Raw genomic sequence first — 144179 nt, 5'->3', positions numbered from 1 at the left:
CACTAATGTCTTGTGGCGAGAGAGGTGGAACCCCTTTAGGAGTTCATGCCAAACTCGTGGGGAATAATGGCCGCTGGAGCACATAGGTTGCCATGCCTGGAACTCCTTATCTAAGTTTGGAGAAAGGATGAGGGGATGGAACAAATTAAGGAATATATCACTCAAGCTCAAGAGGGGTAGCATTGTAGAATGTCTTAGACACCCATTTCTATTGGTACCAAGAACTGACGTCAATTTAGGGGTCTGCAAAACCTCTGAGGCAGAACCATGGTTGAGGAAACCAACTCGAGATGATCAATGTAGAGTTGAGACTTGTTTTCATGGAGACCACAAAGGAATTCTTCCAATGGAAAGGAATGGCTCCCTTAGTCAATTCATGACCTAAACCTTATCCTAATTCAGAGAGGTAAACCCTACGTGTGGTGCCCCAAAATTGGTTGTTTAGATTGCACAACATGATGGCTGGTTAGAAATGGACCCCTTGCCAAGTTAGGCAATTAAGCTCAGGTCATAGGTCAGAAGTTAAGACTGCTACAGAAGAATACCACTATGGGAGAAGAGAGCCAACATCAACTAGGTCAAACAATGGAGAGAAAGGCCCTGGTAGGTCAAGTACCAAACCAAATCGGAGGTCAGAAGTCAAGTCATGGTGAGAATTTTTATCATGCACAATTTTAATACTAACTCTAATAAGGTGAGAGATCATGGTTCACACTGAGAGAAGCAAGAACATGTCAAGCAAGTTTGACTAGGCCTGACCGTTCCATGCACATGACTGACATGCAGACCTATGGCAGACTCCCACGTGGCGGATGGGAAACATGGAGAGAATTATTGTATTCTCTAAGATGCAAGATCTCCTAATCCGTAGGTCTTGTCAAGGGTTCATAACACCAGGTTCGCCTCAGCTAGATAGGCGTAACGGCTAAGATAAATTTGAGTCTAAGGTAAGTGTACAAAATAAGAAAAAAAAAGAAATTGAAAATAATAGGTCTCATTCCCACAACTATACCTTGGGAGCTAGACTTGGATAATGACTATCCCCATTGCTATGGGTTAGTGGGGTTGGGTATGTCACAAAGTGGTATCATAGCTCAAAGTTCAACAATTGGACTGGATGGGCTTAATCAATAGTGAGTGATGGCTTCAGAGATTTACTAAGTGACTGTTTAGGTTTTAAAAATTGGTCTGAACTATTGATTACCACTTACTATTGATCTATTATTGATTATCATGGTAGAATTTGCAGGTTTGAATGATTAATATGTATGATTGTAAATGTGTTTTCACACTGACATGGTTGCTTTGTCACAATAGAAAATTTTATGGCATAACCATAAATGCAAGACTTAGGGTTATGATTAGATGTTTATACATTTATCATGAAATGTCTAACAATGTGTGTGGTTGACAACACTTTACAAGTATCATAAAATAGAGGAAATGGAACAATGAAGACCGGAATGGTTGAATAAAAGTCCGATCAATCACAATATGGAAGTGATGGGGTCATATCTAATTAAGAAGAAAGATCAGTTGACTAAGGGGAAGGGAATCACTCCCTAGACTAGATGGACACCTTGAGAGGATGGTAAGAGCCCAAGAAATGCAAGCAAAGATCATTGGAGTCATCCTGCAGAGTCTGTTTGATTAGCAGATAAAAAGGCATTCTGATATAAGAGCCAGTCATAGGGATAGCCAAAGAACCTCATGAATCAGGAGAAAACACCAATAGAGTGAATGGTGTCAGGTCCAAAAAGAGACACATGCAAGAAAGTGAGGACATTGTGCTAGGGTATGTATCTATGAGTACCCCAAGGGGAGGAACTAGCACACATGTGCATCATTCTAGAAAACCATCTATTTTTTTTTCCCGGAGGCAACACCATTCTCACCATCACCGCCATCATTCAAGAAGAAAAGAAAAGGATCACATGCCTGAGGATTTTAAGAAAGCCAATCCATCCACATTTGATGGGGACATGAATAAAGCATAGGATGCAGAGTCTTGGTTGTTAGCAATGAATAAATGTTTCATAATACATGACTATTCTGAGAATATGAAAGCTAGAGTCACTACCTACAACCTAAGAGGAAAGCCAACATATGGTGAGAGGACTTGAAGAACGTTAGGGCCATCATTGAGAGAGAATTGACCTGGGTGGAGTTTGAGAAGCTCTTCAGAGAGTAATACTTGTCTGAACGCTACTATGATAGTAAGGCAAAACAACTTTTGAACTCAAAATGGGTCAGTTAACCAATGAGAAGTATGTCACCAATTTTTTAGAACTATTGTGGTATGTTCCATATATCAAGGATGAAAAATCCAAAACTCAAAGATTCGTCGACAGGTTTCTTGTGGAATTCATAGACAAAATTAAATTTCTAGAACCCAAAACTCTGAAAGAAACTATTAAGAAGTTAGGACATTACTATGAGAAAGCACAACACAAGCCTGATACTAGAGGTAATTGGTAGGTTAAGGGAAATGTTGAACAAAAGAAGAGTTGGCCCAGGAAAAGCTCAGAAGGGAAAGAAGGTAAGAACCCATCCCAAATAAGAAAATTTCAATAGAAATTCAATGTCGCTACCAGGAAAACAGTGTAGCAACTCATAACTACACAACCCAAGTTTGAAGGTAATGAGATGCTCAAGTGTTGTACATGTGGTGAGAACCACAGAAGGAGATATTGTCCACATCAATAGGACGTCAGACCAAATATTTACAGTGCTCAGGAGACAAACACAGTGGGTGAAGTAGTGCAGAGTGTGCCAAGAATTTTCTTAGTCATGGACAACCACCACACAGATCACCATGAATCCATGATTGAGATGGATGGTAAGCTGCAAGAGTGATTCATTTCTATTTTAATTGATCCAAGGTTCTAATTATAGTTATATCAGCCCATAACTCACTGATAAATGAAATCTAGTTAGAGAATTGCACGAGGAGCCTTGGATGGTTCAGTTGGAAACTAGAACAAAGCAAAGGATCAACCATTGGGTAAGGTCATGTGTATTCGAGCTCAGTGACATGCACACCACAACCCACTTGAATGTATTACCATTGGGGGTGTATGATATATTTTTGGGCATGGACTGGTTGTACTTACATAAGACCAAAGTAGAATGCTATGAAAAAAAAATTGAGTTCTTGGATGAGCCAGGAGCAAAAATAGTGCTGCAGGGCAAGAAAAATCCCATTTCAGTAAGGCTAATCATTGTTATGCAATCCAAATGCAATAGAAAGAAATGTTGCATGCTATTTGTAGACAAGTTTCAAAGGATGGGAGAGTTGACAACGCAATAGGAGATGAGGAAGCTAAATTTATACAAGGATACTTTGTTTTGTAGCAATATTTAGATGTATTTCTAGTGGATATTCTTGGATTGTCTCCTCACAAACAAATAGATTTTTCTATCAATTTGGTTCTTGGAGTAGCACCAATGTCTAAGGTGCCATGCAAAATGAGCACCCCAAAGTTGGTTGAGCTGAAGTTGTAGCTAAAGGAGATGGTTGACAAGGGTTACATAAGGCCAAGTGTGTCCCTATGGGGAGCGTTTGTACTATTCATGAAGAATAAGGATAGAACCCTTAGTCTATGCATCGATTACAGGGAGTTAAAAGAAGTGACCATTAAGAATAAGTACCCATTTCCAAGAATTGATCACCTCCTTGATCAGTTAAGGGGAGAAATTTTTTTCTCCAAGATTGACTTGAGGTCAGGATACCATCAGATGAGTATCAAGGAGTAGGACATTCATAAAACTACTTTCAGAACAATATATGGGCACTATGAGTTCATAGTGGCACCCTTTGGTCTTACCAACACCCTTGCTACATTCATGTGCTTGATGAACAATGTGTTGTGTCCTTATTTGGACATTTCATTGTGTTTGTTGATGACATATTGGTGTACTCAAAGATAGAAGAACAACATGATAACAATATGGTTGTAGTATTACAATTGTTGAGAGAGGATAAGCTTTATGAAAAGCTTAGCAAGTGTGTTTTCTTCCAGTCACAAATACATTATTTGGGGCATATCATCTCTGAGGAAGGAATCTCAGTTGACCCCAAAAAGATCTAAGTCATAAGGGAGTGGACAAATCCAAGGAATGTCGACGAGGTTAGATCATTCATGGGATTGGAAGGTTATTACCGAAGATGTATTCGGGATTTCCCCAAGGTAGGTCATCCCATTACATACTTACAGAGAAAATGGAAAATATCTTAATGGACTGCACAATGTGCAGAGAGCTTTGAGTAGCTAAAATTGCTGCTCACCAATGCACCGATGCTAAGGATTGGAAATCCTGACAAGGATTTTGTGGTGTGTACAAATTCCTGTAAGGAAGGAATTGGTGGAGTCTTAATTCAAGAAGGGAAAGTTGTATGCTATGAGTCTAGAAAGCTAAATGAGCACGAGGTGAATTATGTGACTCACAATTTATAATTGGTTGCCATCATTCATGCCTTAAAAAATTGGAGACATTACCTCCTTGGTAGGAAATTCACACTCATGATAAACCATAGTGGACTCAAGTATTTGTTTGGACAACCAAAGTTGAATGTGAGGCAAGCAAGATGGTTGGCCACGCTCAGTGAATTTGACTTTGAAATCAAGTACATAAAATTTAAAGAAACAAGGTCAATGATGTCTTGAGTATAAGAATTTGGTTCAATCACTTAGCAATTGTAAGTTCAAACAAATCAAATATTATAGAAAAATTCAAAAGTGTTGGAATTCAAGACAATAAATATTAGCAAGTGAGAAAATTTGTTGCACCAAGGTGAGGATGAAGAATATTGCCTTATTGAGGACAACCTAATCAGATACAAAGGCATAATTTATGTGCCTAACAGTGATGAAATGAAAATATTGGTAATGAAAGAATTCCATGTTAAGCCTTATTCAGGCCATCCGAGGTATCGAAAGTGTTAGAAAATTATATATTATAGAGCAGTGGAACACATAAAATAATGCAGAAACATAAACACAGAAAATGCATAAAACGAGAGAGAGAGATAGATATACGTGGTTCACCCAATTTGGGCTACGTCCACGGAGAAACAACCAGTCCTTCCTTTTAATTATCCATCAAAATGAAGAGATAAAACCTACAACCAATCTGTTGTAATTTCCTCTTCACTCTCACATAGTCTCCTCTCTCTTTCTTGTTGAGAATACACATATACATAGCCGCAATAAAATTCCCTCATATATAGTGAGGGTTGCCTTCTAGGGAAGAAAATCCTAAATTAAACATGAATTCTATTGTTAGATCATTCACCTAATGAACGGCTCAGATTGACTATGAAATTACAATATTTTACAAGGCAATTTTACATCTATTTTTAGCTTCAGGGCCACTGCCCCCGAACACACACCAGTGGGGCTCATAAAAATCATCGTCGCCCCCCACTGGACTCCCCTGGCGACGAACAAATGGGCGACGTTTCTGCCCCATTACGAACTGGGGTCCAATGTGGTGATACATCTGAATAAAGAAGATAATCAGGCTCCACACCCAACAATCTCCCACTCGGAGACTGATTATAGCAACTCCAATGCTACTTCATTTGATGGAAAATGACTCCACTTTGGACCTGTATGTTTCTCATCTTCATCATCATATTTGAAGACCAATTGAAACCAAGAAAAATCTCATTTTCTCCTTGGTTACAACTTTTATTAACATATCTGCAAGATTCTGGTTAGTGTGTATCTTTTCCAACTTCAACTATCCATCTTCCAACACTGACCATATGAAGTGGTACTTGAGTTGGATATGTTTAGTCTTGGAATGAAATGTTGAGTTCTTTTCAAGATGAATGGAACTCTAGCTATCATTATATAACTTTCCCAACTCCTACTTCTTAACCAATTCATCCAAAAACCTCTGTAACCAAATCAATTCTCTACTAGCCTCTATAGTAGCAACATACTCTACTTTCTTTGTTGAGAGCGTAACAACACTTTGCAATTTTGAAACCCAAATAATAGCAGTTCCACCTACAGTAAACATATACCCTGTGGTGCTCCTCCTGTTATCTCTATCACCTACCATATCTGCATCACATATCCCTCTAGATCAATGTTTGAACCACCAAATCATAATGCTTGAAATGTGGTACCTCTTAAATACCTGAGAATCCACTTCACTACCATCCAATGTTCTTTTCCTTGATTGTTCATGTAACTGCTTACAACTCCCAATGCATGTGCTTCCAACTGCTGATGCATATGGAACTTTAGACATATAATCCATCTCTTCCTGAGTCTTGGGACACATCTCCTTACTTAGTTTGAAATGTCTAGCCAAAGGTGTACTAACTCCTTTTGCATTTTGCATATTGAATATTTTCAACACCTTTTGTATGTAATCACTTTGAGACAATGTTAATTTGTGATTTTTCATGTCTCTACTTATTCTCATACCAAGGATTTGTTTTGTAACACCAAATTCTTCATTGCAAATGAATTTGCCAATTTTCTTTTGAGCACATTTATTTCCTGCATGTTAGAACCTACAACAAGCATGGCATCTACATACAATAACAATATAATATAACTGACATCATTTTTCCTTTTGAGATAAACACAATGATTAGAGTGACATCTAGTATAATGTTGTTCAGACATAAACATGTCAAATTTTAGATACCACTACCTTGGAGCCTGTTTTAATCCATACAAGCTCTTCTTTAACCTGTACACTAGTTTTTCCTTCCCTTTGACCTCATATCCTTATGGTTGCTGCATATATATCTCTTCCTCCAAATCCCCATGGAGGAAAGTTGTCTTTACATCTAACTGCTCAAGATGCAAATCTTCTGCTACTACTAGACTTAAAATAGTTCCGATTGAAGTCATTTTAATGACAAGAGAAAATATCTCATCAAAATCTATACCTTTTTTCTGTGCAAACCGCCTCACCACAAGTATAGCTTTATACCTTTTTATACCTCCATCTTCTTCCTTCAACCTGTAAACCCATTTATTCTGCAATGTCGTTTTACCTGCAGGCAACCTAAATAAGTCCCAAGTTTGGTTATGTACCAAGGATTCCTTCTCTTCTTTCATGGATAGCTCCCACTTCTTCCTAGTTTCTACCTACACTGCTTCTTCATAACATTCTGGTTCACCAGAATCATTCAACAATAAATAATATAATGAAGAAGAGTATCATTCAGGGGGTCTACTTATCCTGATAGATCTTCTAACACCACTTTCAGGTGTTTGAGGTGCCTGTTTCTATTGTGATTGTTGGAAATAATACTAGGGGGGGGGGGGGGGGGGGAGGGTGAATCAGTATCAAGAAATTTTCTTTTTCATAATTAGATCTATATACGCTACTTCAGAGAGGGGACCTAGTGTGTACATGCAACTGTATTTAAGGCAACCAACGTTTATGCAGTAAACTTATGATTGAGTTAATTCATCATATGTTGATATTTAATCAGTGCATCAGTACTTCATCAATCATTAAACAGTAACCATGTGCAGTATAAACATAATAAACCATTACACATAAGCAACACACATGAACACCAAGATTTAAGGTGGAAACCCAATGTGGGTGAAAACCACCTGCTGTTGTCATCTCTGTCTTCTTTTAATAATAAGAAAATTTGTTTACAATCTTGTACTAGTGCAGACTCATACCAGTATGCAGGCTTCTACCTGCAGAAGGTTACAACCTTCTCTCATTCTCCAGCTTCTACTGGAAGGGAGCTACAACCCCCTAGCTCTTGTACTAGCCAATATGTTTACTAGTACGTAGGTGCCAGCCTACAGAAAACTCCACTCTTCCACCAGGGACCACGTTTCATGAATTTTCAGACTGGATTCTCCTGGCACATATCAAGACATATGAAGACCTTGACTCATCATTAACCCATCAGAAATTTAGAAACTCAAACTAAATCAACCAACATGCATTTAATCTAAAACAATCAGATCACTGTCATCAGAACACTATGCTGAACCCAGAAACCTGTATCAACATTCAGAACCAACTGAAACCTCAAAAATTCATGTGTCAGACTGTATACGCTACTTCAATGAAGAAAACCTACGTGTATACGCTACTTCCTTCAGCCCAACCTGTGTATACCTCTAAAGATTTTGAATCATAAAATATCTGAATCACAAACTGTACCAACAAGCAGTGTACTAAAAATCTCCTGTAAACTTACAAAACTTTACATAGGCAGGCAATAGAAAACACTTCTTCTCACTTATACAATCAATCAAATATCAACCTCCTTATGCATTCAGATTTACATTCAGATCTAAGAAGACTTCATTGACAGACAACAGTAAAATAGCAGCAGCAATAAATCAGCAATACTAATCTGATAGATCAGTCATCTCTGAACATCAAGCCTTTCTTTTGTATACGCTACTTGAAAGAACAGAACCTGCATGTATATGCTCTTTTGCTAAGACGAACCTGCGTACAGATCTGCAAATATTGACTCAGAACTTTGCTGCAATTCCAGACTTCAGACAAACCTAGATCATGATAGATAACAAATGAAAGAGACACAAAACATCATATCTAGCCTTAACCAATATCAGATCATTCGAGAATAAGTCATTTCAGGTCTCATGTTCCTGATCAAATATTGAACTCAAGGTGCACATAAATATTTCAAATCTAGTCCCAAACATAACCCTGCAACATAAAATATACTTCAGATAGAAGTATTCCTTAGAATCTTATTCATTTTCACATCTGGCCTTATGACCCTCTCTTCTTTATATAGTTTTTGGCCTTTCTCAATTCCATGGACCGAATCCACTTAGGACCAATACCATGGATGAAATACCACGGACTAAACACCTCGGACTAAATACCTAGGGTCAATATCATGGTCCAAAGATACCTTGGACCAAATACAAAACCATCTTTCTTAACATGTACGCACTTTGCCTTCTATGGGAGTGCGTGTGTACATTATACGCTATTTCTGTTTTGAGTACCCGTGTGTATACACTGCTTGGACTAAGTGAACCTGCGTGTATCTCTTAAACTGCTCTTACATCATCTTCTTCCTTCAACTTCTTTATTCTGATCAAAAGACCTTAGTCCCATCTTCCTGATCCTTAGTACCACTGCCCTATTGCCTCTGAATATTCCTGTTAGCCTCTTATCAAAACTGAGTTGACCTGTAGAGTTTCCATCAAGGACAATACTTGTGTCATAATGCCAACAATCTCCCCCTTTGGACTTGATGGCAACCATGATGGCGTTGACTACTACAAGCTGTAAAGACTGTTACAGATACCATACAACACCAAAATACCAAAATACTCTCCCCCATTGACATCAAGGGCAAAGGACAGACCACTCTACTCTCCTCCTTTGCATGATGCTATCCATACTTCCCCTGAGTACATGCCAAGTCTGAAGAGAGATGATTCAATATAATAACATGACACTCTAACTCAACAAAGTGAGTATGACCTCCCTATGACCACGAACTCATACATACATCAATCACCCAACCAAGTGGGGATACACCATATTTGATTCATCTTCCCAACCAAGTGGGGATATACCAAAGTTTATACATGACAAAAATACAACAATTGCTACATCAACCATCCTAAGGATATCGGGGGAATAAATTACATCATATGACCAATAGAACTCATTAAAATATAGACCATGACAAAAGAAGTTATATCACACTAATCACTGATGCAACTAAGAAATAGCTGAGTTCAGCAACCATAATGCCACCAATGTGGAATATTAATGCTCCCCCTGAACCTGTGCTACCACAGTTTTTTTTTGTTAGAAAAACATATACACGCTTTCAGCCAAGGCAACCCATGTGTACCCGTGCATATACTTCATGAAACCAGCGTGTAGTAAACTTCATCTGAAAAACTGGATTTAACAGTAGGATGATGCAACAACAACTCCAAGCTTTTGTCTGAGATATTCAAATGTTTCTCTGGGAAGTGGTTTAGTGAATATATTAGCAACCTATTCTTTGGAGGGGACATACTCCAATTTGACCTTTTGTTCAAGCACTTTTTCTCGTATAAAATGGTACTTTATGGGTATGTGCTTGGTCTTGGAGTGCATGAATAGATTCTTTGAAATACTGATGGCACTTGTATTATCACATAGAATGGAGATGGGTGGAGGACACGTGATATGAATGTCTTGCAAAGTTTGCATCATCCAAAGTAGTTGTGTGCAGCAAGATGCAATAGCCACATATTCTGCTTCAGCTGTAGATAAAGAAATTGAACTTTGTTTCTTGTTGAACCAAGACACTAACCTGGAACCCATATAGAATGCACCACCACTAGTGCTTTTTCTATAATCAACACTTCCTGCCCAATCTGCATATGTATATGCATGAAGAGTAAGATCTGCATCTCTAGGATACCATAGTCCAAAGTCCTGAGTTCCTTGAAGATATTTGAAAATTATTTTGACTGCCTGAAGGTGTGATTCCTTTGGATTTGCTTGGAATCTTCCAACTATTCCTACTGCATGCATGATGTCAGGTTGGGTACCTGTTAGATAAAGCAGACCGCTAATCATGGATCTGTAAGTTGGTTGATGTACTGCTGTTGATTCATCATTTGACCTGAGACTACATCTTATTACCATTAGAGTACATACAGGTTTAGAATATTCCATTCCGTACTTTTTCAATATCTTCTTGAGATATTTGGTTTGTGAAAGAAAAATACCATCTTTAGTTTGCTGAACTTGTAGACCAAGAAAATAGGTAAGTTCACCAAGCAAGGACATTTCAAATTCTTGCTGCATTACTGAAGCAAAATTATGACTCATGGATTCTTCATTGCTACCAAAAATGATATCATCAACATAAACAATAATAATTAGCAATTTATCATTTTCAATCTTTGTATATAAATTGTTATCTGCAGAACCTTTTGTAAAACCTTGTTGGTGTAGATATTTGTCAAGGTGGTAATACCAAGCCCTTGGAGCCTATTTCAGACCATAGAGAGCCTTTTTGAGTCTGCATACAAGTTTTTCATCATTTCCAAGAATGAATCCTTCTAGTTGTTCAATATAAACTTCTTCTTCTAAATCTCCATTAAGGAAGGTTGATTTTACATCCATTTGGTATACTTTGAATTTTTGAAAACTGGAAAGAGCAAGAAACATTCTTATGGCTTCAAGTTTGGCAACATGTGCAAAAGTTTCTTCAAAATCTATACCTTCTTGTTGAGCATACCCTTTACAAACAAGTATGGCCTTGTTTCTAATGACTTCTCCATTTTCATTCAACTTGTTCTTGAATATCCATTTAGTTCCTATAATATTTTTATCATGACGTCTAGGAACTAATTCCCAAGTGTCATTCTTTTCAATTTGCTCAAGTTCTTCATCCATGGCCTTGACTCAACATTCATCTTTGCATGCTTCATTTACATTTTGAGGTTTGGTGGGGGATAGTAATGCTAGATAACTTGAGGTCCCTGTAATAGTTCTTCTTGTCTGTAAACTAGCCTCCCTTTCTCCTAAAATTTGAGTTTCTAGATGATTTTTCTGAACATACCTAGACAAAATCTTTTCTTCTACCATTATATCATCTTCTGGTGCTTCATTGGTTTCTTCTTCAATATAATTTTGATTGGATGTGGAAAAGTAATCCCCATCTTCCTCATTGTCATAATCTTTTGTTGATTTTATTTGTTTTGGATTTCTACATGCTTCATCAACTACAACATCAATGCTTTCAACAATTTTCCCAAGCCTTTTATTATAACATTTATATCCTTTACTTCTGGAAAAATAACCAAGAAGAATCCCTTCATTTGCTCTGGGTTCAAACTTACCAAGTTTTTCATTAGTCCTTTTGGTAAAAAAATTTCTTCCATAAACTTTAAAGTATTTTATAGTAGGAGTCTTACCATAACAAAGTTCATGTGGAGTTTGAGTGTTATTTACCCGAACATTTGCTTTGTTGAAAATAGTCACGGCAACAAATGCAGCTTCACCCCAGAAGGTTGCAGGAGTTCCAGATTCATCTAGCATGGCTCGAGCCATTTGTTGAACTGTTATATTCATCTTTTCTACTACACCATTTTGTTGAGGTGTTCTTGTAGTGGAGAATTCCATTTTTGTTCCATGTTGTTCACAAAAGTCAAAGAATTCATTTGATATAAATTCCCCTCCTCGATCAAATCTGAGGCATTTGATTTTTCGATCTGATTCATTTTCAAACAAAGCATTGAAGGCTTGGAACTTTTCAAATGCTTCATCTTTATGCTTTAGAAGACTTAACCAACACATTCTGGAAAAATCATCAATGAACAAAATAAAGTATTCTTCTCCACAAGATGACTTTTTCCTTGTTGGTCCAAATAAATCAATATGGATAAGTTCAAGAGGCTTAATAGCTGACCCTTCTTTTTCCATGAAGTGAACTCTAGTTTGCTTACCAATTTGACATGGTTTGCATATTGTATTTTTTGGGATGCTGATATTTGGAAGATCATGAACAACCTTGAGTCTACATGCTTTTCTTATTTGAGAAAAGCTTAGATGTCCCAATATTCTATGCCACAACCAATTTTCATCATTTTTGCTTAGATATCATTGTTGTTGTCCTCCTTTGAGTATGTATAAGTTGTTTGGAGTTTTTGTACCTTTGATCACGGTCTCTCCTATATCAAGCTCACGAATAACACATCTGTTTGATCGAAACACCATTTCATTTACTTGACCACACATTTGACTGACACTCAACAGATTTTGCTTTAAACCATCTACATACATAACATTTCTAGCTTTAACCTTTTCTTTCAAGAAAACAGAACCTTTACCTTTTATGATAGCTGGAGTGTCATTTCCAAATGAGACATTCTTTTCCTTTTCTAAGGCATTATATGAGTGAAGTTTCTCTTTGTCACCTGTCATATGTTTGGAGCATCCATTGTCGATGTACCACTAATTTTCTTGTCCTTCTGCATACAAGGCTATACCACATCTTTCTGTTTGAGATTCTTTCCTTCTCCATATCTTGGGATTTAATGGCATTTTCTCCTTTTGAGGTGTTTGCCAAAATTTGCTCCTGCATTCAGATTCTTCATGACCAAAGTTGTTAGAAATTGAGCATGTTATTTCATTTTCAAGAGGAGACAAGTTATTATAGGAACTTCTCTTGATCCTTGTTACATTCCTTTGATTTCATGCTTTTCTAGTCATGATGGTTTTGTAAGAAATGCATTGAGCAGCTTTGTGCCCAAAATTATGACATGAAAAACATTGCCCATTAAAGAAGTTTCTACGACTATTGAATCTATTTACCTGTTAATGTAGTTTCTATTGATATTCATCTTTGGAGAAAATTGAGTATGATTTTCTTGAGGTTGGTTGTGGCTTCTATTGATATTCATCCTTGGAGCAAATTGAGTATGATTTACCTAGTGATCAACTTTATGCCTTTGCAGACAATTGTCATACTGTTCACTAGTCATTGCTACATCAAGATAGCTTTTGGTGGAGGTTGACAACTTCTGTGATTGAGATGCTTCTTCAGTATATCCAAGACCTGTCTTTATTAAAGGAGAATGCTGAACTTTGATAATTTCATTTAAAGTTTCGGATCCTTTAGCAAATCTAACATTTAAAGAATTTGTTTTCTCAAGATCTTTTCTTAGACCCACAGTTTCACATTCTAATTTTTAATTGTGTTTTTCTTTTTCAGCAAGTTGATTTATCAAGGTATCTATGATCAAATTATTTTCTTCTAAACATATTTTGAGTTTAGAGAGTTCTTCATGAAAGTTTTCCTCTTCTAAAGCATCCCAAAAATCATCATTGTCATAAGCCATGACAAGTCTATAATCATCACTATTAGATAAACCATCACTATCCTCTTCTAAACTATCCCAAAAATAATCACTATCATAAGCCATGAGAAGTCTGTAATCTTGGCTAGTTTCATCTTCATCACTATTAGATAAACCATCGTTATCTTCATGAGTATAGTAACTCCTTCTATTCACAACTTGTTTCCTATTCCATTTTGCATATTCCTTTCCTTTTTCATATTTATCTTTATGAGGACATTTGGCAGCATAATGACCGACTCTACCACAAGCAAAGCATTTGAAAGGTAGCTTACCTCTGAACCTTCCAGAACCCTGTTGAAGCTTCTTGACAAAATTTACCTCATCTTCTTCTTCTGAAATGTGTCTTGATTCATTGTGTTCTTCCTTTTATTTTCCTTTTGCTGAAGCTTTAAATGCGGCTTCTCTCATATCTGATGGACCTCCTTTTCTCATCTCAAAAGAAGTTAGGATTTTGTGAAGCTGTGTCATAGTGATATTCTGCAGATCCTATTTTTCTTCTATGGCAGACACTTTTGATTCAAATTTAGCAGACAAGGATCTCAAAATTTTCTCAGCTAAGGTAACTTCCTTTATTTCTTCACCCAAATTATTCATACAATTAACAACCTCATCTATACGTAAGAAGTAACTAGCTATATTCTCATCACTATGCATCTTAAGAGTTTCATACTGAATTCGGAGAGTTTGAAGCTTAACATGTTTTACCCGAGAGTCTCCTTCATAGCTTTGAACGATTTTGTCCCATATCTCTTTGGCTGATTTGAGCTGCATGAGTTTGACAAACTCTGATTGTGACAAACTTCCCAATAAAGTATTGACAGCTTTGGCATTGGTTTCATATTGCTTTTTACCTGCCGTGTCTGTAGGAATTGTTGTTGGGAATTTATATCCTCCTTCCACAATTTCCCAGACATTTGTTCCAAGAGATTGTAGATAGGCTGTGGTTCTTATTTTCCAATAAACAAAGCTTTTCCCATCGAAGATTGGTGGTCTGATGGATCCCATGCTTTCGTGATTATTCATCTTGATGGATCTTCCATCAAGCGACCAAGATTCTTCTGAAGGACCTTCTCTGATACCAATTGTTGGAAATAATATTGAGGGGGGGGGGGGTGAATCAGTATCAAGAATTTTTCTTTTTCATAATCAGATTTATATACGCTACTTCAGAGAGGGGAACTAGCATGTACACGCAACTGTCTTTAAGGAAACTAGTGTTTATGTAGTAAACTTATGATTCAGTTAATTCATCATATGTTGATCTTTAATCAGTGCATCAGTACTTCATCAATCATTAAACAATAACCATGTGTAGTATAAACATAATAAACCATTACACATAAGCAACACACATGAACACCAAGATTTAAGGTGGAAACCCAATGTGGGTGAAAACCACCTGCTGCTATCATCTCTATCTTCTTTTAATAATAAGAAAATATATTTACAATATTGTACTGGTGCAGACTCATACCAGTACGCAAGCTTCTACCTACAAAAGGTTACAACCTTCTCTCGTTCTCCAGCTTCTACTAGAAGGGAGCTACAACCCCCTAGCTCTTGTACTAGCCAATATGTTTACTAGTACGTAGGTGCCAGCCTACAAAAAACTCCACTCTTCCACCAAGGACCACGTTTCATGAATTTTCAGACTGGATTCTCCTAGCACATATCAAGACATATGAAGACCTTGACTCATCAATAACCCATCAGAAATTTAGAAACTCAAACTTCATCAACCAACATGCAATTAATCTGAAACAATCAGATCACTATCATCAGAACACTGTGCTGAACCCATAAACCTGTATCAACATTCAGAACCAATTGAAACCTCAAAAATTCATGTGTCAGACTGTATACGCTACTTCAATGAAGAAAACTTGCGTGTATACGCTACTTCCTTCAGCCCAGCCTGTGTATACCTCTAAAGATTCTAAATCATAAAATCCCTTAATCACAAACTGTACCAACCAACAGTGTACTGAACATCCCCTGTCAACTTACAGAACTTTACACAGGCAAGCAACAAAAAAAACTTCTTCTCACTTATACAATCAATCAAATATCAACCTCCTTATGCATTCATATTTACATTCAGATCTAAGAAGACTTCATTGACAGACAACAGTAAAATAGCAGCAGCAAATAAATCAACAATATTGATCTGATAGATCATTCATCTCTAAACATCAAGCCTTTCTTTTGTATACGGTACTTGAAAGAACAGAACCTGCGTGTATATACTCTTTTGCCGAGACAAACCTGCATACAGATCTATAAATATTGACTCAGAACTTTGCTGCAATTCCAGACTTCAGACAAACTCAGATCATGATAGATAACGAATAAAACAGACACAAAACATCAGGTCTAGCCTCAACCAATATTAGATCATTCAAGAATAAGTCATTTCAGGTCTCATGATCCTGATCCAATATTGAACTCAAGGTGCACATAAATATTTCAGACCTAGTCCCAAACATAACCCTGTAACATAAAATATACTTCAGATAGAAGTATTACTTAGAATCTTATTCACTTTCACATCTGGCCTTATGATCCTCTCTTCTTTATATAGTTTTTGGCCTTTCTCAATACCATGGACCTTATCCACTTAGGACCAATACCTTGGATCAAATACCACGGACCAAACACCTCGGACTAAATACCTAGGGTCAATATCATGGTCCAAAGATACCTTGGACCAAATACCTCAAACCAAAACCATGGTTTTCAACATGTACACGCTTTGCCTTCTATGGGAGTCTGTGTGTACGTTGTACGCTATTTCTATTCTGAGTACCTGCATGTATACGTTGCTTGGACTAAGTGAACCTGTATGTATCTCTTAAACTTCTCTTACATCATCTTCTTCCTTCAACTTCTTTATTCTGATCAAAAGACCTTAGTTCCATATTTCTGATCCTCTGTACCACTGCCCTATTGCCTCTGAATATTCCTGTTAGCCTCTTATCAAAATTGAGTTGACCTGTAGAGTTGCCATCAAGGACAATACTTGTATCATAATGCCAACAATCTCCCCCTTTATAATTGATGGCAACCATGATGGTGTTGACTACTGCAAGTTGTAAAGACTATTATAGATACCATAAAACACCAAAATATCAAAATACTCTCCCCCTTTGACATCAAGGGAAAAGGGCGGACCACTCTACTCTCCTCCTTTGCATGATGTTATCCATACTCCCCTTGAGTACATGTCGAGTATGCAGAGAGATGATTCAATATAATAACATGACACTATAACTCAACAAAGTTAGTATGATCTCCCTATGACCACGAACTCATACATACATCAATCACCCAACCAAGTGGGGATACACCATATTTGACTCATCTACCCAACCAAGTGGGGATATACCAAAGTTTACACATGACAGAAATACAACAATTATTACATCATCCATCCTAAGGATATTGGGGAAATAAATTACATCATATGACAAATAGAACTCATTGAAATATAGACCATGATAGAAGAAGTTATATCACACTAATGATTGATGCAACTAAGAAATAGTTGAGTTCAACAACCATAATGCCAACAATGTGGAATGTGAACGCTCCCCTTGAATCTGTGTTACCACTATTTTTTTTGTTAGAAAAACATATGTGTGCTTTCAGCCAAGGCAACCCACGTGTACCCACGTATATACTTCATGAAACTAGTGTGTAGTAAACTTCCTCTAAAAAACTGGATTTAACAGCAGGATGATGCAACAACAACTCCCAGCTTTTGTCTGAGATATTCAAATGTTTCTTTGGGCAGTGGTTTAGTGAATATATCAACAACCTATTCTTTGGAGGGGACATACTCCAATTTGACCTTTTGTTCAAGAACTTGTTCTTGTAGAAAATGGTACTTGATGGGTATGTGCTTGGTCTTGGAGTGCATGACTAGATTCTTTGAAATACTGATGGCACTTGTATTATCACATAAAATGGAGATGGGTGGAGGACATGGGATATGAATGTCTTGCAAAGTTTTCATCATCCAAAGTAGTTGTGTGCAGCAAGATGCAACAACCACATATTCTGCTTCAGCTGTAGATAAAGCGATTGTACTTTTTTTCTTGCTGAACCAAGACACTAACCTGGAATCCATATAGAATGCACCACCACTAGTGCTTTTTCTATCATCGACTCTTCCTGCCCAATCTGCATCTGAATATGCATGAAGAGTAAGATCTACATCTCTAGGATACCATAGTCCAAAGTCCTGAGTTCCTTGAAGATATTTGAAAATTCTTTTGACTTCCTAAAGGTGTGATTCCTTTGGATTTTCTTGGAATCTTCCAACTATTCCTACTGCATGCATGATGTCAGATCGGGTACCTATTAGATAAAGCAGACTGTAAATCATGGATCTGTAAGTTGGTTGATGTACTGCTGCTAATTCATCATTTAAGCTGAGACTGCATCCTGTTACCATTGGAGTACATACAGGTTTAGAATATTCCATTCTATACTTTTTCAAAATCTGCTTGAGATATTTGGTTTGTTAAAGAAAAATACCATCTTTAGTTTGTTGAACTTGTAGACCAAGAAAATAGGTAAGTTCACTAAGCAAGGACATTTCAAATTCTTGCTGCATTACTGAAGCAAAATTCTGACTCATGGATTCTTCATTTCTACCAAAAATGATATCATCAACATAAACAATAATAATTAGCAATTTGTCATTTTCAATCTTCGTATATAAATTATTATCTGCAGAACCTTTTGTAAAACCTTGTTGGTGTAGATATTTGTCAAGGCGGTAATACCAAGCCCTTGGAGCCTGTTTCAGACCATAGAGAGCCTTTTTGAGTCTGCATACAAGTTTTGCATCATTTCCAAGAATGAATCCTTTTGGTTGTTCAATATAAACTTCTCCTTCTAAATTTCCACTAATGAAGGCTGATTTTACATCCATTTGGTATGCTTTGAATTTCCAAAAACTAGAAAAGCAAGAAACATTCTTATGGCTTCAAGTCTGGCAACAGGTGCAAAAGTTTCTTCAAAATCTATACTTTCTTGTTGAGCATACCCTTTACAAGCAAGTCTGGCCTTGTTTCTAATGACTTCTCCATTTTCATTCAGCTCGTTTTTGAATATCCACTTAGTTCCTATAATATTTTTATCATGAGGTCTAGGAACTAATTCCCAAGTGTCATTATTTTCAATTTTCTCAAGTTCTTCATCCATGCCCTTGACCCAACATTCATATTTGCATGCTTCATTTACATTTTGAGGTTCGGTGGAGGATAGTAATGCTAGATAGCTTGAGGTCCCTATAATAGTTCTTATTTTCTGTACACCAGCCTCCCTTTCTCCTAAAATTTGAGTTTCTAGATGATTTTCTAAACATCACTGGACGAAGTCTTTTCTTCTACCATTATATCTTCTTCTGGTGCTTCATTGGTTTCTTCTTCAATATAATTTTGATTTGATGTGGGAAAGTAATCCCCATCTTCCTCATTGTCATAATCTTTTGTTGATTTTATCTATTTTGGATTTTTGCATGCTTCATCGACTACAACATCAATGCTTTCAACAATTTTCCCAAGTCTTTTATTATAACATTTATATCCTTTACTTCTGTAAGAATAACCAAGAAGAATCCCTTCATCTGCTCTGGGTTCAAACTTACCAAGTTTTTCATCAGTCCTTTTGATAAAACATTTGCTTCCAAAAACTTTAAAGTATTTTACAGTAGGAGTCTTACCATACCAAAGTTCATGTGGAGTTTGAGTGCTATTTACCCAAACATTTTCTTTGTTGAGAATAGTCATGGCAGCGAATGCAGCTTCACCCCAGAAGGTTGCAGGAGTTCCAGATTCATCTAGCATGGCTCGAGCCATTTGTTGAACTGTTTTTTTCATCCTTTCTACTACACCATTTTGTTGAGGTATTCTTGTAGTGGACAATTCCCCTTTTATTCCATGTTGTTCACAAAATTCAAAAAATTCATCCGATATAAATTCCCCTCCTCAATCAGATCTGAGGCATTTGATTTTTCTATTTGATTCATTTTCAACCAAAGCTTTGAAGTCTTGGAACTTTTCAAATGCTTCATATTTATGCTTTAGAATACCTATCTTACACATTCTAGAAGAATCATCAATGAAAAAAATAAAGTATTCTTCTCCACGAGGTGACTTTTTCCTTGTTGGTCCACATAAAGCAGTATGGATAAGTTCAAGAGGCTTACTAGCTGACCCTTCTTTTTCCATTAAGTGAACTCTGGTTTTCTTACCAATTTGACATGGTTTGCATATTGTATTTTCTAGGATGTTGATATCTGGAAGATCACGAACAACCTTGAGGCTGCATGCTTTTCTTATTTGAGAAAAGCTTAGATGTCCCAATCTTCTATGCCACAGCTGGTTTTCATCATTTTTGCTTAGATAGCACTGTTGTTGTCCTCCTTTGAGTATGTATAAGTTGTTTGGAGTTCTTGTACCTTTGATCATGGTCTCTCCTGTATCAAGCTCACGAACAATACATTCGTTTGATCAAAACACCACTTCATTTCCTTGATCACACATTTGACTGACACTCAACAGGTTATGCTTTAAACCATCTACATATATAACATTTCTAGCTTTAACCTTTTCTTTCAAGAAAACATAACCTTTACCTTTTATGACAGCTGGAGTGTCATTTCCAAATGAGAAATTCTTTTCCTTTTCTAAGGCATTATATGAGTGAAGTTTCTCTTTGTCACCTGTCATATGTTTGGAGCATCCACTATCGATGTACCACTGATTTTCTTGTCCTTCTGCATACAAGGCTATACCACATCTTTATGTTTGAGATTCTTTCCTTCTCCATATCTTGGGATTTAATGGCATTTGCTCCTTTTGAGGTGTTTGCCGAAATTTTCTCCTGCATTGAGATTCTTCATGACCAAAGTTGTTACAAATTGAGCATGCTATTTCATTTTCAAGAGGAGAAAAGTTATTATAGGAACTTCTCTTTATCCCTGTTACATTCCTTTGATTTTGTGCTTCTCTAGTCATGATGGTTTGGTAAGCAACGCATTGAGCAGCTTTGTGCCCAAAATTATGACATGAAAAACATTGCCCATTAAAGAAGTTTCTGCGACTATCGAATCTATTTACCTGTTGATTGTAGTTTCTATTGATATTCATCTTTGGAGCAAATTGAGTATGATTTTCCTGAGGTTGGTTGTGGCTTCTATTGATATTTATCCTTGGAGTAAATTGAGTATGATTTACCTGGTGATCAACTTTATGCCTTTGCTGACAATTTTCATACTGTTCACTGGTCTTTGATGCATCAAGATAGCTTTTGGTGGAGGTTGACGGCTTCTGTGATTGATATGCTTCTTCAGTATATCCAAGACCTGTCTTTATCAGAGGAGGATGTTGAACTTTGATAATTTCATTTAAAGTTTTTGATCCTTTAGCAAATCTAAGATTGAGAGATTTTGTTTTCTCAAGATCTTTTCTTAGAGCCACAATTTCACATTCTAGTTTTTCATTGTGTTTTTCTTTTTCAGCAAGTTGGTATGTCAAAGTATCTATGATCATCTTTTCTTAATTAAAGTTTTTCTCTTCTAAAGCATCCCAAAAATCATTATTTTCATAAGCCATGAGAAGTCTATAATCATCACTATTAGATAAACCATCGCTATCCTCTTCTAAACTATCCCAAAAATAATCACTATCATAAGCCATAAGAAGTCTGTAAACTTGACCAGTTTCATCTTCATCACTATTAGATAAACCATCGCTATCTTCATGAGTATAGTAACTCCTTCTATTCACAACTTGTTTCCTATTCCCTTTTTCATATTCCTTTCCTTTTTCATATTTATCTTTATGAGGACATCTGGTGGCATAATGACCGACTCTACCACAAGAAAAGCATTTGAAAGGTAGCTTACCTCTGAACCTTCCAGAACCCCGTTGAAATTTTCCAGACATGTATTCCAAGAGATTGTAGATAGGTTGTGGTTCTTATTTTCCAATAAACAAAGTTTCTCCCATCGAAGATTGGTGGTCTGATGGATCCCATGCTTTTGTGATTATTCATCTTGATGGATCTTCCTTCAAGCGATCAAGCTTCTTCTAAAGGACCTGCTCTGATACCAATTGTTGGAAATAATACTAAGAGGGGGGGTGAATAAGTATCAAGAATTTTTCTTTTTCATAATCAGATCTATATACGCTACTTCAGAGAGGGGAACTAGCATGTACACACAACTGTCTTTAAGGCAACTAACGTTTATGCAGTAAACTTATGATTCGGTTAATTCATCATATGTTGATCTTTAATTAGTGCATCAGTACTTCATCAATCATTAAATAGTAACCATGTGAAGCATAAACATAATAAACCATTAGACGTAAGAAACACACATGAACACCAAGATTTAAGGTGGAAACCCAATGTGGGTGAATACCACTTGCTGCTGTCATCTTTGTCTTCTTTTAATAATAAGAAAATATGTTTACAATCTTGTACTGGTGCAGACTCATACCAGTATGCAGGCTTCTACCTGCAGAAGGTTACAACCTTCTCTCGTTCTCCAGCTTCTACTGGAAGGGAGCTACAACCCCTAGCTCTTGTACTAACCAATATGTTTTTTAGTACGTAGGTTCCAGCCTACAGAAAACTCCACTCTTCCACCAAGGACCACGTTTCATGAATTTTCAGACTGGATTCTCCTGGCACATATCAAGACATATGAAGACCTTGACTCATCAATAACCCATTAGAAATTTAGAAACTCAAACTTCATCAACCAACATGCAGTTAATCTAAAACAATCAGATCATTGTCATCAGAACACTGTGCTGAACCCATAAACCTGTATCAACATTCAGAACCAAATGAAACCTCAAAAATTCACGTGTCAAATTGTATACACTACTTCAATGAAGAAAACCTGCATGTATACGGTACTTCCTTCAGCCCAACCTACGTATACCTCTAAAGATTTTGAATCATAAAATATCTAAATCACAAATTGTACCAACCAGCAGTGTACTGAATATCTCCTGTCAACTTACATAACTTAACAAAGGCAGGCAATAGAAAATACTTCTTCTCACTTATACAATCAATCAAATATCAACCTCCCTATGCATTCAAACTTACATTCATATCTAAGAAGACTTCATTGACAGACAACAGTGAAATAGCAGCAGAAAATAAATCAGCAATATTGATATGATAGATCAGTCATCTCTTAACATCAAGCCTTTATTTTGTATACACTACTTGAAAGAAAAAAACCTGCGTGTATACGCTCTTTTTCCCATACGAACCTGCGTACAGATCTGCAAATATTGACTCAGAACTTTGTTGCGATTCCAGACTTCAGACAAACCCATATCATGATAGATAACGAATAAAACAGATGCAAAACATCAGATCTAGCCTCAACCAATATCAGATCATTCAAGAATAAGTCATTTCAGGTCTCATGATCCTGATCCAATATTGAACTCAAGGTGCACATAAATATTTCAGATCCAGTCCCAAACATAACCCCGCAACATAAAATATACTTCAGATAGAAGTATTCCTTAGAATCTTATTCACTTGCACATTTGGCCTTATGATCCTCTCTTCTTTATATAGTTTTTGGCCTTTCTCAATACCATGGACTAAATCCACTTAGGACCAATACCCTAGATCAAATACCACGGACCGAACACCTCAGACTAAATACCTAGGGTCAATATCATGGTCCAAAGATACCTTGGACCAAATGCCTCGGACCAAAACCATGGTTTTCAACATGTACGCGCTTTGCCTTATGTGGGACTGTCTGTGTGCGTTATACACTATTTCTATTCTAAGTACCTACGTGTATACGCTGCGTGGACTATGTGAACCTGCATGTATCTCTTAAATTGCTCTTACATCATCTGATTCCTTCAACTTTTTTATTCTAATCAAAAGACCTTAGTTCCATCTTCCTGATCCTCTGTACCACTGCCCTATTGCCTCTGAATATTCATGTTAGCCTCTTATCAAAACTGAGTTGACCTATAGAGTTTCCATCAAGGACAATACTTGTATCATAATGCCGACAGTGATCTCATCAAGCACTGTGTATTCTCTATTTTATTTTTCCTGTATCTGATCCTTATACAAAACCTTTTCATTGAATATGGCATCTCTACTCCTAATGATTTTGTGATTTTCATAATCATATAAGCGATAACCAAAATCATTAACACCATATCAATAAAGGTACATTTCTTTGATTTTGCCTCAATCTTTTCTTTATTAATGTGGACAAAGGCTTTACAACCAAAAGTCTTTAAAAATGAGTAGTTTACATTTTTACTTGTCCATGACTCCTCTGGAATACCTTCTTCCAAGGAACTTGAAAGACCTATGTTTATTAGATAAACAATAGTATATACAACATCTACCCAAAAATTTTAAAGGCAATCCTGCGTGCAATCTCATGCACCCTGCACGCTCCATGATTGTCCGGTTCATCCTTTCTGACACACCATTTTCTTGTGGTGTTCTTGGAACGGTCTTCTCTCTACTAATTTCATGCTCTGAATAATACTTATCAAACTCTTTGTTGCAATATTCACCTCCGTTGTCTAATCTGAGATACTTCAACCTTTTTGCTATCTCATTTTCAACTAAAGCTTTCCATTTCTTGAAAGTATCAAATACATCATATTTATTTCATTTACAATAAATCCAGGTTTTTCTGTTTGCATCATCAATAAAAGAAACATAATAACAAGATCCACCAAGAGATGATATATGAGCAGGTCCCCATACATCTGTATGCACAAGCTCTAATTTTTTGCTCTTCTTTTCTTTCCCAACTCTGAGGAATATGACTCTCTTTGGTTTTCCATAAACACAATTCTCACAGAATTCCAAATCAACATGCTTCAAACCTAACAACAAATTTCTTGAGTGAAGAATCTTCATCCCCTTCTCACTCATGCGCCCAAGCCTATGATGCCACAATGCTTTATCTACTCTTGTAGAGGTTAAAGCATTAACAGAATTAGAAATCTCATTGCATAAATACAATGTACCAACCTTTTCTCCTTTTTCTATTACCAAGGCTCCTTTAGTGACCTTCCAAGTTTTATCTATAAAAATAGTTACATAGCCTTCACCTCCCATCTGCCCTGTTGAAATTAGATTTTTCTTTAGATCTAGAACATGCATTACCTCCTTCAATAGCCATTGGTTTCCATACTTTTGTTTTAAACCAGCTGGTGGGATTGAGGTAGGAGTCCTCTAGAGGCCCTGTTTTTTTGTTGGCATATGGTGTTCAATTCCTTAAGCAAGAATCCCCCCTAATACTTTGGAATCTAGCTCGAGGGTGACAACAACAAGTAAATGTGACTACAATTTTCTATGGTTGGGTGGAGATTCCTTGTCCCAGACTCAGTTTCCCTGGAAATTCAAAGATAAGTACCTATTTATACTTGTTTATCTATTGATGAATTATGGTGCATTCTAATTGTAATGGTTTTCGACTTGGGTCTACATCATTTTTTATTATTTCTTAAACATGGGGTTTCATCCCTGTGGAAATATGACAATAACGAACATGTTAGACTTGGTGGTGTGTGTATGACTTATTGAAATGATTGACACTAATAAATAAATCAAGTAAGCACGAGATTTTGAGCTAGAAGCAGAGTGTTGTTTAAATGACTTGTTGGTTTTGATCATAGAGCATCTAATGCACTAAAAGTATAATAAACCATGTGATAATAAATAATATGTTGTAACTCTGAGTTGAATGTCATTATGAATGACATGATTAACTTTACTAAAAGCAACACATAAATAACTAAAGAGAAGTAGTAGGTCACGTTATGGGCCATATAGAAGGCCCCAAGATTCTGGATCAAACTTTAAAAGAAAATAGAGGGCTCAGAGACCCTTTTATTAATGTGAAAGGTTACATGTAGACCAAATGTATGGGCAGGGTTTGAGTGTTCTTGTCCACTATTGATGTCTCTACTTCTAACCTGTGCTATTGTACAGAGAATGTTGCATGGGAATTCAAGAGATATTTCTTCTTCTAAGTGTGAGGGTAGCTTGAGGTCCTGACATAAAGGCTTAGCCATCCTTACATCCTCAACAGACTGGGTATCTGCCACTAGTGTCCTCGTATTGTTGAATCGGCACTGGATGGTTCTGGAGATGTTTGCAGTATCAAAAAGGGTCTTGGCACTAATAGCGTGTGGTAGGAGAGATGGAACCCCTTCAGGAGTTCACTCCAAACTTGTGGGGAATAATGGTCATTGGAGTGCTTGGTCTGCCATGCCTGGAACTCCCTATCCAAGTTCAGTGAAAGAAAGAGGTTCCAGAATACATTAAGGAATCTATCACCCAAGCTAAGGAGGGGTAGCACCACAGAACGTATGAAACACCCATTATTGTTGGTAGTAAGCACCGACGTTGATTTGGGGGTTTGTAGAACCTCTACGGAGAGTTGTGGTCAAGGAAACCAATTCGAGATGATCAATGTAGAGCTGAGACTTGTTTCCATGATGACCAGGAAGGCATTCCTCTAATGAATTACATATGGAAAGGAAGGTTTCCCTTATTTGATTCATGACCTAAACCTTATCCTACCTCAGAGAGGTAAATCCTACGCGTGGCGACACTATACTAGTTTTTGAGATCACACAACATGGTGGTTAGTAAGAAATGGACTCCTTACCAAGTTAGGTTATTAATCTCAGGTCGGAGGTTGGAAGTCGGGACTACTGCAAAAGAATACCATAGCAGGAGAAGAGATTCAACCCTGACTAGGCCAAAGGATGGAGAGAAAGACTTTGGGAGGGCGGGTGCCAAACCAAGTCAAAGGTCGGAAGTCAGGCCGTGGTAAGAAGGTTTATCGCGCACAATTGTAAGACCGACTCTGATAAGGTTGGAGATCAAGGTTCAGACCGAGAGAAGCGAGAATTTACTAGGAAAATTGGACTATCTTCGATCGTTCCACACACCAGATCGATGTGCGGGCCTATGGCATACTCCCATGTGGAAGATGGGAAATTTGGAGAGAATTAGCTTTTTCTTTGAGATGCAATATCTCCCAATCCAGAGGTCCTAATAAGGGTTCACATCACCAGGTTCATCTCAGCGAGACAGGTGTAATGGCGAAGGTCGCTCTGAGCATAAGGTAAGTGTATAAAAGAATAAGAAAAAATAAGTCAAAAATCATAGGTCTCGTTCCCATAACTATACATTGGGAGCTAGACTTGCATAATGACTATCTCCCTTGCTCTGGGTTAGTGGGGTTGGTACACCACACATTTAATTTGAAGACAAATAACCATTAAATTTCAGTACTAATGATCTTGTCACCAATGATGAGAAGGTTGATAAGACATTTATAGATGAATGCATTGAAGAACCCATCAGTTCACAATCTAAAAATCCTAGAAGGTATGTACAAAAAAACCACCTAGCTGACTAAGTCATTGGTGAATTTCATACTAGTGTTTAGACACAAAGAAGGTTAATAAATACCCCTACTCAAGTGCATGTAGCTTTTTTATCTATGATGGAACCAAATTAGTTTTCTCATTCCAATAAATATGACAATTTTCTAAAGGCCATAAATGAAGAGCTTGATCAAATCGAGAAAAATCAGACATGGGAGCCTGTTCGAAGACCAAAAAATAAGAATGTTATTAGCACAAATTGGGTATTCAGGAACAAATTGAATGAAAATGGTGAAGTGGTAAGAAACAAAAAAAGGTTAGTTTGCAAGGGCTATGCACAAATTGAAGGTTTGGATTTTGATGAGACTTTTGTTCTCGATGCATCATTAGAAGCAAATCACATGTTTTTGCCTTTTTCTAGTTTCAAGAAGTTTAAGATATATCAGATGGGTGTTGAATCTACATTTTTAAATGGATAATTGCAAGAAGAAGTCTATATTGATCAGTTTGATGGTTTTCAATTATTAGATAAACCTAATTATGTTTGCAGGATGGAAAAGGCCTTGTATGGTCTTAAGCAAGCCCCAAGGGCTTAGTACTCCAAGCTGGACAATTATTTTCTTAAGTGTGGTTTTAAAAGATGCACAACTGACAGTTTTTTGTACATGAAATCAATAATGGAAAATTGTTAGTAGTGGTTGTCCATGTTGATGAGATTATTTTTGCAAGTGATTCAAATAATATAACTTGTTAGTTTACAAATGATATGAAGGGTGAATTTGAAATGTATATGCTTGGAGAACTTTCTTATTTCCTTGGTTTGCAGATTGTGCAATCTTCAAAAGGAATTTTTATCTCATAAATCAAGTATCTCAAGGAATTTTTGAAGAAATTCAATATGGAGGAATGTTCTTTGGTAAGAACTCCAATGGTTATAGGTTTCAAACTCAACAAGATTGATGAATCACTAGAAGTGGATCAGACTTTATATATATCTATTAATGGAAACCTCTTGTACTTGACAACCTATAGACTAGACATCATGCAAGAAATTGGTATTTTTGGAAGATTTCAAGCAGCCCGCAGATAGATTCATATCCTAGCAACCAAGAGGATTCTCATATATCTGACAACCACAATGGACTATGGACTTTGATACCCCATAGATAAAGTTTTTCCGCTAATTGTTTTTACTAATGCTAATTGGGAAGGTGATTTAGATGATCGAAGAAGCACTAGTGGTGGTGATTTATTTCTTGGTGAATGTCTTTTTTCATGGTTCACTAAGAAGCAAGCTTCAATTTATCCCTCTATTGTTGAAGTAGAATATATAGTGACATATTCTTGTTGCACTTAGCTATTATGTATGAAGAAGAATTTACAATATGTGTAAGCAATATATGATCAACCAATACCAATCATCTATGATAACCCAATTGCAATTGACATGTCCAAGAACCTTGTTTTTCACTCCAAGTCAAATCACATTCCAATCAAGTACAATTTCCTACGAGAGAAAGTTGCAAATAAGATTGTAAAGTTAGAGTATGTACCTACAAAAGAGAAGGTAGTTGATATCTTCACCAAACCTCTCCAAAGAGATCAATTTGAGTACTTAAGGCAAAGATTGGGAGTAATTCCACTTACCTCCCTCCATAAATCTTCCCCAAGAGGAAGAAATGCAGCTAACAAGCACTCAACATATCAAAAGGGAGGTTCCAGGTCCACAGGATCAACATGACAAGGGGAAATTAGTTGCAGGGAGAGCATATTATTTTATTTTTCATTGATGTCAAATGGGGGAGAAGTAAACATAGGGGGGAAATTAAGAAAAACATTTCCTAATTATGAGCATAAGTAAATTACAAACAATTGCATGGAGAATTCAACTAATTGGCACAGGAATAAGTGTTGAAACAAGTGTTGAAAGAATTATTTTGCTTATAGTTATATATGCTTTTCTTGTTTGACATGTTTGACATAACCCATGATTTTATGATTGTTTCCAATGTTTTTGGTTTTCCCATCAATTCCAAAGGGGGAGAATGTTAGACATATGTTATCATTGATGTCAAAGGAAATGGTGTTGATGTCAAAGTGTGTCAAAGGAATTCATGGATTGGTCAAGATTAGTTGTTATATGCAGGAAAATTAGTGAAACAATGCTTTTTGGATCAACATCTTCAGATCAATTTTTGTCTTAGGAGATTAGTTCAGAAGCTCTTGGAAATGGTGTATTTGGATAGTGCTCAAAAAGATATTTCCAATGATATGTTGAATTTTGAGAAAGGCCTCCTAGATCAAAGTTATTACAGGTAAAAAGTAAAAAATTTGGTGTTCTGGCCATTTGCCCTATAACATAGTTAGCATACAAGTGGCAAGAGAAGCCATGTGGGTGCAAGGTGGACCAATGAAAAGCTCATGAACAATGGTGTGTGGTCCCGCCTGGGACACATAAACTCGGTGATTAAACCCCAATGGTTTCCCAAGGCGGTGAAAGTTTTATTTCCAAGGAGACGAATTCGGGGAGACAAAAATATGTTCGTCGATTACAGGAAAACTTCCCATCCTGACCTAAGGCATTTGGCATCATCGACCAACCACGTAATGACACTTGGTGCACTATTATTTGATGACCTAGATGATGTGGATCATAGGTTGCAACCACAGTGGTTGAATGACATCAACATGATGTATGTGTCTCAAAGGTATAGGATGACAACAACATGAAGTTAACATCAGAAAGTCTTGGGACACGTGTCACTTTAGGATGATGACATGTGGCATGAAAATTTGGTTTTTTCATGTGGCAATAGGTGACACATGGAACCTATCAATGAGTGACATGTGGTAGAGAAGTAGAGAAGTATAGGTGGCATATAATTCAACAGGGGTGGACAAAAGCATAACCTCTGTGGTTTCAAACAAAGCAGTGGGACACGCAAGAAGATACATGTAACCTCAACAATTTTTTCATTATCGCAGGTAGGGAACAAGGGAGATAGTGGGACGGTGGCAAACACACGTAACCATGAGGGTTTTCTGATTGGATGTGCCTGCAGTGTGTTGAGTCTTGAAAATGTCATTCATTTGCATTACACTTTCACTATTATGTCCATTATATCACCTCTATTTCACCTCCATTTCACTACTATGTCACCACATTCATCCCACTTTCATTATCATTGGGCTACCTTTATGTTTTTCCAATATTTATTATTTCTAAGCCTTTTAAGTGAATTTGTGGTTAAACATTAGAAAATAATGTGCATATGCTTATACCTAACAAATGGGTTGAGTTTGTTGACATGTGTAGGTTGAAAGGAGACTTCTAGAAGACCCTTATGTGGCACTCTAAGGCCAAATTCGAATTTGGTTGGAAAGAATCATGGGATCATGAGGATATGTGTCACATCTCCTAATTGTATTGTAACTCTAAAAGACATGTGTCTTTTCAGTTCCTATTTTGATTAGGACTCTAGAGGTAGAGGGAGAGATTCATGGATTATCATTAATGAGATGGCTCTCATCTTTTTGTATAAATAGGAGGTCTCTCTCCTTCATTAGTTAGTCTTTTTAGTCTCTCTTTAGTCTTTCCTTTAGTCTTTTCTTAGTCCTTTTAGCTTGTTAGTCTCATGGCTTTTGAAAGCTTTTGTACTTTGCACTTTTGAAGAAATTGAATAAAGCTTTGATGTTCTCAACATGGAAGGAGATGTGAAGTAGATGTCATGGAGCATATTAGGATGTAAGTAGATTAGATTTCATTTTGTAAATATTGCTTTGTAGAATGTAAGGTAGATTAAATTTTCATTCATGCAATTTTAAGTATGCTTTGATTTCATAGGTAGAAGGGGGCCCCTGCCTTGTACAGTTTGAATTATTGCATTTTATTTTCTCCGGGATTTGTTTTTATGTTTATGTATTTGCTTTACAAACTAATGGTATTTGAAGTTGACAGGTTCAAGCTGCTGCCTTTGTTTTTATAGCTGATTTTTAATTTTATTTCTCAAAGAGCTGCTAACACATAAATGATCTTCATCATAAATTGTTATATTTTAAGATCAAAATATCACTAACTTGCAGCTGGCTTTGAGTGCTTTTCAGACTGTTCTTTCACTACTTTCTAACCATACTTTGCATAGTACATATGGCTGAAGTAGAGAGTTAGAAAGAGCAAAATATTATTACTAGTCTTTAAAGTAGATTTTTGGTTTTAAGTGCTTCTTAGACTAATCTTTCACTACTTTCTAATCATACTTTGCATAGTACATATGGCTGAAGTAGAGAATTAGAAAGAGCAAAATATTATCATTAGTCTTTAAAGCAGATTTTTCTCACTTTTCTAATTCAACTTAAGCTACTTTCTATCCGTGCTTTACACAGTACATGTGCTTAGAAGCATCGAGTTAGAGAGAGATAATCTTTATCTTTGGTTTTAAAAGTGACTTTCTTTTCTTTTATTAGCCGCAGCATGAATGGTGTCTAGTGCCATTGGAAGTGGTCATTTACTTTCAAGTCATTTCAAGTTCTTTGCTTTCAGTTTCATTTCAAGTTATTCCTTTCAAGCTCTTTCTTTGCAAGTTTAAAGTTTGATTACTTTCTAGACTTATTTCTAACTACTTCTTAATCGTGCTTTACACAGCACATGTGTTTGAAGCAGAGTTTTAGGAAGAGTTTAACATTATAACTGGTCTTTAAAGTGGTTTTTCTTACTTGTCACCTTAGAGCTTGACTACTTTTTGGACTTATTTCTGCCTACTTCTTAATCGTGCTTTACACAGCACATGTGTTTGAAGCAGAGTTTTAGGAAGAGTTGAACATAAACTATAAAACAACGAAGTAAGAGAAAGGTTAACTAAGCACATATAGTGCACCACACTTCATCAGTTTACGATACCCGGATTGATAATTTATGTAGAGCAATTTAAGACGTTAAATTGACTAAACATTTTGGCGCCGTTGCCGGGGAAGTGTAATTAGGAGACCTTATTTCTTACATCTGGAAAAGAAAATTAATAATCCTTGAGTATGCTCTCCTCTTGCACTTTGTGTGATCTGGAGGATCAGAAAAAGGATTGTTAAGTAAAAAAAGACAAAACAATAATTCTTGAGTATGCTCTCCTCCTGCACTTTGTGTGATCTGGAGGATCAGAAAAAGAATTGTTAAAAAAAAAAAATAGGAGACAAAATAAACTTCATCACTTCAATTGATTCAAGAAAAAAAAAAAAATGAAAAAAAAATGAAAAAAATAAAACTCAAGTGCTTTGATAGGTTCAAATTGTCCAAAATTGTCTGGTTATGCTTTGTAGTGGTCTTCAAAACACTGTATCTTGTTCAAATAAGGTTTTGCAACTTAGTTGCAGAAACTGCCCTGATCCCGCAGCTATCTGACAATCCCGCAACTGTTTCAAGGTTTAACAAGTTACAGGCATCTAATGAAAAAACCGACCACATGGGCATCTCCAGAATTGTCCCGACATGGATCCTATCCTAGTCACCCAGCTCAGATCGATGAAAAACCAGCCTAGGACCTCAGTCAAAGTCTTGTTTTTAACATGTTTTTCTTTAAGTATTTGCTGCCTGAAATTGAAAATCATTAATCCTTTTTATAAAAATTTTACAATTTCAGAGAAGAAAAAGAGAGAGAAAAACAATCTAGGGCTATCTCCATTCTTAGTTTTCACTGTGGCTTCAATAAAAAAAAAATCTGCCTCCTTGATCAAGCTTTAACCTGAAATAAGCCTGCAACATAAAAAAAAATGCACTGTATATGTGAGAAAAAAAAAAGGGAATCGAATGTTAAAATGATTAGGTAACAATGAGGAAGTGAATGCAAACTTGTAGAATCCATGGGGCCTCGGCATTTCTTTATAGAGGATGAAATTTATTTCAGGTGTTGAGCTCCTTGTTTTAAGATCAAATCATGCATTTTTGGAGATAACACTCCAAGTCTCTAAAGCTAAATTCCATCCCCTGTCTTTCTAATCCATAATCAAATCTGCAGACAAGGTGTCTTGTGCATAAGAGAGTAATGTTGGCTGTTGCATAGGAAAGGAAGGAACTCCAAAGAAATCAAGACAGTGCAATTGCAAAAATTCCCGCTGCCTGAAATTGTATTGTGAATACTTCGCATCTGGGAAATACTGTGATGGATGAAACTGTGAGAAGAGAAGCTGTTGATGTGATACTTGAGCGTAATCCTATCTTTTGAGCTGTGGGTATTCAGGGAAGCCTTCTGTGACTCCATACAGGCCGAATGCAAATTCATGAAAGGCAGAGCAGTAAAAATTGTTAACTCAGAAAAAAACGTAACAACAAAAAAAAAACGTCAAACTTCACACCTTCGATTCTTCCAAACAGAGACGAATTTCAAAAAATTAAAACATGGGTTTTTTCCCTAGGTGGGTTAATTAGAAAACCCAGAAAAAGTTTGAGAAGATTCGTGGCGGTCTGGGAGAAATCTATGGTTCTTCGGAGTGTGTTTTTGAGTGCCGCGTGAGAAAAAAAAACAGAGTTTTAATTCAATAAACAGCAGTAATTTAATGCAGCAGACAAATCAAATTAGGATTCATCTATCATACGACCATACATCCACGTATCTTCCAAACCTATCAGTCCTTAGGCATCACGATTTTGGAATTCAATTGCGGCTGTTCTTCGTACTTAGGTGACGTAACCTAATGTACTACGTCTCCACTCACGCAGCCAAGTGTAATTTCGAAGCCGAGATCTAAGGACATAGCCGTTGTTTGTTCATTAACCCTTCTACCCTCTTACGCTCATATCATTTCACTCCCATTTCCACTCGCATGTTTCATTCCATATACGCTGTTACCACACTCTGTTATGCCGTGCTCACTACGCTGCCATTCACCATACTTTGTTTTTCCCTCTCCGCTAATTCGAAACACCAGTAGAGGTCTGTTACGGCTACATTCAAAGTTGAACCCATAATCCTCGGTGCTTAAGGCCGTAAATTCACTGTGTAAGGCCATTTTAAAGCTGTGTTCCAGAACAGAGTTGTGAAAAACCCTTGTTAAAGCCGTGTTCTGAAACCAAAGCCGTGAATTGACTGTTGATATATGTTGGTGCAGCATGTTGAAAAACAAAAAAAACTATTATGCAGCACAGCGTAGCCTAAGCTCCCATCAATATTTGGTTCAGTCATTACTACAGCACCATACGTTGACTGATAGCATTCATTTAAACTGATGATCAGGAATTCACTCATAGATAATAGGCTATCTGTGTTACTCACTAGGCAGTGATTTTGTGTGCTACATAAGTCTAGTAAACTGAAAAATATGGAGAATATCAGTATGAATGAGCTACATACCATACACCTCACATGCTTTGTTGAAAAATCATCAAACTCAAGTGATTTATTTGAAGCAAAAGTCAAATCAGTTAATTGCAGCTCAAACAAAGCTTGGCAAAGCTGAACCGTGTTAGTTGTCTTGAAGGGGCACATTTTTTTTCTCTTCCACGCACACAGCCACTCCATTTCACAGTATTTTCTACACTCTGCAATCCCGCAGCCATTTAGCGATCCCGCAGCCATTTAGTGATCCCGCAGCTATTTTGTTAAACTCTAGGTTGTAGGTGTCATCAGGCAAAACAGGTCACATGGGTAGCTAGGGAAATGTCAGTACATGGATGGTGTCCTATTCATTCGGTCAAATTTGCTGAAAAGACCCCGGTCAAAGGGAAGTCAAATTGGGTGTTATAACAAAGTCGTCACACTGAGTCGCCACAATAAGTCGCCACACTAAGTCGCTGCATGTCAAGAAAAAAATAATAATTTTGAATCAATGAAATGAACAAGTTATTTTCTCACTTTTCTGAAGGTATTGATTAATTTTGGACTGATAATGAAATTGAATGGCTAACTTTTTATTCAAGATTTTTAGCTACAGAGCTGTTCCTCAATTCCGCAGCCAGAAAAACCTCATTGTTCAAATCAGCCTATCTTTCTCATACAGAATCCGATTTTGATGATTTAAGTACCATTGGAAAGATCTCAACAAGATCTATACAATGAGAAATATATCATTAGAGTTTGAAATGGCAAATAATGAAATAAATTGCTGAAAAGAAGCAACATCAAATTGAGGCACTAATTCCAAAGCAGGTATAAATTCCTTTGATTTTTCCTTTGAGAACTTGTTTCATTAATACAAATTCTTAGTTTTGTGTGTAAATATCATAACTAGAGAGATTGGCCACCTCTCTCCTTTGATAATCTTACATTCCATTGCAGAAGAAGTATTAGTTTTTTTTGCAGGTTCCAGGAGGAAGGACAAATGACTACAAGGGAATGATGTCTCTCTAAGAGACCAATTTGTTTCATAAGAGGATGATCAGCAACAAAGAGGAAATATGCTGATGCAAAATCAGATCCAAACACTTGAAAAACTTTCAGATACTATTGTCTCCATCACATCCATCCATCACATCCATCCATCACATCCATACTTCATAATAAACCATTCACCTCATTCCACTCCATATTTTCCATTTTCATTCACATACACTTTCCATTTCTTTTTGTCCATTCATAACCCACCAATAAAAGCAAAAGGCTCATTCACATGCTTATTGCCATTGTCATTTCTGTTCTCCATTTCCATTTTCCATGTTCACTTTCCATTCCTTGTCATTTTCATTCCGCAAATAAGCCCTACTTCAATGCAAATTATTGAGTCCATAGTCCTTTGAGTCTAAGTTCTTTGTAAAAACACCTTGAGACTTGCATGCCTTAATGGCAAGTCCTCATGCTGACAAACAATGGGAATACATTAATGTCCCTTGTTCGTTAGATCTTCTAGGTGACTCGACATCAGCAAATTCATTCGTACCTAGCAAGATGTGTTTGGGCATCTTGACTCTCATTGTCATCAATGGTGAGAGTTCTCGTGTTGACTAGTGGCATCCATTAATGGCCACTAAGCCAACAATTTCCTACTATGTTCGACATCAGAACATCTTTTCACATAGTAGGAATTGTGCCAATGAGTTTTGAAGACATGAAGACTATTATTTTCAGCATTTTGGAGCAGATTCAGCAAGTTTTAGTAGAAGCAATAAAAAGCCGTCTTATCTCTCTATCCATGACTCCTCTTGTTCAGCCACTTGAAGAAGAATGTGATCAGAAGTTTTCAGCCACCACACACATACAACTCATCCATTCCAAAGGGTAAGTGAAGGTACGACATTTTCTAACTTTTAACCATAGAATTCCATAAAAAGCTAGAATGATACTTGTTGGAAAAACATTTCTCTTCCTCATTTCATAAAATTGCCAATACTATCAGTTGGGGGGGAATACATTCATATTCATATCTTTCCATGTCCATAACATATTCAAGAGCTCACATACTTCTAACATATATTAATTATGAGCATACAATGGCTTTTGAAAAAGTGCTTAAAGGATAAATTGGATACAAACAAAATCATGGTTGTCACACAAGAACCAACCATCATGCAATCCAATAAAGATATACTTTGCAACAATAATCAAAATATCATTATGCAAAGTTCAAAGATCAAAATAGAAGGCAACAAAAAAAAAAAAAAAATGGTTGTAACACAAGAACCAACCATGTTGCAATTCAAGTAAAACACTTTGCAGAAATATGAAGTTATCAAATGATATCATGCAAAGTTAAGCCAAAGCTCAAGGATCAAAAGAGTCAATGTAATATATGTTGCATGAGGACATGCAATAGCTTCAGTTGGGGGGTATGTTGAGTCTTGAAAATGTCATTCATTTGCATTACACTTTCACTATTATGTCCATTATATCACCTCTATTTCACCTCCATTTCACTACTATGTCACCACATTCATCCCACTTTCATTATCATTGGGCTACCTTTATGTTTTTCCAATATTTATTATTTCTAAGCCTTTTAAGTGAATTTGTGGTTAAACATTAGAAAATAATGTGCATATGCTTATACCTAACAAATGGGTTGAGTTTGTTGACATGTGTAGGTTGAAAGGAGACTTCTAGAAGACCCTTATGTGGCACTCTAAGGCCAAATTCGAATTTGGTTGGAAAGAATCATGGGATCATGAGGATATGTGTCACATCTCCTAATTGTATTGTAACTCTAAAAGACATGTGTCTTTTCAGTTCCTATTTTGATTAGGACTCTAGAGGTAGAGGGAGAGATTCATGGATTATCATTAATGAGATGGCTCTCATCTTTTTGTATAAATAGGAGGTCTCTCTCCTTCATTAGTTAGTCTTTTTAGTCTCTCTTTAGTCTTTCCTTTAGTCTTTTCTTAGTCCTTTTAGCTTGTTAGTCTCATGGCTTTTGAAAGCTTTTGTACTTTGCACTTTTGAAGAAATTGAATAAAGCTTTGATGTTCTCAACATGGAAGGAGATGTGAAGTAGATGTCATGGAGCATATTAGGATGTAAGTAGATTAGATTTCATTTTGTAAATATTGCTTTGTAGAATGTAAGGTAGATTAGATTTTCATTCATGCAATTTTAAGTATGCTTTGATTTCATAGGTAGAAGGGGGCCCCTGCCTTGTACAGTTTGAATTATTGCATTTTATTTTCTCCCGGGATTTGTTTTTATGTTTATGTATTTGCTTTACAAACTAATGGTATTTGAAGTTGACAGGTTCAAGCTGCTGCCTTTGTTTTTATAGCTGATTTTTAATTTTATTTCTCAAAGAGCTGCTAACACATAAATGATCTTCATCATAAATTGTTATATTTTAAGATCAAAATATCACTAACTTGCAGCTGGCTTTGAGTGCTTTTCAGACTGTTCTTTCACTACTTTCTAACCATACTTTGCATAGTACATATGGCTGAAGTAGAGAGTTAGAAAGAGCAAAATATTATTACTAGTCTTTAAAGTAGATTTTTGGTTTTAAGTGCTTCTTAGACTAATCTTTCACTACTTTCTAATCATACTTTGCATAGTACATATGGCTGAAGTAGAGAATTAGAAAGAGCAAAATATTATCATTAGTCTTTAAAGCAGATTTTTCTCACTTTTCTAATTCAACTTAAGCTACTTTCTATCCGTGCTTTACACAGTACATGTGCTTAGAAGCATCGAGTTAGAGAGAGATAATCTTTATCTTTGGTTTTAAAAGTGACTTTCTTTTCTTTTATTAGCCGCAGCATGAATGGTGTCTAGTGCCATTGGAAGTGGTCATTTACTTTCAAGTCATTTCAAGTTCTTTGCTTTCAGTTTCATTTCAAGTTATTCCTTTCAAGCTCTTTCTTTGCAAGTTTAAAGTTTGATTACTTTCTAGACTTATTTCTAACTACTTCTTAATCGTGCTTTACACAGCACATGTGTTTGAAGCAGAGTTTTAGGAAGAGTTTAACATTATAACTGGTCTTTAAAGTGGTTTTTCTTACTTGTCACCTTAGAGCTTGACTACTTTTTGGACTTATTTCTGACTACTTCTTAATCGTGCTTTACACAGCACATGTGTTTGAAGCAGAGTTTTAGGAAGAGTTGAACATAAACTATAAAACAACGAAGTAAGAGAAAGGTTAACTAAGCACATATAGTGCACCACACTTCATCAGTTTACGATACCCGGATTGATAATTTATGTAGAGCAATTTAAGACGTTAAATTGACTAAACACAGTGGTTGGTCCCACAGGGACACATCACCCTGATGATTATTTTCTAGAAGTTTATTTTGCATCTCAAGTTTGAAATTCCAGGATGATAGGGTGTTCGGACAAGGTGACAAGCATAGTGGCACATGAATCTGCATGGGCAAATATCACAAGCTTAGGAAGGTATAGTGCGAAGATCCCCACAAGACAGGTAACCCCAGAAGTTTTTCCTCGATGGATTCAAAAAGAGATCCATTGTAAATGTATGGGGAGATGGCTTAGGGGAGATGGAGAAATGGATGATAGTTGATGGAAAGAAAAAGTATTTCCCTGGGAATTAAGTTGATGACATCATCCCAGAGGTTTGACCCCAACGATTTTGAAATGAGGCACATTAGAAATGGCTAGGGAAATGGGACTAGGGGACAGAAAAATGTTGCCACATTTAACATTCTGTTAACTGATGAAAGGCTCCTCCAAGGCTCAGTCTTACGATGGTTTTCATGTGTTAGTGTTTGAGCCCTTTCGACATACATTAAAGAACTTGGGCCAACAAGCATTATGTTTGAAGTGTTACAGTCATATTATAATGTAAAGCACCATGGGAGGTTTTGAAATACCATTTCATAGTCATGATTTAAGCACCCTGGGCCTACGTGTTTTGGTATAAAGCATCGAGTGCATACATATAAAGAAAAGGCTTAGGCATATGAGCTTAATCTATAGGCATAAAGTTAAAATGCATGAATGATTCAACAAGTATATTTGGTGGATTCCACTTTAAGTAGTAGTGCACTAAAGTTGGTTAACACGACATGAATGAGTTGACATCATTTTTGGCATAGTGTTCCATATTTGACAATTTTTTCCAAATCTAACAGTTCACAAAAAATAGAACAGGACATATAAAGTCACTACTAAATCCTGTAAATCACCAAAATTGAATAAAACAACATTTTAACTCATCTCTTTTCATAAAGAACAGTGATAAGAGACTAAATACTACATTAAGACATCAAGAAGACCTTACAAAAGTGGAATATAACTAAAAAATAAGAATTCATACATGGTGAAGAGTTGAACTTAACTAAAGCTCTAAATCTAAAATATCAACTCTTATTATTTATAAGCAAAACTAAACAATTGAGTTATTTGTTGTTGGTGCAACAATACACATATTGTAGTATGCTTCAGGGGTGAACCAGAGCTAGGTGAATTGATCATAATATCATATATCAAAGAAACTGTTGAAGGTGTTTTAATGGTGATATTGGTGATTTGAGGTGGTTGAAATATGTAAGAAATAATATGGTGTTTAAGAGAGAAAGAAAAGAGTTTATCTATGCAAGGAAGGCATTGAGTTGTGAGAGGGATGAACCATTATTATTATATGTAGAAGTTCTATTGATCTATGTTTGAAAATTGTATGATAGAGGGATCAACATGGAAAACAAGTGGGTGCTTTTACTCTAGGTAGTAGAGACTTCTATCTGAGTAGGTGTTTGAAGAATATATTGGGGGTGCATGCCTCAGCAGGTGGGTGCTTGTAAAATCAAGGAGTGGGTGCTTCTTGTACGCTGATCAAATGTCTACAAAGTGGGAGTGGATGCTTCTTGCTAGTAGGTACTAGCCAAACCAATCAAGAGTTGGTGCTTCTTTCAATAGGTCTTGATAAGTTAGGGAGTAGTATCTTCCTTCTAGTGGGTGTTGGAGAAAATTGTAAAAACAAGTTGAAACTTTCCCTTGTAAAATAAATTGGAGAAAATATTAAAGTCTTTATGTGTTGCATATATAATTCTTGTCTTGATGGTTACTTGAATTGTTGTAAAATATATTGTTGGTGCTTTAGTATTCTTTACTTCAAGAAAGAAAGTTTTTAAAATTCACACAATACTGATTCATGCCCCCTCTCAGTATTGTTCTGGATTCTAACACGAGGTTGGGGGTCATAGATCACACATAATCCTATGATTTAGACTACTGCAATTAGTTCAATGAGAAACTGCTTGTGATAGATGATTATTGATTTTCACCATCATCCTGAGCTAGTCCTGCCCCTAATAATTAATGGGGTGATCTAGGTTAGTTTATGATGTTTTTTCATTTTTATGTATTTTCAAGATTTTATATGTTTTTGGTGGTATAATATATTGATTATGAATTTGTTTTTTTGTCACATATGCCGTACTTTATAGACTTGAGGGAGTGTCTCCCTATGTTCGTTGGGGAGCTATTAGAGAGGTCGAGCCTGCAGTAGAGTTCCAAGAGGAGGATATAGGCAAGGAGGATGATTATAGTGAAATGAGGTAAATAGGGAATTTTGAGGTACAAAATTAGCCTCCCAAGGAAAAAAATAAAATAATAGCTTAAATAATAAAATAAGATGATGAAATTTTCAAGTAAAAGAAAGGAAACTACTATTTTAAATGTATTTTTGGCTTATCTTCTTATATGTTTAGTAAAATGTCAAGTGTAGGTACACATTGGATGAAAAAATTAATTCTGCATCCAACGAATACCCATTGCATATTTTTTTAGTAGACCCATAATGAAAAAAAATGAAAATACATAAAAAAAATATGTTTCTTTAAAGAAATACATTTTTCATGTATTTTTAATTGTTTGCATGTCGATCTACTAAAAAATATGAAAAATTGGGTACTCTTTGGATGTGGAACTGAATTCTACATCCAACGAGTGCTTATTCATGAAATTTGAGTAAACCTTTAAGGAGATAAGCTAAAAATACAATTAAAAAAAAAGTAGTTTTCTTCTTTTCCCTCCAAAAACATTTACTCCTAGGGATGACATCATCATATTGAATCTTATTGTTTCATTTAAAGTTAATTTTGTTAGTACATTTCTTATTTTGAGACCCATTTTTTACCTCAAAATTTCTTTAATGGGTGCAAGGGAACCTTGAGGAGTTCACTATGGGTGTCCCCTTCACTTGACTAGAGGAGGTGTTGAGGCACATGTAGTTTCATAAAATAGGTGTGTGTAACAAGATGTGAGTCATCTTCTTCATGGTGTGGTCAAAATGACCATGTGTTATCGAGCTCACCAAGACTCAAACAAGGATTAATCTTTAGCCTTCTAGTTTTATTATTCTCCCTTCAAGGAAATTTTTGGACATTAATTTTTATTTATGGGCTTATGTGCCCAATTTTGGCACTATACTGGGTTTATGTGTTTATGATGATGTATGAATACCTCTCTCTATATATATGTATGTGTGTGCATGTGTGTCTTTTAGTTATTGCTTATGATTGTTTACAATGATGATGAAAATGTATATGTTTATGTTCATGCATGTTTTTTTAATTGTGTTTATAAATGTGATAGTTGTCATTCTAAAACATAGTTAGCTAAAGAATAATGTATTAGAATTCCCAAGGATATGCTGATATAATGTATTCAAATGAATGTTCAAGAAGGCATACCCTAAGATAGGGACAAAATAACACAGGATGTTTGACATGGTCAATGTGATTCAACTAAGATAGGATGAGTAGTGATTCTATATTGAGCACCAACTAATGGATGCCTAGAGTTATGGCTTTGGTTAAGAGTTCAGTGATAGTTTTATCACACAAAATTGATCTCCTAGCTAAAATCATTAGATGGATCGAAATACGCCATGTTAGTATGGATTTTACACATTAAAACCAACTTTCACCCAAGGAAATAGCCTAAGGAACGACTTTTCCCAAGTTATTCCCATTAATTAAACAATTTACATGAAAATAAGTCATATATTCATTAATTTTATGTTATTATTATAATTTTACCCACTTAAGTGAAAATAATTTAATATGTTTTCACTCGTATTGTTCATTTCCATAGAAATAATTTAATAAATCATCTATTTAATAATTATTTCTTAAATTTTTAAATATTTTCATGGAAATAATTTTTAGATCCTTATTTATGAATTATTTCTAACCTATTTTACTCGGTCAAATGGAAATAATCTAATAAATCATTTATTAATGGATTGTTTTTATTAATTACTTAAATAAATGTCATTAACCATTATTTTTGACATTTTCCTATCACAAATAATAATAAAATACCAAATTAGTTAGACCTTGATTTGGTCCAACAAATATTTTATTATATTTGACCTCATCAAATCTAGCTATTATTTTAGTATAAATAGAGAGATTTTCTCCTCAATTCTGATGATCCATTTTCACCACCAAACTTATCGTCATAAACCTTTTGAGTATTCGTCACTAGAAGTGCTCTATTTTCTTTATTTTCATTTCTTGGATCACTTTCCCTTTGGAGAAAGGGTACTAGTTGCTGTAGTCAGGATTACCTACTAACTCTCCCAAGGATTTGGTCCCCAGAACCACGTTCATTCGAAGCTTCTCATAGGTTAATAAAGACTTTTCTTGGGAACATTATAGTATTTCACACATTATATTGGTTTATATTTTATGTCTTCATTTTCTGGTTTGTTCCTACATATTTATAAATAGATATATGAATGTGTGCCAACCTTATGGTTTTGTTATAAATCCTCATAATTACTTGTTTCACTACTTGCAACCCATAGAATAGATATTTTGGCTAGCTCTTGTTGCAGAAAAACATCCAACAAATAATGACTCCATTGGGGATCTGAACATTTTAGGTCTTAGGTTGTGTGTTGCAAACTTTCTCCCCCTTTCCTCTTTTAGTATATTTCCGTTTTTGGTGATTTTTGGAAGAATTTGGTGCTTTTTTCCCTTTGCTAGGTTTTTTTCTAGTCACAACTCTTGTCAAAGAAACAAACAACAAATCTGCAACAGACCCTGAAAAAGAAAGGGCTCAGGCATCCAATGCACTATTTTTCCTATTTTATACACTATCAATGCACTTATTGGCCTAGTTTGTGCACTAACAACACACTTATAGGTCATATTTTTGCATTGGCCAATTTTTTTCGAAAGTTCAAAATTTTTCCAATTTTTTTTCCAAATACAATCTCTACTATAGGGTTTTGGGCTCCCTCTTGTCAGTAGTAGTTTATAAAGCCTTGATATTTTCATCTTCTAAACCTTAGGAAAACAAATAACCCCCTAGAGGGATTCTACTACTCCACCAAACTAGGTTTTGGGGGCTTGAATTGGTAGTTTGTTGTTATTGTAGGCTAGATAAAATCTTGTCACCACATTTTGTAGATATATTCAATTTCTTCTCCCTTAGAGCTTGAGGTTAAGCACATCCATTTTTTTATTAGTATTAGTCTCCCTTATATTTTCTCTTTGGATCCCCCTTTGTGATAGATCCTTTTGATGTTAATTTACAACCCAAAACCATTATTTGCCCTTTGTATCCTTTGCATAAAGTTGGTTGTAGGATACTAAATTAGACTTCATATTCATTGATTTTTTTTCTACCCATTTTAGCCTAGTTTTTCCCCTTTTTCTCACCTTCATTTTCTTTGCATGAAACCCTCATAGGTTAGATAATGACTTGATTATGGTGAATTTTTTATTATTGTTAATTTACAACATTTTGTTTATTGTTTTTAAGCAGTTCATTACCTTTAATTTCATTGAAAAATATTTTCATTTCAAGTTATAACACACTACACCTACACACCACTAAAGTAAAACACTTGGTTCATGACCTAAATCTAAGCCTTTAAAATTAACCTTAATCTAATACACATTGATTAAGCCCACTTGGGCACCAAAATAATCTATTAGTTAGGTTAGGATCAATGGGATAAGCATCCAAATAACACCCATTTATCACTATACATTTAAACATAGAGGTTGAATTTAGGGAGCTTGAAATCCTTTACTATATAATGGTACAAAACCAATGCACAGAAGAAACCCCTAAAGGGGGTAAGACTTAGACTTCATATAGTAGCAGTTTCCCTTTAGGCTTCCAACTCTTGGTTGAGAATTTGGTTCCAAAGTTGACACCCAATTGCTGAAATTCTCTCACCCCCATTGAACGAAGGTAACCTTAGTGGCCTATCATGTAGGAAAACTACCCTATATATGACAATTGTGGGAAGCAACTGCACCTAGGACAAACATTTGCGAGACTACATGATTTCATCACCTAACAACCGTAAGGTAACTATCTCTAATACCTTCACTCAGCCTTAACGACCTTGCTCATATGGTATAGGTTTTTTGGAAGGACATTATAAAACATAGTTGAGGGATTATTTGAGGGGTTTTTGATATGTTAGGCTAGAGTCTTTTCCTTTTGCAAGACAAGGTTGCTTGAATTAAATTACCATAGCACTCATATAGGAAACGACTTTTCACCACAACACATAGTTTATACTTTCTTCTTATTTATTTTATTCACTTCTTCATCCCTTTAGTCTCTCATATTCAACCTAATGTATTGTGTAAATTTTGTCCTAACACCATAGCGCTTATCAAGTGCTAGTCGTGGATATTGAGAGGAATTCACCCTTAGTTTACTCTCAGATGACCCCTTAAACTTGCTCGATGAGTTAGGGTCCCTAAACTTAACCCACCTTTAATATCTAAGTCCTTTAGTAGTTCCTATTCTTCTAGTTCCACCCAACCATAATGCACTAACATGGAAAGTGTTAACCCCAATAGTAATTTCGATCCCACTGTGAGAGCTAACAATTGAGATAATGCAGTGCTAATGACAATACTAATGTGGGTCCTAATCCTAGAACCAATTTAGGAGCCCCTATCTGAATGAATGTAACTCAACCATTTCTCCCATTCATCGCTAAATCTAACCAATTTGAGCCAACTTATTAACTACCCTCTCCTCCCTGATTCGGCATGGCCCCTAATGCCAACTAAGCTTCCCTTTGATATCCCCAAGTTTGAGGGGAACCCATGAGAGGATCCTACCAAACACATCCAATCATTTCACATGTGGTTTTTGTTGAACTCCATCACAAAAGATTTGGTTTCCTTCATCTATTTCAACACACACTAACTAGTGTTGCAGCGAAATGGTAAATTGACTAGATTTGTGGCAACCATTGTATGTTTTCCATCATTGTGAATGCTTTCCTTTCATACTTCAAATTACTTGTCCACCATGACAACGACATTGATATTTTGACCTCACATCACCAAACCACCACCACCCACATAATTTAACACATGAGGATTGATGTATATGGTGACACTTATGCAAGGCTTTGAAACTTAATGATCAATTCTTTATGGCATGGTTTTTGAAATACCTCCTTCCTCTCATCACCAAGGATGTTGTGTCAACATTCCCTAGAACTAAGGAAAAGTACATTCAAAAGGTCATGCAATAAAATATGGTATATTCCCAATTGGCAACCTATACAACGTCATCCCTGATGCCCCATGCTCTCACGCAGGTGAAAATTCAATAACGAGGGAATCCCATGCCATTGATGTTGTGATTGGATCCATAACATATCACCAACCTTATTCATGTTCACTAAGAAAACTTGGATATGGATAGCCTCGGGGGGATTCAGTACCTCTTACAATTATTCCCTCCCTGATCCTTCTCATGTTTCCTCAAAGGGGGTACGAGTACCTCATACATCTATACCCATCCACATTATCCTATGCCTAGGATAGCTTGTACTACACCCACCTACTAGAATGTAATAATGAACCATTATTATCCCTTCCCATAGCCAAGTGCTCCAACCCCTCTAGAACTAGCACCTTAGGCTTCCATGCCTCAACATGCATTGCCTCAACAAAATCATAAAATAAAGAGAAGGGTAAACAAAAATGCCAAAAATAAGGGAAACACAAGAAACTAGGGCCAACAACCCAATACCAAGCCTAGAGATAACTCGAATACCACAAACTAGTACCAGGGAAATCAACCCAAGAAAAACAAGGTTATTCAAACAAAGAAGCCAAGTTATTAAGCATGTTATGGTACTTTGTTTAAGGGAAAATTTCACCTACAGTAACATGTTACTTTAAACCTAGCAATCCTTTTTGAGGGCTTTCCCAGACAATGTGTGTGAATGAAGAAGTGGAACAAAGTAAATAAGATAATCCCAAACACTTCAAATTATAGGATAAAAGATAGTGAACATACCTTTAAATGTTGTTCCTTAACTCTATTTGACGATGCCATCTTTAGGAAGATGTCCCTAAGATATTTGCTCCTAAATCTTGTACATAACCTGCACACAAAGAAAGAAACCAATACAGTCTTCCTATGAAACAATATTAGTGCAAAGCATAATACATCAATCACATCAAATACAATAGACCATGAAAGATAAATAATGAGGAGAATATTTATCATTGTAGTCATTGAAAAGAACTAGAGTACATATGATCCAGGTGGATATTGGTGGCCACCCGCCAATTCCACTTGGACCCCCACCATTGCTTCTTTCAGTTTTTTAGTTTCCTTAATTGTAGCACAGTTTACTATTTTTAGCAGTTTTTCGGGTCCTAAACTTCCAGAGTTGTTTTCAGGCCCTAAATGATGTTTTTTTGGAAATCTACCGCCAATGATTTTTTGGCTAAAATCATCTTTTCCATCATAGTCCTCGGAGAGATCTTTCCAACGGGTTATCATGCGTGTTAAACAGAGATAATATGACCAAGTCGCGACCCCGGGAAGTTGGCTGTCCAACTCACACCAATGGGGCCCATAAACTCTTGGTGTTACATCTCCTTGGGTTATGGTTTTGGTTTTTTTGGTTTTCTCTTATTCTTCAAGAATAAAAAGGCCCTTGAGCCTCATTGTAAGGCAGTTCAGAGTCATGTAGCTGCCACATCTCTTCTCAGAGATAAGCTACCATTGCCCTAGCTGGTTTTATTTCCATTTCTGTCTGTAAGCATCTTTCATTGTTTTACAATAATGAAATGAAGTATTATTGTCGTTGCATCTCTGTGTTTATGGTTATCTTTGTAATTTTTTGTGTTCCTATTTAAATGTGGATCAGTGGTATCAGAGCGATCTACTTTTTTCTTTGCTTTTTCTTTGCATGTCCCCAATGAGGTCGGGATATAAGGAATTAGGGATTGAACTGGTCAAACCTTTGCAAGAACAACCTCGCAAATCCCGATGGCCTCGCATGGCAGATGAAAAGAAAGATGAGGGGGCAGGAGATCCTATCAAAATATTGCTCGAAGAAGCCCTGAGCGAAAAAGGAATGCAATGATGGACAACTTTGCCCAGATCCTTCAGCAGCTACCCAGGGGAGACGCATTGGCTTCCAACAGCTACTCTGGAAATGCCACACCGTTTAAGGTACAAGTTAATTTTGAAATCCCCATATTTGAGGGTCAAATAAATGCAGATGTCGTTGATAAATGGTTAAATCTGCTAGAGGGTTATTTTTCTGTTCATGATTTTTCCAATCGGAGAAAGATTATTTTCGCTCTTCTCAAAGCAGCCCCTCACGTCAAGGACCGGTGGGAAACCTACTCCAAGTAGAAGGATGAAAGTACAAGCTCACTATTTTCAGCCGCACCCACTTGGAAATCATTCTGGGATGCCATCAAGGAGAGGTACTACCCTGTCGGAAGCTATGAGGATAAAAACATAAAGTGGACCACGCTGCGGCAAGGAAGGGACCAAAACGTGCCAAAGTTTACCAATATTTTCCATACCCTTCGCACAAAGTTGGGTATAAAGGATTCAGAGCAGCATTTGGTACTCAAATACCACGGTTGCTTGCACAATTACATCCAGGAAGAAATAGAATTCATGAACATCTCCTCGCTTAGCATGGCATACCAATATGCCATCAAGGTCGAGCAAAAGTTTAAACAGAAGAAGCGAGACTTTGGATCTACGAATCCAAAGCAAGGGAAAGGTGCCCCCAAACCGCAGAAAAAAGGACAAATCCAAGGCGGGGTGGCCGAAGACAACCCGCCAAAGTTGCAAGCAAAGAACAGTGCCGCGAAGCCGAAAAAGGACACGGGAAAGTGGTGTGAGTTCCATAAGAGCTCCACTCACAACACAAGTGAGTGTCGGGCCAAGCAGTCACTAGCGGCCGAGCTAAAGGTTTCAGAATCAGATGCATGTTTCAACTCTGAGTCAGAACCTGACAAGGGGAATGACAAAGGGAAGCAAATTATTGATGCGGAGCCTAACGCCATCATTGCCACCACAAAGATCCAGAAGGACGAACCTGAAGATCCAGAGGAGGAGGAGTGTCTCTTCCACTCCCAGATGTGGGTAAAGGGCTCCCCACTGCAGTTCATTGTCGATAGCGGGAGCCAAAAGAACCTCATTTCGGCAGAGGTCATGAAGCATCTAGGCTTACTGACCATAGCACATCCACAACCATACACCATCAGGTGGCTTCACCAAGGACAGGATCTTTGTGTGAGCCAACAGTTTTGCCTTCCATACAACATCAAGCCCTTCACGGATGAGGTATTGTGTGACATTGCTCCCCTTGAAGTTTGTGATGTATTATTAGGACAACCATACTTGTGGAAGCAACATGCTATGTACGAATGAAGGCCCCGTGCTGTTATTATTGCCTTGGGAAATAAGTTGTACAAGATACCGGAGGTAGCACCGCCTACTGCCATCTCTTTGGTTACTACAAAACAATGCAATAAGCTCATTTCCAAAACCGAGAAATTTGTTTTCTTGATGATACACCCTCAAGGAAAGAAGAAGACGGTGGCCACGACCTCCAGACAGGGCCCCTATGCACGACAACTACAGATAGACAAGGTCATGGAGGATTACGAGGACATCTTCACCTCCCCCCAGGGGTTCCTCTGCACTATCAGGTCAAGCACTCCATCAATTTTACTCCAGGTGTGCCGCTGCCTAACGGACCAGTCTATCGGTGCTTCGTTCTGGAGAACAATGAAATCAAGAGGCAGATTCAGGATCTGCTGTAGAAAGGTCACATCCATCCAAGTTCATTGCCCTGTGGGATCCCGATCGTGTTGGTACAGAAGAAGGATGGGACTTGGAGACTCTGTATTAACTATCAGGCACTGAACAAGATCATTGTTCATAATAGGTACCCGATCCCACGGTTGATGACCTCCTGGACCAACTAAAGGGGGCAAAATATTTCAGGAAGATCGATTTGAAGTTAGAATATCACCAAGTACCAATCAAACCCTCCGATGTTTGGAAGACTGCCTTCAAAGCCAAGGAGGGCCTTTTCGAATGGTTGGTTATGCCTTTCAGATTGACGAATGCTCCTACAACCTTCATGAGGCTAATGGACGACATATTATGGCCATTCACCAACTCATTTGTATTGGTATACTTGGATGACATCCTGATCTTCAGCCAAAGTTGGGAAGAGCACATCCACCACATCCGACAAGTTCTCCAAACACTGCGGCAACACAAGTTATGTGCCAATTTGGAGAAATGCACTTTTGGCATGACCCAGGTTCAGTGTCTGGGATACATTATTGATGAACAGAGGGTGCATGTGGATCTATCCAAGATCCAAGTCATTCGGGATTGGCCATCTCCAACCACTCTGACAGAGCTTCATAGCTTTCTAGGTCTTTCCAACTTCTGCCACAGGTTCGTGTTGGGATTTTCTCATATCACTTGGCCCTTGAGTCAAGTCACCAAGGGAGGAACAAAAGAAAAATTCTTTTGGTCTAAATCTCAACAGAAGGAATTCACAAAGTTGAAAGATCACCTTTGCTCGGCACCAATGCTCGCATTACTAGACTTGATACAACCATTTGAATTCGAGACAGATGCCTCTGACTATGTTATTAGGGCAGTCCTTACTCAACATGGGCATCCAGTGGCCTATCATAGTGAGACACTTTCAGACAGAGTCTGAAAGTATTCCACTTATGACAAAGAGATGTATTCGATTGTGCAAGCCTGCCGACAATGGAAGCATTACATTTTGGGAAAGGAAACGGTCATCCACACAGACCACCAACCCATGTAGTTCATACAAACCCAAGGGAAATTGCAGAATGATATCCATCAGAAGTGGTCCACATACCTACAACAGTTCCATTTGAATATCAAGTATAAGAAGGGAAGCACCAATAATGTTGCAGATTGCCTCAGTCGACCACCGATCATGGCGTTAACCACTGTGCTCAACTCTTGTGGGCACAAGACTTATGATTGGCCACTTCTCTACAAAAGTGACCCAGAATTTGACCACACATACCAGAAACCCTTGGAGGGTCATAATGTTTCCAGATTTTCACCTCCAGGATGCCCTGTTATGCCACTTAGTTCACCTTTGTGTTCCTTCAAGCGAGCGTGCCAAGATGATTTGGGAAGCACACTACAGTCGGGCTACTGGGAATTCCGGGGTCGAGAAAATAGTGGCGGTACTGCAGAAGTATTTCTATTGGCCGAATCTTTGACAGGATGTCGGGAAGTACATCAGATCATGCACTACCTGCGCCATTTCCAAACTGGCCATCAAGAAGCAAGGCCTCTATACCCTACTACCTACACCTAGTCGACCTTGGGAATCCATCTCCATGGATTACATGTCAGGCCTTCCTTCCACTAAGCATGGAAATGACTGTGTTTTTGTGGTTGTCGACAGGTTCTCGAAGATGGCCATTATGGCGGCCTGCAAGAAGAATATCACAGCATAAGCCACTACTAAACTCTTCTTTAAACGAGTGTGGGTACACTTTGGGGTCCCACAGTCTATCATCTCAGATCGAGACAGCAAGTTCCTCAGTACATTTTGGTCCAGTCTCTGGTCGATGCTGGACACCAAACTCACTAAGTCCATAGCCTTCCATCCTTAAACTGATGGCCAGACAGAGGTTGTCAACAAGATGATCGCACACATTCTACGCATGTACAACTCAAAGAATCCATGCACATGGGACGAGAGCCTCCCCTATGTTCAACACAGCTACAACTGGGCTCTCCACAGCTCAACTGGCCACAACCCTTTTCAAGTGGGCTTGGGATTCCAACCACTGTGTCCCATTGATGTGGCCATGCCATTTGCAGCTACTCACGCAGATTCGGCTCATGTCTAGTCCAAAACAGATAAGGCAAGCAACTTCATTGAGCACATCCAACATATTCGCGAGCAGGTCCATGACATTCTAGAGAAATCAAATGCCAAGTACAAGTAGCGACATGATCAACATCGGGTGCCACACAAGTTTCAGGTGGGTGACAAAGTCTGGTTGCATTTGCAAAACGAACGCCTTACCAGAGCTTATCGGAAACTCAGACCACTCCGATATGGTCCTTACACCATTACCAAGGCTATGGGAGATAATGCATTTGAGCTAAGCATTCCCCCATTCCTTGGCCTGCACCCAGTGTTCAATGTGGACCGCCTTCAGCCATACTTTCCACCATCACTAGACACATCCGACATTGCAGAACAACTCACACCCATAGAGTTAAATCTAGATTGCATGGAACAAGCTATAACTAACCGGATCATAGACACATAGATCAATCACACTTGCCAGCAGAATATCGAACTGTATCGAGTTTTCAAAGCAGGACAACTCCTTCACCAGGGCAAGTGGCTCACTAGGGACCAAGTTTAGCAGAAGTTTCCTCATCTCATGGAGGAACTCAACGCAATGGAGACCATTGCTTCCTAAGGGGGAGGAATGATCCAGGTGGATATTGGTGGCCACCCACCAATTCCACTTGGACCCCCACCATTGCTTCTTTCATTTTTTCAGTTTCCTTAATTGTAGCACAGTTTACTATTTTTAGCAGTTTTTCGGGTCCTAAACTTCCAGAGCCGTTTTGAGGCCCTAAACAACATTTTTTTGGAAATCTACCGCCAGTGATTTTTTTGGCTAAAATTGTCTTTTTCATCGTATTCCTCGAAGAGATATTTCCAATGGGTTATCATGCGCGTCAAATGGAGATAATATGACCAAGTCGCGACCCCAAGAAGTTGGTTGTCCAACTCACCCCAACGGGGCCCATAAACTCTTGGTGTTACATCTCCTTGGGTTACGGTTTTGGTTGTTTAGGGTTTGCTCTTATTTTTCAATAATAAAAAGGCCGTTGAGCCTCATTGTAAGGCAATTCAGAGGCATGTAGCTGCCACATCTCTTCTCAAAGATAAGCTTCCATCACCCTAGCTGGTTTTATTTCCATTTCTGTTTGTAAGCATATTTCAGTATTTTACATTAATGAAATGAAGTATTATTTCCATTGCATCTCTGTGTTTATGGTTATCTCTGTAATTTGTTGTGTTCCTGTTTAAATCCGGATCAACATTGAAGAGTTATCCAAGCCTCTGCCCTTGATTTGCTTCTTAAGCTCTATGCTTAGTACTGTGGATGCATAAGTTTATCATGGTCACAACTCTGGAAGCATTCTAGCATAAGTTCCTTCTTCCCCCTATGACTACTGAAGAGCTCCATTTATATAGATTTTCCTCATGATTGGCCTTCATTGCACCTAGACACTTTCTTGACCGTATTAAAGCAATAATTAAGTTAGACCAAATCAATCATTATATTAATCAACAATGATTATTTTAACCAAAGCTGTTAAATTGCACCAGATCTAAGCTTATCTAGTTGAACTTTAACATTGTTTCGAAGCTCTAGTGCAAAGAGGGCATTGATGGCCTATTGTTTTAGTTCGCAAAACTAGGTAGGAGAGTTGCTAGGCCTTTTGTTTCAATTCCCACAACTAGGTAGGAGCGTTGATCCCTTAAAAAACTTGTTTTTTGATGTGTCACCGATCACAAATTGATCCTCTGACTTGGAAAAGGATGGGCTTATAATTTTGACCCTAGGGGGTGGATTTTTGAGCTATAACATACTTATGGCCATTATACACACCAATTCCCTCTATTCCCTAGGATGTGTGGGTTATGGGAAACTCAAGAGACTTCTAAGTCAGGGAACCAACCACCTTCTACCTCAGCCCAACCCCCTTCACAATTGGTTTTGCTTTAGAACTTGTTCCCTATCTAAAGGTATGTGGCCACCCATGATGGCCAAATAACCCGCCCACCTCATTCCACCTCCCAACTATTTGGCAGACTAATTTCTCTTGTGGATAAGATCGATCTCCCTAGGTTAAAAAACAAAACACACACAAAAATATACAAACTTTCCCTAAAATACTGTTGAAAATGTGAATTTGGACATACCTAGTCATTTTAAGTTTTTCCTTGCTTATTCTTTGTTTTTTGTAGCTCTCATTCTACCTTTTATCCTCAAAGCCAAAACCAACAATATCACCAACAAACAACTAATCAAAGCATTTGATATATAAAATACTGAAATTTTTCTAAATGGATGATCAAGGAGTTCCATTACAATATTTTCACAATGATACAAAATACGTGGGGAATAAATATACTTTGTATTAATAAGGAAAAGGAGATAGATACAATCAAAGCCTTAATGTTGATAACTTCCTCCCAATAGTCCTCAATTCCAACCTTGCATCCAAAAGCCTTCAATCAATACTTTATTAGAGTGAAAGTATACTTTAGGAGTCTAAAATCCAACCCCTTTTCCTTTGAATGTCTTGTATTTATATGCCAAGGATGGAAGCTTGAGATCCACTTAGGTAGGAATTAGATGCACAATGGAGGGGATGGGATCCACCATGGTAGGAATAAGAACCATTTGAGTAGGGACTCAAGCTTATATCCTCACCAATTGGAAAGATATTTCCATGAGGCTTCTAGAACAGAAGCTTTGTAACCTTTTTTATTTTTCACCCATGTAAAAATACTGACACAGCTTTTTATAAGGAAAATTGTGACGATGAAGCAAGATGTTAGCTATACAAGGTGCAATATCATAGGTTATAATGTTGGTACATGTGACGCTCTCCAAAAAGTAGGGTTTTTAATATATGTAATCTAGGATTCTTATCTTTCATGGAGAAGTACTTCTTACATCTTCCATGGATTGATGACAATAGTTCTTTGGATGGCGAAAGATCTGGATTTGACATCGTTTTCCTGGATGTGAAAAAATAATGTGTGACAGATTTTCCCTAAATAAAAAATTCATAACAAATATGATGATTGAAGGGCTTTATCATGCAAAGGCTCGAATCAAGGAACAACTAGTTAGAAACCTGTAATTCAATAATCAAAAGATTATAGTACAATACCATCATATGATCATCTTTGAGGTAGGAATTCCCATACTCAAAATATAAGTAACTCTAAGCATAAGTATGGAAATGTACAAAGACCCATGTCATTAAAGCGAAGTCATGGCCACCAAACATACATCATGGATCCATGCTCGGAAAACTCAATATGAACACAACTGTTAGGTCCCTATACTACTAGTGTAACCCCTATTGTTATTAGTGCAACCCCCTTATTATATTGTTGTGCCCATGTAGTCTCCATATTGTTATTATCGTGCCCCATAGAAGCCCACTATTGTTATTGTTGTGCCCTTATATTATTATTGTTATGTCGACTCTAATTATATTATGACCCCTTAGAATCCTATATATAGAAAGGAGGTCTTGTCATTTGTATCATCCAAGAATTGTTCATTTGTATAATGTAAAGGAAGTTGCCCCCTCAAAGAGGTTGAATTCTAAGGTGTTGATCTTTCTTTTCTATATTTTTGTGAGCTGGTTTCATAACATTTGGTATCAAAGCTTTGGATTCTAGGGTTTCGCTGCTCTAAACAGATCATCATGGAATCTTCGCTATAACTTTTTCGCTACGAAGTTTCAAAAGCTAAAACGAAAAACCCATTTGAGAATAAATCGATCTGAACCTCGGGTCTGAATTTCAGATCTTGTATCGCTATATTTTTGGATATATGATATGAGGAAGTTAGGGTTTTTGCAAGATCCATAATTTCATGTCAAATAGGTCATTGTGAAATTTTCACTATAATTTATTTTCTATGAAGGGTCATACTCTACAATTAAAGCCTGTTTGAGCCGAAATCGTGGTGAAGCTTAGGTCTGAATTTCAGATCTTGTGTTGCTACATTTTCGGAGATATAATCTGAGGAAGTTAGGGTTTTTGTAGAATCCCGAATTACATTCTAAACAGGTGACCTTGGGAAAATCATCATAAATTTCTCTCTGAGTAGCAAATTGAAATTTTGTAAGAAGATGCAGAAAGAGGACCTATTGTAGTTTTATGTATATATTTTTTAGATCCAAAGGTCACAATAGTGACACATGGCACATCGTACAAGTTCGCTCTACTGAAACATTATATAATCAGGTCATCTTAGGAGATTGGGAATAACTCTTCCTTGGAGAATCCAATTTTGATCAGACTGGTGGCATTGGAAAGAGGACTCAGAGGACTACCGTAGGAAGTAATTTCAAATCTTGGAGAGCCACAATTATATAGATACAGCAGATTCAATATCGATCTCTTACAAAGTGAAAAAAGAGGAAGAAATGCAACATGATATATCAAAATTACGAGACCAAGTGCAACAAAATTCACTCTCACAAAAAGTAACAGAAGCTAAGATGGATGGTTTAAAGAAAGACGTGGAAGATAAAATGGATGGTTTAAAGAAAGACATGGAAGCTAATATGAATTCTATGGAAGCTAAGATGGATGGTTTGGATGCTAAGATGGAAGGCAAAATGGACGATTTGAAGACAAATTTGACAAAGTTGCTACAAGAAATGTTTACAAACGGAGAAAAGTTAGTAAATGAATCTCAGGATGAGAACAAAATAAATGTTAATCATGATTTCATAGACTCTAACATTGGATTGAAGACCCACCATGTTCCAAAGGTCAATATGAGTAAGTTTGATGGCAGGGATCCTGGAACATGGATACTACAGATGGAGCAATTTTTCGATCTCCATAATGTGAAAATTACACAAAAGGTACGTATTGCAACTTTATATTTGGAACCAAATCAGTTTGTATGGTATCGATGTATTTTCTCTCGTAAACAAATTGTCACTTGGGTTATTTTTATGGAAGAAATGATAGCACATTATGAGGATACAAAAAGAAACACCTTTTTTAGCCAATTGATAAATCTCAAACAAAAGGGTTCAATGATGGAGCACATTGAGGACTTCCAAAAATTGAACATTAGTGTAAAAGATATTCCAGAGGAGCATAGGATTGATGTGTTCATAGGGACTTTAAAGGATAACATCCAACATGAGGTTCGCCTTTGGGAACCTGATTCATTGGAGAAGGAATTCAGGTTGGCAAGAAAAATGGAAAGAAAAATTATGGAAACAAGGAAGCCTACCACTCACAACTATGGAAGTGTTGTTGCCCCTAGCCTTCCAAAACCTACAAGGTTGACACCACAACAATTGGAAGAAAAAAGAGAAAAAGGGATTTGTTACAGTTGTGATAGAAAATATACTAAAGGTCATAAGTGTGCTGAGAAGAAATTAATTTACATAGATTGTGAAGAGGATGAAGAAAAGGAACAAGAAACGTCAAAAGAAGAGGATATACACTAGGAACAGACCCAAGATAAATAAGAAATGAATTTGACCATATCTTGTAATGCATTGGCCGGAATTACCACTCCTCAAACTATCAAGATAGAAGGACATATCAAGAAGAAAAAGGTAATAGTGTTGATTGATTCTGGCAGTACCCATAATTTTATTCATTGTAAGATAGCCAAGGAATTGAATTGCTTCCTATATCCAGCAGTAGAGTGTCAAGTGATGGTTGTAAGTGGAGGGACCAAAAATTTCTTTGGAAAGTTCCATAATATCAAGCTATCCATGGGAGAATATGTATTGAATAGCCCAATGCTTTCCATTCCAATGGGTGGTGTTGATGTTGTACTAGTAGTCCAATGGCTACAATCCTTGGGTACGATATCTTTTAATTTTCAAGGACTTTTCATGAAATTTTCTTTGGAAGGAAAGGAAGTTGAATTAAGGGGTATCACAGGGAAATCGGGAAAGATAATAAGCTCTAATGGAATGACAAAGCTTCTAAAGAAAGAACAAAGAGGCATAATTGCACAATTATGTTCGCTAGAGGTTCCCACATCAAAGTCATCTATATCTCCAGATCTCCAAAAAGTATTGGACAATCATTCCAAGGTATTTGAGACTCCCAAATGCCTCCCACCTATTCGTGATCATGATCATGCTATTCATTTGATTCCAGGAAGTGTTCCTCCAAAAATTAGGCCTTACAGATATCCATATGCCCAAAGGAGTGAAATTGAACGTATGGTTGCGGAAATGCTAGAGGTTGGTATAATTATCCAACAAAATTTGATAAACGAAGCAAGGGATGAATGGAAGAATGATGAAGCAGGGTGGGAATTCATTCAAAAGTTGCAAAAGATCCTAGTTCAAACAATATTTCCAGAACTTGACAAGGAAGGAAAAATCATATTGGAACCTGAAGTAGTCACAGAACCAAGAAATCAACAACTACGAAATCGATCAATTTCAGAGTATCTTATCAAGTGGAAGAACTTACCCGCTGAAGATTCCACATGGATGGATGATAACTTTATACAGAATAATCCAGAACTACTCAAGCATTGAGGACAACACTTTTTGAAGGATAGGGGTATGTTAGGTCCCTATACTACTAGTGTAACCCCTATTGTTATTAGTGCAACCCCCTTATTATATTTTTGTGCCCATGTAGTCTCCATATTGTTATTATTGTGCCCCATAGAAGCCCACTATTGTTATTGTTGTGCCCTTATATTATTATTTTTATGTTGGCTCTAATTATATTATGACCTCTTAGACTCCTATATATACAAAGGAGGTCATGTCATTTGTATCATCCAAGAATTGTTCATTTTTGTAATGTAAAGGAGGTTTCCCCCTCGAAGAGGCTGAATTCTAAGGTGTTGATCTCTCTTTTCTATCTTTTTTGTGAGTTGGTTTCATAACAAAAACCACCAAACATAAATCGTGGATCTATGTTATAGTCATGAATACTCAAAACTCCATGTAGCCTAGATATATCAAACAAGATCTAGGGTCTTCATATTTATCTCTCCATAGTACAAATCTAACCATGTGAATAAATGTCTTTAGGTAGAACATGACAAAAAACCATTACTAGTCAATGATGAGAATCATTAACATATGTGAGAGGTACCACCAATAATGAAAATGGACCTCAAAGTACTCTAATACATTTCATGGAGTATGAATAAATGATCTGAAGTCGACCACCCATAGAATCATTCAATCAAAGGTCAACTATGCAAACATGTCATCGAAAGCAAGGAAACCTACCATTGAGGCATGCAAGTTGCAAGGCACTAAAAGGTTTCTAAATCAACTTCCTATATAATGTACTAAAGTCGATAGGAAGTGATCCATTGCAAGAGGGCCTTGATGTATCCCCCATCAACAACATGAAACCGGTGTCAATATTTGAAGTAGAAAAAAATATGAGTGATTCAAAACTGATTTAGGGATGGTCAACACAATATAAGACTTTAAGGACTGCAAAATCATTTGACTTGGGTTAAACTTCTCTTGAATATATTGACGACATGATAATTGACTTAGAAGCACCTGCATTAAAACATGATCAAAGACCAATATGAATACTTTCAATGAGGCATGATAAATAGAGACAAGTGGATTTCCCAACCCTGACATGAGGAGTGAAAAAGTGTCATGTTCAATAGTGACTAGCTACCTTTTTAAATACAAAATTTATATACCTTTTTCCCAATTCCCCCCACCATTCCTAGAAAGTACCTCTTTATTTTTACATAAGGTTGAGGAGGATAATATATGCTTGAAGTGTAATCTCATCCATTGGATCAGTCCTTTGGAGTGTTTTTAACAAATCCTCGAAAGGAGTGGTTCGATGTCATCATGATGGATGAGTCCTACATTGTTTGCATTTTATGAGTCCAATGAAGGGATAACTTGACTTCTTTTTCACGTTTAGAGAGTTTGAAAAAGAAATAAAAAGGAAATTCGGTAATGTTCTTTTTCGTAAATTCAGTCTCCCATAATTGTAAAAAGGGTAAAAAAATACAAGGGATAACTCTTTTAATCATGATTGACTAAAGTTTTCCTTTTTCGTAATTAGTCTACTTAGTCCAAAAAATGGTTAAACTTATACTAGTTAGACATTCTTTCAAATACTTTTTTGAGTGTGAAAGAAACAAGTTTATTCAGCTATATTTTCATGTTTAGAGAGTATGAAAAGAGCTTAAAGAGAACTCAAGGGGATTCCATTTTCATATAGTTTTAATGAGCCTAAAAAACAATAAAAATATACTCAGGCCGACATATTATATTTCAATATTTTAACCTGTTATTTGCACATTTAGACCAAAAATCATCATATTTTCCCAAAAGATTATATAAAAAAGGATTAATTATTGAAAATTATGTAAAATGGCAAAAATAATAATAATAAATGTCTTTTATTCCTATAAAAGGATGAAGAGTAATTTTCTTTTCACCATTTCTATTTTACCAAATTCCAAAGCTAAAAAACCCCCCTTTAACGTATATCTTCAAGAGCCGATTTCAGGGAAACTAGTGGAGGATTTCAGACGTTGTTTCTTCCATGTAAGAGTCATCAATCTCGTCTTCATTTCTACGGTTTTTATTTTTTATTGTAATGGTGAAATTTTCCTTTTTTGGCTTCCTAAGGGACAGAAAATGCGCCCTTAGACCATCACAATTGTCGTATCATGATCTATGTCGATCTGAGATTAACCTATAGCTTGAAAGGCACAATTGTTACAAAATTGTATTATCTATAATAGACAATTGTGTTGGTCATGGAAGGCATAAAAATTTTAAATATTTCTTAGAAATGGCTCAATTTTTTTTTTATGGTTGTTATCTAACATATTTTCCTCTTGTCATTAGCAGGTTTTTCATCCCTCGAAATGTTGGAATGGAGGGAGAGAGAGCATGAGGCACAATATCTTATTGCAACCAATGGTGCCAACACATGTTGTCACTCTGAGAGTATGGTTTAGAAAAATTATTCATGATCCTAAGGATGAGAGCGCATTTAGATATTCTAGATTATTCGGTGCGAGCATGGAACGTGAATGAGAATTTTTTTTAGATTGGTAACCACACTCTCACTATTGATGTAAAATATATTTGTTTCTTAACTAGGATATCACAAAGAGGAGCCAGGTGTTGGGCCTAAAAATTATCCTTAAAATACATCCATTTTCACTCCATTCACACAGTTTTTCACCTCTATTCCACCACCATGTCACCACATCAGCTTCACTTTCATCATTCAATGGGTTACCATTGTGTTTTCCAAAACATTATTAATTCTTAGTATTTTTAGGTGAATTTGTGGTTAAACTTTAGAAAATAATATCCATATACTTATACCTAACAATTAGAATGAGTTTGTTGACATGTGTAGGTACAAAGGAAGCTTCTAAGACACCCTTATGTGGCACTCTATGTTCAAATTCGAATTTGAGAAGATCATGGACCTCATGGAGAAGATCATGGACCTCATGGAGAAGATCATGGAGGATAGGGTTATGTGTCACCATTGGTTGAGAGATATTTGGATCTAAAGAGGGAATAGGGGATCCACATTTATGAGTTTGTTATCATAAATTTTGTATAAATAGGAGTGTTATCTCCTTCATTTGTAATTTTTGGAATTTAGAATTTATAATTGAGAAGTTAGAATTTAGAACCTTAGGGTCTTATAAGTTTGTAATAAGTAGTTAGAATTTAGAATCATTGTAATGGATATTTTAGAATCTCTTGGAATGTAGAACTTGTAGTTGCAATTTGCAATTGATGATAAATAAAATGGAGATTCTTTGATCTTCTACATTTGACTGCTCTTTTGATGTGCTTGTGAATCCTTGGAAGGGCCCCCATTGTTTAGAAAGTACACTTTTGTTTTGGTAAGCTTTCATTTTATGCTTGTTTGTAAATTTCATTAGGTTCATATGTTTGAAATATTAACGAATGGCCTTTTGTAAGAAGGTATTAATGTTCCTTTCAATGAATCCGATTTTTTATTTAATGTTTGATTTCATTAGTTTAAGTTTCTTATTTATATGCCTAAGATATAAATGAATAGTCTCTTGTAAGAGAGCTTTAATATTTCATGCAATCAATCAGAATTAGGTTTAAGTGCCTTAATTTCATTAGTTTAAACAGTTTGTTGATTAAGATGATTAGAAATATTAAAGAACAGTCTCCTGTAAGGGAGCTTTAATATTTCTTACACTTGTCATAATGTCTTTAGATTTCATTTTGTTAAATGACTAAATAGGTGTTGGAGATCCCAATGAAAGACCTCTTGTAAGGGAGCTTTGGAATTTCTTCACCTAGCTTAGTTTAGTTTGTCTCTAATTCCATATTGTTGGCATTATGACACAGGTGTTGTTCTTGATGGCAACTCACTCAGATGACAAATCACAGTTCAGGCTCTCAGAATGAAGGAAAAGAGATATACACAGGTCCCCTTGACCAAGCCGCGTATACACGCAGGTTAGATGTCTAGAAGGCGCGTATGCGTATACACGCACTTTCACGCAAGGAAAAGTGCATACATGTTGGAAAAATTGGTTTTGGTCTGTGGTATTTGGTCCCTGGTATTTTGACCCGTGGTATTGATCCAAGGTATTTTGACCAAAGTGTTGATCCCAGGTATTTGGTCCAAGGTATTGCTTCTAAGTGGTTTTGGACCATGGTATTGAGTAAGGCCTAAGACTATAAAAGGAGGAGGAGATCATTAGGCAAAGGCACTCAAGTATTGAATATCTAATGAAGAGCAAGATCTAGAATACTGGTGATTGGGTTATGGCGCATAGCTGGATTTGAATGAAGGAGGAACCTGAGCGCTAGAAGAAGGATAAGTTCTATTGACGGGTCAAGATCTTAAGGCTTGAAGAGAAGTATCTTTGTGTAATTTTGATCTTTTATATTTGGCGCATGTCTTGATATGTAAATCTGATGATTTGGGTATAACTGATGTCTGAATAATTGAAAAGGGTAAATTATCTTTTATAGATATGTATGCAGGTTCAATATAGCAAAGGCTCATATACACGCTGGTTCGGTAATTCAAAACAACGTATACGCAGGTTTGCCTTCATATAGCAACGTATGCACGCAGGTTCTGCATATTGAAGTAGCGTACGTCTCATAAAACATGTTTTAGCTACTTCTGTTTACTGTTGCAATGTTCTAGGTTCTGGTTGGGTTTTGGTACTGTTACTATATTCCGATTACAGCATTCAGAGAAGTGATCGTTTGATTCATTTTTGGCTAGTGCAAGGGAGATTGATTGATGCAGATATATTTTGATGTTTGATTGATGCTATTGATGGATCTAGTCTAAAAATTTATGAAATGTGGTCCCTAGAAGAAAAGAGAAGGTTGTATCCTTTTGTAGGTTAGCACCTACGTACTAGTACATCCGCTAGTACAAGAGCTAGGGGGTTGTAGCTACCTTCCAGGAGAAGATGGAGAACGAGAGAAGGTTGTAGCTTTCTGTAGGTAGAAGCTTGTCTACTGGTATAAGACTGCATCAGTACAGAAATATTGTAAAAAGAAGTGTCTCATTAAAAGAAGATAGAGACGAATTGCAGCAGGTGGTTTTCACCCACATTGGGTTTCCACCTTATATCTTGTGTTCTTGTGTGTGATTGTTTGCTCTGTTTTTACTGTACCTGTTACTGCTTATATGGTTCTGATACACAGACTAAATATCAACTGACTAAATTATAAGTTTACAAGGTGTACGTTGGTTGCTCTAAACATAGTTTCATATATACATAAGTTTCATTAACCAAAGTAGCATATATAAATATGTTCATGGAAATGAAATATTATTAAATTGATAATACTGATTCACCCCCCCCCCCCCCCCCAGTGTTATTTCCAACCATTGGTATCAGAGCAGGTCCTTTAGAAGAAGCTTGATTGCTTGAAGGAAGATCTATCATCATGAGAAACTACGAAAAAAGGCATCCATCAGGCCACCAATTTTTTATGGGAGAAAATTTGTCTATTGGAAGGTAAGAACCACAACCTATCTTCAATCTCTTGGAATAGAAGTTTGGGATATCATGGAAGGAGGATACACATTTCCATCAGCAACTCCTACAGATATGGCAGGTAAAAAGCAGTATGAAACAAATGCAAAGGCTGTCAATACTCTATTGGGGAGTCTATCACAATCAAAATTCGTCAAGGTTATGCAGCTCAAAACCACCAAAGAAATATGGGACAAGATCATTCTAATCTATGAAGGAGACGATCAGGTAAAATGTGCAAAACTACAATCTCTCAAAATTCAATATGAAACTCTCAGAATGCACAATGATGAAAGTGTAGCTAATTATTTCCTACGTATAGATGAGATTGTTAATCGCATGAAAAACTTGGGTGAAGAGATAAAAGAAGTTACTTTAGTTGAAAAGGTTCTAAGATCCTTGTCTTCTAAGTTTGAATCAAAAGTTTCTGCCATAGAAGAAAAGCAGAATCTTCAGAGTATTACTGTGTCATAGCTGCACGGAATCCTAACTGCTTTCAAAATGAGAAAAGGGGGTCCATCAGATATAAGAGAAGCCACATTCAAAGCTTCAAGAAAAGGAGAACTCAATGAGTCAAGACATACGTCAGAAGGAGATGAAGAATCAAACTTTGTCAAGAACCTTCAACGGGGTTCTGGAAGATTAAGAGGTAAACTACCTTTCAAATGTTTTGCTTATGGAAGAGTAGGTCATTATGCTTCCAAATTTCCTCACAAAGATAAGCTTAATAAAGGTAAGGAATCAACAAAATGGAATAGAAAACAAAGTATAAATAAGAAGAGCTACTATACACATGAAGATAGTGATGGTTTATCAAATAGTGATGAAGATGAAAATAGTAATGATTATAGACTTTTGATGGCTTTTGAAGATGATGATTTCTTGGATGCTTTAGATGAAGATGGTCTCTATGAAGAAATTTCTAAACCTAAAATCTGTTTAGAGGAAAAGAGTATGGTTATAGATACTCTTACATTCCAACTTGCTGAAAGGGAAAAATGCAATGAAAAGTTAGAATGTGAAATTGTGGGTCTAAGAAAAGAAATTGAGAAAACAAAAGCTCTCAATCTTAAGTTTGCTAAAGGATCAGAAACTTTAGATGAAATTATCAAAGTGCAGCATTCTCCTCTGATAAAGACAGGTCTTGGATATACTGAAGAACCATCTCAAGCATAGAACCAACCTCCAAAAGCTATCTTGATGCAGCAAGGAGAAATGAATAGGTTGACAATCATCAGCAGAGGCTTAAAGCAGATCACCAGGTAAATCGAGTTCAATCTACTTCAAGGATGAACAGAAGCTATAACCAACCACAGGTAAATCATTCTCAATTTGCTTCAAGAATGAATCTCAATAGAAACTACAATCACCAAGTCAATAGATTCGATAATCGCAAGAATTTCTTTAACAGCCAATGTTTTTCATGTCATAAATTTGGACACAACACTGCTGAATGTGTTTCTTACAAGACCATCATGACTGGAGAAGCACGAAATCAAAGGAATGTGACTGGGATCACAAAAAGGACCTACAATAACTTTTCTGTTCTTGAAAATGAAATAGAATGCTCTATATGTAACAACTTTGGTCATGAAGACTCTGAATGCAAGAGTAAATTTCGGAAAACGTCTCAGAAGGAGCAAGATTCATTGGGTCCCAAAACTTGGAATAAGAAAGAACCACAAACTGAAAGGTGTGGTATAGCCTTATATGCAGAAGGACAAGAAAATCAATGGTACATCGACAGTGGATGCTCGAAACACATGACAGGTGATAAAGAAAAACTTCTGTCATATAGTGCATTAGAAAAATAAAGGAAGGTCTCATTTGGAAATGACACCCCTGTAGTCATAAAAGGTAAAGGCTTTGTTCTCTTAAAAGAAAAGGTCAAAGCTAGGAATGTTATGTATGTTGATGGTTTAAAGCATAATTTATTGAGTGTTAGTCAAATGTATGATCAAGGAAATGAGGTAGTATTTCAATCAAATGGATGTGTTTTTCGTGAGCTTGATACAGGAGAAACAATGATCAAAGGCATAAGAACTCCAAATAATTTATCCATACTCAAGGGAGGACAGCAACAATGCTATCTAAGAAAAATGATGAACACTGGCTATGACACAGAAGATTGGGGCATCTAAGCTTCCCTCAGATAAGGAAAGCATGCAAATTCCAGGATGTATGCGATCTTCCTGACATCAAAATTCTAGAAAATACAATATGCAAATCATGTCAATTTGGTAAGCAAACCAGAAAACATTTCCCTGAGAAAGAAGGATCAGCTAGTAAGCTGCTTGAACTTGTCCATACTGATTTATGTGGTCCATCAAGGAAAAAGTCACCTCATGGAGAAGAATACTTTATATTGTTCATTGACGACTTTTCTAGAATGTGTTGGATAAGACTTCTAAAGCATAAAGATGAAGCATTTGAAAATTTCAAAGCCTTCAAAGCTTTGGTTGAGTATGAATCAGATCACAAAATCAAATGTCTCAGATCTGATCAAGGAGGGGAATTTACCTCAGATGAATTCTTCGACTTCTGTGAAGAACATGGAATAAGAAGGGAATTCTCTACCACAAGGACTCCTCAGCAAAATGCAGTGGTAGAAAGGATGAACAAAATTGTTCAACAAATAGCTCGTGCTATGCTAGATGACTCTAGAACTCCTGTAACCTTCTGGGGTGAAGCTACATTTGCTGCCGTCACTATTCTCAACAAAAAGAATGTTCGGGTAAATATCACTCAAACTCCTCATGAACTTTGGTATGGTAAGACTCCTACTATAAATTACTTCAAAGTTTTTGGAAGCAAATGTTATATCAAAAGGACTGATGAAAAACTTGGCAAGTTTGAACCTAGAGCAGATGAAGGCATTCTCCTTGGTTACTCTTCCTGGATTAAAGGATACAAGTGTTATAATAAAAGTATTGGGAAAATTTTTGAAAGTATTGATGTTGTGGTTGATGAAGCAGGCGAAAATCCAAAGCAGGTAAAAACTGAAGAGTGGGAAGAAGATGAGGATTATCCTTCCACATCAAATCAAACTAATGTTGAAGAAGAAGAAACCAATGAAGCACCAAAAGAGCAGATAATAGCAGAAGAAAAGACTCCATCCAGATATGTTCAGAAAAATCATCCAAAGACTCAAATTTTGGGACAGAAAGAGGCAGGTGTGCAGACAAGAAGAACTATTACAGAAGCTTCAAGCTATCTAGCATTGCTTTCCTCCATCGAACCGCAAAATGTACATGAAGCATGCAAAGATGAATGTTGGGTCAAGGCTATGTATGAAGAGCTTGAGCAAATTGAAAATAATAATACTTGGCAATTAGTTCCTAGACCTCATGATAAGAATTTCATAGGAACCAAATGGATATTCAAAAATAAGCTGAATGAAAATGGAGAAGTAATTAGAAACAAGGCCAGACTTGTCTGTAAAGGGTATGCTCAACAAGAAGATATAGACTTTGAAGAAACTTTTGCACCTGTTGCTAGACTTGAAGCGATAAGAATGTTCCTTGCTCTTTCTAGCTTTCAGAAGTTCAAAGTATATGAAATGGATGTGAAATCCGCCTTTCTTAATGGAGATCTAGAAGAAGAAGTATATATTGAGCAACCAGACAGATTCATCCTTGGAAATGATCCAAAACTTGTATGCAGACTCAGAAAATATCTTTATGGTATAAAACAAGCTCCAAGGGCCTAGTATTATCGTCTTGACAAATATCTTCATCAACAAGGTTTTTCAAAAGGATCAGATGATAGCAATTTATCTATAAAAATTGGAAATGATAAATTGTTAATACTTGTTGTGTATGTTGATGATATCATTTTTGGTAGCAATGGAGAATCCATGAGTCACAACTTTGCTTTGGTAATGCAGAAAGAATTTGAAATGTCCCTGCTTGGTGAGCTCACATATTTTCTTGGTTTACAAGTTCAACAAAATAAAGATGGTATCTTTCTATCACAAACCAAGTACCTCAAGCAGATCTTGAAGAAATATGGCATGGAAGATTATAAACTAGTACGTACCCCTATGGTAATAGGATGCAGCCTCAGCGCAAATGATGAATCAACAATAGTACATCGACCAACCTATAGATCCATGATTAGTAGTCTACTCTATCTAACAAGTACCCGACCAGACATCATGCATGCAGTGGGAATGGTTGGAAGATTCCAAGCAAATCCAAAGGAATCACACCTGCAGGCAGTCAAAAGGATCTTAAAATATCTTCAAGGAACTCAGAATTTTGGCTTATGGTATCCTAGGGACACAAATCTTACACTTCATGCATACACAGATGCAGAATGGGCAAGAAGCGTGGATGATAGAAAAAGCACTAATGGTGGTGCACTCTATATGGGTTCCAGATTATTGTCTTGGTTCAGCAAGAAACAAAGTTCAATTGCATTATCTATAGCTAAAGCAGAATATGTGGTTGTTGCATCTTGTTGCACACAGCTCCTTTGGATGATGCAATCATTGCAAGACATTCAAATCACATGTACTCCACCCATCTCCATTCTATGTGATAATACAAGTGCAATCAGTATTTCAAAGAATCCAGTCATGCATTCCAAGACCAAGCACATACCTATCAAATATCATTTTCTCTGAGAACAAGTGCTTGAACAAAAGGTCAAATTGAGTATGTTCCCTCCAAGGAACAAGTTGTTGATATATTCACCAAACCACTGCCTAGAGAGACATTTTAATACCTCAGGCAGAAGCTGGGAGTAGTTGATGCATCATCTTGCTGTTGACACTTGTCTGTTTCAGAGAATAGTGGTTGTACGCAAGTTTCATGAAGCGTATCCATGTACATATGTCGGTTTCTATGGATATAGCGCATATATGTTGGTTTGAAGAATATCAGTGGGCTAGACTCAGGATGAAAAGAGTCTAATCATCTGGCACAGGTTCAGGGGGAGCATATAATGCATTATCATTGTTGCCATTACCTTAGAAGATCTTGGTACAATTTCATAGGTGTTTTTTATTCGGGTGAAACAAGTGCAGAGGGAGATCATGGTTGCTGGTCTGGATGGTGATTGACAGATGCTGCTGATGATAGTTGCTGATGACTATCATAGTCTTGTTTTAGATATTTCGTCTCTATGTCATGTATATCTTTTATTATCAAGGTCATGTAACAACCTATTTTGTTTCCCCACTATGCCTGGGATGGATGATGTAAGGTTCTTGTTTTATCATGTATAAACTTTTGGTGTATTCCCACTTGGTTGGATGGATGAGTCAATCTTGGTATATCCCCACTTGGTTGGGAGATGGATATATGTATGAATATTTGGTGATAGGAAGGTCATTTATGATGTATAGAGCCATGTTCTTCTTGTAGAACATCTTTTTGCAGACCTTGCCTTCAGTCAGGGGGAGCATGGGCAGTACTCTTCAGCATCTCTGAAAAGTTCAGCATGTACTTAGGGGGAGCATAACCCTTTGCCCTTGATGACAAAGGGTGAGAATGACTTTGAGTGACTTGGGGTTGCCATCAAGTCCAAAGGGGGAGATTGTTGGCATTATGACATAGGTGGCGTTATGACACAGGTGTTGTCCTTGATGGCAACTCACTCAGATGACAGATCACAGTTCAAGCTCTCAAAATGAAGGAAAAGAGATATACACAGGTTCCCCAGACCAAGCTGCGTATACACACAGGTTAGATGTCCAGAAGGCGTGTATGCGTATACATGCACTTTCACACAAGTAAAAGTGCGTACATGTTGGAAAACTTGGTTTTGGTCTGTGGTATTTGGTCCCTGGTATTTTGACCCGTGGTATTGATCCAAGGTATTTTGACCAAAGTGTTGATCCCAGGTATTTGGTCCAAGGCATTGCTTCTAAGTGGTTTTGGACCATGGTATTGAGTAAGGCCTAAGACTATAAAAGGAGGAGGAGGTCATTAGGCAAAGGCACTCAAGTATTGAATATCTAATGAAGAAAAAGATCTAGAATACTGGTGATTGGATTATGGTGCATAGCTGGATTTGAATGAAGGAGGAACCTGAGCGCTAAAAGAAGGATAAGTTCTATTGATGGGTAAAGATCTTAAGGCTTGAAGAGAAGTATCTTTGTGTGATTTTGATCTTTTATATTTGGCGCATGTCTTGATCTGTAAATCTGATGATCTGGGTATAACTGATGTCTGAATAGTTGAAAAGGGTAAATTATCTTTTATATATCTGTACACAGGTTCAGTATAGCAAAGGCACGTATACGTCTTGGTTCGGTAATTCAAAATAGCGTATATGTACGTTTGCATTCATATAGCAGTGTATGCACGCAGGTTCTACATATTGAAGTAGCGTACATCTCATAAAATATGTTTTAGCTACTTCTGTTTACTGTTGCAGTGCTCTGAGTTCTGGTTGGTTTTGGTACTGTTACTGTATTACGGTTACAGTATTCAGAGAGGTGATTGTTTGATTCAGTTTTGGTTAGTGCAAGGGAGATTGATTGATGTAGATATATTTTGATGTTTGATTGATTCTATTGATGGATCTAGTCTGAAAATTTATGAAACGTGGTCCCTGGAAGAAAAGAGAAGGTTGTAGCCTTCTCTAGGTCAGCATCTACTTCTAGTACATCCGCTAGTACAAGAGCTAGGGGGTTGTAGCTCCTTTCCAGGAGCAGCTGGAGAACGAGAGAAGGTTGTAGCCTTCTGCACGTAGAAACCTGAGTACTGGTATAATACTGCACTAGTAAAGAAATATTGTAAAAAGAATTTTCTCATTAAAAGAAGATAGAGACGAATTGCAACAGGTGGTTTTCACCCACATTGGGTTTCCACCTTATATCTTCTGTTCTTCTGTGTGATTGTCTGATCTGTTTTTACTTTACCTGTTACTGCTTATATGGTTCTGATACACAGATTAAAGATCAACTGACTAAATTATAAGTTTACAAGGTGTACGTTGGTTGCTCTAAACATAGTTGCATATATACGCAAGTTTCATTAACCAAAGTAGCGTATATAAATCTGTTCATGGAAATGAAATATTATTAAATTGATAATACTGATTCACCCCCCCTCTCAGTATTATTTCCAACACATATATATTGGATGATCCTTGAAGTTTAGTTACCCGGATTGATAGTAAATGAAACTCTAATTTGCATCCGCATTTTAGACCCAACAATTTGGCGTCGTTGCCGAGGAGGATCATCTGAAGATAGACATAGGAAGTTATTTTTATTGCAATTTATTTTTATGGACTAACTTGTGAAACCTAGTGACAGCAGGATCTTCATAACGGAGTTCAAGTTTGAGCCATTTTTATATTCATACTTACTTAGTTTCAAATTCAGTCTTTTTAAACCCTCCATTTCTTACTAATCCATCTACGGATGAGAAAATTGAAGATGTTGAACAGGTACTTCTTGGAGAGCAAGGACAATATCAAAGACTAGTTTCAAAAGAACCTTGCACCAACTCCAAGAATAAGACAGGTTACTCACATGTTTGCAAATCATAAGGTAAAAATTTTAAATCTTGATGTGAGCATTTTCGAATTCTTAGTCTGTAGGTGGCTTCACTGGAAGCATTCTTTTACCTAGGAAATAAAAAAATAAGACTTTCAAGTTAAGGTAGAATAGATTAGAAAAATAAAATGAGATCTCATATGGTTTTCTTTTAGTCTTGTTTTCAAAAAAAAATTAATAATAATAATAAAAAAAAATCATCATCATTTTTCATGAATAAATTCAGTAGTGCAGTAAGAGCCACTCCATCCACGCTAACCCGCAAAATAAAAATAAAAATCAATAGGTTAGTATGCTCTCTTCCTGCGCTTCGAGCAATCAGGAAGATCAAAAAATCTATTGATTTATTTTCAAAATTGAATAAAAATCTCTTGCTCAGAATTTGCACAAATCATTAAAACTACAGCATTATAAGAAATCGAAATCATTTTGTTTTAAACATTTATTTTCGATCTCAAATGAAATCTGTAGTTTAGTGATTTGATCAATGTGTTAAAACTTCTCTGCCTATGTTTATTTATTCTTTTGGTGACCTATTGCAAATTCTACAAGACTAGGATTTCATTGGTCCAATTTCGATTCCCTAGAACAAACATCGCATCTCAGGAGAATTTAAAAAATACAAGATTCCAGTATTCCAATCATGGAAAATCCGTCGATGAAGTGAATTTAAATTAATTTTGTTCGATTTCTGTATATAGTTTCCATGTGGTAAGATTTTTCTAAAATTTGAAAGCTTCCACCATCTCTTTTCTCCCTAGTGGTTGAAAGTGCAGTCTCTGGGTTTTTATTGGAGAAAATTCATATAATCCTCTGATTGGTAGGCCGATGTAAGGATCTCAGCACAGAGAATGCCACGCTTAGATTGATAAATCCTTCAAAATCATTACGACATCATTGAAAATTCTCTGTTAATTAAGGGTTTGTTCCAACCATGGCCAACAATGATGCCCCACAGAATTACATCAATGAAAAATACGAGTTCTTGGCTCCTCGATTTTTCGATTTCTTAGCTGGGGAAACCCCTGAAGAAATAGCCGAGGCCGAACGCTGGTTCCAAATCTCTGCAAGCTATTTACCCTCTCCACATGTGAAAACCAGATCCTTACTAGAGGACAGCTACGATGAAGTTCGAAAGCTAATAGCTCGAGTTTCTCCCAAACATGGAAAAACTAATATATCAGGCCCTTTTGATACGATTAGTAGAGCTGATACATCGGGGGATGCCCAGATATCATCTGAATTGAGAGAAGAAATTGTTGGAACAGGAAATATATATTTCGATCCACCTAATGCCCATTTCATTATGCTTCCTATTCATCGAATGGGATTGCTTCTAAATCCGGTGGGCTAACAAGAGAAATGTCACCATATCCGGCTATCTATAGGCAGGCAGGTTCGATATTCAAGATGTGGGTAGTCTATTTCTGGGTTTTGTTTGTGGAATAAAGGGCATCTTAATGCAGATTAGGGCACTGTTTTCTCTGGAGAAATGCAATCCTTTGCATTTATGGCAATCCCAATCCTTTGCGTCAGTGGTCTAGCGCACGAGGAAACCACCAGTAATTTGGTGGCTTATCAGAGCCAAAGAACGGCTTCATAGCCTCATATTCTTCCGTGGAAGTATGCAGCAGATGCGGAAAATCCCATATTAAGTGAGCCCCAGCATGAAAAGCAATTCCTATTGTTATAGCCACTGCAATTACCTTGTGGAAGTTGAAATTGTCATTGAATGGGACTGCAACACCCAATTGTGTTCTATTCTGAAGCCATGTGATGGTATTCCGACACAGGAAGCAAAATTAAAGCCATATTGAGCTTCAACGTTTCAGCAACACCCTTTGCTGTGCATACACAAAAACCCATAACGTGATAAACTGCTCTGTTTTTGTACTAAATGAATTTCCATGTGAATAACCATCATCAAGAACCATCGGTAATCAATAAATACATTTAGAAATGAGGATAGAGGACGACTCCACCTGGATGCACGAGTGAAGCCAACTTGTCGAAATGAAGAGGAAAAAAAAAAAATAGCGTGATTCTACATCTGACTTTCTCTCTTCTTATTATAGGCTCCAACAAAAAAAAAAAAATTGAACGTGAGAGCAGACCATTAACAGCAAGGTCATCAAATCTCTTCAAGCACAAATACATGCAGATTTATTTGCTAATCGAGATATGCAATTACAAAGAGCATGTGAAACTGAACAATCAATACTTCATGAAATTCATTCACCCCGGCATGCTGCAAGAGGCCCTTTATTGGTGACCATATGCTTGTAAATAAGGTAAAGATTAAAAATTTCGGGTAAAAGTTAAACTGTGCCAAGTTGTAAATTTTCCTATTACAAACCCCGAGAGAAAACATGCCAACATTTTTTTCAACACATTACATGTTTTCTCTATACAGCCACATTTAGAATTCATGTCTATAAGGGCACTCTGCACAAAGGCACATGAGTATCAAATCAAGTTTCACATATTTTATCATGGATTTCCAAACTTTGTTTTACTTGTCACTTTTAATATGCCATGAGAAAGTTGGAAATTTGAAGGAAATTTTGCACCTCCATAAATTTAATCCATTAAAATGGATTCAGGTTGATTTTATTTCCAAGATTGATAAATAAAGTTATGCATTGGCCTTTGTGAGATTTCATTAATTAAAAAAATGTGCCATGCACCTTTTAAAAATTATAGAACACTTGGAAGCAAATTAGGAGGATTCATTTATCGAACATTTGGAGAATTATGCTTAGAGTTGGCATTAAAATCTATGCTTTCATTCTTGTTGTATGCTTTTATGTGACGTACTAATCTGCAAGACACAACAAATCTATAATGCCAAGCTCTTTGTCATGCACATTCCATGAGACATCTGACACAAACAGGGAGATGATTTATTTTTCATGGTTATTTCTTAAAAATGGATTGTTATCAATATTATGAATTGGACTGAACATTATGCTTTTGATTCTCCTTAATCTGTTTCATTTGGCATTAATTTTTGCGTAAGAATCATCAAGGAATTGGCCATTTCTTTTTTAACACACTTATGTTCTTTATGCCAAGTTTTTTTTGCAAATTTCGGATGATCAACTGATCATTAAGGAAACTAATTGTGCACACAATTGGTCTTCAAAAGACTAATTTCATGAGAAATTCTAAAGAACAAGTCCATGATCATAAATGAAATTTCCAAAAAATTACAAGTTCTTGCAACTTCTTGTAATAGCTTAATGGTTTGACATGTTGCATGACAGATTAGCAAATTCGAAGATCTGGGGTTTGTTCCTAAATGTCCAAGGATGGTGAAATACCTATCCACTCATGAATTAGAAGTCTACAGGTGGTTGGTCAATGCTGGTCAAACTCATCTATTTTAGCAAAAATTCCAGAATTAATGTGCAGATTTGCTATTTTTTATATTTTGCATGCCATAATTCACTTTTTCCTAGCATGAGTCATTATCCACATACACTTAATTACATTTTCATCAATACTAACCCACCTGTTAGTGTCGGTATCTTCATCCCTCCAACAGTGATCAAAATTCTCTTTTTGCATGCATTCTAGGTGTCTCATCTAATCAACTGCATTCCATTAGGATCATGAATCCTCTGATGGTAGTGGCTCATTATCAAATTTCCCTCATGGTCTTTACCTGCTAGCCTATTTTTACAAGTTTAGGTCTTTTGCAGTCATCTTTTGTCATTACATTTGCAAAAACCATTTTTAGGGTTTTAAGTCTCATTAGGTCTAGGGTTTGCTACCATAGTCATGTAAAAACTCAATAATGGTCAGCAGGCACATGAGGAGGTCTAATAAGGTCTTAGCATCAAAATTTCAATAATGACATACTCAATTAACGATTTTTTCTTCAAAACCTTGTTTTGAGGAAAAACAGAGTTTTTTATGTTCTATGTATAAAAATTTCATGTAATTTTAATTTTCCTATATGTAATAAGTTTAGAATTGCTACCCTTGGTCACCTTGCCAACTCCAGCCACTGCAAGAAAAAACACAAGCATCAAAGCATCAGTTTGTCAAATGATTAAGAAAAGTCAATTTCAATGGAAAAATAGAGTCAAAACCAAAAGTGACTTTAACATTAGAAAAGTGGGTTTGAGATGAGTGAAAAATTAAAGTCATTCATATTTAAAGTGAAAAGGGTCCTCTTGGTCATTTCATTATGCAAATTTACTCTTGGAGAGTCAAAAATCGCGATTTGGAGCAAAAGAGGCAAAAACCCTATTTTTTAAGGCAACTTGGCCTGGCGCTGCACATCAGAGGTAGTGCGCTACGCATCAGAGGTAGAACCACAATGTAAAACTGAACAGGCGCTGCGCATCAGGAGTGTGCTGCGCATTGGGCCAGAGGTGCTGCGCATCAGTCCAGCTTGCTCCAAATCGTCCCAAATTGTGCCAAATTGCTCAACAAACTTCAAATTTGCTAATTTCCCTCTACAAGTAAGTACTCATCTTCCTAAGGTTGAAATTGAAGTCACCTCAGTGTTTTTCATAGATCTTGCATGTGAAGAATGAAACCCTAGTTTATCTTCATTGTTGCCATCCAATTGTGAAATTTTCATCCCACCTTCACAAAAATTTCATCAAACCCATTTTCACTCTTTATCTATCCTAATACACTTCATTCATCACATTTTCTCATACCCCACTCCCCTAAAGCAAAAATTTCCCTCACCAAACCCTAAATCCCTCATTAAACCCTAATCTCCCAAAATCATTTCTTTCACTTCCCAATTTCATCTCCCAAGAGTAAAATCTCTTCATACTCATCACTATTGTCCTTTTTTATCACCATTTTTCATCATACCTTCATTCCATCATTTTCCCTAAAACAAGCACAATGGAAAGAAACACAAAGTGACAGTTTAGGAGACAGAAATTTGCAACCTAGGAGACCTCACAAGGGTGGGAAGATCATCAGAGAGGAGCCTATTAGTATTGTTGAACTTCTTGCTTGTCCTCTTGCCACCACTTGTTTCAAATACCAATCCTGCTTTGAGTTTTGTGAGATGGTAGAGAGGGTTAGGTATCATCATGAATTGGCTAGGCAATTTGGCATCAACATGGAGGAAAATATGGTACAGCTTGCTGGCATCAACTTCACTCTTTCACCAGCCATTATTGTAGAAGTAATTGAGATGCCAGATGTGGGGGAAAGATGGAATAAGAGACAAAATATCAGCAAACAGAACTATGAACCCATTCCCTGGACCCAAAACTACCTTTCACTTTTGATCCAGCAAACCAACATAAAACTCAATCAAACTCCTCTGAGCATATACCTAGCCTAAAATTAGTCTTTACATTAGTCATCTCAAGCTCATTTGCTATATTTTCCTGAGATTGACAAGGAGAGAGCCCTCTCCCAACCTGGTAGGGCTAGCTACCAGGTTAAGCATGGTTAGATGATACCCTAGACCTGCGTTTCTCAGCCTGAGGTATATTTAGGCCATAACACCACCAACAAATGCAACAAAGCTCAGTTACAAGCTTTTTGTTCCACTTTACATATCCATTGAAGTTTCCTTTTTCTTACCCTTGCAAATAAAACCTTTCTTCCATACACCATTGAGTCCATAGTCCTTGAGTCTAAATAATTTTCTAAAAACACCTTGAAGCTTGCATGCCTTAAGGGCAAGCTATCATGCCAGTAAACAAAGGGAATACATCAATGTCCCTTGTTCTTCGAATCTTCTAAGTATTTGACAACAACAAATTCATTCATACTTAGAAAGATGTGTTTGGGGCATCATGACTCTCATCCACATCAAAGACGGGAGCTCTCGTGTTGACTAGTGGCATCCATCAATGGCCACTAAGTTAACAATTTCTTGTTATGTTCGACACCGAAACATTTATTCACATGACAAGAATTGTGTCAATGAGTGTTGAAGACTTGAAGACCAATCATTTTTTAGTAGAGGAAGCATATTTACTTTCATTACTTTTCAGTTATTGATGTAAAAGACTTGAGGACAAGTCAATACATAAGGTTGGGGGAGGGGGGAAGTGTAAATTCTAAATTTTGTATACCTTCCAAGCCTTATACATTTTTAGCCGCATTCAGCAGCAGATTCCGAACATTCAACAGAAGATCCAGCAACAGATTTAGCAGCATATGCAGCAACAATAAAAGATTCACTTTTTCGACTTCATCCACCATTTTCACAGCCAAGTAAAGAAGACTATGATCAAAAATTTTCAGCGACACACGCACAACTCTCATCCATTTTTGAAAGGGTAAGTTTCGGTGTGATATTTTCTAACTTTTAACCATTTAATTCCTTGAAAGCTAGAATGATAATTTTTGGAAAAAAAATTCCTTTCCTCATTTCATAAAATTGCCAAAACCATCAGTTTGGGGGGGGGATACATTTACATTCATACTGTCACATTCATATTTTTCCATATTCATATATCACATTCTAAAACCCACATACCTTCAAAATATATTCACTATTACATGAGCATATAAATGGCTTTGTAAAAAGTACTTAAGAGCTAATTGGACGCAACACAATCATGTTTGTTACACAAGAACCAACCATGATGCATTCCAACAAAATACTTTGCAATAAAAATAAAATTATCATTATGCAAAGTTCATACATTAAAATTGAATGCAACAAACAAAATATGGTTGAAACACAAGAACCAACCAAGTTGCAATTCATCAAAAACACTTTGCAAAAGTTAAGTAAATGATATCATGCAAAGTTTAAGCCAAAGCTCAAGTATCAAAAAGTAATGTAATAGATTGCATGAGGACATGCAATACCTTCAGTTTAGCGGTATCTTGGGCCTAAGAATTATCCTTAAAATACATCCACTTTCACTCCATTCAAACATTTTCTCACCTCTATTCCACCACCATGTCACCACATCAGCTTCACTTTCATCATTCAATGGGTTACCATTGTGTTTTCCAAAACATTATTAATTCTTAGTATTTTTAAGTGAATTTGTGGTTAAAATTTAGAAAATAATATCCATATACTTATACTTATACCTAACAATTGGAATGAGTTTTTGACATGTGTAGGTACAAAGGAAGCTTCTAAGGAACCCTTGTGTGGCACTCTATGTTCAAATTCGAATTTGAGGAGATCATGGACCTCATGGAGAAGATCATGGAGGATAGGGTTATGTGTCACCATTGGTTGAGAGATATGTGGATCTAAAGAGGGAATAGTGGATCCACATTTATGAGTTTGTTATCATAACTTTTGTATAAATAGGAGTGTTATCTCCTTCATTTGTAATTTTTGGAATTTAGAATTTATAATTGAGAAGTTAGATTTTAGAACCTTAGGATCTTATAAGTTTGTAATGAGAAGTTAGAATTTAGAATTATTGTAATGGAGATTTTAGAACCTCTTGGAATGTAGAACTTGTGGTTGCAATTTGCAATTGATGATAAATAAAATGGAGCTTCTTTGATCTTCTACATTTGAATTCTCTTTTCATGTGCTTTTGAATCCTTGCAAGGGCCCCCATTGTTTAGCAAGTACACTTTTGTTTTGGTAAGCTTTCATTTTATGTTTGCTTGTAAATTTCATTAGGTTCATATGTTTGAAATATTAACAAATGATCTTTTGTAAGAAAGTATTAATGTTTCTTTCAATGAATCTGATTTGTTAGTTAATGTTTGATTTCATTAGTTTAAGTTTTTGATTTATACGCCTAAGATATAAATCAATAGTCTCTTGTAAGAGAGCTTTAATATTTCATGCAATCAATCAGAATTAGGTTTAAGTGCTTTAATTTCATTAGTTTAAATAGTTTGTTGATTAAGATTATTAGAAATTTTAATGAACCGTCTCCTATAAGGGAGATTTAATATTTCTTACACTTGTCACAATGTCTTTAGATTTCATTTTGTTAAATGACTAAATAGGTGTTGGATATCCCAATGAAATACCTCATGTACGGGAGCTTTGGCATTTCTTCACCTAGCTTAGTTTAGTTTGTCTCTAAGTCCATATATATTGGATGATCCTCGAAGTTTACTTACCCGAATTGATAGTAAATGAAACTCTAATTTGCATCAGCATTTTAGACCCAACACCATGGTTTCACTGGATGACCATAGAGGTGGAGGTGAACCCACTGACTATTACGTCACAAAATGTTGTACCCAAGGAGCACGAAAACTACTAGTGGAAATATTTGAGATCAAAGATACAATGGACCTTCCACTGAAGGATATTTTGTTTAATAATACGTATGTTGCTGGAAGTGCGGCTTCACATTTTTCCATTAAAGGCTAGATGAAATATGCTCTAGATTTCATGGAGCTAGCAATGTTCCATTGGTGTGAGGGGATCTTGATAAAAATGAAATAAAAACTCACCAGATGCAAGACAATTCAATTGAATCATTTTTCCTTGAGAGAGTACCACTATTTCATCCTCAGAGGATATTAGTAGAGAGGCCTAAGCCCAAAGAGCCTCAGATGAGGAGATATGTGGATCTGATGGTATTTTGTGGTGGTTGCCAAATGATGACTTTTACTCCTGCTTCTTCATGTGGTTGTGAGAGAAAAATCATTATGATTGAAGATTATCCATACGAAGGGAGGGGCTTTAGAGGAGATCTAGACCTAACACTTCCTTAGGGGTTGTAGTGGGAAGAATCAGGTAAAAATACTTCTTTTTGTTTTTCAAAATATTTGATTTTTATGTATTTTTAATTTTGTGTCAAGAATAACATTAAATTATCATGTAGATGTAGGACTAGTACAACAATCCATAATTCCACCTACTTAGATGTGTAGCCAACAATAGCTTGAAATAGGTTAGCATAATCTTGAAGTAGGTAAGGTACTTGGAGAGACCAAGTAGAACCTTGAGGGGCTTACCCGAGGCATACCTAATTCATAGATTGAGGATGTTCCTCTCTATTATTAGAGACATACTATAGGTGTGCCAAAGAAGATAAGTTGATTTCATCGACGAGTAGCATGATCTATAATTTGTTATCATGAGAAGTATGCGTAGAGTTTAGGCATTTAGGGTTGGATTTTGTTTTTTGGTACTATCCGCATATATGATATAAATAAAGTTTGGAACTATCATGGGTCTTGAACACTTTTGTTATGTAAAACTATTTGCAAAAACTATTGATGGAGACTATTTATATTTGAGCTATTTATCTTTGTACAATGTATGCATGTTATAGTTTTTTTACAAATGTCTATCCAATACATAGTTTGCTAATGCCTCATTTAATGTATTTAGACTTCTTGGAATGTGTTGATATTCTAAGTAATCAAACTCTCTTTCCAAGAGACGAACCCTTAAGAATATTCTTAAAATAGAAGGACTTTTGATAGAATAAACGTTACTTAGTTGTAGTACTATGACCTAAGAATCTAGTCTAACAACTAAATGATGAATACCAAAAGTAATGGGATCAAATAATAGTTCAATCACTGCACTATATTCCACAATGTTGTTAGTTGTATGACCCAAACATATCCCATGTAGACTCACTAACTCATCAGTAGGCGTATATATTTCCCATGCAATAGAAGAAAGATTATGAGTACTACAACTAGCACCATCAACAAATCCAACATAAGGTAAAGGAAATGTTCACATTTGCAAACCAAGGATAACACGAGATAAGTAGCAAAGACATAAAATATTTGCAAAAAGAAAAAATTGCAACACACCAAAACTATGGTACAACAATGTACAAAGTACCTATGTAGAAAACCTAAGCATAGTACTTTTTAAGATAAAGCCAATTTATGGGCTCAACTAAAGGAATTTCACTGTAATCCACTAGCTCAAAAGAAACTTTTTCAAGTACATGTTTGACGATGTAAGGGCCATGCCATATAGGCTTGAATGTACCAACTCCTAGATTATCGTGCTCTTGATAATATAAAAGGACCAAGTCACCTTTAGAAAAAAAAATAAAAATAAAAAAATATAAATAACTAATAAATAATAAATAAAAATTTAAAATAATAATAATAATAATAATAAATAAATAAATAATAAATAATAATAAATAAATAAATTGAGGATTACCATTTTTGTCAAAATGAGCTTTAATACCATTTTTATGGGCCTCATTAGCTAGAATGGCATCACGATAAGCCTCGTCTAAACATAATAAATATAAAAAAGTGTTCTTCCTCAGCAGAAGTAGCAAGGAATAATTCAATGGCTACTTTCAGGGATGGAATTTCGCATTCAGTTGGTTAGATAACTTACAAATTTTATACAAGTTGAAAAGGTGTAAATCCCATAGTTGTTTTCATTGAGGTAAGGTATGCCCATAATGCTAAGAAAAGAATGAGATGCCAATTCGTTTTATGAATCCGTATCACCCATTGAAGCATAACAGTAAAAAAAATTCTTACAGCTTCTACTTGGTCATTGGCCTATGAATAATAAGGAGTTGAGTTATCATGGTGTAAATCCTACTTGGTAGTTAGCTCTAACATCATAAAATTTTGAAAATGGGTGCCATGGTCAGTGATGATGGCTTGAGGGACACCGAATCTAGAAATTACGTAGTTGAATACAAATAAAACTGCAATTTTTCCATTATTACTGAATGTAGGCATCGCCTCGTCCCATTTGGTAAAATAATTTACTACAAAAATAATATACCCATGCCCCCCAGTCAAGTAAGGGTTACATGTCATTAAATCAATGCTCCATTTCGCAAAAGGGTTGCTGGTAACTACAAGATGGAGTGGAGAATGAGGTAAGCAAATTTTACAATTGTAGATCTGGCGAGCATGACATTTTTGGACTGCAACAATGCAATCTTTAAAGAGAGAAGGCCAAAAATATCTAGAACGCAAAATATTTTGGGCAGTAGCATACCCGGACATATGACCACTTGTTCATGCTACAATCAACACCCTCCAAAAAAAATTCTTACACTTGAATTTCGCAACCTATTGAGGATCTTACGATTTGTCGTTCCATGGTCAGTTTATGTTTTGCAAATTCGTATAAGTCTTCCTCTCAAGTTCTAAGTGTCAAAGTCACTTGCTTTCACATGCTTGGTCCTTGATAAATGCATGAGCGCATATTTCTTATGCAAGCTTGAACAAGCATAATACAATCCATCAAGATAGTTCCTGCACAATGTTCAACCTACGTCGATAGTTAATGTGCACTTTTCATTGACAATCTCCCTCACTCTGTTTGTAATTGTACTTCTATTTTGGTGAGTTGTCCCAACTGTCGCTTTGGACACTTTTGCTTTCAAAAGTGTCATTTCCTTATTTGTGACTATCTTCACTCTGGCATGTGTCATTCTAAATTTCTTTAGAGTTTACAAGTGTCGTTCTCACATTCTCTTACTGTTGCAGGTGTTTCTTTTAGTCGTTTTCACTCCTGCATGTGTCACACCTTTGCACATCACTAGAAGTAGTTCTAGCACAATATTCTACATTAGATGGTCCTATATATCATAAAAATATGTGCTAGACACATACTTACAACATAGCACACTTTCTGGTCACATTTGATACTTTTGTCTCAACTTGTGTTCTAAGTGTTGTGTTGCGTTGTATCAACTGTTACACTTAGAAATAAGTGTTGCTTGGTTGTCATTTCAAGATGTGACTCATATTCATGAGTCCTGTCCATTCCCTTTGCTTGTATTAATAGCATCATGTGTGTGATTAGTTTTTTGAGTCTCATTCAGATGCTTTCCCTCTCTCACTTTACTGATCCCACACTTAGCCATTTTGGAGCTCTTCTTGGTCCTCCTACCCAGTGCAAGTTGTGAATAAATTAACCCTCTCTTAGGTGATGATCACAACCTATTCATGAGCCTCATTGATTAAATATCTTCCTCCCATACTTATTCACTAAGTCTTCCTCAAGGCCAACTCCTATGATTGCACATTGAAAACCTTCAAATCATAGTCATGTAACCCTTCTTGCTTGTACTGACTTGTTTCATTGATTTTTGCGCATTTTGCCTTGTATAGCACATGGAGTATTTATAGTGTCCATCTACAAGAGAAAACTACACCATACAAGGTCTCTTTCCTCTCATAGTGCATTAATCCTCTTCTTGGGAAAAATAACTTACATTTTGCTACTTGCCTTATCCAACAAAACAATTTCCTCTTCCAGTGAGCCTTCCTGAGCACAGGGCGCACTTTTAGTGAAAATGCATCCACTATGGAAGAAAATTGTGCTAACATAGGGTGCAGGGTTCACTTTTAGTGAACAATCAACCACTGCAAAAGAAAATTTCCCTAGCATCAAGCGTCCTTCTCCTCCTAGCACATGGCGCATTTCTAATGGTCAGTGAAGCTTCCTATAGATCATTGTTGAAGAAAATTACACCTTCCCTTAAGCTTGCCTCTCATTCATAGTGCATAGTGTAGTTTTAGTCATTAAGCCCTCAACCCTTATCCACTAAACTTCCTCACTATGATAAGAATCGCCTTTCCTTTGTTCCTTAGTGCATGGTGCAATTCTAATGAGTAATGGGGTCATCCCTTGCTCACTGTCAAACTCAATTGCACTATCATTGTCTTCTACTCCCTTGAGCCTAGTGCATGGTGCAGTTTCAGTTAGCAAGCTCATCACACTGTCTCTTGCACATTTCCACTATGTTGGACCCTAAAGAGAATCTCCTCATAGCGCATAACATAGTTCTAGTGAGTAGTGGTGCTCTCCTTGGCCGCTGTTGAGCTCAATTGCACCATCCTCATCAAGCCCTTCCTTCTCAGTCCTTTCACAGGCCTATCACAAGCAGCTTCTTCCATGAGAAAGGTAGATATAGAATAGATGATTTTAATACTAATTTTTCCTTATTTTGAGTGAACTTCATCAACAATGTACCATCTCAGCATGACAAGATTATGCTCAAGGAAGATGCCAAGGAGAAGGAACAAAGAAAAACTTGCAGAGAATAAGAAAAAAGAAGAACCATCATGAATACATGAAGCAAATCCTAGACCATGACATAATGAAGACATTGCATGATAACTCAAAAGGTCTTGATGTTGATACAAGACCCTTTGGAAGGGGAAAATGAAGAAAAAGCAAACCCATCATGAAGAATGCAAGATAAAGCAGCAAGGAAAGAAGATTTCCATTATCACATCATCTAGAAGTTCCATGTCATCATTGCCAAGTTATGGCTTGTAAAAGTGTCATTACATAGTCCAATGTGTCAATGAGTCATGCCACATGATGTGGAATGTAATTATGAATTATCAAAAGGAAAATGAAAAAATGTAAATGTGTGGAAGTCCAAGAGTCACATGTGGACAAAAGAGTCATATAGAAGTTCAAAGGTCATTTAGGAGTCTAAGAGTCATGAAGGTATGTCAAGAGTCATAGGCGATATGAAAGGTCATTCCTCTTTTTATAAAAGAAACCTTATAACTCAAGAAAATGGGTTTTGGAAGCTTAGACTTTGGAGATCTAGCCTTGGCTTCTTCAGCGTGGCATGGGAGAGAAGATCATTCTTTTGGAGAAGAAATAAGTGACTTAATGCTCCACTATTGGAGCTAGCGTATCACCATTGTAACCATGTACTTCGATATTTCACCTAATAATTTAAGCTCATTGATCCAACACACTTTCATGCATGTATCAAGAATGTTTTAATATTATTATGTATATGTGTTATAACCCTATTTGCCACTCCATTATAGTGAGAGAAACCCAATATCAACTTACCTCAGTTGTTTGCCTTATATTCATGCCTATTCACCTTTTCTTTTACTTATGTGAGATTTATCCCATGATAAATGGGTGAAATTACATAATTAAGGAATTTCTCGTCATTATTTTTCCAAAATATTATAATTATGAGATAATAATTATTTCATGATTGATATAATTGAGAAAAGACTCAATTTTGAAAAAGTTCTCTAGAGTTTGTCGTTCCCAAGGAGATCAACTTGACCCACTTGTGTATGAGTTGGATAGGGGTCCATTATTGTCGAATTTTCCTAAATTTTCAAGCCCCTGGGTATCTAGATACATTCTCCTAGAGGATATAATGAGCCTATATAATCTCACCAAGAGGAAAGGGGGAAGGGGGAGAGTATCCAAACTATAGCGCAAGAGCTTTGTTGTCTTGGGAGAGGAGACCATACTGCAAGTTGGAGGAGAGGATCTTATTTGTTGAAGGTATACATTTGATGTACTTTCATTTATATGGTTAATAAAAATCTATGTTCCCTTCCTTACATGAATTTGTGTTCAGTATGTTATATGATCGTATCTATTGCTTTTGATCTAATGATCTTCTGAGGAAGATCAACTATTGTCCTTGTTTATTTTTGTTTGTGTGCAGGGATAGAGATCTAGTGTAGACATGTTGGATTGCTCGAGTGGAGCACAAGATCTGCATCGAACTCAAAACCCTTCCCCGACATGTGAGGATACCAGGTGTGATCTCTTATCTTTAATAGTGATCCCCCAAATTTTTGTAATCATGACACATCTCTAGTTTCAAAGGAGGAATCTACCACTCATTTTATTCCTTCTCCTCCTCCTTTCAATGTTGGCATTGGGAAATCTGTAAATCAGATTGTTGATCCATTCATCTGAGATCTCATCTAGGAAAAATTTGAATGTGGGGTCAAGACAAATCCCTTGAATTTTCAATATAATATTAGCACTCATAACTTCAATATTGAATTTTATTTGATTGGAAGCCTAGCCTATTCAAGGGATGTTTCTCCTCCTTTGTCATCATATTCTCATAACCCCTTGTCTCTTGATCTGCATGATCATCCTCTTTCAAACTCTTCTTATTTTCAATTTTCCAATCCAAGCAATGATCAGGTACAAGGTAGTCACATTTCACAAGTATAGGAGTAAAAAGGTGAATATTCTTTCGATATTTCTTCTCCTTTTCAAAGTCGTCTATGTCAAGATGTTGTCCCTTCATCCTTGGCTAATTTTTAATCTAGTAGTCTTGGTAATCAATAAAACCTCGAGAAACCATCATTTTGATGATTTTGATTCCATTGATGTATGTGGTGGTGAATTCCCAAATGCACCAACTAATCTTTCATTTTCTCAAGAATATTTTGACTTGAAAGAGTTATATCTAATATCTAATTCTGTCAAAGAAGATTTTCTTATGGAAACTTCCTCTTTAGCTCACTATCCCTTGTGCCCTATTGTTTGTAATTAATTAAATTCTGATGAAGATACTCTGTGATCTTCAAGTTCATCATCTAATGAGCAATATTTTTGATTGACATAGGGTAGTTAGGTCAACAATGATGAAGAAGGAAGTAATCACATCATCAAGCATCCATTCCATTCCTTATCATTTCAATTCTTGCATGAGGATAATTATTATGTTTGAGTTATATTTTTCCAATCTATCCATATATACATTTGCAATTAGAAGACTCTTATGACTTGAGTGACCTGTTTGTTGAAGTTGGACAATTTGATCAAATCGGCGATGTAGATGGTTTCCATATGGATAGTAGTGATGTTGTTTAAATTACTGGTAATAGTCATCCACAAACCATGCATGATCTGATTCAATCTTTGAAATGTAATCTGCATTCCCTGAAAGTTATGGAACTTGTCAAGAAGTCGAGGAACTTCAAATTCCATTGATGGTTATGTTAGGTTATTGCAATCGTGATAAGATCCCCGAACTAAGTGAGATTGGATTTTCTCGCAAAATTATTATCTTTGCATGGTTTCATTGAATGAAAATTCCTTCTTGGAAGATATTTCATATTTTGGATATAGTTCTTTTGACTTTCAAGATTCAATATTTGTTAAAATTAAATATTTTGTTTCAGTTGGTTCATCTTCATGCAAATCTCTTATATCAAACTCGGGTTTGGAGTGTATCCCTTTCATGGATACACAGAGCTATGAAGCTATTAATTTTAAATATTATCATCTGCTGAAGGATTCGTGCCTATCAGATACATCTGAAAATAGTCAGCGCCTAGTTTTCCTTGTGAATTTTATAATGCTACTCATTTTCAATATGGAACCGAATGTCCTCTTGAGTGTTAGTGAATTCTTGGGTTATTTGGTGAATCAAGTTCCTCTTTTTTATCCATTGTATCATGATTGGTTTCATGTATTTTCCATACTAGCATTCATTTTCAATGCTTTCGATGATTGTGATGTTGTTTTAGTTTGCAACTAGGCATAAGGAAATGGTTTGTTACATCCTACATGCAAGGAAGTTGGTTATATTGTTAAAAGCATTTGTAAATTTGTTCAAATTGATCTATCTTTGTTGTCTACTAATCGAGAATGTTATGTCTTAATTGGTCCATCTGATCACAATGTTGGTTCTAGTAAAATGCATTTAACTAATCATTCTCCCACTAATATATTGGATAATAGTTGTTTTGTAATGATTGATATTTATGGTTTATCATCTCATTATTCAGAGACTTTTGAAGTAGTTGAGGCACTTTAGCCTTTGTTGATAATTTATGTCAGGTCCTCGCTATCTTGACAAGCCTTCTGAATATGCTCAGATTCATTTTCCCTTGCAAGATTCTCATCTTGATTCCATGCCATCAATTGGAGATTCATATTTTCATGGGTTTCAGGGTTTTCAAGAGTATTTTTTTGAATTTTATGATCCAATCTATGATTGGTTGGAAGAATCTTACTTAGTAAGTCCTTTTGCAAATAGTAAGCTTAGATCTTTCATGATGTTTGCTAAGCAAGACAATACACATGAAGGTGAATTCACAAGAAGCCTCCAATGTTTATTTCATTCTTCTTCTAATCAAAAAGGTAACGTGGCTAGGTGGTTAAGGTCAATTGCTATGACACAACTTTTTGCCTCTCTATTGTGCATTTTTTATATTAGTTTTAATTGTTTATATCTTTGTGTTTGTAGGTCGAGAGTAGTCATGGTAGTTACATTGGAAATTCCATAACACTTGACCCTGACCTTATAACTGGTCAATTTAGGAGTAGGTCTAGGTGGTTGCTAGTTTCCCTTGTATAGTCACCCTGCACTTGCTCTCCATCTAGCCTTTGCATTTGTTTTATTTTCTCATTTTTGGTTTCACATGTTGACTTTATTTCAGTCCTCCATTTTCTTTGTTCTTTTGATCTTGTTTCACGTGATTTTATTATTTCTTTTCTTGTATGTTTTGTTTAATAAGACTTTGTATGAAAAATTCTCTCTTTTGGCTCAAAAAATAATGTGGCAAATCTTGAAAAGGGTGATTGTGACAATGAACAATGCTTGGCTAATCTGTTACATCTTATCTATTTGGGTTTACATATCTTTAAAGTATATGATGTCTGAATGGAAAATATGATCCATTCGAATGGAAATCCTTTGGTCAAACTATAAAGCATGTATCCATTCTAGGATCTTCATTCCTTAACTCGATGATGTTATTAAACGGTGTTTTTCTTGCCAATCCAACCGAGTAGAGAAGGGAAAGGGGTAAATCAATAGTGAGAAAATCAATATTAGAGGTATATATCATTATATTTGAAGGAACAACCTCTCTTTTTCTCAATAAGTTGGGATCCCTCCTCCACCCCAGTAAAATATATAATTGCCTACGCACATTAATATAAATAAATAAATCAATAAAGGGTGAAAGAATATAAAGGCTTCCTACATAGAGAGGTGAAGCAAGTAACTTCGTCGAGGTACTGACCAGGCTCAGTGGAAATGAAGCAATACTTGTGTTCCTATAGTGACTCTATTGGGGTACTGAATAGGCTTGCTGGCAGCCAAGAAACACCAGAGATAAAAACTAAGAATCTGATTATCTTAAACTTGCAACTACATATTACCCTTCTCCCATATTGAAACAATTATGATCAGGAAATCTTTGTGAATGTGTTCATTCGAGGAAAGGAATAGATGAGACTATATCTATAATAAAGTCAAATGGGAAGCCAAATTTTTTTTCCTGTGGAAAAGTCGTAATTTTCATTATAGGAGAAAATTACATTTTGTATATGCATGGCATTACTTGAGTGAGGCATTTCCTATTCAAAATATGGAGATACTTTTATGCATTCCTCCACGCAGGGAGTATATGAGAATGATAAAAAAAAAAAAGAGAGCTATCTGGCCTCTTCGCAGAGAGGGTGTGATATTATAAAAGTTTTGATAAATATTTACAATATAAGGAAAAAAGATGTTATCAAAAAATCCTGTCCCTTGCAATGCTGCTTCAGAAAGCTTCAGGGTCTATAAAGGCTCTGTGATAGTGCTGCTAGGCTGCACCATCCTTTTCCTCGTCATCCCTGAGCGCTACTTCTTTGGATGAGTGGTCAACAACAGAGTTCCGCTCCCTGTAAATATGATGACAAGTGAAAGTGTGAAAACACATGATGAGTCTATGAATCTCATCTAGAATATGCTTTAATGTATATGCATTGCATATGTGTTTTTTGCTGATCCAGTTAATAACTAGGTTTGAGTCACCATATAATTGCATATTTGTGCATTGTTTATATAAAGCGTATTGGATGAGATATTTAGCAGTTAAAAGCTTGGCATAGTTATTTGTTCCCCTGCCCAATCCCATTTGGATTTTAAATGTATGTGTTGCTGACAAGTGCAATACTACTCCACCTCCACAACATGATTCCTAAGTTGATCCATCAAAGTAGGCCCATGGTATGGAGAAGTTAATGATCTCTGTCTCTATATTTCTGTGTTGTTTTTGTGTGGTATCTTTAGGAATTGTATGATACTCCGCTAAGGTTCTGTTCAGAATGGAGGGCCAATAGGGGGACTTTTGCTGAAATATAATTTGGTTCCTAGCTATCCATATTTCCCAGCAGATGAGCAGAGGTATATTCCTTTCCTTGCCAGTGGTATCTTTCCACCAATTATTCCATGCATCCTTTAAGTTGTTGTCGTGCCATCAACTGTGAATGGAGAGCGCTGAGATATATCCATTCCATAGCTCTTGCGATATAGGGCAATCTAGAAAGAGGTGTTATGTGTCTTCATTGTTGTTTTTCCAAAGATGGCACCAAAATGGCCCTGAGAAAGATCGTTTCATTAGGTTTGCTCCCTGGTATCTTTCCACCAATTATTCCATGCATCCTTTAAGTTGTTGTCGTGCCATCAACTATGAATGGAGAGCGTTGTGATATATCCATTCCATAGCTCTTGCGATATAGGGAAATCCAGAAAGAGGTGTTATGTGTCTTCATTGTTGTTTTTGCAAAGATGGCACCAAAATGGCCTTGAGAAAGATCGTTTCATTAGGCTTGCTCCCGTCAGGACCTTGTTGTTCAGTATAGACCACAGAAGAAACTTCATTTTTGGGGCTGCTTTTAACTTCCATAAAAGGTTCCACCAAGGCTCAGGGGCTAGCGGCTTGTGGGGATCCATTAGAACTAGATATCCGATCTTGGGGGCATAATATCCATGTTTGGAAAAGGCCCAGATGAGCTCATCATCTCCTTCTGAGATCCTGATATGGGCCTCTGTTAGTGCAGATATGTAGTCTTTCCAGTCTTGTTGCCAGGGCAGGGGAATATTTAGAGCTAATCCAGATTTCCAGGCCTGTTGTGTCAGAGAGGATCGACCGCTATCCGCTATATGGCATATATGAGTTATACCTTGTTCTGCTAGGTGTGTTCTCAATTCTTCGGGGAGTCTGTGAGCATTGCCACAGCCTACCCAGGGGTCTTCTCCTATGCGCACCAGGGAACCAGATCGAATTCTCCAGGTCAATCCATTTCTTATCAAGTCCATTGCTTTTGTAACTGCCTTCCAAATAATTGATATGTTCCCGCTAGAACGGTGTCCTTATCTAATCCAATCAAGTGGATTTAAGGGGGTGATGTATTTTGAAGTGACGACCTTCATCCAAAGGCTGCAGTTATTGATTAGCTACCAACCCAACTTTGCTGCAAGTGCTTTGGAAAAAGTGTCCAGTCTCTTGATCCCCCAACCACCCCATCTTTTAGGCATTGCCAGAGATTCCCATCTTGTCTAGGCAAAAATTTTCCCTGTCTGTTTCCCCTTCCATAGAAAGCGACAGCAGATGTTTTGCAACCTATCCAGAATGCCCCTGGGAATCCAGGCTAAGGTCATCCAATATACATGCATTGCTTCTAAAACAGCTTTGATCAGTACTAATCTACCTGCTCTAGACAGGTATTTATGGTACCATATATTCAAGCATTTTTCTACCTTAGTAATGAGCCAAGTCCAATCTACAATTTTGTAACCAAAGGGCTTTAGTTGATAGCCAAGGTATCTTAGGCCTTCCTCTGTAGGATGGAAAATAAATGGGAATCTCCTTAGGGAAAATTGTAATTTGTTTTGGGAGCACCCGAATGCTGTTATAGTGGATTTGGATTCGTTCAGTATCATCCCCGTGGCCATTTGAAAGGTACCAATGGCTTGATGGAGAGTAGTGAGGTCGCCAAGGCCGCCATTGAGGAATATGAGCACATCATCCACAAAGAGAAAATGAGTCAATATAGTTGTGTCAGTGATTTTGATACCCATGATTCTCCCCTGACTATGCTCTTCTCTTATAAGTCTACTTAGGCCCTCCATGATGAGAAGGAACAGTAGTGGGGATAGGGGGCAACCCTGCCTGAGTCCCCTCTCAGCATGAAAGAAGGGGGAAGCCGATCCATTTATGAGAACACTGTAAGGTACATCGGTTACACAGCTCATGTTCCACTTAATGAAAGTAAAAGGAAATCCTAGTTGATTTAATAGGATTCGGAGGTATAGCCAGTTGACTCTATCAAAGGCTTTGGATAGGTCTATCTTCATAATCATACCTTTTAGTTTCCTAAGCTGAATGGAGTGAAGGAGTTCTTGAGCAGTACCAATCACCTCATGAATATACCTATTATGTAGAAAGGAAAATTGTTCATGGGATATGTGGAGGGACAGGATTGGCTTTAATCGATTGGCTATAATCTTGGCTATAATTTTGTATATGCAATTGCATAAGGATATAGGCCTGAAGTCATCAAAGGAGGAGGGCTTATCAGCTTTAGGAATAAGAGCAATGAAAGTGGATTTTAGGCCTCCCAGTATCCTTTCGCTCCTTCTGCTTTCCTCTATGATTCTCAGGAGGTCTGTTCCTAAAGCCTCGAAGAAGGCGGTGTAAAATTCAATTGTCCATCCATCTGGCCCCAGAATTTTGTCCTTTTTAGCCATTTTAGAGTATCTTCAAGCTCTTCTAGTGTGACTTCTCGCGAGAGTTCCTGTTCCACCTCCTGATCTACATAGCCGGGGAAGAGCTGCGCAATACACATTACTTCAGCCAAGGTAGCATTGGGTGGAGCTTTGTAGATATTTTGAAAGTGCGAACATGCCAGTGCTGCCAGCTCTCGGAAGGATTGTACTGATCGACCCTGGGTATCTTTGAGCTCCCATATTGTGTTAATGGCCTTCCTCCCATTGGCATGTTTGTGATAAAATTTAGTATTATCATCCCCCTCCTTCAGCCAGATGGCTCGGCTTCGGAGTCGCCAGCTCTCTTCTCTGTCTCTTAAGATTTGAGTTCTCTTCAATAGAGATGCGGAATATTTGTCCTTTTTCTCCTGAGACAATATGATACCTCCCGAATCTTCCTCAAAGGAGTATATTTCTTCCTCTACTGTTCTGACAGTCAGCTCTTCTGCTTCCTTTCTCTTCCTTGCCCATATCTTGGATAGGGCCTTTAGCTCCTTCATATTATGCAATAAATCGTGCATAAGATTCCCTGATGTGCCTGGAGGGTTTGCCTTCCAAAAATCAGTCACCAATTTAATGTATTCCTCATCCCATAGCCATGTGGAGTTAAATTTGAACGGGGCCTTTGGTTTTTCTATAACTGCCTGTAGCTCTAGGTAGATAGGTTGATGATACAATAGGCCTCCAATGCTCACCCATTGTCTAATACAGGATCCCCTATTGACCAAGTATTCGTTTAAGAGGAATTTATCAAGCCGTCTGGCTAGGATTTCTTCCCCTGTTCTATTGTTCCTCTAGGTGGGCTGCAATTTGGCTGAGGGGATGTCAATAAAGCTGTGGGTCTCAAGGAGGTTTTCAAAGAAAACAGACAACACATCCACCTGTGCTTGATTGCCCCAAGATTCTGCATACCCCAAGGAGATATTTAGGTCCCCCCCTAAAATAATGTTGTCTTGTTGTAGGAGGGTTGAATTAAACAAAGTTCTCCAAAACCCAGCTCTATCCTGACAGGGACCATATACATTAAAGACCCTGAATTTTGCTTCAAGATTAGGAGAGTAGATGTCTGCTCCCAAGTACCCCCATCCTCCCCAAACCCTCAGAGTCTTGATGGAACGGTTGCATATGCCCATAGCTAACCCTCCAGATCTACCCATGGCATCAAGGGAGTGGAAAGTCCAGCTAGGTAACCAAGATTCAAGTAGTAGGGTGATAGAGCTCGTTGGGTCGAGGGTTTCTTGTAGAAAAATAATGTCTACATTCTCATTGGCAAATAGACGCTTTAGGGATTATCCAGGCTTGCCATCCCGTGACAGTTGAAGGAGAGTAGCTTCATGGAGGGGGGAAGATAAGGGTTTGCTCTACTCTAAGGGCCTAGTCAATGGTTTTCTGTTTGCCAGATGTGATTTCCTCCCCGGCCTAATGTTTGGCTTTAGATAGATGGGAAGGACGCCCCCGGGGTTTTGGAGGAGGGGGGAAAGAGTCTACCTCGAAGCCTATAATTTCGAGGCCCTGAGATCGCATTCTAGAACACAGGGGGTAATGGGACTCCGAGTGAGAGTAGATAGGTAATGAGGGAGAGGGTGCACTAGAGAGGGAGGGCTGAGGGAAGGAGTAAGTAGGAGGGGGAGGTGCTATGGGGAAGTGTTGAACAATAGGGGGCTAATGGAAGAGCCAGGGAGGATGAGAGAGGGAGAAATTGAGGGGAGCAACCGAAGAGTCCGTGGTCCTGTCATGCAGTGTAGGGGGAGGCAATATAGGAGACACAAATGTAGAATAAGCAAGAGAGAGAGGGGGATTTGACATACCCGTGGAATGAGTGTCCCCTATAGCCGCCTGAGCTCTTGTCAGAGGTGGGGAGGGAGGCCGAAGTGGAGCTTTCCCATGCTTCTTCCTTGATTCTTTCTCGTGTGGCTTGTCTGCTTCAGTTGGGACATGTTGTGAGAGATCTTCCACTTCCATAGTTGGCTGAGGTTGGTCCGAAGGGGTACGGGCTTCCTGATCTTTGTCCTCCGGTTGATGACCTTTTTTGATAGTCAAGGGGAAGTCCTTATAGACATGACCAACCTTATGGCACCTACAACATCTGTAGGGGATGCCTTCATAGTCCAGTGGTTGCTTCTGGGTAAATGATCTCCACTGTATGGTAATGTATTCCTGTAACCCTCCCCTAGTATCCATATGTACCAGAATCCTTGCAAAAGCCATCTTGCCAGTAAATAAATAAGACTTATCAAATTCCATGTATGTGCCAATTGAGTTCCCAATGCAGCGAAAAATTTCTTCTGACTAGAAATGTAACGAGAGTCCTAGTAATCTAACCAAAATCGGGCCAACTCCTAGCTGCTTTGTATCCAGGTCGAAAAGCGGTGACCAACGCTTCAGGAGGACTGGGGCATGCTCGAAATGCCAATAGGACGAAAGGACCCAATTCGTGTGGACTGGCCTCGAGAATCTTAGGGAAAACCACCCTTTCACGAACGTCTGTATTGAGGGTAGGTCGGCTAAATGATGCCCCCAGACCTCTGATACCCATGCTTTTAGGCGAGCCGCTGTATAGTTACGTCCCCAAATTCTTCCAAATAGCACCCTATCTTCGAAATCCATAGTATCTCCAAGCTGAATGTCCTCATCGAGCCTGAGAAAGGTGTCGACAACTTTGGTCTAGAAGCACTTAGTCTTCTGGCAAGCCCTCACTTCAGCAACTGAGTCTCCTCGATGGTAAAAGGTGTACTCCAAAACGGGGGCGTTCTCGGGGGGAAGGGATGAGCCGACAGATAGGGCATCCGCTAAGGGGGGAATATTGGTGAAACTGCCTGAAAGGGGAGAAGATGTGCGTGGTGTGATCAAGGGGACCGTAGTGGAGGATGGAACAGGGGGAGTGGTGGGGAAAACAGACAGAGGGGGGTGGAAGGTATAACCAGGGGTAGGAGATGGAGGGTTAGGGTTAAGGCACCCAGATGCAAACCCTAGGGATGACGGAGACGGTAGGGGAGTGGAGAAGGACGGCCAGGTTGGAGGGTCATCTGGCAAGATCACCTGGTGATCAGATGGACCTGAGAGGGAGGGGAGGCCGGAGATAGTCTCATGCAGCTCATTGCTAAACGAGAGCGACCCTAACTTAGTAGACCGCGGGGTTGTCCAGATAGAACCCTCCGCCAACGGTTCTTCCGAGTAATCCACCAGATCAAGGTCCATCGCTGTCAGGTAAGTTGTATCGCCAGCTGCCTGTGGTAACCACCAAGGGAAGGAGCAACAAGTAGTAAAACAGACGATGGAGCCAGGGGTCAAAGCAGCAAACCGTGGAGCAGGTAAAGGCGGGCACAGTAAAACGGAGTTAAAAAAAACTAGTTACAGAGGAAGGGAATATTATAATGTCTGCCCTATACCGAGGGAGACGTGTACTCGCGCAATAGAGCCAGCTGCGCCATCATGATTCAGACATGCATCAGCTACCCGAAATCCCCTGCCTGTTGCGCCCTCTCTCTCCTCCAATTTTCCAACAAATTAGGGGGGAAGCCAAGTTAATCCTCATGATGAATAAATAATTCCTGATATACTAAGACCTTTCACTTAGTGATGAAACCTAAACAGAGAAGTTGGATTTCTACTAATGTGTCTCCAAGTGTTGACGTTATGATCAACACCCTCCAAAAATTTTGTTTACACTTGAATTTTGGAGCCTACTGAGGATCTTACAATCTGTCATTCCATGGTTCCTTCATGGTCAATTTTTTTTTTGCAAAGTTGTTTAAGTCTTCTTCTCGGGTTCCAAGTGTCACAATCACTTGCTCTCACATGCTTGATCCTTGATAAATGCATGAGAGTATATTTAGTATGAAAGCTTGAGAAGGACTAGTGCATTCCATCAAGGCAGTGCAATTGCGTAATGTTCAACCTATGTCGATAGTTAGCGTGCATTTTTGATTGCAATATCTGTCACTTTGGTTGCAATTGTACTTCTATTTCGATGAGTTTTCCAAATTGTTGTTTTTGCGCTCTTTTGTTTTCACAAGTGTTGCTTCCTCATTCACGATTATCATTTTTTCTTGCATTCACTTTAGCAAGTCTCATTTTCATGTTATATTTTCTCTGTCATGTGTCTCTCTCAATTTCTTTACCGTTTGCAAGTGTTGTTTTCACGTTCTCTTACTGTCGTAGGTGTCGCTTTTAGTTGTTTTCACTCGTGCATGTGTCGCACCGTTGCACAAAACTAGGCGTAGTTATAACACATTATTTTCCATTAGATGGTCTTATATATCATAATACTATGTGCTAGACATATTATTACATCTTAGTGCACTTTCTGGTCATAGTTGACACACATGTCGCAACTTGTGTTTTAGGTGTCGTAATGTGTCGTATCATCTGTAACACTTAGAAATAAGTGTCGCTTTATTGTCGTTTCAAGGTGTGAATAGCCTTCATGAGTCTCATGCATTCCCCTAGATTTTATTAATTTCATCATGTGTGTGATTGGTGTTTTGAGTCTCATTTAGATGGTTTCCCTCTCTTACTCTACTGATCCCACACTTAGCCATTTTGGAGCTCTTCTTGGTCCTGTTGCCCAGTGAAAATTTTCAATACATGAACCCTCTCTTAGGTGATGAGCACATCCCATTAATGAGCCTCATTAATTATATCTCTTCCTCCCATACTTGTTCACTAAGTCTTCCTCAAGACCAACTCCTATGATTTCACATTGAAAACCTTCAAAACATAGTCATATAACCCTTCTTGCTTAAATTGACTCATTGCACTTAGTTTTGAGCGTTTTTCCTTGTATAACATGTGAAGTATTTCTAGTGGACCTTTACAAGAGAAAACTATGCCATACAAGGTCTCCTCCCTCTCATAATGCATTAAGCCTCTTCTTGGGCAAAGTGACTTACCTCTTACTACTTCCCTTAGCCAAATGCACAATTTCCTCTTCCAATGAGCCTTCCTAATTGTAGGGCATAGGGCACACCTTTTGTGAAAATGCAGCCATTGCAAAAGAAAATATGCTAGCCTTAATCCTCCTTCTCCTCCCATATTATGATGCAATTCTAGTGGTCAGCGGAGCTTCATGTATATCATTGTTGAAGAAAATTGTGCCTTCCCTTAATCCCGCCTTTCAATCATTGTGCATGGCATAGTTTTAGTCAACAAGCCCTCAACCCTTATCCACTAAACTTCCTTACTATACAAATACTTGTCTTTCCCTTCCTCCTCAGTGCATGGCATAGTTCTAGTGAGAAATGGGGTCATCCCTTGCTTACTGTCAAGCTCAACTGCGCTATCGCTCCCTTCTACTCCCTTAAGCCTAGCGCATGGTGCAATTTTAGTCAGCAAGCTCATCACACTATCTCTTACACTTTCCCACTCTGTTGGACCCTAAATAGGCCCTCCTAAAAGTGCATGGGATAGTTCTAGTGAGCAGCAGTTCTCTCCTCAACCATTGTTGAGCTCAACTATGCCATCCTTATCAAGGCCTTCCTTCTCAATCCTTTCACAAGCCTATCAAAAAGAAATTCTTCCATGAGCAAGATAGAGATAGAATATATTATTTCAATAATTATTTTTCCTTTTCATGAGTGAACTTCATCAATAGGTGCACCATATCAACATGACAAGGTGATGCTCAAGGAAGATGCCAAGGATAAGGCACAAAGAAGCACTTGTAGAGAAGAAGCACAAAGAATAACCCTCATGAAGACATGAAGTAGATCCTAGACCATGAAAAAATGAAGATATTGCATGATAAATAAGAAGGTCTCGATGTTGATACAAGACCCTTTGGAGGGTGAAAATGAAGAACAATAAAATCCATCATGAAGAATGAAAGATAAAGTAGTAAGGAAAGCATCTTGGTATTGCCACATCATCAAGAAGTTCCATGTCATCATTGCCAAGTTATGGCTTTGTTGAAGCCCCGAAAATTGGGTCTACAATAATGGGGATACCCACCTGGTCCGGACCTTGGTTAGCAGCTCCTTTTCCATTTGGTATAGTGGGTCCGACTGGGGATATGGGACCAGTTTCCCAATATATGTGTGTGTGTGTTGAGAATTGATATTTCTTTTCTAATGATTCCTAAGTAAAATGCTTTTATTTTAAATATAATCTAACAACATGCAATTGTATTCTAATAAACAGAAATATCTAATTCTAAACTAACCCGGGATGTAATCTTTCCATTATGTGATCTAAAATGATTTCAGATAATAGTTGGTAATAAAGATCATTCAACCACTATGAGAAAAGAATTCAATAAAGATAAACCATTTCGTATAAAAAGTTAGACGAATCAGTTGTGAAAAATATATCGCATAATAAGCTACTCATATATTAAACATAAATAAATAGCTATCACCGTACAGAAGTGCCAAATGATAACTCAATCATTCACGCACTCATATATAAATAACTGAACATGAATATCACCTTAACACATAAGCAGAAACAGTTAAGATATAAAAGTACCATTTATAACTAGTTCTAATCATGAGCTTCAAGCAATAATGACTTATCTCTTCTTAATCCAACATCCACTAAGAGTACAAAAGTGCAACATTAGTAGTAGATATTAAACGCAGATATCAATAAATCCCATTCCATTCATTCATCAAAACCTCCCCGGAGGGTGCAAAAGTGCATGTTCTAAGGACAAGTTTTTGACAAATTTCTGGACCCTTCTCTAAATGCATGAGAAGGGTTTAAATACTACTAACTAAATCTAAAAATAATTTATTACAAAAATATAGGATGCGGTTTAAATAACCGTCCTCATTTCAGGCAAAAATAAAGCAAAATTAAAACTAAAACTGAATCTAAAACTAAAACTAACAACTAACTATCTGTGTATCTGTTCCTTGTAATTACAAGCGTTTAGCATTTGCTTGAGGAGAGTTGGCTGGCCGACTTCCGATTTTAGCTGTCCTGCGAAAACGGAATCGGCAAGTGTTGGCGCCATCTTCTCAGCAGAATTGATGATACATTTGAGAGTCATGCACTGGCTGTGTCGTTTTACTAAGTACGCCCAGTAAGAATCCCAATTCAACTTGGTTAACCTTTTGATTGACTCTGCCGCTTCTTGAGCCTTCTGTCTCCAGCTTGTATGTAGATGTTGTACATTCGGTAGATATCTACATACCACTTGATGATATATCTGATAAATACCACTGCTCTAGAGTTCAAGTTTTGCCTTTCGCCTTTAGCGCTTTTTCCTACGAATTTCTAAGCTTATAGGCGACTGAGTGATTAGAGGCTTTCCATCTCGAGGGGTTTTGCCTGGATCAGAAACTGCCTCCATTTCTCGATCCAGGCTTCCCTAGTGCGATTTTTGCCTCTTGCGCACTTTTTTTTAGAGGATATAAAGCTTAAATTTTGTGAAAATAACGATTCTGTGAGTTCGTGGTTTTGAGCTTTAAATTCTCTATACGTGATATCAGCATTATCTAGTACTCATTTAACCATGTCCGTGTATGGAAGAATTTTGGGCCTCACCGCTATCCTGTGCAAGAATGAACATGCTAGTTCTGTAATAGTCGCCTCAGAAGACCCGTGTGAGCCTGCAGTAGCTGTAACCTCCATTACCTTGGGATTTTCTTCTTCGAGTACACTGTACATGCCTTCCCAAGTAGTAATACCGGCATCTTTGTTACAGGTGATGTCTACGTATAAGGGCGTCATTTCTTTATCTTCAGAACTGGAGCTTTACCCTTCTTTCCCATAATATCTTGAACACTGCTATGTATACTTCTCTACTCTTCGCTCTTGCAGTTTATAAATGAGGTGAGAATGATGATAAGAAAAAGGTGATGGGAAAGCTTTAAATGCGGAAAACATATAAAATATACCACCTTACATGAAATGGCTCTTCGATAAGATCAAAACCATATTTCATTAATGATTGCCAACTAACTCATTGATTAACATTAACGCGCATAACCGGGCCTCGGGTTATGGAAAAAGCTTTTTCGAACAACGAGCCCTGAAGATCTGCGATAAGGCAATTTTGTGATTTGCTTCGCAATATCGCAGATCACAATATCGCAAATCCGTTGCGTGTGGTAATCATCCGTTAATGTGTTTTCTGCGAAATGCGATTTGTGAGATGCGCCATCACATATCGATGGTTTAAGGCATTTTAGTGTAAGTGATGTTTGAGGCATGCAATGCGATGAGGGTCTTTTGATGCGTGATTTCGCATCGCGATTTCGCAATCTTAGAATTCCACTTGTAGGAAGGCATCCATTACCCTTTTTGCAATGCGACGCGCTTTAAGGAGTGATTTTATTCCAACTTATCATAAAACTTAAGTCTTTTTAGATTTTTTGAGGGTATTCTCCTAAGTTTATGATAGTAAATTTTATTGAAAAAGGAAATACAAGCATTAATCGATTTTTTAAATTTTTGAATAAGGGTCCCCACTTATTTAGTATTAGTGATAAAACTAAATAAGAAGGGGGGTTGTTGCTGGCCACAACAAGCTTCTATAAGTGTCATCACATATTTCAATGTGTCAATGAGTCATGTGACATGATGTGGAATGTAATTATGAATTATCAAAAGGAAAATGACAATATATAAATGTGTGGGAGTCCAAGAGTCACATGTGGAATATGAAAGGCCACATGTGGACAAAAGAGTCATATAGAAGTTCAAAGGTCATTTAGGAATCCAAGAGTCATGAAGGTAGCTCAAGAGTCATAGGGAATATGAAAGGTCATTCTTCTTGTTATAAAAGAAACCTCATAACTCAAGGAAATGGCTTTTGGAGGCTTAGATTTTGGAGAGCTAGCGTTGGCTTCTTCAGATTGGCATAAGAGAGAAGATCATTATTTTGGAGAAGAAAGAACTGACTTAATGCTCCACTACTAGAGATAGTGTATCACCATTGTAACTATGTACTTGGATATTTCACCTAATAATTGAAGCTCATTGAACCAACACACTTTCATGCATGTATCGTGAATGTTTTAAAACTATTCTTTATATTTTTGCGGTAGATGTTGGTGTTCTTGTGTACTAAAGAAATTGGACTATTTTGGTGGCTTTAGTGCTTATATTGTTGAATGTGTTTGTATTTGCTTTCATGAATCAACGTTACCTTATGAACTAATTTTCTAGTTAATCAATGAATCTTTCATTCCTCTTGCATGCCTCTCTTAGGATAATACTATTAATTTCCTTCTAGAGACTCACTCTTGTCTCCCACTCGTGAAGGTCTCCTTTTACACATTGCAATTGGTGTTTCACAATGTCAAATTACTTGTTTATTCAAATTTTATGTGTATAATCTCTTATTTTATCCATTGCAATTGATACAAACGTTATGTTACAATGGTCAGATTAATACTCCGGATGGGTCTCCTACTCCAAACAGTGTGAGGTCTCAATGGGATTTCACATCGGAGAGACCCTATGTATGTTGGCAGTATCCAACACCATCAACACCACCACATGCTTCAACATGTCAACCATTCAAAACTTTTTCAGCTTCTTCATGTGTTAAACATCATTGAAAAATTAGATTGACACCATGACGTTAAAGGGTATCGTCAATAATCACATATTGTATATCACAAAATTCTTGAAATAGGGCCTTACATGTTCGAATTTTTTTAGGAGAGTTAGAGCCACCTATATGAACTTTCTACAAGATTCTAGGTTTTACTGAGATGTCAATTGGAATAATTTTAGATATATTCCCTAAATTCCTCTCATATGTTGTATCATTAATTGAAATAAGAATTTCAGGGTTATCGCTTATCTCAGGTAAAAAAATAATATCAAATCTATTCTCAATGGTTCAAGTTTTGGAAGAAAGGAGGAATGATGATGGCTATTGTCCCATGGTGTTTCTTTTAATGACATAGTCTCCATAATGCTTTCATTAATAGGGAAAACATCGTTGAAAGGATTAGGAGATGAAATAAATATCAACCAAGAAAATTGAGAATACTCATATAAGGCCATGTTCATTTCATCATTTGATTCTGAAAGGGCTGCACAGGCCAAGTGAATAGCTTCGTAAATTGACTCAATTAGACTAAGTGGCATTTGGTCATCGTAAATTATAAATTATGACTGGTTAGGTACTACTTAGGAATCATAAGATTCATGGTATTTCGAAGTGCTAGATGAAATGATATTGATTGGAATGACTAAGGGAGAAACATTGGGTGGTGGGAGAGAAAAAGTTCCCATTCTCGATGAATCTTTAAGTAATCCCACACCAACATTATCATAAGGAACTGGTGTTTTACCTATGAAAGGTATACTACCTGTGGTATGTGAATCATAACCATAAAAGGAAAGTTGGTCTACGGTAATTATCTTTCCTTGGTGATGAAAGAATAATACATGAAAAGGTGAAGAAAACATTGTTGACATGTCATAGGTCCAACTACAGCCTAGTAAAAGGCTATGGTCGAGTTGTGCATCAACGATTTCTACTTCAATATTAACTATTTTACCTTCTAACTACACAGGTAATGTGTTTAAAATCCCATATGGTTCAAAGTAGCAGGTGGTTGATTAATTGAAGGAGAGAGTAAGGCTTTCCAAAAAGACACAGACATAATGCACATAGTGTAACAACCCTGGTAAAAAATATGTGTAATAAAGTTAATAAAGGAAAAAATAATCACCACGGTCATGGAACATGTGTTCCAAGTTGAATGTTGGGAAAAAAATAGTGATGGGGATCACTTGTGATTAATTAATGGCTATGGAAATTGGCAAAGGCTTTGGAAAGGAAAAGTGGCATTAATTGGCATTTTATTTATGAAAATAATGGAAATTAGGAGAAAATGAAGGTGAAAGGTCACAGGTTGCATGTGAGGAGGAAAATGAAGGAAAATAATGGAAACTTGAAGAAAATAGAGGCCTCATTAATAAAAAGGCTTCTGAGGATCAGTTGGTATCTTTTGTTAGTTTATACTTTTGTCAGTTTTAGCTTGGATCTCTTTTTTCCACACTTAGAGTTTTCTTGGAGCATTCTTGGAGGACTATGGCATACTTAGGATTTTGGAGGAAGAAGGAAAAGGAAGAGTAGGAAAGCACAAGAGGACATCGTGATCAGCAACTAAAATGGGTTTTGGTTGCAAGTACCGAGTTACATGTATGCTTTCCTTTCTTGCTAGTTTTGGCATGCATGGCATATACATGTGGTTTATTGGTTATGATTTTTCATTGGCATGGAGGATTACCTAGATTGATAGTGGTTTTGCCTAGTATTTCCATTTCCTAGATAGCCATGGCATTGTGGGTTTTATCTTCTTCTTTTTTTGCTGGTTGGTTCTCATGTTCCTTTGGTTGTGGGTTGAGTTATTAGTTCCTGGAAGTCATGTTGGACAAACGCTCTAGAAGCCCTTTAACAACTTACGTTAATTTACTAGTCCTAGAATTCTTGGTTGGACAAATGTTCTGGAAGCCCTTGGTGGGTTGAGTTACTAGACCTAGAAGTCCTGGTTGGAAAAACATGTTGGAAGGCTGATAGCAGTTGTGGGTTGAGTTACTAGTCTTGGAATCATCGGTTGGAACAAACGCTCTAGAGCCCTGGATAGCTTTGGTAGAGACCAATCTAATGATGGTTAGTGATGTTTGGTTGTGAGGTGGAATCACTAGTTGAGGGTTGAGGTGGTTGGCTTCTGGAAGCCGTGGTTCAGTTCTGGTTGATTTGTTTCATGAGATCCCACATTCATGCTTAGAATATGGGATGGGGGTGATTAGCTGAAAGAAAGATTGGTTCAGCCAATATATGGTCAGGTGGTACGTGGAAGTCCCAAACCTGGCTGCATTTTTTATATGTTAATAAGAGCTTGTTTCCTCTTGTATTTGATTGGTAAATATACTTGTTCATATGTGATTCTTATGGTTTATATATCCTTGTTATTTTTGTTAGTTATATTTTGGTTATGAGTATGTTTTATGACAAAGTTGATGTATGGATTGCATCGTGTTTTGATTAGTAAATGAATGTAAAATGAATATATGACCTGATAGATGATAATAAAACTATTGTGATAAGGCATCAATGCTTCTTAGTGATTCTTAGATAAGTATGAGACCCCTATGCTCAGATCTATTGATAAGACCTATAGATTTCATATTTGTGACATGTTTGACGAAATTTCTATCATGGCTAGTAGGGGTCAAATCAAGTCCTTATTCAAGTAATTGCATTAGTATCATTGTTTCAAAGTTGTTTATCATTTTTGGAAGTTTCATGAATTTTTGGGTAGTGGCCTGAGACCTATCCCTTATAAAGTGGCTCAGAATATGGGGTCGCTGGCTCAAAACTAGCTGAAAAAGACCATAGTCACTAGCATACCCTTGTTGTGGGAGTGACTAGAGGGTCCCAATTGCATGCATCCCCATGTCATGGGAGCAGTTGAGGCTTTATATCAGTCAAATGTCAAGTGTCTCAAGGGTTGATCACCTGGAAGGGTTGGTTGGCTCTTAAAGGTTCTGTAGCATCTGTAGAAGGTCATATTGGTTGTGTTGTGTTGGTTCCACTTTCCTAACTATACATGGGGATTTGAATCACATCATAGTAGCCTATCATTACATGTTTACCCCAGTGGACAGGTTAACTTGGGTAAATGTGGGACGAGGTGGTTACAGAATGGTATCAAAGCATGGTTCACCCCTTGGACTAGATGAGAGGTGTGTGTTGATCGTACATACATGTCAGTTGCATATATGTGTTCTTTATACTTGTGGTATATGTACTTGTTGTGTATGCATGGTTTTGGTCATGGTTTCAGTGGTGTCCTCATGTGAAATTTGATGGTGAGTTGTTGGATGTGGTTGTCATGAGTGTATGTCATTTATGCATTGGTTATGTATGTCAGTGTTTATATGTTGTTATGAATACATTGGCATGGTGATAGTTGGTGTGCATGAGGTCATAGTATGTGGTTGTAATGTTCATGCATTGATGAATGGATAATGGTTGAGATGATAATTAAATGTTTATATGATTATTTTTATATATGTATTGTGCTAATCTGGTTGGTCTTGCAGGAGAGATATCCTCCCCTGAACTAAATTGAGATACGTTGGTTGTTTATGATTTGGTGTAGCTGACATGATATACCTTGTAGGAAGAGAAGATCAAAGATGACTAGAAAGGTTGTAGACTACATTTCACGAGATTCTCCCTATATATCAGATGAACAACATGGTGAGGGATATTCTCCTGACATAGAAGACACTTTGAGAAGTTTGAAGGTAGAAATAAGGAGCTACAAATAAGATAATGATTGAATCATTCAAAAACAAGGGAGACTTGCTAGGGCATAGGAGAAACAAGCAAAGGTCAATGTGGTGATTCTTCAAAGCTTGTTAGACTTTCAGAGACAGGGACCACTTAGAATCATTTATGGACAAGAGGATAGGACTAATGGAGCATATGGTAGTAGGTCACATGGTGGGCACAAATTGGATAGGGATGACATGGTCAGAGATGGCAGATTCTTGGATACACCTAATAGATAAGGCAGTGGGCATGGGCTTTACTCTAGTTTTGGTTTAGACAAGTATCATGGTCATCATCGTTATCATCCTTACAGAAGGAGTGACATGGGATATTTTTCGAATGATTTCAAGAAATCAAAGCCACCTACATTTGATGGAGAAATGAAGAAGTCACAGGATGCAGAAGCATGGTTTCTTTGGATGAATAAGTTCTTCAGATTGCATGAGTACTCAGAAAACATGAAGGCCAAGATAATGGCATTCAGTCTTAAAGGTAAAGCAGATATCTGGTGGAAATATGTAATGAATGTCAGAGGTATTTATGAAGATGAGTTGACTTGGTGTGAGTTCGAGAGACTATTCAGGAAGAAGTATCTATCAAAGAGATACTATGATGACAGGGAAAAAGAATTCTATGAGCTGAAGATGGGATCTATGACCGATGAGGAGTACACTAGTAGATTCTTGGAGTTATTAAGGTATGTTCCTTACCTCAAGGAGGAGAAGGCCAAGATTCAGAGATTCATCAGTGGGTTTTCAGTAGTGTTCAAGGATGGGATTGATTTCAATGATCCTATATCATTGTAGGAAGCCATCAAAAAGCTAAAGAATTATTTTGAGCAATCAAAGCATAGATTTGATACTAAGCAGGACTGGAAAGGTAATGATAAGAATAAAGGAAAATGGGATAAGAAGCGAACAAGACCTCAAGATACAAGTAACAAAGAGAATGCGGCCCCACATAAGAAGTTCAATGCATCTGATAGAGGACAAGGACTTCGATCTAAGGAGAAGAATAAGAGTGATGGTTAAAACCCCTTGTAGTGTTGGACTTGTGGAGGAGAGCATCACAGGAGATATTTTCCACAACATTATGGTGGTAGACGTAGATGTACAGTTCTCAGGAGGCACAAAAAATGGAAGATGTTGGAAAAATAGTTCCAAGGATTTATGCAGCATTGGAGAACATGCAAGCATATCACCAGGCATCTATTATCAAGATGGATGGTAAGCTTTGTGATCAAGTTGTTTCTATTTTTATTGAACCTGGATCTAATTATAGTTATATTAATCCTGAACTGGTGGATAAGTGTGGTTTGAATAAAGAAGTGCACACAAAATCTTGGTTAGTGCATTTAGCTACAGGTACAAAGAAGAGAGTTCATCAGTGGATAAGATATCGTGCATTTGAGTTGAATGGTATGTCTCCTTCAACACATTTGAATGTGTTTCCATTAGATCATACACTATGTTCTTGGGCATGGACTGGTTGTATCTTCATAGGACCAAGGTGGATTATTATGACAAGGTTATTGAGTGCCTGGATGACAACGAGGAACAAAGAGTCTTGTAGGGTAAGAAGAAGGTAACATCAGCTAGAATGGTGACTGCTAAGTAGGAAAAGCGTAATCACAGGAAAGGGTGAGTGTTATTCATAGTGAATATTTCTAGTGAAAAAGATAAGGAAGTTGAGGATGCGACTGTCTTGAGTAGGTACCCAGCTTTACAACAGTTTCAGGATGTATTTCTTGCAGAGATTTCAGATTTTCTACCTCACAGGGAAGTAGACTTTTCTATTGAGTTGTTACCAGGGGCAACACCAACATCAAAGGAACCTTACAAGATGAGCACATCGAAGTTGGTGGAGTTGAAGTTGAAATTGAAGGAAATGATTGACAAGGGATACATTAGGCCAAGTGTATTTCCTTGAGGTGCATCAATGTTGTTTGTGAAGAAGAAGTATGGTACTCTCAGGTTATGCATAGATTACAAGTAGTTGAACAAATTGACCATCAAGAATGGGTATTTGTTGCTGAGGATTGATGACTTTTTTTATCAATTGAAGGGAGAAACAATGTTCTTGAAGATTGATATGAGATCAGGATATCATCAGGTACTCATTAAAGAAGAGGACAATTACAAGATAAATTTCTAGACTAGGTATGGGCATTATAAGTTTTTTCTAGTTCCATTTGGTTTTACTAATGCTCCAGCTACTTTTATGTGTTTGATGAATAGTGTGTTTCATCATTATCTGGACAGGTTTGTTATTATATTCATTGATGATATATTGATATATTCTAAGAAAGAGGAAGAACATGTCGATCACTTAGAAACAATGTTGATATTTCTGAGAGATCATCAGTTTTATGCTAAGCTTAGTAAATGCAGTTTCTTTTAGACAAAGGTACATTACTTTGGACATGTGGTTTCCAAGGAAGGCATAGAAAAAGATCCAGAAAAGATAAGGGCTATCATGGAGTGGGAAGTTCCTAGGAATGTGGATGAGGTAAGATCATTTGTGGGGTTAGTAGGTTATTATAGAAGGTTCATCAGGAAATTCTCTCATATTGGATATCATGTTACGTCACTGTAGAGGCAAGGTAAGAAATTTGAATGGATAGAAGAATGTGCAACCAGTTTTGAACAGTTGAAGCAGTTGTTGACGAATGCTCCAATGTTAAAGATTGCAGATCCAGACAAAGAATTTGTGGTATGTACATATGCTTGCAAGAGAGGGCTTGGTGGAGTCCTTATATAGTAAGGATAGGTAGTATGCTATGAGTCATGGAAACTGAATGAGCATGAGTAGAATTATCCAACACATGATCTTGAGTTGGCAACGATCATCCATGCATTAAAGATGTGGAGACACTATCTTCTTGGCATGAGGTTTGTATTGATGAGTGATCACAGTGTTGAGATGCTTGTTTGATCAGTTGAATCTGAATGCCAGGAAAGCTATATGGTTGGCCATGGTTAATGAGTATAACTTTGAGACCAAGTACATTAAAGTTAAAGAGAATAAGGTTGCAGATTCTCTTAGCAGACAGATATAGATAAATCACATAGAAACTATGAGTTCTCATGTGATATATTTGTAGGATTGGATCTTGCATGCAGGTCAGAAGGATGACATGTATATGGAGCTTATGCACAGGTTACAATCGGGTATAGTTGATCAGGATGTGGACTATCATCTCACAGCGAATTGCTTGGTTAGATTTAGGGACAAGATATATGTACCAGACAGAAGTGAGATCAAGAAGCTTATATTGATGGAATTTCATGCTAAGCCATGTTTAGGTCACCTAGGATATTAGAAGACATTGAAAACAGTGAAGAAGTTTAGCTATTGGCAAAATCTAAATAGGGAAATGGCAGACTTTGTAGCTAGATGTTTGGACTATCAGCAGGTGAAAGCAGAGTGTAAGCATCCAAGTGGATTACTTGAGCCTATTCTGATTCCAGAGTGGAAGTGGGAGGTCATTTCCATTAATTTCATTACAGGTTTTCCAAGGACATCTAGACAACATGATTCTATCATGGTCGTGGTTGACAGGTTGACAAAGGTAGTGCACTTCATTCTAGTAAAGTCTACATATTCAGCTAATGATGTAGCACAAGTCTTCATCAGAGATGTAGTGAGGTTTCATGGTGTACCGAAGAATATTGTGTCAGATAGGGATGCCAAGTTCACTTCTATATTCTAGAAAAAGATATTTGCAAGTTTGGGTACAGAGTTGACCTTCAGCACAATTTATCATCCACATACAAATGGACATACAGAGAGGGTAAATAGGATATCAGAGGATATGTTGAGGATGTATGTGATGCATCAGCAGCGGAAGTGGGAAGAGTATCTTCCACTTGTTGAGTTTGATTACAACAATGGGTATCAAGAATCTTTGAGGATGAGTCTATTTGAGGCATTGTATGGGTGGAGTTGTAATACTCCCATCAGTTGGAGTGCTTTAGTGAATATGGTGTTGATTGGATCAAACATGTTGGAAGAGATGGAATAGGAAATGCAAATAATCAAGAAGAATCTGAAGACAAATAGGTCAGAAATTTTTTTTATGTAGATCAGAACCAAATTTTTAAGGAGTTTCAAGTTTGGGAACACGTGTACTTGTGTATCAAGCATAAGAAGATCTCTTTAAGGATTGGATCATGTGCCAAGATGCACATCAGTTTTGTGGACCTTAAAAGATTCTTGAGAGGATTGGACCAGTATCCTATCAACTTGCACTGCCTCTAACAATGAAATTTCATGACGTTTTCCATGTGTCATTTCTTAAGAAGTATGTTTATGATGTTGATCATGTGATTAACTAGTTTGTATTACAGGTGGAACCAAAAGGAGAATTCAGCTGAAATCTTAGTGCATTTTTCAGAGAAAGATGCTCATTCTCCAGAACCGAGAAATCAAGTAGGTTAAAGTGCAATGGAAGCACTTTGGGCCCGATGAAGCTACATGGGAGATGGCAAATCAAATGCGAGCTATGTATCCTTCTTTATTCGCTGGTTGAGTGAATGCTTTTGGTATATGTTTTGGTGTGATGTTTTGGTATATCTATATATGTATATGGATGTAAATACTACTAGGAGTTGTGTTATAAAGCTCCAATAAGTGGTATGGGCGTCATGTCGTTATGGTTGTCATATTTTTATGTTTCTCATGTTGGTTTGCTTCTCAGCAAGATGATCATTGTAAATACTGCAACGAGATAAGTTATAAAGCTCCATGGGCAGTATGTTTTTCTTTTCAACAATCTTATATGTTGTAGGTGTTATTGAACACTGAGGATGGTGTTTCCCCAAGGGTGGGTGGGGGGGGGGGGGGCGGGGGGGGGGGAGGGGTTCTATAAAATAATAGCCATGTTCACGTGACACGTATTCCAAGTTGAATTTTGGGCAAAAACATAGTGATGGGGATCACTTGTGATTAATTAATGGCTATCGAAATTGGAAAAGGAATTGGAAAGGCAAAGTGGCATTGATTGGCATTTTATTTATGAAAATAATGGAAATTAGGATAAAAGGAAGGTGAAAGGTCATAGGTTGCATGTGACGAGGAAAATGAAGGAAAATAATGGAAAATTGAAGAAAATAGAGGCCTAATTAATAAAAAGGCTTATGAGGATCCATTGGTAGCTTTTTTCAGTTTTAGCTCAAGAGAACAAAAGTGAAATTTTTTGTTTTGATCTAACCTTGGATTTTGGAGAAAGAAGGAAAAGGAAGAGCAGGAAAGTGCAAGAAGACATTGGGATCAGCAGATATAACAGGTTTTACTTGTAGTGACTGAGTTGCATGTATGATTTCCTTGCTAGTTTTGGCATGCCTGGCATGTGCATGTGGTTTATTCATTATGATTTGTCATCAGCATGGAGGATTTCTTGGATTGACAGTGGTTTTTCCTAGCCTTATTTTTTCCTGGATAGCCATGGTGTTGTGGGTTTTATATTTGTTTTCTAGTTGGCTCTCACGTTCCTTTGGTTATGGGTTGAGTTATTAGTTCCTCGAAGCCTTGGTTGGACAAATGCTCTAGAAGCCATGTAACAACCTAGGTTGAGTTACTAGTCCTGGAAGCCCTTGGTGGGTTGAGTTACTAGTTTTGGAAGCCCTTAGTGGGTTGATTTACTAGTCCTAGAAGCCCTGGTTGGAGAAAACACTTTAGGGCCCTGGATAGATTGGGTAGAGACCAATCTGGTGATGGTTAGTGATGTACAACCATGACGTGGAATCGTTGGTTAAGGGTTGAGGTAGTTGGCCTCTGGAAGTCCTGGTTCGGTTCTAGTTGATTTGTTTCATGAGATACTACATTCATGCTTGGAATATGACACGAGGGTGATTGGATGAAAGAAAGTTTTGGTTCAGCCAATCTATGGTCGAGTGATTCTTGGAAGTCCCAGACCTGATTTCATTTTTCATATGTTAATAAAAGATTCTTTCCTCTTATTTGATGGATAAATATACTTTTTCATATGTGATTCTTAAGGCTATTATATCCTTTTTATTGTTGGTTATGAGTATTTTTTATGACAGAGTTGATGTATGGATCTCATCGTGTTCTACTTAGTAATTAAATGTACAATGAATATATAACCTAATAGATGATAATGCAACTATTTTGATAATCCATCAATGCTTCTTAGTGATTCTCAGATAAGTATGATACCCCTATGCTTAGACATGTTGATAAGACCTATAGATTGCATATTTGTGACATGTTTGACAAAATGTCTATCATAGCTAGCAGGAGTCAAATCAATTCCTTCTTCAATTAATTAAATTAGTATCATTGTTTTGAAGTTGTTATAATTTTTGGAAGTTTCATGAAGTTCTGGGCAATGGCTTGAGACCTAGCCCTAAAAAAGTGGTTCAGAATCTAGGATCGATGGCTCAGAACTAGCTGAAAAAAGTCCACAATCATTGGCATACCCTTGCTGTAGAAGTGACTGGAGGGTCCCATTCGCATGCAAGCCCATGTCATGGGAGCAACTGAGGCTCTAGGTGAGTCAAATATCAAATGTCTCAAGCGTTGATCACCTAGAAGGGTTGATTGGCTCCTGAAGGTTTTGTAACGTGTGTAGAAGGTCAGATTGGTTGTGTTGTGCCAGTTCCACTTCCTTAGCTGTATATGGGGAGTTGAATAACATCATAGTAGCCTATTATCACATGTGTAACCGAGCAAACCGGTTAACTTGGGTAAATGTGGGAGGAGGTGGTTACACATAGAAGCTCCTTCATCTATAACAGTATGGAAAACATTGTTGCCTCATATGACAACTTGAATATGAAAAGAAAGTTGATGCGAGAGCTTGGGTACATGGTCTTGTAGATCAAAAACTGTAAGATTTGAATCTGATGGATCAATTCCACCGGTAGTCAATAAAATTGATTTATGTTACACAAGGTAACTTTGAAGGACTTCAAGGCTCAAAATTACAAAAGGAGCCTAAGTAGAGTATTCTACAATATTATAATTATGAGAAGCCCTAACATGTGGACTGAAAGAAAACCTACGAATGACACATTTAGGAGGGGTCAAATCATTATTTCAGAATTTGGTCACTCCATCTATAGAGGATTAGGAGGTGGAAATAATGTGGAAGGTTGATTTGGAACACTTTGATTCGGAGGATTTGGAGGATTATAGTATTTAGCTCTTGTAGTCACCAAAATTGTCTCTTTACACAGCATTATATTAGAAGAGTTCTAAGAAGAGGATTGATTTTTGATAATCATTTTTGTCTCCTGAGCGGGAAAAGGGTCTATTAAAACAACATGTGTGGAAGTGCCTTGAAGAAATCGATTAACTTCATCACAATGCAGGCATTCTTTTGTATAATGATCCTCATTACAAATGAGACAAGGATATTGTGGTTTATGCTTTTCTATAGGAGATTAGGTTTTTAGATTTTCCCTCTGGAGGGGAATTTTGTTTAGATTTTCCTTTTCCCTTCATTTTACATCCAAGTTGTTGATATTTACTAGTTGACAAAGATTGAATTGAATTAATATGGGAAGTATTAATAGGAGCAATAGTAACAAGATGGATGTTTTTAAAAACAACAATGGGATTAGGCTTATGATTAGAATGAGCATAATATTTACTCACTTATTGTTGATTAACAAAACCAGTCACAGCATCAAAAGTGTGAGATTCTGTAGAAGCTAGTGGAATAATATTCGACGTAAGAGGATAATTAGGAATCGTGTTGTATGATGTGCCAAATTGTGAATAAACAAGATCTAAATACTAAGCACGAACACTAACTTGCTCCTCGGTAACAACTCCACCCTTGGAAACATCTTCATTAATAATAGGAATAATGACTTAGCAAACATTTCTGCTATTAAGTAATCTAGAATATAAGCTTTAACTACATGACAATGGTTTCTCCATTTATATATATGATCAAAAATATGTGTGGAGTCTAACTATCATAATGAAGTAAAAAGTTTAGTACCAACTACATATCGAATTAGTAGTTGAAAATGAGTCAAAAACATTGTTTCCAAGGAGTTGAAATTACCAAAGGATGCTTGTAGTAATTCAATATACCACTTAGTTGCAAGATCGTTAAGAGTACATTGGAAAATACATATTCAAATAGAATCATCATTTAGGGAGTTAGATGAAAACCATAGATGATAATTCATTGCGTGATTTAATCAATATTCTCTAAGTTTACCATCGAATTTTGGTATATCACTTGGTAGCTTCACAAGAATAGCCAACCATAAAGGATGATGATAAATTGGATCATTGGAAAGCTAAGACAAGTTTGGTAGATCTAACGTAGTGATAAATGGTAACTACCTATTGAAATTAGGTTCTGGATGCTGGTATCCATCCAAATAACCATAAGGTCTAGCTGGGAGAGGAGGATACTTAGGATATCTTGGAATAGGTGGTGCCATATGCATCTGCATTCTGCCAAGATAAGTCACATGAGGGAATCTAGGGTAAACTAGAGCAAGTTGAGTTATGGGTGGAACTCTTTAGGAAGGTTGAATTGTTGGCATTTGAGGATAGCCTTGGTATGGCATGTGAGGTATACATTAGACAGGTTTCCTAATAGGTATTTGAGGTGTACCCTGAATAGGTTGACCGAAAGGAATCTAATGTGCACCTTGCACATGTTGACAAGAGGGAATATGAGGTACGCCCTGAATAGGTTGACCAGAGGGAATATGAGGTACACTACCATAAGTAAGGTTCCAAGAAGTACCAGCCATTGTTGGGAATGGGGCACTAATAATAGGTTGAGTTTTGGTAGGTTGTGTTAGAATTACCTAACATATTTTACCAGGAGGTGGATAACATCTAATAATAGGTTTCCCCCCCAAGTGAAGGATATGTCCATATAGGAGGTTTCTCCCTTATGGGAAAATAAGGACCATAGGAAGATTTCCCCCTGTTAGGATAATATCACACTAGGGATTGTTGTGGAAATCCTACCCTAGTAGATAATAAATTAAGTTGCTGATAAAATCTTAGTTGTACCCCATGTACAGAAGTTTGTGGAGTAACTACAATTTTGATAGTTTGAACAATACTTTCTAGAGATGAACTAGACGTAATTTCAAAGGACCAAACAACAAATTGAGGAAAAGAAAGACCTATTTTAGCTCCTGAAAAGGTTCTGTCGATTAACTGATACCTAGTAGGTATGGACAGTCCACCTTTAATGTGGGACTCAGGATATCCAATAAACATGGAATTCATACTTAATTCAGTAGTTCCGCTAAGGAGATCAAATGAAGTTTGGCTTTCAAGTGTAAACTCAGTCATGGTTGGACTAGGTAAAAAATATGAAGGAGAGCGCAAAAAGGGAATTCTCCCAGGTGGAGTAATCACTCTCACTAGTGGAGAGTTAAGAAGAGCTTGATAACAAGGGTTTTGTCATAAGGGAGATGCAATCTAAACAAGATAAGGTCAAATAACCTTAGTAATGAGAGGGTTGGCAGGAACAAGTTCTTTAGTAATGTCTTTGATACTCAACATACCAGGTGGAAGATAATCTACTTCATCACCTAAGGACACAGGTTCTTGAGATGTAACGTTAAAGGGGTAGATATTATACCTAATGAAGGAGAGACATAAGTTTTTGAAGCTGGTGGCTCGATAATTTTTTTGGTTCCTCGGGTAAAAGCACCTCCAGTTCAAAAGTTTCAAGTTTAATTACTTCATGTTTTAAAATCTCAGGTTCAATTATCTCGGGTTCTAAAGTTTCAATTGTTTCAGTTTCTACCACTTCAGTTTGCAATGTTGTAGAATTTGTGATCTTAGGTTCTGTAACAACAAGTATTGATATTTTAGGTTTTGTATCCTCTAATGTTCCAGGTTCTGTAGTCTTTGATTTTTTTGGTTTTGTAATCTTTAATTTTCCAAGTGTTAATTCAGGGGGTAAGCCCTACATTCTATGAGAACAAAGAGGTAAGTGTGTTATGGTGAACTTTATTAAGAATGTAACAATATTCAACAATTCACACCTATGGTCTTACTAAAAAAAGTAACACACAGTAATAAATCTAACGAGGAAAACCACACAAACAACCTTTTCACAATGACCACACTAGTTGGTAATGGAATCCAACATCGTAGAGATGAATGTGAAAAGTGGCTAGAGATAGAGTGGTTGGAACTAATTACGTTGAAAACCTTCTTAATGGTGATGACCTAGTGTAAGTAACTTCGCATATAATGAAGTACCCTCCAAGAAGGCCCAAGTGAGTCTAGCCAACATCTGTCCCAAGTACAACAAGGACTTCCCCGGGCCATCACCTTGTGTAATAGCCCTTGGATTATGGTCACTAAGGTTACCACCTATAACAACTTGGATTGAGGGAATAATATATTGTCGGATATACACAAAAAGGCAAGGTAAAAAAGCCTAAAATCTTCTTGAAAGATCCCTCAAAACAAGGTATTCCTTTCACATGTATGCATATCAACACCACCGTAACCAATGAAGCAGGGTAGATTACTTCGTTGGGTCCTATTGGAAAATTTTTTAATACTGATATGAGGGGAGTGAATTAGTATTAAGGATAATCTAAAATTTTATGCCAATTTTCATTCAACATTCAAACTTTCTATTCTCTAAGTGAGAAACCATTAACAAATCATAGCAGCATCCATATGAATCAACACAAGCACACACATCATGAACAGCAAACAAATGTGACACAAAGGTTTAATGTGGAAACCCTTCCAAGAGAAAAACCACCAAATCTTATTTGTTATTTGATGCAAATAAGAGAACCTAATCTATTACATACTTGTTTATTTGTGAGCCATCACTCACAAGAAGCACCAACTCCCTTTAATTGTTTGCTAGCACCCACTAGCAAGAAGCACTAAACTTCCTTCTTCTACAGACACCTGATTAGCTTGCCAAAAGAACCAACTAAAGCACCAACTGCATGGATTTGTTGCAAGCACCAACTTGTAGCTCCTTGGATTTATTTAAGCACCAAATTACATGAGGCATCAACCCCAAAAGATACCCACTAGATGGAAGCACTAACTCCCTAGTTTTCATGCTCCAACCCACTCTCAGTAAGGAACTAATGTTCGCTGTAAATGCAAGCCTATCTGGATGTTTTCAACCCTCTTTTCTCCTCTTCCTTTTGGCCCTCTATTATACTCAGCAACCTACACTTCATTCATCCCATGTTGCACTATGTCCTCTGCTCATTCTACAGCAGCACACTATTCTCGTCCCTCTTCTCTCAACAACATATGCTCAACCCTCAACCTTTTCTTTTCACAGGCTTGCCCGGCCTCTCATATCATCTCAGGCACGCTTTTGGCCTCCCTTTAGTGGAATAGGTACACTCGGCCTTCTCTTAGTAGCACTTACACTCTCAGAGCTCTCCACTCAACTCACTTAACAATGTTGCATTCCCCCAAATTGCACAACTACAATCCTCAATTGTGTTCCTCTACTCCACAGGGAACGATGTTGTCTCAATTATCCTCCATACTACCTGAAAGTGTGCACCATCATTCCTACCCATGTTTTTGTAGCATCAAACTACTTGACCTATGTAGCCACATTGAACTCTGGGAATGGGATATGTTCACTCAACCATTGCAGCTACAATAAATCAAAGAATGGGCACCTGAGTGTTTCCCGTAATGAGAATAAATAATTAGTCAAACTATGCATTTCAGCAAGGCTCTCCATGCTTATTAAATTCCCACAAAGATCAGAGTTTAATGAATACGTGGCTCTCATGCACTATAATTAGAGCTTCTACACTTCGCGTTCTTTTCCATTTAATTCTCCATAGCACACAAGAGAGTGTAAGCATGGTTGTTCTAGAGTCAACTACTACCTTTGCAAATCTTGGTCCTTTCTATATTGAGCCAACAATTCTTTGTAGTCGCCATTAAACCAATGGGACCAACCTTATTCACCCAACTTCTCCAAGATTTTGTTAATCCAGTTTCTGACCCATCTATGCATGCATACAACTTATGGCAAATAGCCAAGTTGGAGTATTTTCCAAATATGGAACATAGTGCCCAAGGGTTGTCAAATCATCCATAGAAAGCCTTAGAGTTGTCGAATCATCCATACAAAGCCCAAAGGCTTTCTATTAACAATGCTTCCAAATATAACTTCGTGGTACTTTTTTATTATAGCCCCTCTTGTGTTGGCACTTAGACTCTTGTCCACCATAGGACTCAGTGATGTGACCATTGCTAAAACCTTAAGGAGATAAACTATTTTTAAGCCAACAAGGGCTTATTTTCTTCATTAATTATCCACGCCCTTCATCTCATTTTCTACATCTAACCTCATTCCAACACTTAGCTTGTATCTCTCTAAACTGATGGTATCATTTGTGCCTCCCTTGTAAACTTTTTTGATCCTCTTAGTGGGCTTAGTTGTCCCATGGGGTCCGCCCAATGCTTTTTCATTGGATTCCGCTGCCTACCATAAGGACTCGTCAGTTCCATCATGTCCTGGTGCCTACTATCTGGCCCTTTCTTTTTTATGTCCATTATAAATTGTCGGGGTCTTCCTTACAGGATGATGTGTAGTGTGGGGTCTGTTAGCACCTAAATCTACCTTAGGCTGAAGGAAGGCAAAAATTAGGGTAACCACAAACCACGCTCAGTCTGGTAGCTAGCCCTACCAGAGCAGGAGAGGGCTCTCTCCGAGTCACACTCAGTGAATAAATGATCGAAATTGGCCTGAGATGACTTACAATACCATGTTTACCTTAGGCTAGTAAGTGAATAGGGATTCTGGAAACAATTTTTTGAAATGACCGAGCTTCTAGGATGTTATGGGACCAGCGCTCAGCAAAGAACAGAGAATTGAATATGAAGGCACAGATTATTTCGTGAGGCAAGGTAGGCGGAAAATGTAACAATTTAGTTTGAGATATCACGGCATGAATAGATTGCTGAAGAAAGTGAAAAGGGCATGGTGACATGAATCCTTTTCAACATAAGAATAACACTGAAACATGAAATTTTCCCACAGGCAGAGCAATACAAATTGGATTCTACCTAATCTCACTCAGAAAATTTCAATGGAAATGAGCATGAAATGAACTATGAAACATAACTAAATACATATGAACACATAATAAATACATTTTCTACACTCACAACCACAAGAATCACATGAAACAGAGACGCTGCCTTTCATTAATTCTCTGTCAAAAACACATAGTGAAGTAACAGAGTTTCTTTCCCACAGTCTCCTAGAAGTTACAAGCCAGCCAACCCTTTGCAAATAACTTGCATACAATATATATAATGTGTGAGGAAGAGATAGAACACCCAAGGGTTGGGGTGTTACTTGAATCATTGTGAAATTGAGATGGAGAGCCAACCATCAGCTACAGGTGCAGCGTTGCAAACATGACATATGGCATTGGGTGACCGTTGCCTTCCTTCGCCACTTGGATGGAAGCCCATTTGGAGAAAAAACTCTTTAAATGCCACCTTTGGTGCCAAAAAACCAAAGTGTAGATGAGCGGGCCCACTTGGAAAAGTCGCGACCCGAAATTTCGCGAAACGGAAGCAAATTGGCAATTTTTTCCTCTGTGCGTTGCACCATTTTCTCTGTGCGTCACGCTACTTTGGGGCCTATTTTGGGGCACTTGCAGGTGTCAAAAATGTGCCCAAGTGGGCTTGCTGGAAAGCCTGTCCTGTTTATTTTCCAACCCAACTAGAATTTTCAAATTTGGTGCTCATTTTCCCTTCCAAACCTTCATTCTCCCAAGACTACTTTCTGTGTGTCAAAAAAGTGGCAGAGAGGCCATTTTTGGGTGTTTTTTTACCTTTAGGAGACCCAGATCTTGCCCAAATATTTTGCCCGGAAACCAGTAGTCATAATTTTCGATGCTGAATCCAAATCTGCAAGCCATTTCTCAAATGGAGCCCTATAAATTTAGCGTCGCGCGAGTGGCGCGACGCACAAGGAGGAAATCCCTGCTTTTTACCCAAAAATTTGCCAAGTGACCAAAATTTCCCCAAATTTTTTGAAATTTGGGCTGGATGTTCCCTATGAAGTGCTATGCTATGCCAAGGAAGCCTCAGCCAAGATTCAAAGCCGATCTTGCTCCTTTTCCTCCTTTGCCTCCTTTGTTGCTTTGCTCAATTTTGCCTTTAGGCTCCTGATTCTTTCTTTGGAGCTCATGTTTCGGGCCATGTAGTGGTGAGTCATGCGCCTTAGCATGTCTTTTCCCCTGTTAGCCTTATCCAACCGTTGCTTCAATTGGACATTCACTTTCTCTAACACATACTCCCAATCCTCATCTCTTTGCTCCATAGGTCTGCCTTGTGCTGCCATGATGTGTTGCCGGTTTTCTGTTGGAAATAATATTGAGAGGGGGGGTGAATCAGTATTATCAAATTCTTTTCAATATATCTTCCTTATTTATACTTTGAATAATTCTTCAAATATTGATCATTACTTTGTATGTCAGAATCATAAAATAATGAGCAGGAACAAGAAAAGCAAATAGTCACACAAAAGAACACCAGATATAAGGTGGAAACCCAATGTGGGTGAAAACCACCTGCTGCAATATGTCTCTATCTTCTTTTAATAAGAAACTCCTTTTACAATGATTTTGTACTGGTGCAGTCCTTTACCAGTATGCAGGCTACAACCTGCAGAGAGCTACAACTCTCTCTCTCGTTTTCCAGTCTCTCCTGGAAGGGAGCTACAACCCCCTACTTATTTTCTTTCAAGGACCACTTTTCATTAATTTTCAGACTGGATCCAAGAACATCAAAAACCCATCAACTACACCTGCATCATCAATCTCTGATTTCACCAAAGCCAACCCGCATACAGATCTGCAAATATTTCCTTATAACTTTGCAGTTGTTCCATACATCAGACATACCCAGATCATAACATGTGTAAAATAAAACATGCATCAATAATTCAGACCCAGATTATTAGATTTATAGATCAAGCATATGCCACATATCACAGATCAAAATCATATAGAGATAGCACTATTCCAGCCTTAAGATTTTGACCCATCAATAGAACTTATCCTTCTCCTTATGCTCAGGTTCCTTCTTCATTCAGATCCAGATCTGCACCATAACCCAATCACAATATTCCAAATCTAGCACTTTATCAGATATTCAATAATTCAGAAGATGCTTTGCCAAATGATCTCCTTCCTCTTTTATAGCCTTAGTCCTTTCTCAATACCACAGTCCAAAACCATAGGATCCAAAAACTGTTGGACTAATACCATGAACCAACCATGAAAGTGCGTGAGATCAACACTTTTGGATGCAATACCACGGGCCAAAACCATAGGATCAAAAACTGTCAGACTAATACCATGAACCAACCATGAAAGTGCATGAGATCAACACTTTTGGATGCAATACCACGGGCCAAAACCATAGGATCAAAAACTGTCGAACTAATACCATGAACCAACCATGAAAGTGTGTGAACTTTTCTCTTGCATGAAGAGAACTTTTCTCTGCATGAAAGTGCGTAAACTTTTCTCTACATGAAATAAACTTTTCTCTGCATAAAAGTGCATGAACATTTCTCTACATGAAATAAACTCTTCTCTGCATAAAAGTGCGTGAACTTTTCTCTACATGAAATAAACTTTTCTCTACATAAAAGTGCGTGAACTTTTCTCTACATGGAATAAACTTTTCTCTGCATAAAAGTGCGTGAACTTTTCTCTACATGGAATAAACTTTTCTCTGCATAAAAATGCGTGAACTTTTCTCTACATGGAATAAACTTTTCTCTGCATAAAAGTGCGTGAACTTTTCTCTACATGAAGGAAACTTTGTTGCACTATAATTTATCAAATAAATTTGTTGCACTATAATTTATCATTTGTGATGAGTGGGTTGCCATCAAGTACAACATATGTATCATAATGCCAACATTTTCCTTGATCATTTGCAACTCTATCTCAGCTAGCCGATCCTCAAGTTGCTTGTTCCTCTACTCCAGATATTTCACGTTCCACTTGGCCCTCTCCAAGTCTAGGGATAAGTTCTCAATCATTGATTGCTACTCCTAAATGATCTCTCCAACCTCAGCATTTGTAGGTTTTGCATCTGTCTCATCGTCCTGGAGGAGAACGAATTCTATCTCTTGTTCACCTAATGGTTCACCTGAAGGCCCCTCATCATGCACTGGCTCCTTACCTCTGCCCTGCTCCTATGATGCCGATGTCAGAAGCGAGGCCCCTTCCACCCCGGGTGGAGATAACGCTCGCTTTGCTGCTGCAAATAAGGGTCTACTGCCTTTCTGATAAGTGATATATACTGGCATAGTGGCAGTCTCATGTCACTCATACTGATGAGATGGGCCCCCCACCTCATGCTCAACCTCTGAAACCACCTGTGGAGCGCTGAAGAAGTCACGGGAGATGAAGTCCTCCCAAGAAATACCCTATAATCCCAACTGATGGTCTACCAAAATTTGGATAAGGGCAAAGTGATACACACTGTTGAGCTAATGTCGAGGGTCTTGTGCTACATGAAATTTCTCATCCTCTCTATGTTCCCGTAGATGAAGAATGGGAGGTTCATCATCCGCACCTTGGTAAAGTGCATGAGTAACTTGATGTGATAGGCATAGAGGCGAGAAAAGCTCCCCTCGCAACTGAAGTACTTCATGATCAATTTCATGAGCGGGGCATACTCATCTTTCAAAAATCTGAATGGAAAAACTCTTGTGAGGTGGCTCAAACAGCTGTCTTTGATGTAAGGCTCATAATGATGCCTCTCCACCTTTTTCTTTTTATGCCACTGCTCTCCAATGTCGGGTATGCTTGTTGCCACTGATATGGTCTCGAGTGTCAATGTGAAAGTGACCCCAGCCAAGATAGACTGTCCTCCATGTAGGTGAAGTGCAAAAAGTCAGGCCAACCCATGATGAACTCTGACATTTGCCACCCTCTGACAAAATTTGAAACATGCTAAGTGCTGGAAGCAAGACATAGCAAGAGGGCATGCCTGCAACTCGATGAGGGTGTTTGGCTCGTCTCTAAGAAGTTTGCCACTCCGGTGATGTCTCCTTTGGGCCCTTTCTCCTAAAGCTATGTCACTGTGGGTCTCCTCCTCATACTTTGATGAAAATTCTGATGCCATTATTGTTGTTTGTACCCTGAATTTTATGTTGCCCTTGAATTCCAATGAAGCTAGTAGTTGCTCTGAAAATCTGCCACCAAGGGGATAATAAAACAGGGAGTATTAGGAGCGGAATGATGAAATAGGGATGGGGTTTAAAGGGAAATATTTATCATGGATTTAGGAGTAGTTTGGGTATAGGGTTGATGGGGTAGGTTTTGAACATATTGGCAGCACCGTCACTGTAGCATAAACCCTAGGATCAATGATTTCTTTGTTTCCCTTTGTTTGCTTTACAAAAAAAAAATTGCATTTGATTTCTACCCCTACAACCATACTATCCCTTTCAATTTTGGTGTAAGAACTAAGGTAGGTGGCCTACCTTTCAAAATTGGCGTGCCTCCAACAAATTTTAGGGAGATTGAATAATTTTTGGGCTTTATATTTCTGTGCGTCGCGCGCTATGCCCAGTGCGCCGCGCGCCGGGTATGCGCCACGCCAGTGTTGTAGTTACACAGTGGGTGTGCCCTGTGTGCGCCATGCACAATGAGTGTGTTGCGCTCCTTGATGTGTGCGCCGCGCGCTATGTAAACACTCTAAGCCACGCCTAATAGTTTGACTCTCCGACTCTTCGACCACACACCTGTCTCCCATGGTTTTGCTTGCCCAATGAGCTGGTCCTATGGTGATTTTGCATAATTTAACCAAATAGTGGAGGAATAGGGGGAGGGTATGGTAGTGACTTAGGGTAGGGGTTTAGGAAAAATGACAAGGGAGGATGGGGAAAAAATGATAGGTGAGGGGGATAAGTGAATGGAGTGAAACCTTGGCAATATCGACACAAATTTACAAACCCATCCTTCGTTTTCTTGTTGATTTTCTCATGGGTGAAATTATGCATTTTGGGTGACATTCAACCTCTTCACGAACACCATATCCTTGACAAAACTTGATGAGCAGGCGATGGCATAAGGCTTACCTCTCAATTTGATAGCCTTCCCCGAAGTTTGAAGTGGTTTGGCACCATTTCTTGGCCGTTGGACTGTGTGCGCCGCGTAGAATTCCCAGTGCGCCGCACGCCTTGTATGTGCCACACCTGTGAAATACTTCAACGGCAGGCTGGCTGCGTGTGCGTCGCGCCCGGTGAGTGCGTTGTGCCCCTGGTTATATGCGTTGCGCGCTCCCAAAACCTGCCTCCAATCACTCAAACTCTCCAACCTCACCCTCACACGTTTGAAATGCTTTCTCCAAGTCTTGCAAGAGCAAAATGCTTTTGATTTGGGTCAAAACATGTATTTATAGCCTTGGAGGAGATGGGTTTGATTTTTGCCTCTTTGAAAACCCCCTTTTCTAATGTTAAGTTTTGCACTTTTTCATTGACCTTCAAACACACTAATTTTCACTTTCCCTTTGACATTTTGGCTCAAATGATGAAATTTTCGGCACCTCTTTGCAGGGACTATATGACAGAGCATTTGGCCATGTAAATCATAACTGCATCTGAAAAGTCAACTGGTGATTTTTTGGAAAATTTTGTCATAATTGACCTTGTTTGACTTTTCTTCAAAACAGAGTTTTGAAGAAGAGTCGATGTCTCTCCAGGTGATGATGAAGCTCTCTGAACCATAGTTGTATAAGGGCCTCCCTCTGGCCTGCATGGCTTGTTTCGGACATGTTTCAAAGACCAAATTGATGAATTCCTAGACCCAAACATAAAAATGACTTTGTCCTGTAATAGGACCAGACCTTGACTGTCATGAACTTCAGTGATTATGGACAAAGACCTGAGCCAGCAGGAGCCAGACACGAGGGAAAATGATTAGCATGACTTTCTCCATCAGATCATGGCATGCCCCTAGTGAAATGCAGCTGAGTGAATGGAGCGGGACACCTAAAATTGAAATGCACAAAGAGTTTTGATCTCTGATGGAGGGCTGACCAGACCGACTCTAACATTGGCTCCAATGGGGGATGGTAGCTCCTTGGAGGTGCCAAGAACAGCAGATCTCTGGAGGAGCTAGACAATGCCTTTTGTCCATTGGGCTATGGAGTCATCATTTCGATAAATAGCATAGGACTCTGACTTATTTATGAAAATGAAATGAGCAAGAAATTGGCTCTACTTGACATTGAAATAACTCAAAAACTAACTTTACAGACTGAAACCTAACTGAAATAAAAATGGTATTTACAATGACAGTGGAAGCAGTGTTAATAGATCAACAGTGATATCGCTTGAGCAGCCGACCATTTATCGGCCCTCCAGGACAATCTTCCCCGCTCATTTCCTTCAGAAGGAAGGCATTCTAACCCCTATATGCTGCAATTTTGAAAGGACCTTTCCACAGATTTTTGAACTTTATGTGCTTGCCTTTCTCTTCATTCCTTGCATCCCACTTCAGCACCACATCATCCAACTGAAATTTATCTGCTTTTGCTTTTCTGTCATAGATTTTCTTTATCTTCTCCTGCGACTTGGATGTGTTTTTGAAAACTTCTTCTCTTGTTTGCTGCAAGTGGATCATTTGGTTTAGCCTTCTCTGCATGGGATCTTCTTCGCTGCCGGCCTCCTGAAGAAGTCTGACCACTGGGGCAACAAGAGTGGTGGGGAATACTGTGTCAACTCCATAAACAAGCTCAAACGGTGACATACCAATAGACTTTTTCTAACTGATCCGATCTTCACAAAGTGCATGGACCAACCTCTTGTTCCAGCTCTTCTTATTTATTTCCAGCAGCTTCTTGATGATGTTGACCAAATATTTATTCGAAGATTCCGCCAACCCATTGCCTTGCAGATGATAGGTAGTTGAATGACCCAAAATTATGTGATATTTGTGACAAAATTCTACCATCCTTTTCGATTTGAAAGCTGTTGCATTATCAGTGATTAATTTGTTTGGACAACCAAAGCGAGACAAGATGTTATTTTCGAGAAATGAAATGATCACCGTATCCGTGGCTTGTCTGGTAGGGGCTGCCTCAATCCATTTTGTGAAATAGTCTGTCGCCGTAAGGATCCATCTATGCTCTCCGGAAGAGGCGGGATGAATTTCCCCAATGAAATCCAACCCCCACTGCTGGAAGGGCGCAATCACCTCAATAGGCTTAAGTGGCAAAGGTTGTAATTTCTGTTTTCCTTCGAAAATCTGACATTTATGACAATGCTTGACCATCTTATGCACATCAGCAAACAAAGTAGGCCAGTAGTACCCTGCTCTCAAAATTTTGTTCGTTGTTGACTTCCAAAAAAGATAACCTCCACACTCTCCTCCATGGAAATCCTCCATGACTTTCTTTGCCTCCTCTTCCACCAAACAATTTAGAAAAATGCCACCAGGATCTTTCCAATACAGTGCAGAATTCAAAATACAAAACTTGGCAGCCTTCAATTTGAGTGTTCTCGCTTTTTTTTTAGTCATGTCGGGCGGTGGTGATAGATTTTTCAGCACATATATTATATCTAAATACCATGGGGACAAAGCAAACATTTCGGATACCTGAATTGACGTTCCTTCCTCATTCTCATCGGACATGGCAGCGATCAGATTTATGTCCAATGCATGCAAGTTTGATTTGGCCATTAGCTTCGCCAACCCCTGTCCTTTGACCAGCTTTGTAGGCTTTATCTCCACATCATATTCTAGCAAGGCTGCGATCCATTTGCCTCTTCTCCCTTCCAGATCGGTCTGCACTAAAACATCTTTTACAGCAGTATTAGGAACATAGGCTAGAATGTGAGAATGTAGGATATACACCCGGAAATCCTTCAATGCCTTCACCAATGCCAGGGCTTGCTTCTCAATGATGTTGTACTTTAAAGCTGCATCCCTTATAGCCCTGCTAAAGAATGCAATGGGTCTTTCATGATCATCTCTCTTCAGTAATAATACCGCTGCCATGGTGTGCTCAGAAGAAAATGAGAACAGTATGAAATCCTGAGTGTAGTCCGGGCTGACTAGAACTGGAGCTGAAGAAAGGGCCAATTTGACCAAGTTGAAATATTTTACCACCTCATCCGTCGATTTCACCTGGCTGTCCTTCTTAAGCATGTTGGTCATTTCCCTTAAGTGTTCTGCAAGATTAGGCACAAAACGACGCAGAAAATTCATCTTACCATTAAATGATTGTATTTCCTTTTGGTTCCTGGGTAGATCAATTTGTTGAATTGCTTGCACATGTGCTGGGTCTATACGAATGCCATCCTTTGAAATGATGTGCCCAAGTAATTTTCCTTCCTCCATGGCGAACAAGCTCTTCTTAGGATTCAGCGATAGACCATATTTCCTGCACTTTTGAAAGACAATTTTTAGGTGATGCATGTGCTCTTCATCAGATTTGGAAAATACCATCAAATCATCCAAGTACACCACCAAAAACACATCTTTCTCATTTGCAAAAGCCAAGTCCATTGCCCGCTGAAATGTGGCACCTGCATTCTTTAAACCGAAGGGCATCTTGGCATAGTGAAAGGTTCCCCATGGAGTGGTGAATGCTGTCTTGTCTCTATCATCTTCATGGATAGAAATTTGGTTATATCCGGAATAACCATCAAGCAGTGACATACGAGATGCCCCCACTACTCGCTGAAGTATATGGTCCATCTTGGGCAGCGGATAGTTTTCCTTCAATGAGACCTTATTTATATTTCTGAAATCGATGCATAGGCGGATCTCATCGGTCTTCTTGCATATAGGCACTAAGTTAGATATCCAATCTGAAAATCTGATGGGCACAATGATACCTGACTTGTACAACCTATTTACCTCCTTTTCGATAGATGGCAGCAACTTTGGATTTATCCTTCTCAGCTTTTGTCTAAATGGCTTTTAATTGGGCTTGATAGGTATTGTGTGCTGAATAATATCTGTATCATAGGTCTTTAAATCAAAATAATCCCAAGCAAACACATCTGCAAATGAAGCCATCAAACTGATGTATTTGTCCTTAATCTTTGGCAATAATGCTTTGCACAATTTTACCAACTTTGGATTGGTAGCTGTACCGATGTTGACTTCTTCTACACCTTTCTCCGTTGGCTGCAATGTTGGCTTGCGGGCTACATCATCCTGATCAAAAAGTTCCTCTAGAGGTATCAAGCCTTTAGGAATGATGTTATTCTTCAGCTGTAATACGTCCATTTGATTGATCTGCACTTCATCTGTACCATTCCCTTTGCCCTCATCGTTTTCCACATCAATTGAGGTTTCTTTGAACTTGCCTTTGTTGAGCAGAAAATCCTTAATCTCCTCATCATCTTGAAACACTTGCCAATATCGCTGATTGTCTGGAATGGTTGGACGATGCTTGACATGGATTTCAAATTTATTGCTGGAGTTCATGGGGATCTTCAAGCTGCTCGCTGCCTTGGCAAGAGCATCAGCAATACTATTTTGTATACGTGGCACACATGTCAAGGTGTATTCTGAAAATAGCTTCAAGATGTCTAAAACTGCATTACAATAGGCCTGTATCCTAGGATTTTTTGCTTGATACTCACCTCTGACCTGTTTTATTACCAACTCAGAATCGCCATATACCGAAATCCTTTTTGCATTCAGCTTTCTAAGAATCTTCAGGCTAGCAATGAGAGCTTCATACTTAGCTTCATTATTTGAACATTCAAAGGCCAGCTTGTAAGAGCAAACCCTCACGCTGCTAGGCACTTTGTTTGGGGCGGAGAAGGGACTGCGTACCCAAATTCCAATTCCAGCACCATCATTCCCCACTGCTCCATCGAAATCCATGGTCCACAAGCCTTCTTCCTCCTCTTGTAAGTGCTGGAAATCTGTTTGTCATGCCTTGTCTGCTTGCTGCCCATTATTTTCAGCTGATTTCCCAACATTTTCCTGCTTTCCTTGTCTTTCTTTTTCCAAAATTTCTCTGAAATTTTCTGCTATTTCCGGTATGTCGTCTGCTTCTACTATCTGACTATCTATCTCATTTAAACTATCTGAAAACAAAACAAAAGACTCTAAATCTGTATGTACATAGTTGATAGGATGATTCATAGGTTTCTCCTTGCTTGTGATCATATATTTCATTTTTTGTTCCCGATATAACTTCCTCATTTGTCCAAACACCGGGACTGTTGCATAGGAGAAATCCAGCTGTAGTGTCCCTTTCAATTTTGCTACCCAAGACCTGGAAAGAAGCATGCCAAACCTTGGAGGAATATCTGCTACCACCACATCCATCAAAACATTTTTCATAGGAAGCTGATCCAAACTCACAACTAAGTCTTTGATGAGTCCTATACACCTTACTCTGTTGGAATCGAATGAATAGAGATCATGATATTGTCGGGTGATGTCCAGACCAAGCTTATCCATGATAGCCTTGGGCATGAGATTGTGAGAAGCTCCGGAATCGAACATGGCATTGTGCAACACAAAATCATGCAATCGTAAACTAATATAGAAGGGTGGCACATCGCTATCAGGAGACTCACCATTCATTGCTGGTCCAAAAATCATTTCAGGCTGATCATCTTCTACATTTACCATGTCAAACATTGGGTCCAAATTCAACATTTTAGAAATCTGTCCTCTATAACTGTTGTTCTTCATTATTTCAGTCAAGGGGATGGATACCTTTAACTTAGAAATCTCATTCTCTAGGCTAAAAGCGGGAGTTCTTTCTACCTCTTTGACTGGGATTTCTTTCCTTTCCTTCTCTTTTGATGTGGCTGGTTGTTGTGATTGTTCTGCTGATTTTGATTTGCTGCTCTCCGGACCAACCGCCTCCTTTCCTTTTCTTTGTGTAGTTGATGAATCATTTTTTGTTGTTTCACCCTCCTTCTTTTTCTGAATTGGTTTGGTCGGCACATCTCTGTTTCTAAGAGAATATCACTGTTGTTGTGCGGACAAAGCATTCATATACCCCCTTTGATATTCTTCTGATTCTTCTTCCAACACGGTGTCGCTAGCTAGAATAAAATCAGTGTCTTGGTGTGCAGCCGAATTCACTACACATTCTTCCTCTTTGGTGATGTAAGTAGGCAGCTCATCTGGAGTAAAGAGATGGTTTTCCTTGCCTATTACATTTCCCGTCCTCATCTGACTCCGGTCCATGCACAAAATTCTGATGCAAAGGTGTTTGTACCGGTCATTGTGCTGTCTACTCTTGAGTTCGCTGACCTCTCTGTCTTATACTATATTGTGGCTGCTGCTGACCACGAAAGTTAGGATTCCTAACTTGTAGCTCTGGCTTGTCAAGTTTTACCCTTTCAAGCATCTGCTCTACCTTTTTGAGAAGTTGATTCATTGAAGAAGATTCTTCTTTCACAGTGGTTTTCTTCTCTGCTTTCGCTCTAGCTCTTTTGGACAGCAGATTTTCCTCAACGCTGACCGCAATTTTTTGCATGTCTTCCATTGTAGCCGGTTCTCTCTCTCTTAATTGGTATGCCATGTCAGCATCAAAACCATCTGGAAACTTCATCATTGCTAGTCCCACAGGTGGCTTTAGATGATCTGGAATTCGTTGTAGACTGCATTAAATCTAACACAATAATCTTGGACCGATTCACCGGCATTCCATTTGATTTGTTCATACTCGGCCAGAATTTGAAGGGGATTCTTTTTCACTTCCCACCGGTTCAAAAATTGTCTTTGTAGTTCAGCCAAGGTAGTGATACTTGCAGCCGTCAAACCTTTGAACCATTTCCTCACATCACCTGCAAATGTTTGTACAAAGAGCCTCATTGCCACATTCTCCGCATCGATCTCATGAAGTTCATAGAAGTCTGCCATTTTGTCTACATGTTGCTGAGCAGTAATGCTGTTAGGAGTGCCATCAAAAAATGGGATTTTACTTTGATAATCATTTGGCATGTCATCTAGGACTTGGGGCAGAACAAGGGGTGCGAAACGGGCAGCCATCATTCTCGGTGGATTTGGCCTTGGAGGTGTTGGAGGAGTGTGCACAGTTTGCAAGGGGCTTGCAGTTGGGGTTTGGGGCTATGTTGCAATGTAATTATCAATTAATCTATTAGCTCTTTCTGTTTCAAGGTCTACAAGAAATTGCGGATTGGGGACGGTATAATCAACAGCCCTTTCGGATTTAGACTCAAACAGTGATATCTCAAATCATTCGTCAAACTCAAGCTCTTCAAGATACTCAAAAATGTCGGGACATGAATGGGATTTGAACACGGGAGTTATGGTGCTTTCTTGATGAAGGAGTCTTGGGATCAAATTGTGGTTTTCATAAATATGAGGAGGATCCGGGTCTGGATTTGCTCTGGTATCTCATCTCGAAGCCAGCGTGCTATTGAGAAAAATTACAGGACACAACCAACTTACTCAGCCTTTACAATCCTAATCTCATCATCCGAAAGCCTAGAATTATTATGCAACAAGGGGATTTGATTTTCAACTTGTCCCCAATGGATTCGCCACTATGTTAGCACCTAAATTAGCCTTAGGCTGAAGGAAGGAAAAAATTAGGGTAACCACAAACCACGCTCAGTCTGGTAGCTAGCCCTACCAGAGCAGGAGAGGGCTCTCTCCGAGTCACGCTCAGTGAATAAATGATCGAAAATGGTCTGAGATGACTTACAATACCATGTTTACCTTAGGCTAGTAAGTGAATAGGGATTCTGGAAACAATTTTATGAAATGACCGAGCTTCTAGGATGTTATGGGACCAGCGCTCAGCAAAGAACAGAGAATTGAATATGAAGGCACAGATTATTCCGTGAGGCAAGGTAGGCGGAAAATGTAACAATTTAGTTTGAGGTATCATGGCATGAATAGATTGCTGAAGAAAGTGAAAAGGGCATGGTGACATGAATCCTTTTCAACAGAAGAATAACACTGAAACATGAAATTTTCCCACAGGCAGAGCAATAAAAATTGGATTCTACCTAATCTCACTCAGAAAATTTCACTGGAAATGAGCATGAAATGAATTATGAAACATAACTAAATACATATGAACACATAAGAAATACATTTGCTACATTCACAACCACAAGAATCTCATGAAACAGAGCTGCTGCCTTTCATTAATTCTCTGTCAAAAATACACAGTGAAGAAACAGAGTTTCTTTCCCACGGTCTCCCAGAAGTTACAAGCCAGCCAACCCTTTGCAAATAACTTGCATACAATATATAGAATGTGTGAGGAAGAGATAGAACGCCCAAGGGTTGGGGAGTTACTCGAATCATTGCGAAATGGAGATGGAGAGCCAACCATCAGCGACACGTGCAGCGTTGCAAACATGACATTTGGCTTTGGGTGACCATTTTCCTTCCTTCGCCACTTGGATGGAAGCCCATCTGGAGAAAAAACTCTTTAAATTCTGCCTTTGGTTCCAAAAAACCGAAGTGTAGATGAGCGGGCCCACTTGGAGAAGTCGCAACCCGAAATTTTGCGAAACGGAAGCAAATTGGCAATTTTTTCCTCTGTGCACCGCGCCATTTTCTCTGTGCATCGCGCTACTTTTGGGCCTGTTTTGGGGCACTTGCAGGTGTCCAAAATGTGCCCAAGTGGGCTTGCTAGAAATACTGTCCTGTCTACTTTCTAACCCAACTAGAATTTTCAAATTTGGTGCTCATTTTCCCCTCCAAATATTCATTCTCCCAAGACTGCTTTCTATGTCAAAAAAGTGGCAAAGAGGCCATTTTTGGGTGTTTTTTGACCTTTAGGAGACCCAGATCTTGCCCAAATCTTTTTCCCGGACACCAGTAGTCATAATTTTTTATGCTGAATCCAAATCTACAAGCCATTTCTCAATTGGAGCCCTAGAAATTTAGCGTCGCGCCAGTGGCGCGGCGCATAGGGAGGAAATCCCTGTTTTTTACCCAAAAATTTGCCAAGTGACCAAAATTTCCCCAATTTTTTTGAAATTTGGGCTGGATGTTCCCTATGAAGTGTTATGCTATGCCAAGGAAGCCTCAGCCAAGATTCAAAGCCGATCTTGCTCCTTTGCCTCCTTTGCCTCCTTTGTTGCTTTGCTCAATTTTGCCTTTAGGCTCCTGATTCTTGCTTTGGAGCTCATGTTTCGGGCCATGTAGTGGTGAGTCATGTGCCTCAGCATGTCTTTTTCCCTGTTAGCCTTATCCAACCGCTGCTCCAAGTGGACGTTCACTTTCTCTAACACATACTCCCGGTCCTCATCTCTTTGCTCCATAGGTTTGCCTTATGCTGCCATGATGTGTTGCCGGTTTTCCTTGATCATTTGCAACTCTATCTCAGCTAGCAGATACTCAAGTTGCTTGTTCCTCTACTCCAGATATTTCATGTTCCACTTGGCCCTCTCCAAATCGAGGGATAAGTTCTCAATCACTGATTGCTGCTCCTGAATGATCTCTCCAAGCTCAGCATTTGTAGGTTCTACATCTGTCTCATCATCCTGGAGGAGATCGAATTCTGTCTCTCATTCACCTGATGGCTCACCTGAAGGCCCCTCATCATGCACTGGCTCCTTACCTCTACCCTACTCCTGTGATGTCGATGTCGGAAGCGAGGCCCCTTCCACCCCGGGTGGAGATAACGCTCGCTTTGCTGCTGCAAATAAGGGTCTACTGCCTTTCTGATAGGTGATATATACTGGCATAGTGGTAGTCTCATGTCACTCATACTGATGAGATGGGCCCCGCACCTCATGCTTAGCCTCTGAAACCACCTGTGGAGCGCTGAAGAAGTCACGGGAGATGAAGTCCTCCCAAGCAATACCCTGCAATCCCAACTGATGGTCTACCAAAATCCGGATAAGGGCAAAGTGATACACACTGTTGAGCTGCTGTCGAGGGGTCTTATGCTGCATGAAATTTCTCGTCCTCTCTATGTTCCCGCAGATGAAGAATGGGAGGTTCATCATCCGCACCCTGGTAAAGTGCATGAGTAACCTGATGTGATAGGCATAGAGGCGAGAAAAGCTCCCCTCGCAACTAAAGTACGTCATGATCAATTTCATGAGCGAGGCATACTCATCTTTCAGAAATCTAAACGGAAAAACTCTCGTGAGGTGGCTCAAACAGCTATCTTTGATGTAAGGCTCATAATGATGTCTCTCCATCTTTTTCTTTTTATGCCACTGCTCTCCAATGTTGGGTATGCCTATTGCCACTGATATGGTCTCGAGTGTCAATGTGAAAGTGACCCCAGCCAAGATATACTGTCCTCCATGTAGGTGAATTGCAAAAAGTTGGGCCAACTCATGATGAACTCTAACATTTGCCACCCTCTGACAAAATTCGAAACATGCTAAGTGCTAGAAGCAAGACATAGCAAGAGGGCATGCCTGCAACTTGGTGAGGGTGTTTGGCTCGTCTCTAAGATATCTACCACTCTGGTGATGTCTCCTTTGGGCCCTTTCTCCCGAAGTTATGTCACTGTGGGTCTCCTCCTCATACTCTGATGAAACTTCTGATGCCATTACTGCTGTTTGTACCCTGAATTTTATGTTGCCCTTGAATTCCAATGAAGTTGGTAGTTGCTCTGAAAATCTGCCACCAAGGGGACAATAAAACAGGGAGTATTAGGAGGGGAATGATGAAATAGGGATGGGGTTTAAAGGGAGAGATTTATCATGGATTTGGGAGTAGTTTGGGTATAGGGTTGATGGGGTAGGTTTTGAACATATTGGCAGCACTGTCACTGTAGCATAAACCCTAGGATCAATGATTTCTTTGTTTCCCCTTTGTTTGCTTTACAAAAAAAAATTGCATTTGATTTCTACCCCTACAACCATACTATCCCTTTCAATTTTGGTGTAAGAACTAAGGTAGGTGGCCTACCTTTCAAAATTGGTGTGCCTCCAACAAATTTTAGGGAGATTGAATAATTTTTGGGCTTTATATTTCTGTGCGCCGCGCGCTGGGTATGCGCCGCACCAGTGTTGTAGTTACACAGTGGGCGTGCCCTGTGTGCGCCATGCACAATGAGTGCACCGCGCTCCTTGCTGTGTGTGCCGCGCGCTATGAAAACACTCTAAGCCACTCCTAATAGTTTGACTCCCTCACTCTTCGGCCACACACCCGTCTCCCACGACTTTGCTTGCCCAATGAGCTGGTCCTATGGTGATTTTGCATTAACCAAATAGTGGAGGAATAGGGGGAGGGTATGGTAGTGACTTAGGGCAGGGGTTTAGGAAAAATGACAAGGGAGGATGGGGAAAAAATGATAGGTGAGGGGGATAAGTGAATGGAGTGAAACCTTGGCAATATCGACACAAATTTACAAACCCATCCTTCGTTTTCTTGTTGATTTTCTCATGGGTGACATTATGCGTTTTGGGTGACATTCAACCTCTTCACGAACACCATATCCTTGACAAAACTTGATGAGCAGGCGATGGCATAAGGCTTACCTCTCAATTTGATAGCCTTCCCCGAAGTTTGAAGTGGTTTGGCATCGTTTCTTGGCCGCTTGACTGTGTGCGCCGCGCAGAATTCCCAGTGCGTCGTGCACCTTGTATGCGCCGCGCCTGTGCAATACTTCAACGGTGGGCTGGCTGCGTGTGCATCGCGCCTGGTGAGTGTGCCACGCCCCTGGTTATATGCGCCGCGCGCTCCCAAAACCTGCCTCCAATCACTCAAACTCTCCAATCTCACCCTCACACGTTTGAAATGCTTTCTCCAAGTCTTGCAAGAGCAAAATGCTTTTGATTTGGGTCAAAACATGTATTTATAGCCTTGGAGGAGATGGGTTTGATTTTGGCCTCTTTGAAAACCCCCTTTTCTAATGTTGAGTTTTGCACTTTTTCATTGACCTTCAAACACACTGATTTTCACTTTCCCTTTGACATTTTGGCTCAAATGATGAAATTTTCAGCACCTCTTTGCAAGGACTGTATGATAGAGCATTTGGCCATGTAAATCATAACTGCATCTGAAAATTCAACTGGTGATTTTTTGGAAAATTTTGTCATAATTGACGTTGTTTGACTTTTCTTCAAAACAAAGTTTCGAAGAAGAGTCGATGTCTCTCAAGGTGATGATGAAGCTCTCTGAACCATAGTTGTATAAGGGCCTCCCTCTAGCCTGCATGGCTTGTTCCGGATATGTTTCAAAGACCAAATTGATGAATTCCTAGACCCAAACATAAAAATGACTTTGTCCTGTAATAGGACTAGACCTTGACTGTCATGAACTTCAGTGATTATGGACAAAGACCTGAGCCAGCAGGAGCCAGACACGAGGGAAAATGATTAGCATGACTTTCTCCGTCAGATCATGGCATGCCCCTAGCGAAATGCAGCTGAGTGAATGGAGCGGGACACCTAAAATTGAAATGCACAAAGAGTTTTGATCTCTGACAGAGGGCTGACCAGACCGACTCTAACAAGGTCCACCCAATTCTTTCACTTCCCAATCAAAGGCCTCCAGGATGAGTTGTCTCTGACTCTACCCACTTCATCTCGCCCCCATTCATCCCATCACTTTCTTATTGTGCTACTTTTAACCTTTCGAGCTATGACCAATGGATCCTGACTTTCCTTTGGGTTAACTCTCCTTTTCACATTGCTTTTATATCCCTCTAGGAAAGCCTTTGTGGGCTTCATTGTCACTGTGGGGACTGTAGTGTAGGAAAATCGTCTCTGCAAACAAAGACGATCCCTCTAGCCCAAGAGAGTGGGTCTAGCCACAAACTAGACAATCTAATGTAAATTTCCTAAGATTAGAATTGAATAAGAGGGCCTACCTCTTATAGCGCTAATCCACTTGATATTGATCTTGTTTCCTTGCTCCAGTTTCCTTTTGTTCCTTTCATTCAAATACCTGAAACAAACATGCAAGAAACGACAAAAAATGTGATAGCATAAAATCGAATTCAATCTACTTAAAAGGTCAAGGATTTCTAAGCTATCAAATGTAATATTACACTCGATATAGGAAATAAACCATTAGTTGTATTAAATAAACTTCAAAGAGAAATAAAATCGAAGCCTTGACGTTGGAGATCTCCTTTGCAGTATCCAAGTCCTGCTACATGACTTTTCACCGCTCGTTTCCTCCCCTAGCTTGACATGAAATGGCTTCCAAGCTTTAACTCTCTCTCCTCATGCTTTAGCTACCAAAGACTAGCCTTTTGTCATCTAAGACAAATCTTCTTCTATCAAAAGCTAAAGATTTCATAATTTTACAGCTTCATTGTGTGTTGTATTGTGTGTATTGTAAGAAAAAAGGGTAAGAGGAAGTGGTTAATATAGGGACAGGAGGATAAGAATGAGATCCACTCAAGCGGGGAAGAAGGTCTTATCTCCTTGGGAAGGTCCACTTTTAAGGGGGAAAAAACCTTATATGGAGTTCTCGACCCTTATCCAACCAAACGAACATCCAGTTCATCGCCGCTAGAAGTTTCTGGACATGAAACTTTGTTTCCTTTTATAAAAAAATTCCAGAAGTACACCAGTGTGGGTATTGGGCTAACAGCAGTGCTAGTCGACATGGGTCATAGTGTAAACTTCCGCCATCGGCACAGGTGAGACATTGGGAAAGAGCACTGATCTTAAAAACTGGATTTTAAGAAGGATTCTCTGGAAATGTTTTGAAGGGAGTGGGGACTTCTTTCTTCAAACTTCAAGGGATGCAAGAGCATAGGTTTCATGGTGAAAGTATAACACAGTAGTCACTACTAGGGTTCTCTGAGATCAGGAATGGGGAGTGAGAGGAGAGTGGCAAATTACTGTGTAACTGGGGCCTCCCTCTTATCATTAAGCCAATACTCTTCCTACGATGCATTGTGTCAAGGCCATGTCTGCTCGTCAAACATCATCATGCTCAACTCTTAAGGGGTCCTTTATAATTTTGTCGAGATGCACCTATTGGGTTATTTCTGTCGGGATGAGCTATCAAGTGGGACCTCCGTCGGCCAATCATAATGCTCTTCAATTTTGCTCTAATCTTCCCACGTGTGCCTAACTCTCCTTTAGCACTTTTCTTGCAGCTTCGTTGTATATGGAAAAATGCGCCAAACTTGGTCACCACTTGACCCTTCTCCATAATTAGCTTTGCAACTTGTACTTTAGAGGCACTTAACTTTGACTAAAAATAACTCCTAATCCAAGAGGCCATTTTCATACTTCACCATACCATTGGAAAGCTCTTTCTAAGCACTATCCAACTATGCCACTTCTAGGAGCATATAAATCAACTTGACAGGAATAATTTCCTTCAAAACCTGGGACACCCTAACCATCATTATTATCACATTATGGCTTCTCTAGGTATCCTGCTACTATGATGATTCTCTACAAGAGACTACAACAACCATTGGACTCCCCCTGAGCTTGGCACACCTTGCACATAAATTCTAATCTGGTTGACATCAATGCCAACACACTTGTTTCCAATAGCCATCTAGACAATGCCAACTGTCCAACAATCTCCCCCTTTGGCATTGATGGCAACACCTCATCACTTCTCCACATTGATGGCCAATCCTCATGCTTCTTCCACACTTCTCCTTGCATGAGCCACCAATGGATTTCTCTCCTCTACATGGGCCATCACAACTTACTCTCCCCCTTTGACATCAATGGCAAAGGGAAACAATTTTCTTCTTTTCCCTCTTATAATTACCGACTGAGGGTCAATATGTTGATGTGCATTCTACTATATAGACTTCTCTTCAAGGGATGATATCTTCATGATGGGGAACTTGAAGTTTTTCATCCAAGCTTAGTTACAAACATCATAAACAAATACATCTGCAAGAATCAAACATTACTAAAAACATGTCTTTGTATATCCAAGTAGTTATTTCTGCCACTCTAGGAACAGGACATATGTGATATGCTCCCCTTGAACTTATACTACTTCTTATTTGAATGCCTCCAATCCTGGACACCTTATGGTTGTTGGATGAATACTTTCTCTGCCAATGCATCTTTTGTACCAATTAAAGAGAATTTTATAGCAATTAAAATTTCTCATGGTATTGTTGTTGCATGAAAATACCAACCATTAGTGATGCATTTCAGCTTGCTCTTCACTACTATTATTGTTGCTGCTAAGACTATGCTTGCTTCTCATGAGCATGCTAAACTCTCTCCCCTAAGATCATGCTACCACAACTAGAGATTATTTCTTAATGATACCAATTGCACCAAGAATTTGATACAAATTGGACAATGTATCAAGCAAATTCTTATAGATCCTAATCAAAAGAAATGCCCAATTGCACAAAAAGGTTACTCCACATGAACCTAGACCACCAATTGACATATAAATACCAATTGAAATCTAAGGGACATTAAAATCTTGTACCAATTGTGTTCATGAACATAAGATTCCTAGGCATAATCAAATTCACAATTGTAAATGAAAATGGGTATTTCACCCAAGATGCAAACCTTTCATCTCATATGCAATATTTCTCCCTGAGGCTGAAAATTGTTGCCTGCTATTGCTTACTAAAGCAGCTCCCTAAGCCAATGCTCTCTCTCTTTTCTAGTCTCTCTGCATCTTCCTTATTTCATCTACATATGGACTAATCCTGTGGACTTGACTTAACTTTGGACATCTTGTCATTCCACACTTATTCTACAACTCCTCTTATTCCATAGCATAGAGTATTGTTGTGTACTCCCCCTGAAACCATATTGGCTACACTCACCTTTGGCTTACTTCTACATCGCTAATATATTTAAGATAACTAATTTATTATTACAGTTAGCATAAGGACTTCGTCATACCTCAAATGTTCAGATGCATTGCTATGTATAGGACTTATTATGCATGCATCTGATTTATTTGGCCTCCCTTGAGACCATTGTATTCCTTCAATGAAGAGAAAAAAAATATATACTCCCCCTAAGTAGAGATTCCTCCTTTTTCTTCTTCCATGCCTTCACTAACTAAGTCCTAATAGGAGTATTAGATTCCATCTTTCCATCTACCCTTGTTTGGGATTTATCTCGATTGCGCAAGGCTAGAGGAAACTTCTCCTTCAACTCCTCTTTCTTCACCCAAATATTTTTGTTGCACTTTTTCTTTATGTGCTAAGAAGGATTGAATGGATTGCTACTTCCTTTTGTCTTCAAACATTGAGCTACTAAATTTTCGTGCATATTTTGAGATGCATGCCTTGTCTTCTCATATCTACAGCCAGGTTCCTTGTGCCCAAAAATGCCACAATTGTAGCATTCAACATCTCTTAATAATGATGCAAAAAAGTTTATCCTCTTGATATCCTTCTTATAAAGTCCTATCTTGTTGCTACCATTCTTATTCCAAGGCATCTCACACATTCTTAGACAACAGCTGATCAACACTTGTTGCTTCCCTACCTACCCTATGTGATCAATGGCTTTATGAATGAAAGTATTGCAAGAAAAGCAGTGACCATGGAACCAAATTCCATAGCTAAGAATATTTCTACTTTGAATATAGTGTCCTTGAGAGACAACAAAATCTTGTTGGCTCTCCATTCTCTTATTATGGTTGATTGGAATACCACTTCGACAAATCTTATGTGGTTGTTTCTCCCTCTAGTTAATTATATTGTTGCCTTGAGAAACCCTTTGTTGTTGTTATCCAACCACTTTTTTTCTTTTATGGATGTTGGAAGTATTTCCCTCCTCTAAACCATTCCTTAATTGGACTACTTTAGCTTGTAGTCTTTCACAAGAAGCCTCTTTCTTGTAAATTCGATTTGTCAACATCTCATTCAATTTGTTGACTTCACAGTGTTGAGCATTTACATTGACAATTGTTTTTCTCAAGACATCATTCTAAAGCTCATATTCTTATAGATGCTCCTTTTGTTTTTGGTTTGCCTCCACAACCTCCTTGATATATTTTAGAGTATAAACGATCTTCCTTCTAAAATAGATCTTTCGATAATGCACATGCACAACTAGGATATAAATGATTTATTTATTTACATTCACCACAAAGAAATAACTTACCTTCAGAGTAGATTGACCTCTCTTATGAGTCTTCTTCTTCATGATCAGTAGCTTGTTCATTAAGAGGTTGATCTTCGATCTTTTTAGATTCTTTCCTCTGGGATGCATTCTTTCTTCTTTTCTTCTCTTTGTCATTTCTAGAAATATCTTCTTCCAAGTATAATTAGCTATTTGAGCACTCGGGTTCAACATCCTTCTCTGATGCTTCACAACTCTCTTCTCCATATAAAATATTGGAGCTTTTCCCATATTGATCTTACAGACACACAATGTCTTACTTTAACTGAATCTGAATCTAATAGCCCTTTCATAAGAACACTTTTGGTTTCTTCATTATTCTTACTCTTTTCTCTATTCAATATTGAGAACCATACATCAACATCTAAAGCCATTAAGTAGGCTTCCATTTTAACCTTCCATAGTGCATACTCTGCTCCATTCAAAAATGGTACTCCTTCTGGTGTAAGCCAAGTTTGATTCGCCATAGTTTCCTTTTGATATGCCTTCAAGTGGTTAAGTTGTTCCTGAAGGAACTAGGCTCTGATACTAATTGTTGGAAACAATTTTAATTTTGAGAGGGGGGTGAATCAGTATTAAATTTAATTTAAACTTTTATGCCAATTTTCATTCAACATTCAAACTTGGCATTCTCTAAGTGAGAAACCATTAACAAATCGTATCAGCGGCCATATGAATCAACACAAGAACACACATCATGATCAATAAACACATGCGACATAAAGGTTTAATATGGAAACCCTTCCAGGAGAAAACCCACCAAATCATGTTTGTTATTTGATGTAAATAAGAGCACCTACTCTATTACAGCGATGTTTATTTGTGATCCACCGCTCACAGGAAGCACCAACTCCCTTTAATGGTTTTCTAGCACCCACTAGAAGAAAGCACCAACTCCCTTCTTTTTCAAACATCTAATTAGCTTACCAAAAGCACTAACTGGAATCTCCTTGGATTTATGCAAGCACCAACATGCAGGTTGAACCAACCCCTGTGCTTTCTTCAGATACCCACTAGATGGAAGCACCAACTCCCTGGTTTGCAAACTCCAACCCACTCTCAATAAGGAACTAATGTTCACTGTAAATGACAACCTATCTACCTATTTTCAGCTCTTTTTCCTTCTCTTCCTTTTGGTCCTTTGTTCTACTCAGTAGCCTACACTTCATTCATCCCATGTTGCACTCTGTCCTCTACTCATTTTGTGCAACACATTGTTCTTGGCCCTCTACTCTCAGCAGGATATACTCAATTCTTAGCCCCTTCTTTCCACATGATCTCCTAGCCTCTCACAGCAGCTTAGGCACACTCTTGGCCTCCCTTTACAACATAGGAACACACGTAATTCTCTCAGTAAAACTCACAATCTCAGAGCCCTCCACTTAGTTCACTCAATAATGTTGCATTCCCTCGAATTTCATTACTACAATCCTCAATTTTGTTCCTCTGTTGCATAGGGAATGATGTTGTCTTTGTTGTCCTCCTTACTAATTGAAAGCATGCACCATCTTGGCTACCCATGTTATTGTTGCATCAAATTTCATGACATACGCAACCACATTAAACTTTGAGATTGGGCCTTGTTCACTCAACCATTACAACTACATTAAATCCCAGAATGGGTACCTGAGTGTCTCCCACATTGAGAATAAATTCTCAACCAAACTGTGAATTTCAGCAAGGCTCTCCATGCATATTAAATGCCCACAAAGATCAGAGTGTACTAAAGACGTGACTCTCATTCTCTATAATTACAACTTCTACACTTAGTGTTCTTTTCCATTTAATTATCCATAGCATGCAAGAGAGCTCAAGCATGGATGTTATGGAGTCAACTGCTACCTCTGCAAATAGTGGTCCTTTTTATCTTGAGCCAACATTTCTTTGCAATCGCCATTAAACCAATGGCACTAAGCTTATTTACCTGGATTCCCCAAGCTTTTGCTAATCTAGCTGTCGACCCATCCATGCCTGCATACAACTTTTGGCAAATAGCCAAGTTAGCATATGTGCCAAATATGGCACATAGTGCCCAAGAGCTACCGACTCATCCATCCAAATCCCAAAGGATTTCTATTAATAGTGCTACCAAATATAAATCCATGGCCCTTTTTTGTTATATCCCCTCTCGTGATGGCACTTAACCTCTTGTCCACCATAGGACTCGGTGTTGTGACCACTGCTAAAACCTTAAGGCGCTAAACTTTTTTGAAGCCTATGAGGGCTTATTTTTTTCTTTAACTATCCACACCCCTGGTCTCATTCTTTTCACATAACCCCGTGCCAACACTTAGCTTGTACCTATCTAACTCGACAATATTGTTTGTTCATCCCTTGTAAACTTTCGAGCTCCTCTTAGTGGGTTGATCTATCCTGTGGAGTCCACCTGACACTTTTGTCATTGGTTTTTGTTGCTTGCCAGAAGGCCTGGTCAGTTCCATCATGTCCCGGTGCCTACTACCCGACCCTTTATTTTTTGTGTCCATTAGAAATCACCAAGGTCTTCCTTACAAAATGGTGCAGAGTGTGGGGTCTGCCTGGTTCTTATACTACCCACTCAAAGGCCTACCAGGCTGAGTTGGCTATAACTCAGCCCACATCATCTTGTGCCCACTCATCTTGTCACTTTATTATTTCATTTATTTTAACCTTCCAAACTATGACCAATGGAGTGACTTCATGTTGATGTCACATGTGCCACATGTCGTATGTAGATTGGTCCACATGTCACTTAGAAATGGGCCATTTGGGTACCCAAAAACACTGAATCTACCTACCACGTTTCATTCTCTGATTGGACCACATCATGTTGATGTCATCATCCACCATCATCTCCTCATATTTAATCAAATGTTTCCATGTGTCCCACTATCATAGATGAGAGAGAAGACTCTGACAACATTGTTTTCTGCAATTTTATTTATAAGAATTTTAATGGCTCTTGGTTTATTTCCTTTTCTCTACATAACTTTCCTCCGAGCCAACTCTCCTTTGAAAATTTCTTTGGCATCCCTCTATGAAAGCCTTTGTGGGCTTCCCTGCCACTATGGGGGCCTCCCGCTTATCATTAATCCAATAGTCTTCCTCCACTACATTATGTCAGGGTGACACCCGCCCGTCAAACATCATCCCACTCAACTCTTAAGGGGTCCTTTCTAATGAGTTGTCAAGTGGGGCTTCTACTGGCTAATCATAATTCTCTCCTAGATCATCTTTAGTGCCTCTGCTTGTAGCTCCACCGCATTTGGAAAAATGCGCCAAACTTGGTCACCACTTGACCCTTCTCTATTATTAGCTTTGCAACTTGGAATTTGGAGGAACCTAACTTTAACTAGCAATAAATCCTAATCCATGAGTCCATTTTCAAACTTCAACATACCATTGGAAATATATTTCTAATAATTATCCAACTACGTGACTTCCAGGAGAATCTAAGCTCAA

Source organism: Pinus tabuliformis, chromosome 6 (assembly GCF_031772625.1).
Source record: "Pinus tabuliformis cultivar Carrire ecotype Pingquan chromosome 6, CPIR1, whole genome shotgun sequence".
Classification (NCBI taxonomy): domain Eukaryota; kingdom Viridiplantae; phylum Streptophyta; class Pinopsida; order Pinales; family Pinaceae; genus Pinus; species Pinus tabuliformis.
The sequence above is the reverse complement of the archived record's forward strand: the minus strand, read 5'-3'. Positions refer to the sequence as shown.